The sequence below is a fragment of the Mirounga angustirostris genome, unplaced genomic scaffold (genome assembly GCF_029215605.1).
Source record: "Mirounga angustirostris isolate CCGP_5_RB_7025 unplaced genomic scaffold, mMirAng1.0.hap1 SCAF_4, whole genome shotgun sequence".
Classification (NCBI taxonomy): domain Eukaryota; kingdom Metazoa; phylum Chordata; class Mammalia; order Carnivora; family Phocidae; genus Mirounga; species Mirounga angustirostris.
The window spans coordinates 2516586-2624434 of NW_026991712.1; the positions used below are offsets into that span (position 1 = coordinate 2516586).

General features: G+C 56.9%; 2 protein-coding genes across 2 annotated transcripts; one reads left to right on the forward strand and one right to left on the reverse strand.

Moving 5' to 3' along the window:
• Window positions 1-21738: 21738 nt before the first annotated feature.
• CUNH8orf90 (chromosome unknown C8orf90 homolog) lies at window positions 21739-25724 on the reverse strand. The gene is given in 3 exon segments (XM_045895564.1): window positions 21739-21961; window positions 21963-22320; window positions 25646-25724. Coding segments are annotated over 3 exon segments (660 nt in total).
• Window positions 25725-34479: 8755 nt separating this feature from the next.
• LOC123858543 (maestro heat-like repeat family member 5) lies at window positions 34480-106906 on the forward strand. Its single transcript, XM_064587440.1, has 31 exons — window positions 34480-34559; window positions 44350-44531; window positions 45986-46131; window positions 47523-47651; window positions 51499-51658; window positions 53216-53268; window positions 65868-65975; window positions 66269-66385; window positions 67058-67177; window positions 68206-68352; window positions 69011-69133; window positions 69821-69900; window positions 70350-70513; window positions 72004-72143; window positions 73629-73733; window positions 75097-75232; window positions 75533-75705; window positions 79851-80000; window positions 80731-80885; window positions 89673-89832; window positions 91149-91330; window positions 93289-93294; window positions 98161-98298; window positions 98711-98825; window positions 99614-99757; window positions 102876-103052; window positions 103643-103798; window positions 104385-104507; window positions 104908-105010; window positions 105204-105278; window positions 105546-106906. The coding sequence occupies exons 1-31, from the start codon at window positions 34480-34482 to the stop codon at window positions 105641-105643; spliced, it is 3945 nt and encodes a 1314-aa protein (XP_064443510.1). The 3' UTR covers window positions 105644-106906.
• Window positions 106907-107849: the final 943 nt, after the last annotated feature.

Below are 107849 nucleotides of genomic sequence, written 5' to 3' on the forward strand. Positions count from 1 at the left end.
TGATCAGCCTCCGTGTCCTTGAGGAAGCCCCCAGGCTATGCGTCAGGCTGGCAGAGGCGCCCAGCACAGCGCGGGGCCACACCTGCCCGGGGAAGGGCGCCCACCCGCCTCCCAGAGGGCCCCTGCCTTGCCTCCCCCCCCAGCATCTACGAGGTGCCTGCTCTGAGTCACAAGCACACTGGCATATGGTGCACAGACATGGGGACCCCCCCGACACCCTAGAAGGACACCTCGGGCTGACCGGGGGAGGGGCTGGGGGAAGGACCAGGACGCTCCTCAGGAGGCAGAAGCACAGAGGGGAAAGCCAGGCCCACCGCCACCCCTGCCATTCCAGGCCCCACGCTGGCCCCTTGTCCTTGAAGCCCGTGGATCAGCAGTACAGACGGTCCCTGGGACCCCCAAAGCTTAGGCCTGGGTGAGGAGAGGACCCCCCATAATCCAAAGGGTGGGAGAAGGGAGAGGAGCATGCCTGCAGATGCATGGGAGGGGCAGGGGCTGGAGTGAGGAGGTCAGGGTGTCACATGGAAGGCGGGGATGACAGCTGGTGGGGTGCAGGGTTGGGATGTTGGCCCTGGAGAGTTAGGTCCGGGGTCCAACAGGAGCTGCAGACAGGAGAAAGGGCCACGTTCAGGGCCGTTTCCCTCGCCCTCCTCTCTCCCCAGCCCTCCCTCCCTCCGCGCCAGGGCAGGAGGATGAAGCTGGAGCACCAGCCTTAAGCACACCTCCGGAGCCCCTAAATCCTGCTTGCACATTCTGTGCCAACTCCTGCAGCCCAGCTAATGGCCCCGCCAATGCGCCTGGCTGGCCCTGGGGAGCACTCACTGGTGGCATTCAAATGTTAAGTGAGCCCCAGGCCCTCCCCCTTCCAAATGTTACTTTCTAGAGGGAAGAGCCCGAGCCAGTGCCGCTCCCACCCCCAGGGCCGAGGACCTGCAGCAGGACCCCCGCAGTGCCTTTCCCAGTGCCTCTTCCTCGTTTGGGGGCAGAACAGGGTTCCAGGGCTCCCCCCTTGGACAGCCAACTGCAGTGCTGGGCACTGAGCATTTATCAGGCACCAACAGAATGCACCACGATGGTGTTTAATCCCCGCACAGCCTCAGCAGAAGGTGGTGTCCCCACCGGCAGCTAAGGAAACGGGCCCCCAGAGGCAGTCCCTGGCTGGGGCTGCGGCGTCTGTCTGCTCCCCCATCTGCCCAGGGGCTGCCAGGGGAGACGCCCGGTCACTTCTGGCCGCCCCTGCTGACCTGCCGCGCACCTCGCCAGAGCGAGGAACCAACGCCATGCTGGTTCCATCACTGAGCTTGGCCGAGCGCGACCCAGGAAGGCCTCGCAGGAACGACGCCCAGCTGGCGCCCTCGTCCCCACCGTCCTCCGCCTCCGCGTCCGGCACATGGGGCGCGGTAGGCTCTGCTCCCCCTGCTCCAGAGCATGAAGGCCTGTCTTGAAACGGAAAGCACGTCTCTGGTGCCTCCTAGAATTCCACTGTCGCCACCTCCCTGGGGCCGGACGCTCCTGTCTCAGCCGCACGGACAGCTCACCCCTCACCGGCCAGTCCCGGAGAGACCGCACAGCAGGCCGGCCCCACCGAGGTCCAGGCGCCCACGTGGTAACTGGCTTGCTAGCACCCCCTGCTGCTACTTCCTGGGATCCCACACACCCCAAAATAAACCACATGCATTCAATTCCTTGCTCAGAGTGTGCTTTTAGGGGCCTCCTGGCCTCGGAGAATGACCCTCTGAGGCATCTGCATTTCAGTCGGGGAAACCGAAGCAGGGAGTGGCAGAGTGACAAGGCCCACAGCCAGGAAACGGTGGACGCTGGGTGCTGCGCCTTGACCGCGAGGCTGGCCCTGCTCTGGACACAAGGACCAGTGTACTTGCTGGTCGCCCAGCACCCCACTTCCTCTCCAGCCAGTGCGTCCCGGGAAGGAGGTGCCGCATCCCGTCCCACATCCCGGTTCCTCCAGGGCAGCTAGAACCAAGGTGTGTGGTCAGTGCGTCGAGGAGGTGGGGAAACAGAACCACCGTGCCGCCCAGCACGTCCACGGCCGGTGTGCACCCAAGCCGTCTGAAGACATTCGTCTGCCCAGAGACCGGCCCGCGGGCATCCCTGGCGGCACAGCCCCTCCCAGGCAGGGTCCAGACGCTCCCGGTGGCCAGCTGCTGACCCAGGCCAAGAAAGCTGCAGCGTGTGCACAGGACGGGAGGTCGCGTCCTGACACCTGCTGCACGTGGCTGAGCCTGGAGACCATCACACGGCGTGGCAGAGGCCGGTCACTGCAGGCCACGTGGTGCTGTTTCCATCTGTAGGGAACATGCAGAATGGGCAAAGTCACAGAGGCCATCAGCGGGTTCGTGGCTGCACAGCAGGTCGGGGGCCGGCACAAGGAGGTTCACGGAGGGGAGTCTCCTCTTGGGGTGATGAAACCATTCTCAAACTGCCCGTGGTGATGTCCACCCAGCTCTGGAAATGCTAAAACCCACTGACCTGGGCCCTGGGGTGGGCAGACTGGATGCTGGAGTCCATCTCAACACAGCTGGTTTTTTAAATGGTCACCAGCTTTCTTCAGTCCAGCCTAAGCCGTTTTTCTTCGAAGTTAGCCAGTCCTCCTCCCAGAGAGGTCTGCCAGGCGAGTGGCTCGCAGTTGCGGCGTGAGCCGTCCGGAGCTGTGAGCCGGGCCCCCCAAGCTCCTGCAGACGCCCCGTGGGCTCCATCCCCAGCAGCGCGGCCACCCCGCGAGGCCCACAGACACGCTGCGCCCGCCGTGCCGGGGGCCGGAGGGGCTCCTCTCAGGACGCATGCTGTCATCCCCCCCGCGGATGGGGGAGGTCGGTGTGACTGTACAAAGAGGGAAGGAAAAGATGACTAGGTCCCCCACAAAGGACGATTGAGGGTGTTGCTGCCCGGCGGCTGCGGCTCTGCCCCGGCCCCGGGCCGGGCGGCCATGGGGGCTTCCGAAGGATAGCGTCCCTGTCACCAGGGCGGCGGGCGGAGCAGCATGTGGGGCACGCAGAGGAAGGGCCGACGGGGGACGTTTCCTCTTCATTTGTCCCCTTTCATGGCTGATTTCCGCCTCGATTTGGGTAATTACTTGCTACTTAGCATCATTCTTTCCCTCATTCAAGGAGGGTAAAAACACCCCAGAATCTCGGTGGGGGGAGGAGACTCAGACCCTGCAGCTGTTCTCTGCAAGGGGCGGGGGACTCTTCAAAGTTGCTCTGACTGCCGTCCTCCGAGAGCAACCCGGTCCTCCTCACCATGTGGGGCTCTCTGGAAGCTCTCGGGTGCCTCGGCGATGTTCGGTCCCAGACAAGGCCGGCAGGTGGGTGGGCACCAGGGCAGGTGTCCTCCCCAGACAGGGGTGAAGACGCGGTCAGGGAGGGTGTGCTGGCCGAGGCCACGGCGGGCTCCGCTCACCCTGCCGTGAGGCACACAGGTCGAGGGCACCACCTCCGCGTCAGAGGAGTGGAAGCCCAGGCCCAGAGGGTAGGGGGCCTCCACGCCGAATGGGGCCCGGTGCTGGGCAGAGCCGGGAGCACGCAGCACCACGCGTTTGCCCAATGTTTGCCAGGCGCCGGGGTGGGCCGCAGAGAGACAGACTGGGGCGCAGTGTGGAGTGAGGCCTCCAAGGGTCTTCAAGTCTGGGAAGGGAAGAAAGCAGTCCGAAATCACGGCAATGTGGCTGCGGTGCGTGGGCACCGACAGACAGAGCAGAGCGCTGGGGAGGCGGAAGGAGAGGCCCCACCGGGTACCGTGCTCGAGGAAGTTTCCTAGAGAAGGTGGCGTCGGGGCGGGTGCCAGGCAGGCTAGGATCACGGAAAAGGGAGTCAGTGGAGGGGCGGCCAGGTGGAAGGTATGGCTGAGACAAAGGTGTGGGGCTGGGAAGGGGCAGGACGGGATTCAGGGAAGAGCCACAAGCGGCAGAGTCCATCTGCCCGGGGCCCAGCCTCAGCCCAGCCTCCCTCTTCCAGGAAGCCCTCCCACGACCCTTGGGCTGCACCAAGCACCCTGCGCCCCTCCACACACCAGGCACCCTGAGCTCCATCCAGGAGGCTCCTTACGCGTCTGCATCTGTACTGGGGCCTGTCTCCATCGGGAGAGGAGAGGGTCCCCGAGGCCGTGTACTGGCTTCCTGGGGGGCAGTAACAAAGCACCGCACCCTGCGCAGCGTTACCTGCAGCCCAGACTCCCTCACCGTGCAGGAGACTGAAGTCTGAAGTCCACATGCCAGAAAGGTGGCTCCTTCTGGAGGCTCTGCTGGAGAACCTGCTCCTGCCTCCTTGCCATTCCGGGCAGTGGACACTTCGTTCCAGTCTCTGTCTGTGTCCAGATTTCTCTCTTCTTACAAGGACACCAGTCACACAGATCGGTGGCCCACCCACATTCCAGTCTGGCCTCGTCTGACTTGCTTCCTGATGCACAGAACCTATTTCCTAATAAGGTCACATTCACAGGACACAGCTTGTGCAGAGGGCCCAATTCAATGCACAACAGTCAGGGGGCTTGCGTACCTGGCTCGGGGGTGCCCACTGACCCGGGCCACCTGGAGCACTGGCCCCCAGATGTTTGATGATTGACTCATAGACCAAGTCCACTGTTCCCACCCAGGGACACAACTCCTCTGCACCCTTTACGCCAGACCCCCCTGATGACTGGCAGCTTGTTTGAATATCTGAGTCTTTGGGGCAGACTGGGGTCCCCACCCACACCCCTCGAGGGAGGCGACCCCCACGCCCGCTGCCGGTTCCCTCGGAAGACTCCAGGCACGGACTCTCCAGGGAAGGGACTGAAGGCACATCGCCAAACAGACTCAAACCTCCCCCGAAAAACGTGCTGAACGCCAGAGCAGTGAATATGATTTATTAATCTGCCAGGAACTTTTCAAGATTTTAATGTGGTATTTAGAGTCTATTTAACTGGGTAACAAAACCCCCAGCACCAGAAACCGTAAATAATTATCACATCCATCGGGTCTTTCATGTGTGGACGCGGCGTCTTTTTCCGAGCCGCTCTGCGGCAATTTTGTTGCTTCTCCCTGCATTTGGAACAAGTTCCCAGTTCATCAAAGAAGGTGCCAACCCAGGGCTTCAGGAAGTGCCAAAGACGGACCCCTGCAAGTCTGTGATTAGAACACAAGAGGGAGGATCAAGGTAATTAATTTTTTTTAACTTAAAAAAATTTTGTTTAATTTCTCCATCAGCTCCTGCAAAGCCATGTGAATTATATCTGCTTATGTAAATAAAGCTAACGGGCGATTACATTAATTAGCAGCATAAAACTTTTGCTCATCTGGCTGGAGATAGCAGGTAGTTGGGGGAGAGGATTAATTTCTATTTTAATTAGAAATTTACATTTTCGGCAGCTTGGCCTCCAGCAGTGAACAACGTCAGTGCCCAGTGACTGATTACAGTTCCTTCCAAAAGAGTGTTGGTGTCCAAAAGGGCACTGGGGGGCAGCTGTCCCCCAAACGGACTCCTCGTTCAGGTCCCCAGCCGGCATAGAGCTGGCTGATTAAAAACAAAGTGGCAGGAGGAGAAAGGCCCTGCGTGGGGCTGGTTCCTTGGGGGTCCACCATTTCTAGCAGACAGGAGCCCTTGGGGTCTGAGCTGTCGTGGGAGGGATAGGAGGGCAAAGGTGACGCTGTCAGGGAGGAGGCAGCCGCTGCGGGGTCCCGTGATGCTGCTCCCTTCCCCACTTCCCGTCCCCCACTTGTCTCTAACGGACTCCACTGGGAAAAAGGCAAGCAAGACGAGACAGGCGGGCCCGACAGCATCTTCAGGGGGTGAGTGCCATCCTCAGACGCTCTACTCACTGAGATGCACCTGCGGCCCCAGCCAGGTTAACACATGGGGCCCCAGGTGGCCCTCGGGCGGCGGCAGCTTGAGGGGATGGACGTGCTCTGTCTGTCCACACGTGTGTTCTGTGCACGTGTGACAAGCAAACCACACCTTCTGAATGAGGTTTGTGTGTTTGTGTAACCTATGTGCCAAAAGGGACGTGAGTGTGGGGAAGATTTACGTGTCTGATGGTGTGATGGGGAAGTGCAGTGGACAAGGGGTTTGCCTGTGTGCGTGTGTGCGTGTGTTCGTGTGTGTGCGCGCCTGTGTGCGTGTGCGTGCCGACACGCACATGCGTGTGTGAGTCAATGTGGAGGGAAGAGAGCACGCGGGCATATGAGGCGGTGTGATTGTTAGGGTCCATGCCACGTGTGTGTCCGTATGTGTTTGTGTGCATGTGGGGCCCGGTCACCCTGAGTCCACACTCTCTCCATCCTTCGCTCAGAGCTGGGTGGCCTTGAGTGGACACCACAGCCTGCTGACCATCCCTCCTCATCCAGGGGGTGGAAGCGAGGGCTCCTCACCCCATAGTCAGGACCCGGGGCCACCACGGCCCCGAGGGTGAAGGCAGTGGCTCTGGGGGAGGTTTAGTTGGTGACAGACGGTGGGGATGCTCCCTCAGAGTTCCCCTGGCTGCCCGCAAGCTTCCTCTGATGGGAGCAAACAGAGGAGGCCACCCCTCCTTCACCCTCCTGTTCTCATCCTGGATGAGAAAGCAGCAGAGCAGGCTCCTGTTGTGGAAAGCCCGTCTTGCCTCCCTCCCTGCGAGGCAGCAGCTCGGGCCGCAGGGAGCACCTGGAAGAGCCTCAGAAAGGAGGGAGCATGCTGTCCCCCCAGAAGCCTTTCCTAGCACTGCGCCCCACCCTCCCCAACTGGTAACCAGGTTTCAAAGAGGAGGCTGATGGGAGCTGCAGCAGGTAGAAACCAGGATAGACAGATGGAGGGACCCCCCCATACCCCCAGGATGCCATTCCAGGGGGGCCCCCAGCCCAGAACAGGTCTCCAGCCCCACCCAGGTTACATCAAAATACATTTCCATTTCTAAACACCGAGCCCTGCAGACAAGCCGGGCCAGATGGAGCAGGGTCAGCCCAAGCTGGATGCCCCTCCTTGGGGCTGCCAACCTGGCCTCCACTCATTGACCAAACTGCATGACTGATGGCCCCCAACTCATCAGGTTTCCAGCTGGACCTGAGATCCTGAAGGTGGGGCCTAATGAAGGTCACTCAGCTCTGAGTACCTGGATCCCAGAACTGGGCCCAGCCCTCACCGGGTGCCAAGGAGATATTGGATCATAATAATAGCCAACACATGAGCACCCATGTGGGCCAGGCCTTGTTGTAAGGACCTTACATCCATGGTCCCATTGAATCCTCCCAAGCACCTGCTAAGGTGGGAACTCCCTCATTTCACAGATGGGTAAACTGAGGCACAGAGCAATCAATGAATGGAGCCAGAAGGCAAGTCAAGCAGCCTGGCTCCAAGGCCGTGCCATGAACTGCCGTGCTAAGAAGAGACCTCATCACCGGGTACTCCAGGCATCCCCCGGAGTGGAAGGGCACCCTGAATTTGGAGAGAGGAGCAGAAGCCTGAATGGGGGCTGATGGTGAGAAAGGCAGGCAGGGCAGAAGGAGGGGAGAAGCAGGCTGGGCCAGGCCACAGGGCTCTGGATCTAAGCTAAGGAGCTGGACTGTCCCCTGTGTAGGCGGGCAGGGCTCATGCGGAGATTGCGTCTCTGAGCTTGAACATGCAGAGCTCTGAAGGGCTCTGGTGAGGTGCTTGTTGACTTCAACCTCCTCCATTTCATAGATGGGGAAGTTGAGGCCCAGAGAGCCCCCTGGCATGTCCTAGGGTACACACAGTGAGACAGCCCAATTTGAGGTGAGAATTAAGCATCTAGGCCAGTAATGGATGGGCAGAGGGATGGTGGATGAATGATGGATGTGTGGGTGATGGATAGATGGATGGATAGATGTGGATGGATAGGTGGTGGATGGATGGATGCATGAATAGTGGGTGGGTGAGTGATGGTTGGACAGATAGATGAAGGATGGGTGGATGGGTGGTGGGTGGGTGGGAGATGAATGGATGGATAGATGGATAGGTGGTGGATGAATGGATGGATGGATGAGCAGTGGGTGGGTGGGTGAGTGATGGATGGGTAGATGGATAGGTGGTGGATGGATGGATGGATGGATGGATGAGTAGTGGGTAGGTGAGGGATGGATGGATGGATGGATAGATGGATAGGTGGTGGATGGATGGATGGATGGATGAGCAGTGTGTAGGTGGGTGAGTGATGGATGGGTAGATGGATAGGTGGTGGATGGATGGATGGATGAGTAGTGGGTAGGTGAGGGATGGATGGATGGATGGATAGATGGATAGGTGGTGGATGGATGAGTAGTAGGTGGATGGGTGGGGGGGTGATGGATGGATGGGTGGATAGACAGGTGGGTGGATGGATGGATAGATGAGTAATGGGTGAATGGGTGGGTGGGTGACGCACGGACAGATGGGTGGTGAGTGGTTGGGTGGATGAGTGAGTCTGTCTCACACGTCAACAACATGCCATCTCCCTTGGGGTCGGGCCAACCAGCCCCGCTCCAGCCGTTCCTCTTGTGACCCAGTAGTTACCTGACCTCTCTGCACAAGTGTCCTCACCTGAGGGAGAGGACAAGAGCACCTGCCTGGCGGGTCCTTGGGGAGCGACTGACAACATACGGCAGCATCTGGCACACAGTAGGTGCTTCACAAGAAGCAGCCCCGTCTGCCATCCCCACGTCAGTGCCAGCAACACAGACACCCTCCCCCGGAGCTTCAAGGCCTCCAGCTCTGAGCCGTCACCGGGCCTCGGTCCCTCCTGCCACCCCCTGGAGGCAGCATATGCTCATTGGCGCCAGGCTGTTATTTTTGTGCAGCGTGTTTCTTCTGAGAGAGAATCTTCCAGCAGCTCTGGCGCCCAGGGATGAGCCAGCCCTGCCGCATCATGGCCAGGAGGGGCAGTTGGATTGCAGGCCCCGCAAATGTCCTGAAATTCCAGGAAACAAGGCTGGAAGGGCTATGGGTTTTCTTGCCCTTCACCAGCAGCTGTCCACCTGCGGGGCAGCGAGTGTTCACGGTCACTTCCCAGGTCTCCAGCAGAGCCAACACAGGACCCAGTGACCTCACACCACGCAGGCTGCCTTTGGGACCATGTCCTCAACTCCACAGCAACACAGAGCCCCAGGTGAGCTGGGCCCAGAGGCAGGAGGAAGAGGAGCCCCGTCTTCCGGTGATTCTGGGGTCAGCCCGGCTGACTGACCAACAACCGTGGAGAGCTGGCCAGCCCTCCTGTTTTGACCAAAGGTGCCTGGAGCTCAGATGGGGCTGGAAGTGGCCCCTGAGGGCTGGGCGGACAGGGAAACACTGTCAGGACTTGCTGTGGGGAATCTGGGGTCCAGGCCTTCCCCCAGGGTACAGGTGCATTTCCCACCTCCTGCCCCACTAGGCCAGGTGGGGTGCCCGCCCTGAGGGCGGCCCCTTTTCCTCCAGCACACTCCCCATTCAACTGTCTGTCAGCGCACAGCTTCTGACCCTTTACATCAGTGCCCTGAAGCCGTCCTATCCCTTGTCTGTCCATTCCAGAGGTCCCTGCCTGGTTCCAGGCCACCATCAGGGAGAGACCTCCATGAAGAAGTCGTGGGGAGCCCCCAGCCATTGTTAGCTGTCCCAGCTTCCCCCCCATGCCCTGCTGCCTTCCCTCTCTGTAGAGCCTCACCCCAGGCCAGGGGCTCCCTGCCCCACTCCTACTGCTTCCCTACTCTGGGCCCCCCACCTCAGTAGCCAGGTGACCCTTAAAAATGTCCATCCAAAGCTTCCCATGGCCACCTCTGCCCACAGTCCCCACCTCAGTGCCCTCGGCTCCCTGACCACGTGGGCTCACGTCCAACCCCCCAGCCCCCACATTGCTTTGCCCTGAGCCTGCCCAGTCATGGAGTACTTGGGCAGTGGCCGCCAAGTGGCACCCCGGTCCTCACCCTGCCACCCTCCCTGTCCCCTAATCCCTTGGGGGGTGGAGTGCAGCGATTGGCCGGTGACCTTCAGGGCTTCCTAGGCCCCTGGCTGAAATCACATGGCATCATCAAATCCCAGAAGTCCCACTCCAACTGCTCACAATGGCCATTCCCGCTGAGGTCAGCCCCACACCCCTCCTTATTCCTAGCACAATGAGAGTCTGACACAAAGACCACCAGCCCATCCAGGCCCACCCAGAAGCCGCCCCCCTCCTGGGCCCTCAGCCTGGCTCATTCAGCCCTGTCTTCCCTCTGTCCATCCGCCCCAGCCTCTGTCAGCCGTGTGCGGCAATGAGAAAGCAGTTCTCATGACAACGGCCAGGGAGCCAGCTCTGAGGAGGAGTCACTGGGGAAATCAGCTCTGTGGAGGCCTGAGCTGCAGACCAGGCTGGGGTGCAGGTGTGGGGGGACCCCACGGGTCACCAGGCAGCCCTCAGACCTGGCCACAGTCCTTGCTCACTGTGGGGCCCTGGGCAGGTCAGCTCGCCACACCGAGCCTCAGTTTCTTAAAAACAGACACATGGGGGCCCGTTTTATAAGGTTTGTGGGAAGGCGATCATTCCCAGTGATGATTGGGGCATTTTCGGAACCTCTACAGATGCCAGGCACTTTACACTCTCTGGCCTTCAAAAAAGCCCTCAGTGGAAAGTGTACCCCACACTCCAGAGAGAGAGAAGGGGGCCCCCGGGGGAAGAGCCCACCAGGGCCCCTGGGCTGCTGGGCAGTCGGGCCCAAGCGCAGGGCCCCTGGACAGTGGTCTTGTCCCCGCTCCCTCTGGTTCCCGGCGGGACCCAGGCCACAGAGGCAGGGCTGAGGCCACACCCGGTCGGCCTGCAGGGTGCAGTTCTCCGGGCGGGGGGCACTACGGGAGCTCGTAACTCAGGACGCTTACACACACTCATGCTCCGGGCCCAGACTGACGAGCGTGTGCCCCTGCATCCCCAACGGCAATGGGGAGTGAAAGCGACCTTGGTCTGGGCTCTGCGTGCGTGTGGCGCTGGGAACCAGATGTCCATGCGGAGGACGGCGCCCACCTGTCGGTCACTTCACCCTGCACAGATGTCACCACAAAAGAGACAAACCCTCTGTGCAGCGACTGTGAAGGCCGTTCTGACCTCGTGGGTCCCCTGAAAGCATCTGGGGCCCCCTCAGGGTTCCACAGGCCGCACTTTGAGAACTGAGGAATTAGGAACGCTTCGGGAGGGCAGGGATCTTTGTTCTGGTCTCCTCCTGGAACAGAGCCCGGCACGGAGGAGGGGCTTGCTGAGCGAGTTCTTACCCCCTTTACACACAGGGAGATGCAGCCAGCGCCTGCCGGTGCTGAGCCGGGTGCCGCACACCGGCCTGGACCCAGGCCCCAGGGCCCCCCCGGGCATTGGTCCTGCTCGCCCCTGCGCCCGAAGCCCGGGTCCCCGGTGCCTCCATCTCCCCACTGAGGCTCAGCTGCAATATCACATCATCACGTGCCCCCTGCAGCCTCCATCCATCCCCCCAGCCTCCACCACTGTCCCCGAGCGTCCGCTGACACACACCGCATGTCTCCCAGCCCCGGGCACGAGCTCTGGGAGTGCAGGGGCTGCGTCTCGTCCACGGCGTGTCCTAACCCGTGCCAGCTTCGAGTAGGTGCTCAGTAGATGCCCACGGAAGGGCCGAGTCCACCGCCGTGAAGAACTGAGCCCAGGGCCCGGGGTGGCCGGTCCCAGCAGACTGAGATTCCCGCCCAGCCGCACAGGACCTAACTTCCCGTCCTAAATTCACCGGCGGTTGCTGCTGGCCACAGGGAGGCCTGCTCGCACGCGCACGTGGGGAGGAGGAGCAGACCGGGAGGGAAGAGAGGGAGCCCCGTCCGGCCCCCGCTCCTCCCTGGGGACTCACCGTGCACCAGGTTCTCTGCAGGGGCCAGGGGCAAAGTTCACAGAACCTGCTACCCTCGAGGAGCCCCCCAGATCGATGGTCACAGTGATGTCGGAGAGAAAGCCCGTTCTCCCTAACAAGGCCTGGCCTCAGGAGAAACCACCGTACCAGAGCCTCCCCGATCTGGGGGAAGGGAAGTCCCCAACTCTGGCCCCAGCAGCCATCCTGTCGCACTTGGGGGCCGGGGACCCAAGCACGGCCCAGGGCACAGGCTCGCCAAGGGACTGAGGCCCTCCAGTGCTGGGCTCTGTGTGTGCGCCCTCTCCCACTTACGACCACCCCATGAAGGAGGGTGTACCCTCGAGCAGAGGAAGCAGTGGCTCAGAGAGGTTCTGTATCTTCCCCAACCTCACACAGCCAGCAATGGAAGCCTTCAGAAGCCTCTCTGCCCAGAGCCTGCCATCTTAGACCAGGCAGGCAGCTCCCTTCCCCTGCCCCAGGCTGCATACCCAGCAGAACATCCCCGGAAAGACGGGGGTTAGGACGCTTAGACATTTAAACGCTGGCGGTGACCATGAGACCCCTCCCTCCATCGGCTCCCCTCCCTGCTCGGCTCATCCCAACACTGACTCGCCTGGCCTCCGGGGAGTCACTCATCCTGGGGCCCCACCTTGGCAGGACCCTGCTCCCGTCCTGGTGGAGTAGACAGCCGCCAAGCTGACCCGACATGGGGGCAGTGCACCTGCAAAGCTACCATCTTACCGTTTGTGGAAGGGGGAGCAGATAGTCCCTGGTGGGGGGGAGGGGAGCATGTGGAGAAATCAGCAGCGTGCACACGCACGGACCTACCAAATGGACACACCGCAACAGCGACCGCGCCATCTGACCCCTGTGGCAAGACCACATGGTTCTTGAGGGACTCAGAACCTTCACGGAGCAGCGGGAGGGAATGTTGCTGACTGAGTGTGCGAAGACATCGGGTGCCTGGAAAGCTGGGGGTCACATCAGCCATCAGCAAAGGAGCCCATCCCAGCAGCATGCTCCTGGAGGCCCAAATCACCTCCCTGGGCCCACAGGACTTCCCTGCGTGCCCTGACCCACCAGCCTACCTACCCTTGGGGCACCAGCAGAAGGAGCTGAGGTCATCAGTGCATGAGTAAGGGCTTAGTCCATGAACATGATCAAGGCTCAGTCCATGGCTGGGATCAGGGATCAGGACACTGCCAGGAATAGGACAAAGTCTATAACCAGGGTCAAGGCTCAGTTAGTGCCCAAGATCAGGGCTCAGCCTATGACTAAAGTCAGGGCTCAGTCTATGACCACAGTCAGAGTTCAGTGTTTGGGATTAGGGCTCAGTACGTGACCAGGATTGGACTCAATGTTCACCAGGGATCAGGGTGCGTGCTCCAATCAGGGGCAGGTCTCAGCATGTGACCTGGGTCAGAGGTCAGCATGCGGCTGGGGTCAGGGCTCTGGCCTCACTGAGAGGGGGGACGGGCTCAGTGGCACCACTCGGCATCCCTGCCAGGCTCCGTGTCTATGTGGCTGTCAGTGGAGTGTCAGCTAAGGGGAGATCTCAAGGAATTGGCTGTCACTCCTGACAGCAAACCACATTTGTTTTGCCTGATTTTTTTCTCCCTTCCCCTACCCTGAGCCTAGCCAGGCAGCAGGGGAAGGTGTAATTAAAAATCAGGTTTGTTAACACGAACACGACGTACATAATATTTAAAACATCCAAGCGCCTTTAACTCGCTACCGACGTGCATTTGCTCATTAAGCAGGATTTTTTTTATGGCAGCAACACTGCAAATAGCTCTTATTAAAATGCTCAAAACGCCATCTGGTCCTTAGCTGAGACTCCGAAGTGCCGCGGAGGTGGCCCAGCCTGCCTGGGGAGTTGGAGATTCCCAGCAGAGCAGCACGACCGGTTTCCCCACCCGGTCCCCCCTGGGGTCCTCTCTGCACCTCACTTCACTTCATCCCAGCACACTGATGAGGAGCCAGCAGCTGGGGCTGGGAGACGCTTGCCCAGATCAGCACAGCTATTGAGAGGAGAGACGGGGGCGTGAGGCTGCGTCTTTCTGGCCCAGAGGCCCAGGCTCTCTCCCGGGAGGATGGGGTTTGATGAGAGGCAAGGAGCCAGGGCAGCCTTGCCAATCGACGGAGCTGGGACGGAGGGCAGGGGGCTAAAGAAGCTGGACTGGCACAGTCTGGATGCTGGGACACCACGGCCTGGGGCCCGGCTCTGTGGATGGGGCAGGAATCCACTCTCTCATCAGGCCGTGGCCCTAGGGACCCATAGAAAAGGATTCGCAAATGGTCCTCCAGCATGGGGAAGGGCTGCCCGGCCTCCTGAGCCACCTAAGGGCTGGGCCATGTCCTGCAGGCTGTGGCTGAGCCCCTGAAAGGGAGGTCTATGCTCCTGCCCAAACTGCTGGCTCTCTGGCTCCAGAACCAGAGATCTGATCCCAGAGGAGCAGGGATCCAGGCTAAACCCAGCCCGCACAGGCCCCGGGGATCGCCCGCATCTCGCCAGGCTTGGGCGTCTTCCGTTGCTCCTCGTCCTGCTGCCTGTTCCTGCCCTGCTGGTTCCTCCAGGCCCCTCCACCCGCAGGGCGAGCTCCCTGTCTCAGGACAGACATGCAGACAGAGAGGACCCCCACTCTGCCTTCAGGTGGTTTGCAGGCCCAGGGCGGGTCAGGCGCTGGCTGGCTGGCCTGCCTCGGTGTCATGCAGGCTGCCCCCACCCAGCCACACCCACAGCACAGAGTGTGGCTGGGAACTGGCATCTGGGTCCTTTGGCCAGCACGAGAGGAAGCCGGCACCCCCAGCCAGCCTCGGCCACAGCGGAAACCTGTCTGCCATGGCCCAGTGCCGTGGGGGTGGAAGTCATCGTTGAGGGCAGGGGGTGGGGCTCCTACCCCAGCCTGAGGTTCTAGCGGGCAGCTCAGCTCACCGACACATGGGAGCACAGAGCATTTGCACACCAACTCAGCCCTGCCAGCAGCCGACGGCACCGGACTAAGCAACAGTCGCTCAGACTGGCAACATCCCTAGGGAGTGAGCCCTGGGGGATCCCAACCTGGGGTGCAGGAGGGGCCAAGGAGGCTTCCTAGAGGAGGTGTGATCCGCAGACTGCCTGAGCCAGAGAGATGGAGAGGAGGGGGAGCAGGGAGGTGCTCGGGCTCCTGGGGGTGGGGGTGGGGAGGGTGGAGGAGCCAGAGATTCCCCAGGGCCACCAGGGGAAGCAGGTCCAGGGAGGACGGCCATCACACTCCGCCCTTGAGCCACAGGTGGGACTTGCAGAGCACACCCAGGAACACAGCTTGGAGGCAGGGAGGCTGAAGTCAGGGGAACGGGAGGCAGGAGGGGCCCCCCCTGCACCGAGTGAGCTCCCCACACGCACTCACCCCTCGGCCTCTTCTGCACCCTCCTGTGGGCCTTGCAGACATAGCTGTCCCTGGGGAGGGAACACGTTTGGGGCCCCAGACAAGTCCCCCAAACCCGCTCAGCCTCAATTTCCTCATCAGTGTGATGGTCCTCAAATCACAGAGCTCAGACAGTTGCTGCAACAGAGAGCAGCTGTGTGGGCGGAGCTTCCAGAACCGCATACAAAAAACACGGCGGGCGCAGATGCCCGCGGACACACACGCATGCACACACATGGATGCGTGTACACACGCGGGTGCTCGCACAGACACGCGCATCCACACTAGCAAGCCCACATGCACACAGGTGCACGCGCAGACCCGAGCACGCAGCACACCGGTTCTTCGCACGCCCCAGTCTCCACAGGTGTGGCCTCGGCCAGGATTAACAGACATCAGACACACACCCTGATTCTAAGAAGACAGGGACCCGACATTCCTGTGAATAAGCCCAACAACACATGCGCCAGTAAAAAGTCACAAGCAGGCAGTCCTCTCCACCGTCCCTCTGATCCGTGCTCTCGGTCCTGGTCGGTGAGCCCGCCCCGCACCTGCCCAGACTCGCTCCGCCCCCCACCTCCCAGCACGGACCTCGGACCTCCGGAGAAGCCTGGTGTGCACGCTCAGATCTGGACCTGGGGCTTGGAAGGCATGGCTCCTCCCCTGCCCCGTCCCCAAGCAATAAGTGACAGTTTTTAGAAAGTGTCAATGTATTCCCAGCTGTTGTTGCCAGAAAAAGGAAAAAAAGAAAAAACCTTCCTTGGTTTCAAGGAAACTCACAACAACTTCAGAAAAACGCGTGAACGTGATGGATGTGCTCATTTCCCTGAAGATTCAGCCAAGGCCAGAGGCCCCGCGTTTGGCACATGCGGTTGGGGCCGCTGGAAGTGGGCCGGGCGGGGGGCCGGGGGCCTTGTCCGGGTCTGGCATGGCTCCTTCCCGGGCAACGCCGAGCTTCCTGAAAGGAGCCAGCCTTTATTCCCCTTTATTCCCAGGAATAACAGCTCTTGACATAAACGAGTCCCGCTAGCAATTAGCCGTGATTAATGCAGAGCCTCACCGCAGAGGCAAAGGAAGTTCGTAGTCCCCGGGAGGAGGTGGGCGACAATCGCATATTCATGGATCTGGAACAAATGTGCGTTTAAGGGGAGTGGGGGAGGCTCCCTGGGACTTCCTCCAGCCCCAGCTCTTGGCCTGGGAATGGGCCGAGACGCAGCGTGGCCATGACTGCGGACAGGACCGGGGTCAGGGGACTGAGGCCCACCCCGGCGACTCCCCACTGTCAGACCCAGCCACAGGGAGCCTTCGGGCCGAGACCTGGATGAGCCACACCTGGGCTGAACACGACACACATCCGCCCCTTCGGCCACCATGACGGCTTGGCCCCACCCCATGGGGAGACACCCCGTCACCCCACTTCACAGATGAGGACTCCAGAGCTCAGAGAGGTCAGGGAGTTTGGCCACCACGCAGGGCCATCCTTGGGAGCACAACACTGGAGCCAGAAGCCTGCTGGGTCACTCTCCGCCCAGCCATTGTGGCATTCCTTGGTTTCCCTAACTGAGAAGATGGGGATGATGGGGACCCACCTAGTCTGGGGCTGGGATGCTGCCGGGCACCCCCTGCGCCCTGCCTTCACACCTGTCTCCTGGGGCCCACGTGAGCCCAGTGACACCTGAGCTTCAGAACCCTGGAAGCCTCCTAGGTGGAACCTAACCTGGCCTCTGCTGGAAGCCACCCCTCCCCCGCCCCCATCTGTCCCCAAGATTCCTGTCTACTCTCCCATGGTGGGGAAAGAAGGGCTGCTGGGGCCGTCAGCAACTCTTCTTACTATAATTTCAGGGCTCATTGGTGCTCGGTAATTAAAGGGCCATAGGAGAACTCATCGCCCCTAACTCAGCATTAGGGCCTGAAATGGGCCTCAGCAGCTCCACCAGGGACAGTCCCCACTGCACAGAGAAGAACCAGGCTCCCGGACAAGTGTTAGGGGACCCACCAAGCCAAGGGGCTGTGCGTGCACTTCTCCCGGGCTGTGAGTGACTCAGCCACCATGAGACAAGACCTCCTTCTGTGCTGAGCCTGTGTCCCCCACATACCCGTTAGCCTGCAGGCCTTCAGCGGACTCCCATCTCGGTAGATGAAACTCCATCCCTCCCACTGCCCCAGCCCAAACTTGGGCGTCCCTGACTGCTTTCCTCCCCTGCTTCACGTCCAAACTTCAGGAAACCCTGCTGCCCACCCACTCGGCTCTGATCTCCAGCAAGTTTGCCTAGATTCTCCCAGCAGCTCGGCCTCCGCTCAGCCCGCCCCCAAACTTATTTCAACTCACAGCAGCCAAACAATCTTTCTAGACCTTCCAGACCTTTCTTCCCAACCTTTCCTTCGTTGTCACTCCACACACCTAAGGGGTCTTTCACACACGTTTCCTGATTTGCCACCAGAAACACGATGCCTGCATCTGTCTGGGTCCCGGGTGCACACCTGCGCCGCACACACACATTGGTGAACAATGCGAGTGACCACCCGGAGCCGATCTGGCCGGCCCACGCCAACGCCCATGGCCTTGAGCTTGGCGTTGAGCTCTTCACCCAGACGGCCGCCTACAGCCTCTGCCGGCCCAGCCTTCAGTGTCATTCCAGGCCAGTGCCTTTTCCGAGGCCGAACACGGGCGTTATTTAAAAGGGGGAGGGACACAAGTGGGTCCTCACGGCAACTCAATTAATCCTCCATCGGAAATTCTAACACAATCAATTTGGGGAGCAGGCCGACATCATAACACAGTAATTAGGAACAACTTTCAACTCTCGGCTTCCTTTGAAGATTGTAATTGCAATTAATTAAACATCCTCGCTGCTCCTCAGAGTCTGTTCCAGAGGAAAGTGGAGCAGAGACGGGGGTGGGGGGGTTGCCCCGACCCCTGTTCTCAGCAGCCCAGGAATCTAACAGGGAATATAGATGCCCCTCTCTCCCTGGGAAAGCCTGTGGAGATTGTGAGGGAGAGGACCCAGCCTTGGGGCTCTGAACCAATGCCCGGGGATCCCGACCTCTCCCCCCAGAGCACCCAGAATGGAAGGTGGGCCCCAGGCTCTGCAGGAGACACAGCCGCAGGCAGCCTCAGCCCCAGGGGCAGCAGTAGGCCCCTGGACAGCAGAGGGGCGGCCACCCTGGCTTAACACAAGGGGACGAGGGATGGACGGTGGGAGAGTGGACAGTCACGGTGGAAACACGGTCCTCTCCCTGTCAGGCTCTCACCGTGGGCCAGGCAGGGCCCAGGGACCTGACCGACGAGACCCACATCCTCCCACAGCCCGGGAGGAGGCCCCACGACCCAAGGCCCCAGAAGGAGCGCTGGCCAAGGGCTGCCGAGTCAGGAGAGGATGGACAGTATTCCCACAAGGTCTGTGCTCCCCAAAGCCTGGCTGTAGCCGCTGCTGCCCCAGCAAGTACCAGTGCCCAACATCACAGGGGTAGGCCCCTGATACCAGAGCCACATAGTCCAGCCCGCACCACCCAGCTGGATTCTCAGGTGGCAGATCTTACGGCAACTCAGTGGGAGGAAGGTGGGGTGAAGTGTCGCCCCCTGGATCCAGGCATTTCCTTCCAATTTACAAAAATGATTCCAAGTGTCATTCTTGTAATTCTAGCCCCAGTTCCTAAGACTCAAAAGCCAGCCAAATGAGGAAGACAATGAAGCCAGACATGAGAGGCACATTGCCCCCGAGGATCATGCCTAAGGAAAGCTAGGGCAATTGGGCACAAATGTGCTCTGAGCATCCCAGCAGCCAGAGCAAAAAGGGCAAAGTGAGGGCTCCATGGCACCCCCTGTGGGATGGAGAGAGGCAGAAGAAGCTGAGTCCCACCAGCAACTGCCCACACTCTCACTGAAGGGACAGCGGGCAAGGTGTTGTCCTCATGTCCTCCCAACCCCCGATCCCCGAGCTTCTTCATGTGGGCAGTGTCTTTCCTCCCTGAACACTCAGCCCCAACATTGGAGCCAGCACCGAGCTGGTGCTCAAAAAACGAATTAGACTTTCAACCCTGCTTTACACTAAAGGGTAGAAGTTCATTTTTCTGACCATGCTTCTCCATGGGACCAACATATCTAACTGGAAGAGGAAATGTGTGGTTTGGCAGGAAATGTCAGCCCTGGGGCCAAATCCTAGGGCTCACATCTCCTGGCTAAGCTGGACATGGTGGCCATTCCATTCTATCAGCCCTTCCATTCTACCTTACCCCAAGGCTCACAGTTCTCCAAGCCTTATTCTTACAGTCCAATCAAGGGAACCCCACACCCTGGCTACGGGCATTGATTCAGGTAACACAGCCCTAAGCCAGTTAATGCATGTTACTGACTGAATCAAATCTTGCATCCTGGATCAAACCTTACCTGAAACTCAGTTTATTTCTAGATCTTCCAGTTATATAAACCGTTTTTGAACCTTTTGTAGTTTAAGCCTGTTGGAGCCTGGCCATGGTTTTAACGCAGAGTTCTAATAACACACGGGCAAGCCCCATCCCCTCTCTAGGTCTCCGTGTCCTCAACTGTCTGCCAACCCCATGGAAGTACAATGAGGATGAAATGTGGGTGTGATTGTGGAAGGCTTTGGAACTGAGAACCCCACACACCTGTGAAAAGAATGGCTCTTGGTCGGTCCCTGCAGCTCCCTTCCTGTGCACTGGGCCCTGGCCCCGCAGCCCCTGCCTCCAGCCCTTGGACAGCTGAAGCTCTGTTATCTCCCAGCCTTTGCCCGCGCCCTCCCCTCTGCCTGGAGCACCCTCCCCCAGCAGGCATGTGACTGCCTCCTCCCATTCTTCCAATCTCAGTATAAATGCCACCTCCTCCAAGAAACCCTTCCTGACCATCCTGTGTGAAATATGCTCTGTCCCTACTCATTTTCTTCCTAGCACTTATTGCCATGTTTTACTTTTTAATTTTAATCATGTCAGTGTCTTTATTAGGTTACTCATCTGGGGTCTTTGTGCCCTAGGTTAATGCCTCTGAAACTAGTGGTGGTGAAGGACGAGCGTTTTCATTTCCAGTCTGTCCCTAATACTTTAACAAACTATATTAAAAATACATTTCTAGAACATGTTTTACTTAAATACTAAACAGAAGCCCCAAATTTTTGTTGTTACTCTCTGCAGTCATAAAATTACTCTGCCAACTTGTTTCAAGAGTTTTTAAATGGTGACTCCATTTCTGCCGTTTTGGGAGAGGTGCAAGCTCAGTTCCCACAGGGCAAGCCAAGCCGTCAGAGTAACGACCCCAGGAGGTAGTGATAAACCCCTGGCTTCCTTGCCCCTGGAGTGGGGCATGCGTCAGCTCTGGGGGGATCCCCAAAGGGCTTCCTTCCCTTCTCTGTCACTTCCCTGCTCCCCCACCTGTGTGTCACCTCGCAAATAAAGTGCACTCGAATCCATGTTTAGGGACCACTTCTGGGTGGACCTAAACAATTAATACACAACATAGGACGTACAATACCTAATGTTATTACTGCTGTAGCCCTACTGTGAGCCAAATGCATACACATTATAAAGTAACTGTTGTGCATCTCAGTAAAATGGAAAAGACAAAGTCCACGGGTGGAAGGAGCGTGGAGTCCTGCGGGGATCTAAGGGAACCACTAGTGGGAGAGGAGGAAGCTGGAGACCCCTCTTGCAGAGCCCAGAAACCTCCTTCTCTTCCAGAGGTGAGCACTTCCTATCACTGGTTCTCCAGCAAGCCAAGCAAGGCTCTGGAAAAACCATTTCTGCCCACGACTGGGAAGCTATAAATAACTCCCGGATCAGAAGAAAGGAAAAAAGAACTCTGATTCCATCTGCACTGGAGTGAGAATGCACCCTCCCAGCGCGCCGGCCTCCCCTGCACACCTGGAGTCCAACCCCACCGCCCCCCCAAGAAGAAACCTCAGCCTTTGGTCCCCAGGTTTGCGGAGGAAGCCGCCAGCCGGCCCACAGTAGACAGACCTGTCGCGGCGGAGGAGGCTGGCTCACCCGTGGTTGTTCCGGGCTCACAAGAGGCATTGGGGGACACAGTAGGAGGCACCCCTTCTCCCCAGAGCCAACAGGGAGGGCGGCAGGGGAGCAGCCGTTCTGGGGACTGCGCCATGTGGCCTTCCTGCCTTAGCGGGCCCCGTCCCTGCCATGTCCTCTCACCCACCCACCCTGCACTCTCCACTCCTCATATCCCTTTCTGCCCTGCACCTACTGCCCTTCCCTCTGCCTCTCCAGCTCCCCAGACCCCAAAGCCCCTGTGTCTTGGAAAAAGGAAAAACCACTGAACTGGAAGTTGGGTATACAGACAGATGGCAGATGTTCCTTGGAGGAACCAGGACCTCGGTGTCCCGACCTGCGGGATGGGCGCGACACTCCCCACCACGGGGCTGGGGCCAGCATCCCAGAGCGCAGGCTCTGCGGGTGGACGCCGGGCCGCCGCCGCCCCCATCCAGGGTCGGGTCCTCGGACAGCCTGCCCCGGTCGCCACGCGGACTTCACTCGCCGCTCGCTGTCCGCTGCAGACCCACGTGGATCCCCGGCAGCGCCGGTGAACAGGCCGGCCCCGGGTCAGCCCCTTGTCGCGCCCGCGCCGCCTGTCCGGGGGCGTCCAGCAAAGAGCCTGGCGGGCGGAGCAGAGCGACTCTTTATTGGCCGCGTCGGGCGCGGGCTAGCCCAGCCTCGGGGCGCCGCCGGCGGTGGCGGCCTCGGGCCCCGCGGGCCCCGGGAAGGCGGCGCCGCAGCCGGGCCCGGGCGCCAGCAGCAGCAGGCCGGGCCGGGGCGCCCCCGCGCCGGCGTAGCTCAGGGCCAGGCGCTCCAGGCGCCGCTTGCGCGCCGCCGCCTGGGCCGTGGCGTGAAGGGGCCGCAGCAGCGCGGGGGGCGGCGCGCCCGGGCCGCGCAGCAGGAAGTCGAAGCCCGCGCGGTCGCGCGGGTCGTAAAAGAGCGGCCCGCGGGCGGGGTCGGGCCCTGGCGGCCAGGCGAACGGAAAGGGCAGCGTGAAGTCCTCGGTGAGCACGCGGATGGCGAAGTCGTCCTCCTTGCCCAGCGCGCGGTAGGCGCGCCCGATGCCGCGGAAGTGCGCCGCCCAGAGCTGCGCGTCCCCGCCGTAGATGTCCGGGAACGGGGGCTCCGGGGCCGGGGGCGCGGCGGGACCTGCCGGGCCCACGGCCCCGGGAGTGACAGAGGGCAAGTGACCACGTGCGGGCGGTGCCGCCGGCCGGCGGGGGGCGGGGGGCGAGGAGGGAGTGAGGGAGCCTGAGAACCTGCCTCGGGGCTGGCCCTGGAAGGCGGAGGTGGGGCCCCGGGGCTGACAGGGGAGGCGGGAGGCGGATGCCGAGGGGACAGCGCCCACACACCAGGAGGGCAGAAAGGCGCCAAGGGCTGCCCACAAGAGTGGGCCACTCAGTACTGCTTGGGCGGAAAGTTCCAGACAGGGAGGAGCCTGGGGAGTTTTCCAGGGCCTCCTGAACAAGCTCTGGACCCTGGGCTCAGCTCACAGCTAGCGGTTGGGGAAGGGGGTGATGTGGTCACTCTCGGTTGAAAATTGATCCTAGGCTGTGCAGAAAAGGGACTACGGGAGCCCAGCCTGGAGGTCGGATCAGGGCCCAGTGAGGATGAGGTAAGGACACCGCCAGGAGAAGTACTTAGCTGGGAGGAGACCGAGAGGCCAGATGCCAGGCCTTGAGGATGGAGGTGGGGAGGAACCGGGGGGTGACAAGAGGTTCCCAGCCTGGCATAGCGATCCTGGGACCCAGGGGGAGGAGCAAGCAGCCCCAGGGGATAGAGGAGTCAGGTTGGGAGGTGAATTGGTTCTGTGTCTGTGCCCCTGGGGGCACATCAACTTTCCTGTGCCTCAGTTTCCCCCTCTAAAAATTGGGAACAATCAAGCCTGTTCAATGAGATGGCATTGAGGAACCTACTTTGTCACTGGAGAGTGATTTCCTAGCTCAGCCCCGTGGATGTAGCAGAGCCACCAATCCCCAGGTGGTAGAGGGGGTGGACGTGGCTCTGAGCAGGGCCGTGGACATGGCCAAAGGGGCCAGTTCAGGGAGCCTTTGTGCTCAGCACCATGGACAGCTCCAGGGTGGCCTTGGCAGGGGCCTCCCACCACTGGGCTGAAGGGTCCTGTCTTCATCCTGCAGTCTGCCTGCCCTGCAGGCTTCTCGGGAGAGCGGCTGGGTTTCAGTGCCAGTGGGTGGCGCAGGGCTGTGGGGTGTTGCCGTGAGTTGGGGATGAAAGAAAGCTGCATAGAAGAGAGGAGTTCTGGATGCCACCCCCAGGAGAGGAGAGGGGAGGGCCCTGGCCACATGAGAGGAGTGCCACCTTCTGCCTTGCATTTGGCCAGGTGAGCTGATCGTTGTGGTGCAGACAGGTGAGGTGGTAAGGGTAGCAGCAAGGGGACCATGAGGAAGCCAGGGCAGTAATTCGGGTGAGGGGCTGGTGGCGCGACCACAGCTGCGGTGGAAAGCGCTCAGATTGTGAATATGTCTTGAGGATGGAAGGAGTGGATTTGTTGATGGAAAGGGTGGGGGAGGGGAGGGGAGAAAAGGGGAAGACGCTGGACCCTAGCAGCTGGAGGAAAGGAGGAGCGATGGGGTGGCTGAGAGAGGAGCAGAATGGGGTGGGGAGTCAAGAGTCTAATTTGGGGCAGGTAGTGGTGGCCTCTAGATGGGCCAGGGAAGAGGTGTAGAGGACAGCCAGCTTTGAGTCTGGAGTTGGGGCAAAGGCCCCAGGCTGGAGCTCTAGACACCTGGGAGATGGAGCTGAATGAGGCCGCTGGGCCAGAACACGAACAGAGAAGGGCCTGGGGCCCCCACTATCAATAGACCAGGGAGAGGAGGAGGAATAAGCAGTGATGCGGGAGGAAACCAGGAGCACGAGCAAGCCTAGCCTGGGGCTCTGGAGGCCAGGCGAGGAGGAGGGGCGCTGCTCAGCCCAGAGATGCTGATAAGTCCCATCAGACGAGGCCTCAGAGCTGACCCCCGTCTGGCAAGCAGGAGGTTGTCGGTGACCTTGAGCAGACCTGCTTTAGTGAAGTGCGGGGAAGGAAGGGCAGGTTCCAGTGGGCTCTCGAGCGAGTGGGAGGGGAGATGGGGAAGCAGCAAGTAAAACTAACCTTTGTGAGGAGTTTTGCTATAAATGGGGAGCAGAGAAACAGGACGATAGCTGAAAGGGAAGTGGGGTCAAGAGACAGGGTACAACAGCAGCTTTTATGTTGCTGGAAAGATCTAGCAAGGAGAGAGGATGTCACGCTACTGGAGAGAGAGGGTGGGGGATGGCCCTGAGCAGGCAGGAATGTCGGCCTTGCTGGCCCTGCTCCTCCTCGTCTCCCTGGCTTGCTGAGAGCAGGGACTGGGTGGACAGAGCCGTGGGCACAGGCGGCCAGGTGCCTGTGGTGCTGGGGACCTGTGGGAGTCCTCCTCCGATGGCTTTAGTGTCTTCAAAGAGGGAGCAGGGCCAGCAGCAGAGTGGGGGGGGGGGGTGGCGCTTGGAGCCAGAGAGACCTGACAGAGGGAGGGATGCAGTGGGAGCCAGCAAAGACCAAGGCCCCTCAGGCTCACAGTCAGGAATTTAAAGAGCATTAGCGGGTGAGTTTATCCCCAGCTCGGCTCAGCTGTATATGGGTGCAGGCGGGGCGTGGGTGGGGAGCTGGGGGGTTGCCAGGCTGGTACAATAAAACACAGAGGGCCCAGGGAAAGAGGGTGTGTGTGTGGGGGGGGGGTGATGATCATGGCAGAGCTGGGTGAGCAGAGAGGGAGGGAGGGAGCGAGGGGGGCAGGGCAGGTGGAAGGACGCAGAATGTGCTGGAAATAGTGGACTGTGACTCGCCCAGAAGGGCAGGAATCCTGCTCTGAGGGCCTGAGCTCAGGAGAGACTCTGGAGAATGGGGTCAAGGCCAGGCTGTAGTTCGGGTGCTGACAAGGCCAAGGGCATGACAAGGGCACAAGTGGGGGTTGGGGAAAGGGGGACAAGATGCTCCAGAGGAGTCTGGAGAACTGAGGGGCCAGGGTGAGGGAAGAAATCAGCAAAGCATAGCCACAGAGATGGAGAGAGGGTCAGGGCCAGAGTCCCAAATTCAAGGGGGTGGATGACTGCCCCTCTCCAGGAGGGGTAATGGGTGTGTACTTCTGAGGACCTGGGATCCAGCACTGGGGTTTTAAGGAGGCAGTGAGGGAAGGGGCAGAGAATGATCTGGAAGGGGCCTAAGGAGTGGGGAGAACCCTTGGCCCCTCCAGGCTCAGGGCTCCAAGGGCTGCAGGACCCCTGGGAGGGCTGCAGGGCAGTGGTCCTAGAGGAGAGCAGGAAGAAGGGAATGTTAGGGGGTGAGGTCAGTGCCCGCCCCCGGCCCTGACCTGCTGCATGACCTTGGCAGAGCTCCCCCCCTCAGGAAGAGGGGGTGGGATGGCAGCTTCCTCTCCCACATTCTCAGAGCCCTAAATGCCAAGGACACCCCTTTCTCCTCCACCCCTCGCCCCACCATGTGACTTACTTGGAGTGGCTACAGGAGGAGGGGGCAGACCTGCTGGGCTGGGGTCCCCCAAAAGAGGGGAAGCCATGTCAGCAACCGGGGATCAGGCTTGTTTACCTGGCTGCCCAGGAGACCAGGGGAGGGGCCTTCTGGCGGGGAGAGAACCTTGCAATTAAAGGGGCCCCACCTGGAAGTGGCCTGGGGCCGGGAGGGAGAAGGGTAAAGGGGGGTTGGCGGCCCCCTCCTCCCACACCCCTGCAGCTCACCTGGCCCTGCTCAGGAACCATCCGACCCCACCCTGGCACTCAGACACCTCTGGGCCCCTCCCCACTAACCCACCCAGGTTCAAGGCCCCCACGCCTCTTCTTCCCCGGTCGCTCAGCTCAGTCTCGTGTCCACAACCCCATCGGGCACGCTCACAAGGCAACAGAGCCCAAAATCCATCCCACAGGCATCCCACCAGTATTCGGGGTCCGAGGGGCTGCGCATCAGCAGCCCCGTCTTCAGCAGCTCCAGTAGTCCCGTGAAATGGGTCAAACCAGGCCCCTGGCCTCAGGGGACCTGATGCGTTCAGGTTCCCTCAAAGTGGACCAAGCCCAGTGGGGGAGCGGGGACAGGAGCCATCAAAAGGAAGGTAGCTCATGACATGTGCGCAGTGGGTGCTGACCACTGGGGGACAGCCTCGAAGTCACCCCAGCCTCCAGGGGTTCACCCTGGGGGGCGTTTTCCCCAGCACTGCGGCCTGCCAGGGGGCTCCAGTGTCTGTCCTCGGGGAAGATGGGAAAGGGCTGGATGCCCAGCTCAGACTGTCCTGTGTGCACTGAAGGTCCCACGTGCCCAGGGCCATGCGTTACCACAACCCACTGTCTGCTGGAAGCGCACAGCGACTCGGGGGGAGAGGGCGTCTTCCAGAAGCCTGGCCCCCTCCTCTACAGCGCAAACTCACACTCATCCTTCAGGCCCTAGCTCACGCTGCCTCCTCCAGGAAGCCCTCTCCGCCTATTCTGTACACCTCAGAGGCCCACAAGGCCCAGCTGGCCCTCCCACTGGAAGTCACGTGGGGGTTGTGCCTTCCTTGGTTAGATACCTTGGGTTAAGCTAGACAGGCTCACTGCAGGCTGGGCAAACCGCATTACCTCCCTGGGCCTCAGTTTCTCCATCCATAAAACAGGGCTGAAGCAGCCTACACACTTCAGTGAAAAAATTAGTGTAAAGGGGGGGGGTGCCTTGGTGGCTGCCAGTTAAGCGTCCAACTCTTGATTTTGGCTCAGGTCCTGATCTCAGGGTCCTGGGATGGACCCCTGTGTCGGGTTCCCTGTGCTCAGCAGGGAGTCTGCTTGAGTTTCTCTCTCCCTCCCTTCCCCCTGCTCGCTCATGCTCTCTCACTCCCAGTAACTAAATACATAAATAAAATCTTTATTTTAAAAAAAATTAGTGTACCATAGAGGAGGGATGATATAATGTGACGGAACTGGAAATGCGACAGGGTCACAAAGAACGGCCCCCATCCCTGCGGACTGGCTTCCTGACGACCTCGGGACAGGAGCTCACGGTTGAAGGACCTCCAGTCCCTGAGCCGATGGGACAAAGGCTGGAACCCTCCCCCAGCTCTTCTCTGCAAGCCCTTGCCAGTGCGTTTGACACTCACTAGCACAGAGGACAGGCAGCGCACGGAACAGAGAGTCCCCGTATTCCTGAAGCTGCAAGAGTAGGAGCCACACGCCCCGTGCACCCTCCAGTGTGGGCCCAGAGCGCAGGTTCTCCCTCCCGCACGGTGTCTCAGGGCCAGGGCACTCCACGACATGAGCACCAGCCCCGACGAGTGTTCCCGGGGTCCGGCCTCCAGCCCAGACGTCCAGGCCCTGAGTGCCATGGTGGGGTCCCGAGAAGCAGTAACTCAGGGCCCGATGGGCCCCCGCACGACGCACAGTACCCCCCTCCCGCACAAGCCGCTTCCCACCCACCAGCGCCTCCTGAGCCCCTGGTCAAGCCAGGCCCGGGGCTGGACATGCAGGCTGAGAGCCCAGCCCTCGCGGTCCTCGCAGGGCAAGAGCACAGCCAGCCGTAGGCCCGAGAGTCAGCCACGGGCAAGTGGGTGCCTGTGTTTCACGTGACAGGGCCTGTTTTCTATCATCCCGTGCTCCAGCCGCATGGGCCAACGAACCCCAGCTCTCAGGGCAGGCAGCAGCGCTGGGGGGTGGCTCAGCCATCCACAGCATGGGAGAAAATAATGCCATTTCTGACATTTTTTTTTAAAGATTTTATTTATTTATTCATGAGAGACAGAGAGAGAGAGGCAGAGGGAGAAGCAGGCTCCCAAGGAGCAGGGAGCCCAATGCGGGACTCGATCCCAGGACCCTGAGATCATGACCTGAGCCGAAGGCAGACGCTTAACCATCTGAGCCACCCAGGCGCCCGCCATTTCTGACATTCTACAGAGCACCGCTGGGCACCGCTGGGGACCAGGACCCGCCACGCCGTGGCCGCTCGGCCAGCGTGTATTAGTCCGGGGAGCGGCAGTGACAAAGAGCCCCCGGCACGGCAGCTTCAGGAGGACGGAGCACCGTCCCTCCTGCAGTGTCTGTGGCAGGCCTCCAGGCAGCTCGGCTCCACAGCCCCCACACCCCAGGGGTGCGGGCTCCCCCCAGCTGTGGCTCCACCCCCTCACGCGTGGCCCCTGGTCGGAGGTCACGCCCCATGGCAACCCAGCCTGGAAGACGGGCCAGAGGCCGTCCTGGGCCAGCAGCTTCCTCGTAAGAACACGAGGAGAAACTGCACTTGGACGCTCTAACTCCAGGGGCCAGTTGGGTCCCCAGGCCCTCTTGGCTGCAGGGGAGGCTGGGATATGTAGCCCACACCTGAGCCGTCAGGTGCCAGCATCTGGAGGGACAGCTTCCAGCTTGCCGCAAGAATGCAGACAGACCCAGGGGGTCTTAGCTCGGGCTCCCCCAAGCACTGTATTAGTTCCCCAGGGCTACTGTGACAATCACCACCAACAGTATCACGGGGACAGAATCAAGGGTTCCGCAGGGCCACACTCCCTCCAAAGGCTCCAGGGAGAACCTGTTCCTCGCCTCTCCCGGCTTCTGGGGGATTGCTGGCATTCCTTGTTTGTGGCCACATCGCCCCACTCTCTGCCTCCGTGGTCACGTGGCCTCCTCTTCTCTCTGCGCATCAAAGCTCCCTCTGCCTCTCTCTCAGAAGGATCCGTGTGATTGCATTGAGGGACCGCCCGGAAAATCTGGGATAATCTCCCCATCTGAAGCTCTCTGACTTAATCCCAGCCCCAAAGTCCTGCTTTGCTGTACAGGATAACAATTCCCTGCTCCGGGGATTCGAACATCGACATCTTTGAGGGCTGTTATTCAGCCGCCCACCAGACCTTAAGGCAAATCATTTGAGGATAAGAGGTCACTTGAGAAGCCATCCCGGGGCACACTGTAGGGGATGGAAGGAGGCTGATCCGGGCTGTTACCAGGCAAGTGGTTCTCTCCGGAGCCACCAAGGCTCCATCCCACGAGCTGATGCCCTGGCACCTCATCCAGTGGCCTCAGAGCCCCCTCAAGGAAGACAGGCTGGCATTGAAACACAGCAAGAGGAAATGGCCGGTGACACGGGTGGGGAAACAGTGTCCTCTGCTCCCTGGTCCCCACCTTCAGGAAGCTTGCAGTCTAGTTGGAGAGATAGATAAAAGGCAAGTTAAGGGGGCGCCTGGGTGGCTCAGTTGGTGAAGTGTCTGCCTTCGGCTCAGGTCATGATCCCAGGGTCCTGGGATCGAGTCTGGCATCGGGCTCCCTGCTTAGTGGGGAGCCTGCTTCTCCCTCTCCTCTCCACTCATGCTCTTTCTCGCTATTTCTGTCTTTCCCTCTCAAATAAATAAATAAAATATTTTTTTAAAAAAAGACAAGTTGAGTCAGTAAATAAAAGAATTATCCATTGTGATAAGGCTAGAGAAGGAAACTGTCAGGGAGCTGGGGCAGAGGCAGGGGCTGTGGGGACACCCCATGTACTATTTTGTGGTCCAAGACAGCTTCTTGGGGGAAATAACATTGAAGCTGAGGTTAAGGAAGGACAGTATGTCATGTGAAAGGGAGAGAAAGAGGGTCTGAGAAACCCTTTGCATATGCAAAGGCCCTGTGGCAGGAAAGACAGCGCTTGAGGAACAAGAACTAGCCCAGGAGGCCATGGCTGGTGAGCAGTGAGCTCACCGGAGAAAGGAGAGCACCAAGGAGACTGGGGGACCAATAGGGGCCAGTCCCCTTCTCCAGCTGGGAGTCACAGCCCAAGTGTTCCTTCCACCACCATCTCGGCCACCTCCCTTCTCAGCAGGGCTCCTGCTGCATGTCTTCCCTTCTCTGCCTCCCCGTCACTAGAGATGCAGGTGCCTGTCTCCTTGACAAGCCAGCCAGGGTGTCCAGGGGAGCGAGCAGTGCGGGGAGAGGCAAGCAGACCCTGCGGGACTTGCCCGGCGCAGCTTGAACCCCCAGATAATCCCCTCCTGGTGCTGTGACTGCCTCCGAGTTATTTTTAAAATCTCATTTTCAGAAAGTGGAGGAGAAAACCTTTCCCCACTTTTTTCTGTGAAAGATTCAGAAAGGAGTGTGGAAAGAGGAGCGGACCCTGGAAGACAGGGTGTGTCCCGGGCAGCGCACCTGCAGGGACCTGGGGCCTCTGCTGACTCAAGGAGCGGGACCCTCCGGGGCAGCCTCCACAGAGGAGCCCATCCGCTGCTTCCACCCGGCAGGCATGTTGCGGGCACCTACTAAGTGCTGGAGCTCAGCAGGGAGAAGGGGTCTCCACCTTCATGGGGCACAGGGTCTGGTGGAGACCATGGTGATGAGCCAAGGGCCCACAGGGGGCTCTCCCAAGAGCCTGGCCATCAGGAGCCGTGACGGTGGTGGAGGACAGGGAGGGTGCCAGCATGTGTGGGCAGAGCAGAGTGAGCCTGGGTGGGCTGGCAGCACCCAACTGACCCCAAGGGCCGGGAAACACAGGGGCCTGTAGGGGGGCGCTCTCAGGGAAGAGAGTAACTCCCTGATCCAGAAAGTTCTGGAGCAAGAATTGGAGCCATAGAGCCCAAGGCCCAGAGGAAGAGAAGCCGCGAGAAGACCCAGAGCCCGGTCCTGGGATCCCGGCCCCGCACTCGAAGCCACTTGAGGCTGGACCCCTTGTGCTCAATGGGTTTAAACAGCCTGAGAGGGGGTCAGGTGGTCAGATGGGCCATTGTGCTCCTGGGGGAGGGTCCTCCGGAGGGAAACTTGTCTGCCTGGCACCTGCTGTCAGTACCCCAGCCTCCCCCATCCCACCTCCCAGAGGTGCCCAGATGAGCTCATGTTGAAGCAACCTCAGCAGGGAGCCCAGGGAAAGCAGGGGTGGCCTCACAGAGGAGGTGACCTGGGCTGGGGTGGGAGGCTTCTGAGGGCAAATAGGGGCGTGCAAGGGGTTTCTTCAGGAAAGCAGGGGTGTGGTGGGGAGGGATGGGGTGTTAAAAAAAATTATTCAGAACACTTGTTGAAGGGGGTGAGATGGATTTGTTCCCATCACAACAGGTGCAGGGACCAGCGCTCTGGGGTCACTCTGGGGTCCAGCGTGCGAGGGATGAGGAAACTGATCAGATGTGGAGGGCTGTGGGGGGCGGAGGGTGAAGGATTCTTCCTAAAACTGGACGTCACCAGAGGGCACAGATGGGCCCAGGAGAAGGTTCCAGAGCCTGACCAAGCAGAGAATCTTTGTCAAGGGCATTCCAGGGGAAGGCATCGCATAAAGCCTCAGAGGCTGACCTGGCTGCAGCTGGGAGCAGGGAGGGGGTGGGGGCAGAGGGGCTGGGCTGTCAGCCCCGGGTGAGCCCCCTCCTCTCTGGGGCAGGAACAGCGTCCCCTGGTGTGGTCCCCGGCAGGAGTGGAGCTGGAGGGAGCCCTGCAGAGGCGCGGAGCGGGAGCGAGCTGGCGCCTCCAGGTGGGTAGGTTGCCCAGGGCCCCCTCCCCAAACGCCTTCTGGGCTGGGAGGGCTGCTGGGTGGGGAGAGCGGCAGGGACGCCGCTGCCCAGACCTGCCTGGGCCCGCAGCGCCATCTGCCGGCCACGTGGCGAGGCACAGGCGGGCGCCTACCCCAGGCCCCGCCTGCCTGCTTCCTATGCTGGGGAGGAGGGAGGAAGAGGGAGAAGCGGGAGGAGGAGGGAGGAGGAGGGGGAGGAGGGGCGAGAGGGTCAGCAGGCCTCCTCCTCACACCGGGCCGGAGTGAGGGGCTCCACCTCTGACCGCTGTGTGACCTCCGGCCTGGTTCCCACCCTCACTGAGCTCCATCCCAATCCAGGGTGGTGCCACTATGAGAGGCAGCCAGGAGGCTGGGAGCCCACGTCCAGCAGAGGCGGTGTCTCTGGTGCCGATGGGGCTCCCTAATTCCTGGCAGGCCCGGGGGAGACGGGCACGTGGCATGACCCAGCCAGGGGTGGTTCAACCCTGACATCTTGCCATTTTCATGGTGAGGCGGGGGTGGGGAGAGATGGACAAATGCCAGCACTCAGGTCTCAGTCGGTGACCCTCCCCACGTCCCCTGGGGCGGAGGTGGGTCCACAGAGGAGGCTCGTCCACACCCACCCAGGTGTGATGTTCGAATTCCCCGGACATCCAGCCTCCCCCGAAGCCTGCAGAGACAGGAGTGCGCCACCTCTGAAGAGCTCCTTCATGTTACCTGGCCAGGACTTGCCGGAAGTTCTCCCCCAGAAACGAGGTTGCAGAAAACCTGCCTCGCCATTCATTGATCAGGGCCTTGCAGGAACCCAAAAGGCCCAAGGGGCCCTGGGAAGGTCAGGGCCAGAACCTGCGAGGCCCCCAGGCTTGTCCCCTCCTCTGTCTCCTCCCTTCTGCCTGGACCCCTAAAGGGGGGATGGGCAGTCCTCGGGGGCCCCCCTCCCAACCCCAAGGTCTCACTCTTGGCCCCAATTTCAAATTCCCAAGTGGAAGAGAGACTGGTTGGACCATCTTGCCCAATCAGCCTGGCAAATACCTGAAAAGGAGCTCTCTGAAGAAAAACAAGGGTCCTGCTCGAGGCATTGTGTGTGTCCGTGGTGGAAGTCCCTGCACCGTGGCTGATTTCCCACTACCAGGGTGGCTGCAGTGCGCCCCGAGTGGGCAGAGGTGCGGGGTGACTCCCCACAGATAGGTCCTTAGCTGCAAATAACCCCTAGGGCACAGTGAAATCTAGCCCAGTAATCAGGAAGTGATGAGTTTGGGGTATTTATTACCTGTTTTTAATATAATGCATTTAACTATGAGCTTCTATGGCTGTATTTAACAACCAACTCTCCACATTCCTGAAAATTTAACAATAGTCATGAGAGCCATTTGGGGGCCACTCCAGCACACCCCTGACCAAGGCCACTAAGCAGAAGAGTTCCCAGGACATGCCCCAGAGGCATCGGAGGACAAGTGTCAGAGAAGGGGCGCTCCCCCCAAAAGCCTGTTCTGGCAGCTTAGCAGGATCCGCCTTTCTGGGGACCCTCCTCCACAAATGAGTGTATGGGCCTAGTTCGTAGCAGTCCCCTTCGGCACACTGGGTCGGAGGAACTCGAGCTCAGGGTTTCCAGGCAAACCAGGGTACATGCAGACCCTTCCATTTCAGAGCGACCCCAGGAGTGGCTTCACCTCTGAGCCCTGGGGAGAATCACAGCTCCCACCACCCGGGCTTGTGGTCTGGTATAGGACTCCAGGTGACAAGCTCAGAGAGCGCCGGGGACCTGCGGAGGCCTCGATAAACCTACCATCGTCCTAACTCACCTCGCCCTCTGCCAGCCTGTCTCCTCCCCTACGACCTGCTGAGAATCCAGACACCCATCCCATGGGAGCAGCATGAGGTTTAACCCCAGGCAGACCCAGCGAAGGCGCCCACAATGCCCAGCAGCTAGGCCGTGTTGGGCACCTGTCCTGCACCAAGCACCGCTCACAGAAAAGCAGGTTGAATGTCAGAACCACCTGGGGGAAGGCGGGCATTGCCAGCCCCCATTTAGAAAGAGATCACGGCTTCAGAGAGGTCATCCAGCCCGCAGTACCAAAGCTGGAGTTTGAACCCCGGGGGCCCCCAAGCCTCGGGGGTGAGCAGTGGTTGTCTGTTGTCTATGAGACACATGGCTGTTTCCAGAAGGCAGGGCTGACTGCACAGTGTGGCCACAGGTGCTGGAGCCTAGGGCCTGGCTGGGCAGAGGGAGATGCTCATGGGGCTGCAGGTAGCTGGCCCAGGAGCAGGTCCCGGCCCCAGCACTCCCTTGTCCCTGCAACACCCTCACCCTCAGCCCCCCACTCACGAACCCCACCTGTAAGGCCTCCAGCATCCGAGTATGGGGACAAGGGGCCATGCTGGGACCCACTTTCTCTGCAGCCTTGCATCTGGACTATGGCCCTGTGGAAAGGGAGCTCATAAAGAACCTAATTCTGCCACTTTTCCCTGGTACCGAGCATGTATCATATATCTGGTGCTGCGTAACAAATGACCCCAAAACTTAGCAGCTTAAAACAACACACATTTACTATCTCACGGTTTCTTAGGTCAGGAATCCAGGCTTGGGTTAGCTGGGTCTTTGGTCTCAGGGTTCCTCACAAGCCAGAGACAGAAGGGCTGAGCCCAAGGCCACATCAGGAACACACACGTACTGTGCCCAGGACAGTGTCCAGTTCCACAGCACTGGCCCTGGGAAACGGCCCAGAGCACTGGAACCATTGTGACCTCAGGGGTTAGGTCAGGGCCCGCTGGGGCGGGGGAAGGGGAGACACAGAGATAGGGCTGCCCCACCGGGCATGAGGACAGAGCTGGAGGCTGGGGCCTGTGGGTTCTCCAAACCGCACCCCAACATGGACGGGCAGCACTCGGAAAAGCCACACAGCCACAGCACGGCTGATAGGACGTCATCAACCATGTCCCAGAACTCCAGGTCAGCCCAGCACCAAGCTGGGGCATGTGGGAACCCAGAAGGGGATGCCCGATGCCCTGCTTCCCACAGGTACCCTGGCTTCTCCATCTTTCAGGAGCGGGCCTCCCTGCAGGACAGCAAGGGGCACGCCCGGGGCGCATCTGAGGCTGAGCCAAGGAAAGAGGAGTCCGTGCAGCCAGGAACAGCGGTGGGTGGCGGGCGGGATTGGGGATGAGCTCCACCCGGCAGCCCTTGACTCTGTGGAGAGGAGGCTGGGAGGGAGGCTATTGCAACCGAATGCGGCGTGGCTGTCGGCCGCTTGTGGGGCTGGCAGCGTGTCACCGTCCGGTCCACACATGCCTGCTGCAGGAGTGAGTGAGGGGACTGAGGGACAGACGGGCTGACACTGGCCGCCTGCTTCCCGGAGCCTCGGCTTCTCATGTGCACAATGGATCGTGGTACAACGGCCCCGTGTCCCAGCAAAGACGCGGCGCGTCCTGCGCAAGGCTGCTGCACCAGGGCAGAGGTGGCGGGGGCAGGGCAGGGGCCGGCGGGGGGGCAGGTGGGGGGCAGGGCAGGGGCTGGCGGGGGTGGGGCGGGGGCGCAGGGGCTGATGGGGGGGCAGGGCAGCGGCTGGCAGGGGGCGGGGCAGGGGCAGGCGGGGGGGGGGAGCAGGGCAGAGACTGCGGGGCGGGGGGGGGGGGGGCGGGCAGGGGCAGGCGGGCTCCCTCCCCTGCCACCTCAGACCCCCAGGGCGCCCTCCACGGGGCCGGGCCAGGGCAGGCCCAGCTCTCCAGACTGTCCCCGGGCGGGTCTGGAGCAGGGTTCCCGTTTGTGACGCCCATCGTGGCGGGCTGTTCCAGAAGGAGCAGCTTCGCACCTGCTTTGAACTCGGTTATTTTGGTCCGCACACAGTCGTCTCCGTGTGTGTGTTGTCAGGCCCGTCTCCTCCTCTGCCACATCTTGGATCACTTCGAAGGCGAGAAAACGCTCCCCTCTGCAGCTGTTTGCCTGACTATGCTTCTGCCGTTTTTCTGTATTTAAAAATATATTCAGTTTGGTCGTCACGGGGCTAGGATGCCGTTTTAGGGCGAGATACCGGCCAAGTGCTTGTGGGTGACACTGAGCAGCCTGAGTTCCCTCCTGGGTGCAGAGGGGAGCCGGGCTCCAACCCGTGGTGAGATTCCCACAGAGGTGGCACCAGCCAGCCTCCATCGGGAAGGCCACACTTTCTGGGAGTGGCAGGGAAGTGGCTGGTTTTTTGAGAGGTGGCAGGAAGGTTCAAGTGTGCACTGAGCCCCGCCGGCCACCGTCCCCAGGATGCAGGCTTCGGACTTAGGCTGGGTCTGAACCAGCCTTATCCCACAGAGGCTGTGTGTCCTGGGACAGGTCACTGAACCTCTCTGTGTCTCTGCACCGCTTGGGGTTGGTGTGTGAGGACAGTATGGAGTGTGACGAGGTAGGGATGGAGGGTCAGAGGAAAGGTGACGAGAGGGGCACCCATCCCTCTCTGTCAGGACGTTGTGTGCAGCAGGGGCGAGCCCCCCCCAGAATGCCTTCATCTACACATCACTCACTTGTCCAGCCACCCAGCACCCCCACACCGGGCACCTGTCGGACAGCCTCACCTCAGCAGCATCCCGATGGCCGAGGCTCCCTGACCAGGCTGTCTAGCATGGCCCCGCAGCTTGTCCAAACCCTGTCCCTGCTCGATTTCCCCATCTCACTGTCCCCAGCTGGTGCAGGACAGAATCTGTCCATTGCCTCTGCCCCAGAACACGAGCACTACAAGGGAAGGAGTTTCTTTGTGTGTCGTTCGGACAAAGCCCCAGGGCCTGGAGCAGTGCCTGGCTGCAATAGGTACTCACTGAAGGAATGAAGGCAGGAAGCGACGAGGCTCCCCCGAGCACTGTGGAGGGCTCGGGAATGACGGAGATGGCCAGCCACTCCAGGCCAAGGGCCCCAGCCCGTCTCTGCCCCCACACCTGGTAAACACTGTCATCCCGACACATGCCCTGGACGTGACAGCTTCCTGAGGACAGTCTGGCTGAGTGCAGAAATGCGACATCTCTGGCCCATCAACCCCAGGAGTGTCCCCTGCTTGGCCACCTGGTCACTGGTTCCCAAAGAGGCAGACAGTGGGGAGGGTCCTCAGTTCCGGCATGGCTATGGGATGGAGTGAGCATGAACACCGTCTGAGAAGGGAGCTGGCGGAGGCAGGACTGCCAGGAACAGCTCCAGGAGGTCGGGAGGAGGAGGGTCTCACTGTCTGAGGAAGTCCCCCCAAGGCAGTGCGCCTCAGACTCACCCGCTCACTCGTTTGTTCTATCGACCTTCACTGACAGCCTGCCCAGGACATGTTGGGGACCCAGGGATAGCCAGCACATCCCGAGGGACGCTTGGGAAGGAAAAGGGCCAGGGGGTAGTCAGCAGTGACACCAGGGTTCAGGAGAGCCAGGGAGGTCCCTCGGCCAGCCGGGGAGTCGGGGAAAGCACCCCAACCCCAGGATGCTCTTTCCAAGTCAAGAAGGCTGAGGGGTGGGCCTCTGTGCATTGCCCTGAAAGGGACAGGGAGAGAGGAGGAGAAAGGACCCACGCTCTGGGCAGCGGGCCCAGGAGAGCAAAGGCTGACGGGTCAGGTGGACCGGGCTTGGACAGCTGGATCCTGGCGAGGGCGCTGTTGGGGTGAGAGCAGGGGGGCTGTCACAGGCCTTTTCCAGAGATGAGGATGGGCTCACCGTTGCTTTGATACATCACTCTAACATTCATCCCACAAATATTTGCTGAGCACCTGCTTGGTGTGCCAGGCACTGTTGCAGGTGTTGGGGGATACAGCTGGAGATAAGACATAAAGATCCCTGCCCTGGTGGCTACCTTCCAGTGGGGCAGACAGCCAATAAACAGTAGATGTAATAAAGTAAGTTATCTAATGCTACAAGGTTAAAAGTGATAGGGAAGAAGTTGAGAGGGGGAGGGGTAGAGAGGCGGGTGGGGGGCAGGCTGCAATTTTAAATACGTTCATCTAGGAGGTAATACTTGAGCCAAGACTCGAAGGAGGTGAGAAACTGAGCCAAGCAGCTATCTGGAGGAAGGATGTTCCCCAGACTGAAGGATCAGCCAGTGCAAAGGTCCTGAGGTAGAAATATGCCTGGTGGTTTGAGGAGCAGCAGGAGCTCACTGTGACTGGGATGGAATAAGTGAGAGAAAGCAGAAGGTGGAGGGGGGTGAAATCATTTCTGTTCTTAGAGATCTTGCTTTCGTTTTTATTATGGTATAATTTATGTACGGTAAAATTCTCTCTTTAGTGGATAACTCTGCAAGTTTTGACAAAGTCATACAGTCGTCAATCCACTACCACAAGCAAAAGATATGAAACAGATCTATCTCCCCAGAATCCCCCATGCCCTTTGTAGTCAGCCCTCCCCCAACTTCCCATCCCTGGAAACCTGTTTTCTGTTTCATTGACCTTCTTCAGAAAGCCATCAAGGTGGGATGATACAGTGTGTGGCTTTCAGGGGTTGGCTTCTCTCACGTGGCATGATGAGTTTAAGAACGGTCCATGTTGTGTTTCTCAGTGATTCATTTCTTTTTGTTGCTGCTGACTACTTCCATGGATGTAATACACAGTTTCCTTATGCATTCACCAAAGGACATATGCATCTCTTCAGTTTGGGGCTATTACAAACAGAGCCATTATAGACATTCGCATACAGATTTTGTGTGAAAGTAAGTTGTTATTTCACCTGAGTACACAGCTAGGGGTGGAGCGGCAGAGTTGGGTGGTGAGTGTATGTTTGACCTTCTAAGAAAGCACCACGCTTACTTTCTGCACTGGCTGCACTGTTTCACATCCTCACCAGCAATGTGCGAGAGGTCCAGTTACCCCTCAACCTCACCAGCACTTGTTATTTTCAGGTTTTTCCCCAATTTTAGCTATTCTAGCAGACGTGTAGCGATATCCCACTGTGGTTTTCACTTGTTTCCTTTGTGAAGAATGATGTGGAGCACTTGTTATGGGCTTATTTGCCATCTGTTCATCTCCTTTGGGGGAACGTCTATTCAAATCTTCTTTCTGTATTTTGTTAGACCGTTTGTGTTTATGTTTGAGTTTTTCGTTTTGTTTCGTGAGTTATTTATATATTCTGGATACGGATCTTTATCAGATATGTGATTTGCAAATATTTCCTCCAGGTCCACAGCTTATCTGTTCATTTTTTCTAGATGTCTTTCAAGAAGTTCTTAATTTTGATGAAATCCAGCTTAATATTTTTTCTTCTATGGATTGTGCTTTGGGTGTCACATCTAAGAAATCTTTAATCACAAAGATTTTCTCCTACATTTTCTTCGAGAAGTTTAGATTCTAGGTTTTGCTTTTAGGTCTGCGATCTATCTTGATTAATTATTGGATAGAGCATGAAACATAAACTGGGGGACATTTTTGCACGTGTACATCCAGTTATTGCACGCTATTTGTTGGATACATTTTCTTGATAGAATTATTTTGACTTTTATCAAAAATCAGTTGGCTTTGGGGCAGTTGGTTGGCTCAGTGGGTAGAGCATGCAACTCTTGATCTCGTGGTTGTGAGTTCAAGCCCCACATTGGGTGTGGAGCCTACTTTAAAAATTTAAATTAATACAGTTAAGTTTTTTTTAAAGTCAGTTAGCCTTGTACGTGTGAGTCTTTTTCTGGACTTTTTGCATTGAATATTTAGAGATATTTTTACAAAACTGACATCTTAACAATATTGAGTCTTCTGATCCATGAATGTGGTATATCTCTCACTTATTAAAGTTTTCTTTATTTCTTTATTTCATTGCTAGTTTATATTTTACCGTTCATAGACCTTGCAATTATTTCTTAGTGTACCTAAATATCTCATGATCTTTAATGCTACTGCATATGGTACCTTTTTATTTTCAAGTCACAATTGCTTTTTGCTAGTATAGAGAAATATGACTGATTTTTGCATCCTGACTTTATTTTTGCAAATTTGCCAGACACCCTGTTCAGTTCTAGTAGGATTTTTGTAGATTCTTTGGAATTTTCTAATTAGATGATAACATCCTCTGTAAGTAGAGATAGCTTTTTTCTTCCTTTCCAGTCTGCACACTTTTAATTTCTTTTCTTACCTGTTTGTATTGACTGAGCCCTCAGTACCATGTTGAATAGAAGTGGTGAAAACAGACATCCCCTTCCCTCATTCCCAATGATGTGAGGAAAACATTCAGTCTTTCACCATTAATAAGTGTAATATTAGCTATAGGATTTTTGTAGATGTTTTTAATCAGGTTAAGGAAATTCCTTTAATTCTTGTTTTTATTGTGAATATATGTTGAATTTTGTCAAATGCTTTCTCTGTATCTACTGAGATGATTATATTATTTTCTTCATTCATCTACCAATATGGTAATTTACATTGACTGATTTTCGATTGCTCAACCCGCCTTGCATGGCCAGGATAAGACCCACTTGGTCATGGTAGATACACATGTCTGTATATTTTGGATTCGTATGTTAAGAAAGTTTGCAGTGCCTTTCTTTGGTTTTGGTATCAGGGCACTAATGTTCACCTCACTGAATGAGTTAGGAAGTGTTCCCTCTTTAATTTTCTGGAAGAGTTTTATAGTATTGGTATCATTTGTTCCTTAAATGATAGAGTTTAAGAGTAAAGCCACCTGGGCCTAAAGTTTTCTTTGTGGGAAGGTCTTCAACTACAAATTCAATGTTTATAATAGACAACTGGCTATTCTGGTTATGCAGTTATTCTTGATTGAGCTTTGCTATTTTATGACTAAGGAATTCATTTTATCTGGGTTGTCAAATTTATTGGCATCAAGTTGTTCATAATACTCTCTCACTATCATTTTAATGTCGGTAGGATTTTTAATGATGTACCTATTCTCCCTCTTTATATTAATAATTTGTGTCTTCTTTCTTTTTGCCCTAATAAAGCCTGATAGTAGTTTTCAAATGTATGTATCTTTTCAAAAAGCTGGCTTTTGGTTTCATTGATTTTCTCTATTGTTTTTCTGTTTCCACTTCATTGATTTCTGCTCTACTTTTTATTATTTTCCTTCTTTGGGCTTAATTTGCCCCTTTCCCCTAGTTTTTAAGATGGAAACTTAGGTCATTGATTTCAGACCTCTATTCTTTTCTAATACTATAAGTTTTAATGCTATAAATTTCCCTCAAAGCACTGCTTTAGCTGCATCTCATGCATTTTTATATGTTGTGTTTTCATTTTCTTTCAATTCAAAATACTTTTTACTTTCTCTTTTTAATTTCTTCTTGACCCATGCATTATTTAAAATTGTTATTTAGTTTTCAAAATACTTGGGGATTTCCCATCTATCTTTCTGTCATTGATTTCTAATTTCATTCTATTGTGGTCAAAGAGTATGCTTTGTTTGGTCTGAATCCTTTTAAACTTATTGAGACTATTTTATGGCTCAATATGATCTATCTAGGTAGATGTTCCACATGAACTTGAAGAAAATGTGTGTTCTTCTGTTGTTAGATGGAGAGTTTTGTAAATGCTAATTAGATTACATTAGCCAAGAGTATTATCAAGTCTTTTATATCCTTAATGATTATATCTGTCTTCTTGTTCTATCAATTATTGACAGAGGGATGCTGAAATCTTCAACTATGATTCAATTATTCTTCAACTATTTCTCCTTTTGGTTCTTTTTTACTTTATATATTATGAAGTTCTGTTATTAGGTGCATGAACATTTAGAATTGTAAGTCATCTTGACAAATGATCCCTTTATCATTATGAACTGATTCTCTTTATCTCTAGTTATATTATTCACTCAAAAATATACTTTTCCTAATATTAACATAGCCACTTCTGTTTTCTTTAGAATATGGTTAGCATGGTATATCTTTTTTCATCTTTTATTTTTCATTGATTTGTGTCTATTAGATTTCAAGTGTATTTCTTATAGGCAGCATATATTTGGGTCTTGATTTTTTATTCAATTTGACAGTCTCTGCTATTCGATTGAGATAGTTAAATCATTTACATTTAATGTGACTGTTGAAATGATTTTGTTTTAATCTACCATCTTGCAATTTGTTTTCACTTTTTTTCTTCTCTTCTTTGTTCTATTTTTCCTCTTTGCCTCTATGTCTTTTGTTGGCTTATTAGCTATATATATTTTTAGTTGACTCCCTGATTTTTTAGTGATTGCTTAGGGCTTGTAGTTTACAAATTTACCATATCTCAGCCTACCTTCAAGTGATATTATGCCACTTTACTTATAGTATAAGAATCTTACAATATATTATTTCCATTTCCCTTTCCTGGCCTTTATGGTATTGCTGACATATATTTTACTTCTACATTTGCTATAGGCCCTACAAAGCATTGGTGTTTTTACTTTAAACTTGAAAAATAAGAAAAAATATTTTACATTCACCTACATATTTACCATTTCCACTGTTCTCTGTTCTTTTATGTGTTTCCATATTTCCATCTGGTATTATTCTCCTTCCACCTGACAGACTTCCTCAAACACTTCTTATGGTGCAGGTCTGCTGGTTATGAATTCTTTCAGCTTTAGTGCATATGATAAAGGTTTGGTTATACCTTCAGTTTTTAATTTTTTTTTCTCTGAGTATAGGATTCTAGCTCGCCAGGTGTTTTTTTGTTGTTGTTGTTGTTTTTCTCTTAGTGTTTTAAAATGTTGCTCTATGTCTCCAATGCTTGCATTATTTCTTTTTTTGAAAAGATTTTTTTTTTATTTTTTATTTGACAGAGAGAGAGAGACAGAGAAGGAACACAGCAGGGGCAGAGGGAGAGGGAGAAGCAGGCTCCCCACAGAGCAAGGAGACTGATGTAGGGTTCGATTCCAGGATCCCGAGATCATGACCTGAGTCCAAGGCAGACGCTTAATGACTGAGCCACCCAGGCACCCTGCTTGCATTATTTCTGACTAGAACTATACTCTTGCTCTTATCTTTATACTTTTGCATATAACGTGTCTTTCTTTCTCTGACTTTTCTCTGGCTTTCTTTCTTAAAATTTTCTCTTAGCATTGGCTTTAGGCAATTTTATTTCAATGTCATTTGGTTTAATTTTCTTCATGTTTCTTTCACTTGAGGTTCATTGAGTTTCTTGGATCTGTGGGATTTTTAGTTTTTATTAATTTGGAAACTTCAGATATTATTTCCTCAAATATTGTTTTCTGTCTCCCTTTCTTCTCCTGTGAGGATTTACATTACACACACACTGTTTTGAGGTTGTTCTACAATTCACTGATTGCTCTATTCCGTTTTTTCTGGTCTTTTTTCTATTTGTGTTCCATTTTGGGGTAGTTTCTGCTGTAGTATCTTCAAGTTCACTAACCTTTGCTTCTACTGTGTCTAATCTGCTCTTAAATTTATCCAGTGTATTCTTAATCTCAAACATTGTATTCTTCATCTTGCTTATGTTTTCCATGTCTCTCCTTAGCATGCTTATGTTTTAATCTACCATGCTGAACATGTGGAATATTGTTACAATAACATTTAAAGTCCTTGTCTACTAATTCTACCATTTGTGTCATTTCTGTGTTGCTTTTGATCAATTAATTTTTTTCTCCTACTTAGGGGTCATATTTTCTTGCTGCCATGTGTGCCTGGTAATTTTTTATTCAAAGTGAACAAGACAAAAAACCATCAACAAATTCTATAGGTACATTATTGGTATATTAGAAGGTGGTTCATCTCTTTTAACATTTACCCATTAATTTATTCTACCACATAAGAAATGTATGTCAGATCATGTCACTCAAAAACCTCTGTGGTTCCCCACTGAACTCAGAAAACACTGCAAAGTCCTGAAGAAGATGATACCAGTGCTTCCCTCAAAGATGGAGCAACAAGGACCAGATTCCCCCTCCTTCCTTAAACAACTCAAAAATTGGGGGAATAAATATACAAACCCACTAATATCAGACATTAGATATCCATATATCTTTAGTTATATCCTTAGTGGCTAGAAAGAATACACCATGCTGTGGTCAGTACTTGGGAACTGGGAACTGTGAGTGAACAAGAAATGAGGTCCCAGAGCAAGTAGAGCAGAACCCACTTCTGCCAGGAGGGTCCAAGTGGAAGTTGTGAAACAAACAGCTTGGGCCCTACCCCAAAAATGAAGGATTCCTCCTTTTTTGGCCCCTCTGGCAATGAGCACAGTCTGAGGGAATCCTGTCCGCACATTTGCAAAAGAAAAAGTGAGGGCTGATGTCCTTCCTTGCCCCTGCCACACAGCTCTTCTCAGTGTCTCCATCATGCACACATAATTGTTCTCAAGCACCAGGACGGTTGGGCCTGGGGCACAGATGAGGATGTGGTCCAGTGCACCCATCTTCATGGCTCCTGCTCCCACTTGCTCTGCAGCTCCTGGACCTCTCTCAGAGACCCCCTCAGTGACATCTGGGTAGCCAGGGCACTCTCATGTTTGTCCTGAAAAGACTGGCTGCTCCAAATCAGTGCAAGAGCTGGAGCTGGGGACGCCATACCCTGAGCCCTCAGGTCCTGTCAGTCATGTCTGTGCCACCAGCACTTGCTAAGAGTCAGGCCTCTCCGGGCCCACAGGCAATACTGCCTACTTAACAACATCCTTGAGGCCTCCAGACTCCTTCCCTACTCCCCCCTTGGAATTCAGCCAGACCAATGAACAGAAAGGTGGACACACAGAAGGACATTGCTAAGCCTGATCCTGACCAACATGGCTCTCAGCGTCTACTGGGCTTGCATTCATGGATGCACAAAAAGGTGCCCCGATACACACACACCCTGGACCTCTTTTCCATTTCAGATTCTCCTCCCATGTCTCCAGATCCACAAAGGACCTATCTTGCATGAAGGTACCTCAGGACCCTGCCCGCAGGGACAGACAGGCACACCCCACCACCATCCTGCTCTGCAAGTCACAGAGCAGCCAGGCTGCTCTTGTGCCCAAGGAGCACAAGATGTTCATGGAGGAAGCCTATAATGCAGGTGATCACCAGCCCTGGGACTCTGGCAGGGTGGAGATGGCGTGGTCAGGTTCCAGCAGACCCTATCAGGTGCCTCCACTCAAAAAAGTCCTGGGGATGAGGACCAGAAGGAATCCACACTGGTGGGATCTTGGGGATGTCAAGGACCTTGTGGACATAGCGAGGCTTTCAGCAGAGCCCTACACACCCTCCTTGGTCTCTTCATGCCTCCTGAGGCACCATCCAAAGCCCAAAAATTCCCTCCCTCCCTCACACTTCACCTTCCACTTTCTTCCCACACCTCTTCCCACCTTAGGACCTCAACCTTGGCCTGGTCCTCTCACAGGAATGCTTATCTCCTCATTCAAAGGATGACTTGCCTTCATCCTTCTAGGCAAAGTTAAATTGCCACCTCCTCTGAGTAGCCAGTCCTAAATGTCCCTCCCTCTTTGTTGGAATGTTTTGCCCCTCCCCTCGCTGTGTGCCCAGGGCCTTTTATACAACTACAGGACAAAAGTCCACTGATAGTGGGTAGGGCTCCCATGGGTTGGAGGCTCCTTCAGAACTGAGCTGGGCCCTGACTCTTCTTTGAGCCCTCACTCACAGACCTATGACGACACAGAGGGAACATCATTGAATGTTGAATGACTAGATAGAAGGTGAAGGGGTGAAGGGAAGAATAGATAGAGGGACAGAGGGATGGATGGCTAATTTGAGTGGATGTGTGATGGATGGATGAATAAACTTATGAATGGATGGGTGGATGGACAAGTAGATAAATTTATGAGCAGATGGGTGACAGATGGATGGATGGATACATTTATTAATGCATGGATTGATGGGTGAATGTAAGGATGGACAGACAGGTGGATGGGTAGATGAATTGATGGACAAATAGACATATGAATGAATGTGTGGGTGGATGGACAGATGGATCGATGGATAGGTAGATGATAGATGATTGGATAAATGGATGCATGAAAAAGTGGTTGAATCAATGAATGGATGGAAATATGCATGGGTATATAAGGGTGTGAAATCTTCATGCATTCCTGCTTCTTTTTTAAAAAAAAAAAAGATTTTATTTATTTGACAGAGAGAGACACAGCGAGAGAGGGAACACAAGCAGGGGTAGTGGGAGAGGAAGAAGCAGGCTTCTCCCTGAGCAGGGAGCCAGATGCAGGGCTCGATCCCAGGACCTTGGGATCATGACCTAAGCCAAAGGCAGCAGCTTAACCAACTGAGCCACCCAGTCACCCTGCATTCCTGCTTCTTATCCTATCTCAAACTCCAGGAGGACTGTTTGAATAGTCAGGAGGCCCAGGAATTCCCAATGTGTTCAGTTCTTCAGTCCTCATTTTCAGATCATTGTTTCCCATTCCTGGCCCTACCCCCTTCTCTATCCACTTATTCCTGATGGCACAATGTAACCTTCCCATATCACATCAACCCTCACACTTTTTCCATCTTCTTTAGCTATTTGCTTCAAGATGCTCCGAGACCTGAATAGTTCAGACCCCCTCCACCTGAAGTACATCATCAAGAAGATCAAGAACATGGCTTATGGGGCCCCCAACCTGGTGCTGGAAACCATCCATGACTACTTTGTAGACAACCCTGAGGTGGGAGTTGCTTGGGCCATTGGAGGGACTGCATGGGGAGCAAAGGGGAGGGCCAGACCACAAGTCCAGTTCAAATCCTGGCTCTTTGGTACAACTAAATGATTTGGGGCAAGTTGATCTCCTCGTATGTCCAATAGGCTGAGTGGGGAGGGAGGAAGTTGGACCAACATGTGTGACCACCCTTAGAATAGTCCCATGATATAGATATTATGATCCCCATAGATAAGAAAACAGGCTTAGGAAAGGGAAGTGATCTGCCTAAAGTCACAGAACGATTAAGTGGCAGAGGTGGATGGGTGGGTGGATGGATGGATGGATGGACGGACAGACAGATGGATAGATGGTTGGATGGGTGGATAGTTGGGTGGATGGATGGATGGATGGATGGATGGATGGATGGATGGATGGTTGGATGATGGATGGATAGTTGGATGGGTGGATATATGGGTGGATGGATAGTTGGATGGGTGGATGGATGGATGGATGGATAGTTGAATAGATGGATGGATGGGTGGATAGATGGGTGGATGGGTGGATAGATGGGTGGATGGATGGATGGATGGATGGATGGATGGATGGATGGATGGATGTTTGGATAGGTTGGTAGATGGACAGATGGATAATTAGCAGGAAGATCTGATTAAGTTTTAATGAATGGGTGAATAAATGAATGAATAAATGAATGAATGGGAGCGCCTGGGTGGCTCAGTTGGTTAAGCGCCTGCCTTTGGCTCAGGTCGTGATCCCAGAGTCCTGGGATCAAGCCCTGCATCAGGTTTTCCTCTCAACCAGGGAACCTGCTTCTCTCTCTCCCCCTCTGTGATCTCTCTCACTTTCGCTCACTCTATAAAATCTTTTTTAAAAAATAAATGAATGAACTGACTGTAGAGGCAGAATGCTTTTAAAATCCCATAACAGGGGCGCCTGGGTGGCTCAGTCGTTAAGCATCTGCCTTTGGCTCAGGTCATGATCCCAGGGTCCTGGGATCGAGCCCCGCATCTGGCTCCCTGCTCCGCGAGAAGCCTGCTTCACCCTCTCCCACTCCCCCTGCTTGTGTTCCTGCTCTAGCTGTCTCTCTCTGTCAAATAAATAAAATCTTTAAAAAAAATTTTTTAATAATAATAATAATTAAATAAATAAAATCCCATAGCAGTTTCGGAGGATAGAGACGAACTTTGATTCATCTGTCTCTGTAGAACCTAGTTCAAGGACTGCACATAGTGCATGTTCACTAAATGGTTATTGGACAAATGGCCAAGTGCCTCCATTTGTCCTCTCCCTCTCCCTCTGGCCTCCTCAGCCTCCCCACGCCTAGGCTTTCACTGGTGGCCATTCCCCATGTGACCAAACCCAACGTGCCTCTGAACCTCTGCCCACTCTGCCACCCACAGATCTCCTCCCGCCACAGGTTCCGGCTGTTCCACATCCTGGAGGCCGTCATTGAAGCCAGCGACTCCCTGGAGGAGGTCTGGGAGAAGTCGTTCATGCAGCTGGCCCTGGAGAACATGACCAAGTCCACGGTGTGCCTCCCATCCCAGCAAATAGGCCACTTCTGGGAACACAGGCTGCTGCCCCCAGCATCCAAATAATGGTGGGGGTGCCCAGCCCTGTGGTTGACCAAGTGATCTCTGTCCTTTTCATTTTCTTACCACCAGCCCCTTCAGAGGGACAACCTCACGTGCCCATTTTACAGTTGAGAAAGGTGAGATTCAGAGAGCTCATTGCTTATCTGAGTCTACAGGGCCCATAAGTGGAAGCGCCGAATGTCAGCAGTAGTTTGGCGCCCTTTCCTGGAAGTCTCTGCCCTGCCCCCCCCCCCCCCACCACCACCACCTGTTTTACCATTCCCACGGCGGCTGCCCACACCCAGCCTCTGAAGCCCTCCTACGAGTCCCACCCATTCTCCAGGCTTAACTCCGCCTCTGCGGCCGCCTCCTGGGTCCCGCCTGCTGGAGACCACACCACTCCTACCCACCCACCTCAGGATGTGGTCCCCGGACCTTCCCCAGGACTGCCAAAGGCCTTGGGGACTTCGGCTCCAGGGCCTGGAGGGCTGGTAGCTCTTATTTAGGCAGACTAGCCCAGGGTTGCCCCATGGTGGACGTGACTTGTCATCACAGGGCTGAGCCTTGGCACTCCATGAAGTGGGAATCCATATATATGACCCCCATTTACAGACAGAGGGGCCGAGGCTCTGGCCATCTAAGAGGCTTGCCTGCAGCAGTTAACCAGCTGGTAAATGGCCAACGTGACCAGTCTCCGTGCTCCCCACAAAGAAGTCTGTAGACCCTTCCAGTGTGGATATCAGAGAAAAACAGGAACAAAGTTCATAACCAGTGTATTTGTGTTCTAAAATTCTGTACCTTTTCTTAAATTTAAGTCATCGTGTAAAGCATGCCAGGCATATTTTTAAAATGCAAGGCACCTACAAATAGTCGACAGACCAGTGGTAAGAGAGAGGGGCAGTGGTGACCCAGGCTGTTGAGGGCTACAAGACAAGCAGAGCCCACCAGCGTCTGGGTGGTGGCCTGGTTCAGCCTCCCTGCAGGGGGACAAGAGCCCCTCCGAGGCAGGGCACCTCCTGCTTCCGCACATGCCACCGCCCACCACCAGCTCTCCAGCGTGGGCCGGTGCGAGCACTTCTGTAGGTACCACGAGCTGGTCCAGGACTCACAGGGGAGAACAGGCACGTCATCATCCAGGTCCCAGCCAGCCGAGCGCGTCTGCTGTCATCTTGGTGTCCAAAGCCCAATCTGGGACCCCATAGCCCATCCCAGCTGGGGACGGCGTCTCGGAGACCCCAGGCCTTCCTCTTTTCTGGCTCGCTCTCTTGCTTTGGAGACACACACCCTCTGGCAGCTTCTTGAAAACGTGTGTTTGGGAAGTACAGCTTGAGACCAGGCATTTCTGGAAATCTGTCTGTTCTGGTTCACCCTGGACTTTGTGTTGGAGACCGTGGACAGAAACATCTGAAATGAAGTCAGGACGGTCAGGGTGGTGCCGAGGGCCACCAGGGAGGTGGGTCTCATGCACATCCACGCCTGGATGAGTGTGAACTTCAAGCCGAGCTGACCGCAAACGGCCACATCGTGTTGCGTTTCCCAGAATGAAGCTTATTTCCCTGAACACCGACCTAGCAACCAGCATAGTGACCTATCCTGTGTAGACCTCTTTCTCCTCCCCAACGCCAAGCACATTTCCGTTACCTGATGAATCTGTGTCTCCCCGATTGGGATCAAAGATCCCAAATAAACTTTTGGTTTGCTTTGCAGCTCAGTACTTTCCCATTCGACAAGATCATTGTCATGTTGGCAATAGCATCCGTGGTCTCCCCGCTGCCCCTGGTGCCGCCATAGAGACTCCAAAGCCATTCTGGACATTAGACCTTTGTCAGCCCGCACCTTCCTGCTGACAGGCGTGCAGCATCTTCCCTGAGTCTGCACGCTCTGCAGCTCCCCAAGGGCGCCTCGCTCTGGGTCTGTCCCAGCCGCCATGCCTTCCCGCCCTGCCTCCTGCAGTCTGGCTGCTTGGGCCCTTTGCTTCTGGAACATTCCTCACTTAATCCACTGATGGTCTCACCTCCTGGGTTTCTCTGCCCAAGGCTTCAGGGACGTCTGACACGCCATGGCGGGCTGCTCGGTGGTCCCCAATATTCTCATCTGGTCTCTCCTCGAGCAGCTCCCCGCCCTCTGTTCTGCTCTCTGAAGACTCTTTGTCTCCCAGACTTCCTATTGCGTTTCCGGCTCTGCTCCTTGTGCCTTCGACTCTCTTGCAATCTTGATTTTGTCCCCAGAATGTTCCTTTTCGCATCATGCTGTTTATAGCTTTTGTGGATGCAATACCTCCTCTTATCTCTCAGGATGTTAAAGACACAGCTTCGCTTGAAGTTTTCATTTCTGTTTGGCCTGTATTTCCTCCAAGGAGCTGTTTTCTGGGTTTTGTTGGGTGTGTGGTGGTGGTTTTCGTCTCCCACACCCGAGGCTTCTCCAGCGTGGCTGCCTGCCCATGGTTAGTGCTGATAGGGAGCTCTGAACACACGGGCAGGTGGTGGGATTCGGGGTCCACTGTAGAGCACCAGTGAGCCCACCGCTGCCCAGCACCTTTGCTGACCTCCATGACTTTTGTCCTGGGCTGCCCAGATTTCCCAGAAAAGACCCTAACACAGTGTCTGGCCGGAGGGAAAGGCCCCCGACAGCACTGTGGAGGACCTGGCCTCCCACCACAGACCCATGCCTGCCCCCTCCGGAGACCGAGCCTCTGGACTTTGCTGGACCCTGCAGGTGTGCGGAGTGGGCAGAGCCTCGGGCACCTGACTCCCTCTTAAACCATCGCACCCTCCCCAGTCCCGCTCGCTGCAGAGGTCTGGGAGACGCGCCCTCCGCGAGTCCCCCCAGCAGTGGCAGAGACCCTGCCGCATGGGCTCGTGCTCAGCCCCGTTACCTCTCACTCATCGGCTCTCCAGCTGCCAGAACGTGGATACTATTGTCCTTTTCAAATCATCTCCTAAATGTCGTTGAGTGAGGTGTTGTTTTGAAAGAGCAAAATTGGCTTCAACCCACCACCTTAATGAGAAGCCCTCGTATGGAAACTTGGAGTAAATTATAAACGACAGAATGACTTCATATGAGGATTCCAACAACATCACAGGGCGTTCAGGGAGGGACTGTAGACCCCCTCGCTTTCAGATGCCCCCAAACACGGGCCGGACCCCTGGCCTCCGCCCGGCGATGACCCTATAACATCTCCCTCACACCAGCAGCCACAGAAATCACCTGTGGCTCCTACCAAGAACCGGAGAAAAGAGGAACCTGAAACTAGAGCAGGTGTGGCCACACGGGGCCGGGCTCCGCTGTGCCCGCGGCCACCGCTTCACCAGACCGTGGTGGGCGGGCCTCTGCCCCCAGCAGCCGACACCCCACCTCCTCGGGACACAGAAGCATAGACTGGGGCTCGGAATTCACGGTGCGAAAGAGGCCGTGACATTGTTCCGAGCCGCCAGGAGCTCAGGCAAAGAGGCGACGTTGACAGGAGCCTTCAGGCCACATCTCCTGAGTGTGGCCCCCGGGGGGCGGGCTTTAAAACGGGACGAGCAGCGGATAGACAGGTGGGCCTGAGCAGCGCAGGAAGCACAGTGGGTTTCCGGAACGGTAGGAGGACCAGGGATGTTGAGAGTCACAGGAAGCTCTAAGGCCTGGGGTGGAGCCCGCACTTCACCTGCCCCGTGTGTACTGGGCTATCTTGGCCTCAGTTTCCTAACCAAAAACTGGGTTGACAACAGCTGCCCTGCCCACCAAGCCCGACGCTGTGTGTGAAATGCCAAAGCTTTGTCCAGGTGCCCACTCTTCCTTCGCGCCTCCCGCCCTCCAGGAGATGGAAGAGGTGTACCAGGACGCGGCCAGCAACGTGCTGCTGGCCATCTGCAGGCACTCGTGGCGGGCGGTGGCCCAGCACCTGGAGACCGAGGTCCTGACGGGCGTCTTCCCGCACCGCAGCCTCCTCTACGTGATGGGCATCCTGACCTCTAACGGTATGTCCTGCCCTAGGGGCCTGAGGCACCCCCAGCCTCGCCGTGGTCACCCTCTGCCCGCCGGCTCCCCAGGGCAGCGGCGGGGCACATCATAGGGAAAGAGGCAGAAGGGGGCTCGGAGAGACTGTTGACCTGGGGGACGAATGCAGAGCCAGGCATCAGGGACACAGCAGTGAAGCATGTCCGTGCCAGGGGCAACGGGCTGTGGTCCGAGCCTCCCCATAGCCCCCCACCCGGGCCACATCAGGACCCCCACGAAAGGAGACCTCTGGCCCGCCCGCTGTGCTGCTGGTCCCCACTGGCCCATGCTCCCGCGGGGAGCATTTCCACAGCGGCCCGGACAGAAGCAGGACAGAGCAAGGAGGCTCTGGAGGTGGCCCGGGATGGGTGTGAGGCCCACGCACTGCCGCACAGGCCTGTCCCTTGGTCACTGAGGCAGGCGGGCGCTCCTCCTCACTAGCAGACAAGGAAGCCAAGCTCTGAGAAGCAGTGTGAGGGGCCCAGAGCCACCTGGGAGCACGTCACAGGCCTGTGGCATCTACGTCCCAGTGTTTCCACAGCAGCACCGCCCCTGAGCCACGGGAAGGCCACCCTGGACAGTGGGGTCTCCGAGGACCCTGAGGGAGGCGTCTTGCCAGGGAGAGTGTTTAGCTGATGCAAAACAACCAACTCTGGCTGAGCACCTGCCCTGTGCCGGGCTCGCTGCCCTCAGGAGCTCACGGCCTCACGAGGGAAGCAGACGCCAGCTTTCATTCAGGCACCGTTCATTCACAAGTGTGAGCTGAGCACACTGCTGCCCCCAGCAGGTGCTGGGCCACTCCGGTGGCCATCAGGGAGGGCTTCCTGAAGGAGGCAGCCAAGCCTGAGCCATGCCTTGAGGCATGTGTAGGAGTTTGAGGAGGGAATGGTGTGTGTACCCTCAGGGCCTCAGCGGGAGGTTGGGGCGGTGGGAGGAAATGGATGTAGCGGCCAGCCATCTACAGGGGGGCCCGGTCCGGCGGGAGAAGCCTCAGAGGCTGAGCTTGGGAGTTTGGGCTCTGAGGCTGGGAGGAGGTAGGCCCCAGCTTAACTCGGCTTCGTACATCCTGCCCGGGACTGGCAAGCTGGGTAGAGGTCCCTCTGTGCCCAGGTCAGCTCTGAGACCCCCAGGGCCATCCCCAAAGCAGCCCTCCCTCTGAGGTTGAGTTTCTAAAGTTCCATAAAAGCTTTCCGTTCTCACAACACACCCCTCTCCGAGCCTCATTTCCCCACCCTCAAGGGGATTCTAGCACATTCCAAATGGCCCCCTCCATTCACTGTCAGAAAGCCTGAGGCCCCGAGAGGCAACATGGCCCACCTGAGGTCACACAGGAGGGGCGGCCAGGCCACAGCTGGCAGCCCAGCTATCCAGACCCCGAGCCCAAGCCCAGCTCACCGCCCTCACGAAGCCAGGAAAAACAGAGGCAGGACTCACCCAGACTCAGCTCAGTGCCCAAGGGCTGGCGGAGAAGGAGCCTGAGATCCAGCCCTGGTGTGGACGTCAGACCTGGCCTCCAGCGACACCCTTCTGTCCCACAGAGGCAATCTTCAACCAGGGAGAGAAGGCATGCTGGGAAGAGCAGCTGGCCCAGGTAGGGACGAGCCCAGCCACTGCGGCCTCCTGCGGGGATGATGGGGGCAACGGGGGAGCCGGGCACCTGCTCGCCCTGGGAGGTGGGGGTGGGGGAGGGGAAGGAGAGAGAAGCCCCACGGGTGCAGATGAGCAAACAGGCTTGGAAGGGAAAGGACTCATGGGGCTGGTCCCTGGGGGAGTTGGGAGTTGAATCTTGGTCTCTAGATGCCTGGTGCAGAGCAGGTGTCCAGCCAGACAAGGCCCTTCCTTCCCATGCTGGGTGCTGGATTCACAACCGAGGGGCCAGAGAGCATGCAGAGACCACATCTGAGACCAGGGAGGGAGGAAGCAGGCCGGAGGGGACGGTGCCGCCACAGCCAAGGAGTGGTGTCGTGCAGACCCCCCTCTGACCACGCACCCATGTGAGGGGCTCCTTTGGCTGGGAGAAGAGACATGGGCCCCCTGGCAGACCCAGGTTCGAGTCCAGATTCAACCAACCACAGCTGTATGACCTGGGTGGCCTACTTTGCCTCTCTGTTCCATAGTTTCCTGGTCTGTCCACTGGGGATAAAAATACCTTGCTCAAATGTTTGTTGTGAGGACTACAGGACGTAATCCACACAAAGTGCTTGTCACTGTGCGCGGTACACGAGAGGCCCTTGTTAAATGCTGGTTAATATTTTCAGTTACTAATAATAGTGGCAGCAGGACCACTGTAACAAGTGGCATCTGGTAGAAATAATACCAGGGCGGCAGAAATACGGGTAATTAATAGAAAAATAAGACAAAAAATCACTAAGGATAGAGAAGTCTTGAACAACATAATTAACCAAATTGATCTAATCGACATTTCTTTCAAATGTAAATAGAACATTCACCAAGACAGGTCGTTTGCTGGGCCGTAATCAAGTTTCAGCAAATTTAAAAAGATTGAAATCAAACAGAGTACATTGTCTGACCAGAATGTAAATCAGAGATCAATAGCAAAAATGTATCTGGAAAAACTCCAAATATTTGGAAATTAGACACTACACTTCTAAATAACCCATGGGTCAAAGAAGAAGTCGCAAGAGAAAGTAGAAAATACTTTGAACTGAACCATCATGAAAACACAGCTTATGAGAATTTGTGGGGTTCAACAGAAAACAACCTTAGGAGGAAATTTATGTTTTTTAATGCCTATATTAGAAAAGAAAGGTATAGGGGCGCCTGGGTGGCTCAGTTGGTTAAGCGACTGCCTTCGGCTCGGGTCGTGATCCTGGAGTCCCGGGATCGAGCCCCACATCGGGCTCCCTGCTCGGCAGGGAGTCTGCTTCTCCCTCTGCCCTCTTCCCTCTCGTGCTCTCTGTCTCTCATTCTCTCTCTCTCAAATAAATAAATAAAATCTTTTTAAAAAAATAAAAAAATAATAATAATAAAAAAAGAAAGGTATAAAATCTATTATCTAAAAAGCTATCCAAAAAGGTACAAATTAAACCCAAAGTAAGTAAGAAGGAAGGAAATAATAAAACCTAGCGTACAAATCAAAGAAATTTTTTAAAGCGACAAAAAAACAGTGAATAAACCCAACAGTAAGTTATTCAAAAAGTTTGATAAAATGATAAGCTCTTTGACAGCCTGACCAAAAAAATTAAAAACACAAAATGCCCCTCTCAGAACAGAAGGAATATCGCAACACATCTGTTAAGCATGGGACGGTAATAATAAAATATGATTCCAATAAATTAAGCAGTTTAGATTGAATAGACAAAGTCCCTGAAAAACACAAACTACCAAACTATCACAAGAAGAAACAGAAAATCTGAGCAGTCTTGTATCAGAGAAATTTGAATCATAATTATAAACCTTCTCACAAAGAAAACTCCAGGCCCAGATACTTCACAGGTTAATTCCATCACATAGTTAAGGAATAAATACTATCAATTCTCTACGAATTCTCTCAGAAAAATAGGAGAAGGAACACGTCCCAAATCACGTTATGAGGCCAGCACAACCCTGATATCAAAGCCAGACTAAGGCATTATGGAAAACTACAGACCAACACCCTTCATGACCTTAAGTCAAAATTCCTTAATAAAATATCCGCAAAAGGAATCCAGCCAAATACAAAAAAAGATAATACACCATGATGAAGGGGGGTTTACCCCAGGGACATGAGGTCAGTTTAACTTGTGAACAGTAAGTGCCATTCAATACGTTCAGAGAATAAAGTACGGAAATTATCGCCATCTCAATGAGGGGAAAGCATTTGACAACAGGCAACATCTACTTGTGATTCGATGTGTGTTTTCCCACCAAGCGATTCTCCAGTTCTCAGTGGACCCTGACAGGGTGTCATCTCAACTCTGACATGACCTGGAGACGGCATCAGACCCACAGGTGGAGGGCTCCGTCCCACGAGACGCCCCCACTTCAGATGCCAACCGCAAGCCGATCTTGTGACCTATGCTTCTGACCAACCAGCTCCAGACAGGAGGTTCCCACGCCCCCTGCCATGGGTTTGATTCATCTGCCAGAGCAGCTCACAGAACTCAGAGAACATTTCACTCACTGGATCACTGGTTTAATGTAAGAGGATCTAACGCCGGACCAGCCAGCAACGCACAGGGTCCGGTGTGGGGAAGGGCACGGAGCCTCCGTGTCTCTCCAGGTGAGCCATCCTCCCCACATCGGCACCAACATGGAAGCTCCTGGACCCCAGTCCTGTTGCGTGTTTATGGAGTCTTTGTTACTAGGCATGACTGAGGAAATTGTTGGGCATTGGTAATGAGATCAATATGCAGCCCCGCTCTCCTCCCTGGAGGTTGGGGGTGGGACCAAAAGTTCCAACCGTCTAATCATGGTCGGCTCCCCGGCCACCAGCCCCCGTCTTGTGGTTACCTACGTAGGGGCTCTCCAAAAGTGACCACATCTGCATAAACTCAGGTGTGGTTACAAGAGGCTTGAATGAAAACAGAAGACACCTTTATCTTTCTTATCACTTAGGAAATCCCAAAGGTTTTAGGGGCTCTGCCAGAAATGGGATGAAGAGCAAATATATATCTCTTGTTATAAACCACAATATCATAATGATCATGGCCCTCAAAGTAGGAGTAGGAGGACACTGACATCTCTGGAGAACCTATATACCTAAAGATGACCAACTGAGCACATTCCTACTGAAAATCAGAACCACTCCCCACACTCCTTGTCCACATTGCACCGCAGTTCCTAACCAGTGTAAGAAGGTCAGAAAAGGCAGGGAAAGACATACGGCTTGCCACAGAAAAAGTAAAACTAACTTTCTTTGCAGACAATGTGGTTGCATATACAGAAAACCTTACAGAAGCTTAACAAACACTACAGCTGTTCATTGCAAGTAGAAATTAGCAAGATCTCAAAATATGAGATCAATATGTAGAAGACTACTGAATGTTTAGACTAGCAACAAACAATTGGAAAATAAAGTTTAAAAAAACAGTGACATAGCGACATTAAAAACATAAAAGATGCAAAGACACATTTAACAAAATATCTGCAAGATGCTCACAAAACAGTGTAGAAAGCAATTAAAGAAAGCCTACACAAGTAGAGATGTGGGATGTTCATGGATAAGAAGACTCAGCAACGGTAAGATGCCACTTCTCCCAAAATCGATTGATAGATTCAGCGTAATGCCTATCAAACTACAAAATTTTCATTTAATGAAAATTTTAAATAAAAATTAAAATTTTACATGGAAATTTCACAGGACCTAGAATAGCCAAAACAATCTTGAAAAAAAAGGAGAAAGTTGCAAGAATTACAGCACCTGATTGCAAGATCTACCATTGTTTAAAAAAAAAAATTGGGTAAACGTAAAGCTCAATTGGCTTTATTCAGTGATTTCGTGAATCGGGCTGCATCGCATCTGGTGCCTAGAAGGGGACTGCAAAGGTCTGCTCACGTGGGAGAATTTATAGGTGGCAGAGGCAGGGACCAGGAAGGAGCAGGGTACGTCACCTTTCCTTGGGGGCCGGCAGGGGTCTACCAGGCGTCTACCTCGCCCCTGCTAACCAGGACATCCCAGAGGGACCGCAGGTCACAGGCCTGGGGGAAGCGGACGCTGCAGCCAGGTGAGGTGCTGTGCCTTGTTTTGGTGATATGGACTTAGCACAGGTGGCTCCGTGTGGGACCTCTTGTGTCTCTCTTTTAACAGCAGCCCCCTTTGGGTGAGACTCGCAGCTTAATGAGAGAAGTGGTCAGAAGCCAAGGCATTCGAGCCACCCCCACCATCGCTGTGAGGTTCCCGCCACCTCTGTCCACCCTGTGTGACACTCACAGGTTGTGGGGTGTTTGCTAAATCTCTCTGATAGCCACAGGCCAGGACTTCAAGTTCACAGCCTTCACGTTGGTCGCCATCTCTGTCTTCGTTTCTTTCCTGGTGTTCCAGTCTTGGGGAGGTCGTTGGCTTGGTGAGCACACCAGGGTTGTTGCTGTGATGACTACGAGCAGGGGAATCCCAAGTGGTCAAGGCTCACGTGATCTCCCCGTGCAGCGGGTGCTGCATCCCTGGAGATGGTGGGAGGTACACCCTAAGGGGGAAACACGTATTCCAACAGTTTCTTTGTCACTGTGAGGGCATGGGCCCTGCAGCAGGGAAAGGCTTCAACCCATCCAGAAAACAGCATCCAGTAGCAAGGACGTGTGGATAACCCATGCCACGTGGTGGTGGACAAGGTCCAGCCGCAGGTGCTCAAAGCATCCGGAAGGAGACCTCCGGGAACAAAATTAGTTCCCCTGGGATTATGGACCCAACAGGTCAGAAGCTGATGGTAGACCGTTCTTGAAATTTTGTAGAAGTTCTCCCTCCGATGTGTATTCGTATTTTGAGTCATCTTAAATGCACCGTGGTGGATTAAGGAATGTAAAAAACCCCCAAAATGGGGTTTGCCAGGGAGCCAGGAAGGACCAGGAGGCCCTCTTGGGTTGCCCACGGCCCCAACTGTTCGCCGAGTTTGCAAACCATCATTCGCCCGCCATGGTGTCTTGGGTTCAAAAGCAGACTGCTGCCATGTTTCAGGATGGCAAACATCTGGCAGTGAGGGGTCATTTTTTGCAGACGCAGAATAGATTCAGCCTTTAGAGACGGCGTGGCCGCTGCCTTTCCGCAAGGACAGCCGGCGCTTCCCAAGGCGCAGGCTCAGTCCTTCTAGCGTGAGTCTCAGTTGTGATGACGGCGATTCCAGAAGGGAAGGGAATAGCAGCAAAGAGCTTGTTTACTTGGTGTCCACTTTGATTGGGTTCTCCGAGGACGTAAGGAAACCCATCTGTCTCCGCAACATCCCCCATCATGGACGGCCCTGCAAGCAGAACTGCTGAGAATGGGACTATTACTGGTTCGTCCTTCTGGTCACTGCACGCTGGGACAAGGGCCTGGGAGTCCTGCCCAGTGGGTGGATTTAGCTTGCTCGAGGCTCCCCCTCCCGAGCAGCTCCTACCCAGCAGTCACAGTATCAGCAGCTTGGAAATGTCCTTTTCCCCTTGTACAGCAGGACCCATCAACAAACAAAGTTAGATCAGGATTAGTCACAGGGGCGTCTTGTAAACCAGGACACGGCGTCACAAAACGGGCCATGATGACCTCGCCAGCATAAGGCTCGCCTCAGCAGGTGGAGGTCATAACACGGGGGATGAACAACGCTGCAGTGTGTGAGATGCCGCTTGGGTGGAGAAAGCAGAAGGCTCTCACAGGAGGTGAGTCTGCTGCAGAGAAACAGTGAGTCAGTTCAGAGTCACGAAACTCGGGACGCGACGTGCAGTTTGCAAATAAGCCTCATTTCCTAGGATTACATCTACCGAGGCTTCTACTCGCTTGGCAGCCCCGGCGGGAGCCGTTGGGCAGCTGGCATGGGCCCGGGCGCCAGAACCAGGGTGCAAGCTGGAACACGCAGTAGGCCGGGGTTTCCCGCCGCATGTGCATGAGCATCCCCGGGGCTTGACTGTCTGTCTTCTACACAAACGAGGGGAAAGGTTGGAATGGTTAGGTGGGCCTGAGGCAGCTGGTTCCTGCATGGCTGGTTTTAGTCCTACAAAGGCTGCTTGTGCTTACCCCCGCCAAGGAGTGGGTTCAGGGACTTGAATTTTAGTAAGTTCGTAGCATGGCGAAGCCAACGGAAAAAAATTAGGAGCCCATGGTCCGCGATAACCAGCCGGCCTCGAAATACGCAAAGCTACTGCTTAGTCAGTCGTGGGCCTAGGACGTTCTCTGATTAGCTTGATCCTTCCTGGGGCTAGACACCTGGATCCCTTCAGCACATGGGTTATGACCTGGGTGATGAGAAGTACCTGGAGATCATCGTGACTTCTCTTTAGAGATCTGATGCCCCTTTGCAGCTGAGTGTTGCGCAAACACACAGAATCCGTCATGGACATCTCGTCGGGAGCTGAGCACAGCAGGAGGCTGTCCCCATGCTGTAGAGGCTCGGTTTCCCAGGGATCTAGGGTGTTCCACTCTCGGTGGGGCACTCGGGACAAATGAGACCCCTGAGGCATGACCGTCCAGGTATATTGTCGATTGTTCCAAGTCAAGGCAAACAGATATCGGCTGTTGGGGTCCAGGGACAATGGAAGAGACTGAACAAAGCCCACCATTTTTTTTGAGGGGGGGGGAAGGGCAGAGGGAGAGAGAATCTCAAGCCCAGCACAGAGCCCGAGGTAGGACTCCATCTCACAACCCTGAGATCATGACCTGAGCCAAAATCAAGAGTCAGACGTTCAACCGACTGAGCCACCTGGGCACCCCAAAGTCCACCATTTTGAATAGTGAACCCCTGTGAGTCTGGTGGAACTTGGAACAGAGGGGGGTCCAGGTTTGAAACTTCTGGGAAAGAGAGAACAACTGTCTTGTTAGTGGCTCTCGGTCCTGGACAAATCACCGTCCTGTCCATTAGGTTTCTGGATGGGCAAGATGGCCTGTTCCAGGGCCGGTGCAGGGAACAATCGGCCCCTGGGCGGTCAGGTCTTTCTCCTTTTGGCGTGAGGCCTTGTTTGGCCTCGGGCTTCAGTGGGTGTCCAGGCAATTTGGGAAGAAGTGTAGTTATGTCTATGTGAATCTTTATAGGCTCTTTACTTTTACTCTCCCAGTGTCAGTACTAGAGGTGACCCACAGATTTTCAGGCACCTCAGTAATAAATTGAGGGACTTAACGGTTAGGTGGGCCTGAATTGTTGAAATTCCTCCTCGTCTATGTCAAGGACAGATAGTAAAGAACACAAAAGTTTCGGGTTGGTCAGGAAATTCTAAGGCGAGGTCTCCAATGGAGGCAAAACATATTAGCCCTTTGAATTTAGAAAGGTCTCTACTGAACGGGTTGACAGAGGCCATATCACACAACAAAAAAACGTTTTCCAGGGAAAGGTCCCTGGCTGAGAAAGAAACTCCCTCTGAACTCGATCAGATGCCCTCACTATGGAAACCTTCCTTACTCTGAGGAATTTGCTGTCCTGGGAGAGACTGTAGCTCTGGGATCTACCAGAATTTGGCAAGGCTTCCCACTAATTTCATTTTAGTTTAAGGGGGTTGCTGAGTTCCGAGAACCCCGCAAGCCCCGTCAGCCTGGGAGGCCCGCATGGGTTGGGGTGGGCCTGGGGACATGCGACGTGGTGTGGGCCCATGGGGCCTGTGGGGACAGCTCTCCAGCGCCCAGCCGATTACAGCGGAGACAGCAGTCCCAGGAGGCCCAGCTGCTACTCCAGGTCCCTGACCCCGGGGCCGCGGCCGCTGTCAGGCCAACGGCTTGGCAGACTTCTGTTTGCGGCCTTGCTCCCATGACCTTTCAAAGTGCTCAGCTGCTGTCGTGAGTTCAGTCAGACCCATGGCCTCCCATCCTGTTTTGTGTCTTTTTATCAATCCCCTAATGTTGGGAGATGCTCCACGTACAAATAGGGCAGCTAGAACACGTTGGGTGCCCTCGGTTATTGTCTAAACCGTGGAACACTGGAGGAAGGGACCTTCCAGGCAGACTTTGAAGTCGGCCACAGGCCTGTCCATTGTCGGCACATTTGAGTAACTGCAATCCCTGCGGCCCAAGAAAGCTCTAAGAACGGCTTGGGAAAGGCTGCTGCTTTTTGTGGCCCTTAAGGGGACCGTGTTGAAGGTTGGGGATCCTCAGGTGACACCATCCTGCCTCAGCTTCCACTTTGGGGCTTCCCACCCCCACCAGCAGATGCATAGCTGACGAAGGTCTGGCACCCCGGGGTAAGAAATCTAAATTCTTCAGAGAACTTTTGAGGACCCTCCCTGGATTTAGGAAATTCTTTAACGATTGCCCTTAGTTTGGCCTTTGACCAAGGAATAAAAGATACTGAGGAAGATCCCTGAGCCTCCAGCAGTTTTATTTTTAAAGGTAACTGTGTCATGGCCTCTGCAGAATCGGGAGAGTGTGAGATCTCGGGTCAAGGAGGAAGGAGCGAGCCCAAGGAGTCACATCAGTCCCAGGGTCTTGTTTTAGGCAGCTCTTATGTCTCTCGTTTTTCATTAGCCTTCTGCATTGAATCTTTGAAGCTTTTCTGGGATCGTGAAGACTTTCAGAAGCTTCCTCATCGCAATTAAGCTAGGTATCCCTTTCTGTTTGTTTAGTCTGGGAAACCTTGTTCTCAAGTCCACTTCTGAACTAAACGATCCTGTCTCATTGGAATCTTCCTCATAATGGCCATTGTAATTTTAGGCTGTTTTTAGTAAGATTTTGCCATTTTTGCAGATATTTATAGCTCTGGGACCATAGTTCTTAGACATAAAATAAGCGGGTGTGGTAGAAAGTGGTGCACTTGACTCTTTGGGGTTTAAGGATCTCATTCTTTTTGTTTTTTCTTCTTCCTTGTTTAGCTAAGCCTTTGGGGGTTTCTCAGAGCCAAACTAATACCTAAGAGAGATATGCTTCGAGGTTGGGGATCGTGCCTGCTCTACCGTGCGCCTCACTATGGGGAAATTTTCTTGAGGTTGACAGGTGACCTAGTGTCCATCTAACCCATTCTGTGACCAACTGACCCTAACACAGGAGTCGGAATTAGGTGGCAAGCGCTCTAATAGTTTTTAAGTACTTGATGGTGCCCACCAATTCTTGAGGCTTTTTGGTTCCGAGAGTCCAGTTAGCAGGAGCCTTTGTCTACAAAACAAGACGCACACACACAGCAGCAGTGACCAGGGCCACCAGCAATCCGGCCTGGAAGCGGGGACTTGGGGAAGGACTGAACCGGAAGACCCCAAAACTGAGGTCTGGAGGCTGGACTGGGCTTCCAGGCGAAAGGGGGCTGCAAGTAGGGTGTCAGGGAGACTGGAGCTCAGGGCAAAGAGCAGAGATCAGCGCAGAGAGAGCGGGGCTCAGCGCAGAGGGCGGGGCTCAGCGCAGGGGGCGGGGCTCGGCGCAGAGAGGGCGGGGCTCAGCACAGAGGGCGGGGCTCGTGCAGAGGGGCGGGGCTCAGCGCTGGGGGCGGGGATCGCGCGGAGGCGGCGGAGCTAAGCACAGGGGAGGGGCTCAGTGCAGAGGGGGCGGGGCTAGGCGCAGGGGACGCGGCTCAGGGCAGGGGGCGGGGCTCAGAGCCGGCAGCCCTCCAGAGGCCTTGCGCCAAACAGCCTCAAACTGGAGACAGCCCGTGCCAGGCAGAGCAGTTCCCCAGCCAACAACCAGAAGTCCGTCTGTAAGCCTCCACCTGAAGAAGCTGGAGAATGAAAAGCAAGTGGAAGAAACGACGCAGGGGACAGGGAATGATAGAAGTCACAGCAGAGAGCAGTGGACTTCTGACCCGTGCGGCACGACGAAGGCATGGCAGACACATGCTGGGAACACCAGGCACACAGAGCGCGCCTGCAGAATGCCAAGTGTATGGTGTCCTAGAAAACGCAAAACTAGACCGTGGTGATGTCAGTGACAGTTCTGTAGTGATGGAGATTGACTAGGAAGGGGAGTGAGGGAGCTTTGTGGGCTGGTGGAATATGCTCTAGTTCCTGGGAGGGTGAGAGTTGTGTGGGTCTGTATGTTTGTCACAGTGCATCGTGCCCCACGGTAAAGATCTATGCCTTCCATGAAACATGCCTCCATAAAAACATCCAAAACCCAGACACACAGATGGCCGACAATCCCACGAAAAGATGCTCAACATCACTCACCGGCAGGGAAATGCAAATTGGAACCACAATGAGATGCCACCTCACACCTGTCAGAATGGTGACTACTATCAGAAAGACAAGAAATGACAAGTCTGTTGGCGAGGATGTGCTGAAAAGGGAATTCTCAGGCACTGTTGGTGGGAATGCAAACTGGTGCAGCCCCTCTGGAGAACAGGATGGAGGTTCCTCAAAAAAATAAAGATAGAATTGCCATATGATCCAGGTGTGCTACTACTGGGTATTTATCCAAAGAAAACAAAAACACTAATTTGAAAAGATACATGCACCTCTATGTTCACTGCGGCATTATTTACAATAGCCAAGATATGGAAGCAGCCCAAGTGTCCATCCGTAGATGAATGGGTAAAGAAGGTGTAGTATATATACACAATGGAATATTACACAGCCATAAAAAAGAATGAGATCTTGCCACCTACAACGACGTGGATGGATGTAGTGGGTATTATGCTGAGTGAAATAAGTGGGTCAGAGAAAGACAAATACCATATGATTTCACTCATATGTGGAATTGAAGAAACAAAACAAATGAACAAACAAACAAACAAACAAACAAACAAAAAACCGGACTCCTGAATACAGAGAACCACCAGAACTCTGGTGGCTGCAGAGGGGAGGGGATTGGAGGGTGGGCGAATCAGGCAAAGGGGGTTAAGAGGTACAAATTTCCAATTATAAATAAGTCACAGGGATGGAAAGTGCAGCGTGGGGAATACAGTCAATCATCGTCACGACGCTGTGTGGTGACCGCACTCACTGTGGGGAGCTCTGAGTGACGTACAGAAATGTTGAATCACTATGTTGCGCACCCGACACTAATGTCACGCTGTGTTTTAACTACACTTCAGTAAAGAATATTTAAAACATATGAATATCTCGGCTGCAGAAACAAGACTCACACTAATTCCCATAAATAGTGTCGCATCAGTGTGGGTCAAGCTTTTACCGCCAAGTGAGGCTGCTGCTAAGCCATGCAAGCGTGTTTAGTTTTCTGAGTTTTTGAATCTGGACCTCGGATGAGGAGCAGCAGCATCGGTCCGTGCCACGCTGAACGGAAGTGGACACCAGCTGAGAACCAGGGCTTCCAGGTAGCCCTGGTCCCATGGGGTTCAGCTGACACCTGTCCTGGGGGCGGTGGCTGGCGGGGGTGGGGGGAGGGAGTAGCCATCAGGCCCTGCTGCACCCCAGCATCCTGCAGACACGGGGCAAAACTGGGGCGAACTCCTCCAGACTCTGCCACAAGCCCGGGGCAGTTTCCACCCCCTCCCCCGCCCCAGGGAGCGTCGCCAGAGAGGGCGCCAAAGGTCCCACCTGCAGGGGGCGCTCTAAGCGGGCTTGCGTCCAGGAAGGCTGCTTGTGTTCCAACCTAGGTACCTATTAGTGCTCCTTTAGGATGAATTCCTAGAAATGCAATTGCTTGGGGAAAGGCACACACGCTTTAGACTGTAATCGATGCTACCAAAAAATGTAGACCTTCCCACCAAAGGACACTTCCTGCTGACACGGGGCAGTTTTATATTTTGCCAGTCTTAGGCAGAACGGTACATTGTCTTAATTTCCATTCCTTAAATATGAGCAAGGCTGAGTGTATAGTACGTCTGTCATGCATGTGTGCTTTCGTCCTGTCTAAGTGGATTGTCCCCGGGTCCTTACTGGTTTGTGAAGTGCTCTTTATCACTTATACTAACCCTTGACAATGGGTTGCAGAAAAACCAAAAAACAAGCAAACAAAAACAACTTACTGCATCTTTCAACTTAATTTATGGTGGTTTTGCTGAACAAACTTCTTAAAATATTTATCTTCACATTTATCAGTCATTTCTTCTATAAAGATTTTTGGGTTTGGGATCAAACTTAGGAGGAGTATCTTCACCCCGAAGGACCTTAGGATCAAAATCTTGGACTTGTTGAACTGTGGAATCTGGGAACATAGGGAAATAGAGAAATCTTGTGGTCATCATATGTTAGGGCAAAACTTCTAGGACTTTATATTTAGAAGAGACACTTCATCTGTTCATTTGATCTCTCATTCATTCATTCCAAACAATACTGATCGAGCATCGACTACGTGTCGGGCACTTTGCCAGGTGCCAGGGAGACAGCCTGGAACGGAGGTGACAGACCCTGCTCTCCCAGCACCCACACTTTCTGGCCGGGCTGCCTTCAGCTGACACTGAACATCTGTGATGTCTGAGCCTCTGCCCAGTGCCGGGGACACGGGCAGGCTCCTGGTTTCCAGCGTCTCCTTGAACACCTCCAGGGAGGGGAATCTCAAGGAGTGAGATCCCCACTCCTGGGGGCTATCAAGCAAATCAGAGGGCTGGCCCTGGAGACTCAGGGGAAGCAAAGCAAGAGAATGATGGAGTCAGGGCTCTAAGTGGCAAGGGCGGGCCAGGGCAGGTGGAGGCCTCAGCTCTAGCCCGCAGGGTGGAGGGAGGGAGCGCTCCAGCCCTGCCCACACCCCTCTGCTCACAGATGGCTGTCAAGTCGGTCCAGTTCCTGAACACAGACGTGTGGTCCAAGGCGCTGCTGTTGGCACTCACCAAGCCTGACCAGACACATCAGGAGCAGCCCCCAGAGAAGGTGGACCACACCCTGTCTCCCCACCACGCAGGCCCAGGGGCTCTGTCCATAGGATGCACACCTAAAGCAAGGCCCAGGGCCCTAGAAAGACACTGGGACCCAAAGGAAACAGGGGAACTTGGAGTTGCACCCCTGAAACTCCACCAGGGAGGGGCCTGATGATCCCAGAGCAGGGTCGTGAGGGTGGCTACAGGAGCCCAGGGAGGCTGGGGGAGCTGGTCAGGGGAGAAGGCTGGCCATCGGGGTGGACAGAAGTGGCTCAGGCCCAGGACAAGAAGCTGAACCTCCCCCAGGCTTTTCTGTTCATCTACTATGGGCTGATCCTTCAAGCTGAGGACAACAGCACCACCGTCAGGACACACGTGAGAACCCTCCTGGACACGTCCCACCAGTGGCCCAAGCAGAGGGAGGTGAGGCCCTGGCCCCCCAGCCCTGCCCAGGGCTGCCTGACCCTGACCTCAGCCTTAGCCTGATCCCTGGTTATACCCTGAGCCTTGATCAGGTCATATAAAGAAATCTGATCCTTTTCACACACTGACCCCTGAACCCGGTCACACTCTGAGCCCTGATCCCTGGTCATACCCTGAGCCCTGACCCTGGTCACCCCCTAACCCCTGAACCCGGTCACACTCTGAGCCCTGATCCTGGTCACACTCTGAGCCCTGATCCTGGCCACACTCTGGGTCCTGATCCCAATCACACACTAAGCCCTGACCCTCGTCACACTCTGAGCCCATCAAAGCTTGTGTCCTCTCCTTTGTCCCACATCTATTTTCTGGACCCTCATTTCTTCCTCTGGCCCAGGTCTGTTCAGAGCTAGTGGGGGCAGAGGGAGGTAACAGGTCTCCAGGGATTCACCCCTCCCTGCTGCCTCCCACACCATCCACCAGCCCCATAAGAGATGCCTCCCCAGGGTTGGGCTCAGAGTTGCATGTCCTAAAGAGCATGGGGATGGGAGGCAGATGCCCTGTGACCCTGGACAACTCCGTTCCCTTTCTGGGCCTCAATTCCACACCCCCAGGTGAGAGTCCAGGCCTGGTTCTGTGACCCGCATCGGTGACCCCACTCCCCTGCGCCTGTAGGGTATCGCGCTCACCATAGGGCTGGCCGCAGTGCGCCACCTGGACCACGTCTGGGCTGTCCTGGAGCAGTTTGGCCGGAGCATGCCCATTAGATGGAGCCTCCACAGCTTCTGCCTGAAGGTTCTGGCCCTTGGGTTGTTGGGGGCCTCAGCAAGGGGCTGGAACATCAGGACTCCCACCCTCCATGAAGGTCTGGGCCTCCAAGAGGGTCTCCTGGGAGAGTTAGGGGCATAGGCTTTGCAGCAAGCATCCTGGCCTCCAGTCCCACCCGCAGTGTGCCCCTCATGCCTCAGTTTCTCTTCCTGAATAACAATCCCCACCCCCAGGCCGTTGGGATGGAAACAGGCCATGGCTTTGACGAGCCTGGCAGGTACTCAGGTGACAGCTCTCTCAGGGGCTGGCTGTGGCAGTGGCTGTGTTTGTTAATGGGTCTCTGGCCACGTGCCCCGCCTGAAACGACAGACAAGAGCCTGTGCCCCTGCTGATGGACGGCCTGTCGTCCCCGGATCGTCCCCGGATCACTCCAGCGGGCAGACGCAGGACTGCACGAGGGAGCCCTCTAGGACAAGCGGGGCACAGCCGGCAAGTCAGCCCAGCAAAGGGCTGGCCGCCGCCTCGGGGGCCCACAGCCGGCAGGTGGCAGCGCAAGGACGGGGACCCACATCTCAAACCCTCAGAGCGGGCCTGGTCCCTGATGGGCAGTGGAGCCATGTGGTCCTCAGGTGGCATCTGAGGGGTGTCTTGGATGCCCCCCACCCCCACTCTCTGGGTCTCCCTCGGATCTGAAGGAGTGCCCCATTCCCATCTCTCTAGGTTGAGGCATGGCCCTGCCAGGCCCCCAGTAGCCCAGGGGGGAAGCAGGGGGGAGAAGGGCCCCAGGCTCCCGGGGCGGGGGCTACCACAAGGCAGGGAAGGTGAGGGGCTAGGACTCTGGCCAGCTCTGAGTAACCCCACAGGCCCATTCCAACCCCCCAGAGAGACAACTTCATCTTCCCTATTTTCCTACTGAGGTAAACTGAGTCTTGCCACCACTCAGGACACCGTGCCTGCAGTACCGTGCTAGGGTCCAGAGTACTTCCTGTCACCGCTCCCCCAGGGGAGGGGTCAGGAGGCCCCTGACACTCCATATCTGCCCCCACTGTGGTCAGAATTCAGAGGACCTGCAATGGAAGTGGGCCAGCAGCACCATCCTCCTCGCCTACGGTCAGATGGCGGTCAGGGCCAAGGCGCACATCCTCCCGTGGGTGGACAACATCTTGTCTCGGATGGTCTTCTATTTCCACTATAGCTCCTGGGTACGCTCCCCGGGGCCACCCCCCTGGAGCGCAGCCTCATCACACCCCAGGCCCTACCAGGACCTGGGGCAGAGAATTCTAAGACCTTCCAAGGCCTTAGAGCCCTCCTCCCCACTTCTGCCCCACTCTGGAGTCAGGAAGAGCCAGGCCTGGCCTCCCTGTTGCCCCACCTACTCACCCCATCATCCCCCCTACAGCCACAGGGCTTCCATGATGACCCCGGGCCCTCATTCTCCGCGGTTTGCACTTTGGGGCATTGGAAGGCCAGGAAACTCCCCACCCCACCCCGGGGACGACATTCCCCTTCCTCTATACTCTGTACCTGGGGCATCCACCCAAGGGAGCCACGAGGGCCAGGCAGCCCTGTGATGCCACCACCTACCCCAGATCTTTGGGCTCTGAGGTGCCACACATCAAGGGAGAAGCCAGATACTGGGCTTCTTACAACACTCTCCTGATGTTGAAATGTTGTCAACATATTCACAATTTAAACAAAACCACACAGGCTCCCCCCCACCAAAGCCCCACATATGTGGCCCCAGACGAGGTCTCTGCTGTACCCCCTCAGCAATGCCCTGAGGCACATGTGACTGTGGCTCTCTCCTGCCCTTCCTGTGCCCCCCCTGCACCCCCCTCCCACGGCCTGACCCCATCCCAGGACAAGACCCTGAAGGAGAGCTTCCTCACCGCTGTCCTCATGCTGGTGGAGGCCATCAGCCACAATGAGGGGGCCCACAGCTACGAGTTCTCCCAGATCTCTGAGCTCCTCGAGTGTCTGATGGTGAGTCAAGGCCCTGGGGCAGAGAGAGGGCCTCACGGGACCCGTAACATCCACTAGAGGCAGGTGGGGAAGTTGGATTTCTGGGGTGTGGCTAAGCCCCTCATAGGCTCTGGCAGCTGGGAGCACATCCATGCCCCCCACTTCTCTTGGCTCTTCAGTGACCCTGAGCTGGCCAGGGATGTCCACCTCACAGCTCATGTAGCTGAGGCCCAGAAAGCCAGCACCATCCGCTCTGCTAATACTCTGCCCTAGCTCAGACCACGGCTCACTAGAGATGTGGGGCTCACAGAACCCCAGGGTAGTGGAGGAAACACTCAAGTGATGGACAGTCAGAACCGTAATAATAAAATAACAATTTACTGAGCTCCTCCTGACTCAGACACCGCGCTCTGCACCCCCTGCAGGTGCAACAACACTATGTTATTTGTGAACCACAAGGCTTGGAGCGGTTTGGGGACATGCTCAAGGTCACGCAGCCAGTATGCGGGAAGCCATGACCTGGGCCCTTCTAAAGGCTGTGATCTAGTTCAGGTCACGGAGGCCCCCACAGGTTGGGGGAGAAGCTGGAGCACAATCCTGTGGGTCGCGGGAGTGCCAGGCACCGAGGTCTTCAGGCAGGACGACACGGGGTATCAGAAGTGGGGTAGGCCCAGGCTGAATGACTCAGGTTCACCTGGGGATCTGCAGGTGTTGGTGGAGAAGGAACCCCAGGACACGCTGTGCACGTCAACTCGCCAGCAGACCATTCACATCGTGTCCCGCCTCTGGTAGGCTCCCCAGCCCCACACAGGGCCTTACCCTGCTGCAGGCCCGTAACAGGCCCTCAGTAAACTGTGGTCACTGCTATTAACTCACACCTCAAAGAACAAAAATTTGTCATCATTTGTCAAAACCAAGCCGCTGAAGTTCCCAGTGGTGTAACCAGGGCTGGGGTGAGACCAGTGTGTCCAGTAAAGGGGAGCCCGGGGTACAGGGCTTGTGAAGTGACTACTCCCAAGCAGGCCACGCTGGAGTCCCGCACACGCGCTCGTGGACTCACCCGCCCAGGAGGCCCTGCAGGCCCGGGAGGCAGAAGTGTTCCCTTGAGTCTCTGGTCAAGAGCAGAACTGCGGGAGGGGCTGCAGCTCAGGGCTCGCTGACTGTCTATTCCGGCAGGTGGCCCTTTGCCGTCACCAGCCCCCACACCCCTCCCTCACTGCCCTCTATCTCCAAACAGTAAGCTGCGGCCGCCCCTGGACTTGGAGAGGAAGTCACGGATTCTGTCCGTCTGCCTCCACAGCGTGTTGGCCCTGCCACAGCTAGACGTCCTGGAGAAACACACCTGTCTCTTTCTAGAACCGCCCAACGTACAGGTGCGAAGCTGGCGCATGGTGCCCTTCAGTGAGAGGGGCCCAGCTCAGCCCGCTGCTGCTCGTGGCTTGGGAGGGGATGTGGGCTAGACAGCCAGGGCCCTTGACCCCTATGGACAGGGCAGGGAGACCCTGGGCACGTTTCTTAACCGCTCTGAGCCTCTATTTGCCCACCTGGGACATGGGGGTGATAACTGTGGAGCTGATGGTGCATGAAGCTCGGGATGAAAGTAGACACTGGTGTCCCGTGTCTGTGCAGAGGGTGCTCTGTGAACAGGAGTGTGAGTGGCCTTTGTCCCTGCCGGCCCTGAGAGCAGCCCTGGGCTCAGTCGCACCTGCGAAGCTGCTTAAACTAGTCACACCCACCCAGGCCCCAGCCGGCCCACCCTTGGCTGGGCCAGATACCAGCCCCCTCCGGGGATCTGTTAATAAAAGCCTCTGCTGCAGGGGGCACGTACCCATCTCCCCAGAGCACCACCAGCCCCTGACGCCTAAGTGTTCACTGTGAAGGGCACAGGGCTAGAGTTAACTGAGCATCTGCTGTGTGCCAGGTCCCGTGTATATGTTCGCTCACCCTCCCAGCAGCTCTCGTCCGGAGGGTGAGGAAACCAGCTCAGAGAAATGGAGCTGTCTGGTGGCAGAGTCAGGGTCGAACTCCACCCCTGCCCCTTGGGCCCTGATCTTCACACCACACCCCTAGGCTGGGTCCAGACTGGAATGGGGCAGATAAGCACTTCGGGTGAGGGGTGAGAGTGCAAAGGGTCCCTGGGCCCAGGGCAACACCACAGCAGCACCCCCCAGAAGGCTGGCGCCTGCCCCCACCCCCACCCCGCAGGAGTCCAGAGCGCCCCCATTACCAGATGACAACATCATGGCTGGCTCACCTAGGGAGCTTAGCCTGGTGCCAGACACCAGGCTGGGGCTCCTGTTCATTCCCGTTCAGTGTGCACCCCGGCAGGTGGGGCTGGCTTCACGCGCGGGTCTCAGGTGACCAAGGTAGACACAGAGAGCTGAAGCGAGGTCCCCAGGGCACCCAGGGAGTTGACGGCCAGTGCCCCGGGCTTTGCTCCAACACACTCTGACAGGGAGGTGGGCTGGGTACTTTCTATGGCCCCCTCCCTCCCTGAGCATGCCTGGGGAGCCAAGCAGCAAAGATTGGGGGTCTCACGTGAGACCCGATAGTCAGGACCAGCTGCATAATTTGCCACAACTAATGCATAATGAAAATGCCGGGCCCTTGTTCAAAGCTGATGAAGAATTTCAAGATGGGAGGGACCACAAAGCATTAAACCAAGTAGATCCTTCTGGGCACCAGGTCTTCGGCAGGCTGCAGGCCGGAGAAGGCAGCCCTGCTGGCAGTGAACTTCCCTTGGCCGCTGAGAAACCTGTGACCTTGGGCAGGTCTGACCCAGACTGCCCCCTGCCCAGTTCTGGCCTTGGGAATGTGCACGAATGGGTGCTGCTCTCACTGAGAGACCAGGGCACTCAGACCCTGCGACAGACCTTGGCACTCCGTCGCAGCTGGGACTCGGCGGCTGCCTGACCTGCTCCGCATCCCTGCACAGACCCTCTACAACAAGACCTCGGAGGCCCTGGACCAGATGCTGCAGAGCTTCATCATACAGAACCCCACGGCCGACGAGCTGCACTTCTTGCTGTCGGTGAGAGCCAGCTGCCCCACAGTGCGGGGGTGGGGGAGGCCCAGGAGGGCGGACGATGGACAAAGGAAGATGGCCCAGAGGAGGCAGGGCCTGAACTTGGGGTGGGGAGTGGTCCAGGAACACAGAGGCTTGAGGGCTGTCCATCTTCAGGGATTGCAGTGGCTTGGGACAACTGGAGGGTGGTATAGCAGGTGTGCATGGTGGTAAGTGGGCCCTGAGCGCCACACTTCAAGGAAACGGATGAGGACACAGGCCCTGACCCTGGCTGGGACCTGCCCTCCCTCCCAGAGAACTCACTCTGCAGCCATGTCTCCAGCTGTGAGGAGGGGCTCACAACCCGACACCCGCACTCTCTCACTGCCCTCCAGGGCTCTCACCTTGATAGGAGGCAGACCAGTCAACAGGCAGGGACAGTCCAGGGGCAGGGGAGGAACCAGAGAGGGGACACTGGCTCTGCTGGGAGGGTCGGAGGTCAGGGCCAGTGGAGGTCACTCGATGGAGAAAGGAAGGGAAGGGCAGAGCGGGCAGAGGGTGTGGCAGGGTCAAAGGTGAGACGCCTGGTGAGCACAGGGGCCAGAATGGAGAGAGCTCTGTGCGGCCAGAGCATGGGGAGGGTGCTAAGGTGGGGGCCAGGGGGGATAGGGTTGGGTCAGGTCAGCAGGACCAGACCCTGTCCAGCCTAGAGGCCTTGTGGGGGTGAGGGGGGCCGCTGAAGCAGGTGCACCGATGGAAGTCGAGGTGTGAGCCTGGCTGGGGGGAGATACCTGCATTTTCACTCACTCATTCCCACTGGGAATGTTGGTGACAAACCACAGCAGGGCCGGGGGTGGCTGCGTCTGCCACCAGCGGAAGTCACAGATGTGGTCATAGGACATTGCTGGGCCCCAGAATCTGCAAATACCGTTTACTGCTTCCGCCTTCAGAATCACTAAATGTAATCATCTATCGCTTTAACGAAGAGGCTCGAGTTGGGCTTAAAACTGTTCAATATAACTGTTTCAGTATGTGTTGGTATCCCTTTGTAATTTCGTGCGTTTATGTTGTGCACAGAAAAGCACTACTTTGAAAAGGGGTGCATGGCGCCAAGGGGGTTAAAAGCCAGGAGCCTCGAAGGGCTTTGAGCAGGGAATCCCTCCTCCTCCTCCAGAGCCGGGTTGCCAGGAGCACAGGATCAGCCCAGGCAGTGCAAAGGGACGCGGAGGGCAGGACAGGGGGCGTGGTGGACGCCCAGGGGGTGGGGCCTGAGTCGACGGTGGGCGGAGCCTGAGCTGGGGCTCCCGTCTGGCGCCGCGGAGACCAGAAGACCGCTCCCACCACCTCTCAGGAGATGGCAAGGCGGAGCCTTGATTGCCCGCGGACCGGCCACGGGGGCGGGGCCTGAGCCAAGCCCGGCGCGCGGCGCGGACGTCCGGGTGGCCCAGGGGAACTGGCCCGAGCAGGGGTGCGCGGCTGCAGCACCCCCTCCCCGCCCCTGCCCACCCGCAGCACCTGTACCTCTGGCTGGCGTCGGAGAAGGCACACGAGCGGCAGCGGGCTGTGCACAGCTGCATGGCCCTTCTCAGGTTCCTGAGCCACAACCCCTACCTGGATGTGAGTATCCAGCCCTCTGGCCCCACACCCCCTCTGCTGCCCCAGCCAAGCCGTCCTCCTCCTGGAGCCTGACAGGCTCGTGGGGCTCAAGGCCCCCTGGACCTCTGCCCCCAGGACGGGTGGATCCCTGAGTGCCCTACAACACGGCCATGTAATCCCCCTTTTTACACGCAAGGGAACAGGCTGGGGGCGGAGGTTGGGGCCCCCTGCTCAAGTCCTCCCCGCTGGGCTCTGAACCCAGATGCATGGACCCCTGACCCAGGAGGCTGGGCTCCTGTCAACGCTCCTTGAAGCTTTGGGCAGGTTCTTCCACGCCCTGAGCCTCAGTTTCTCGCCCATGAAAAGGGAGGAAATGAGTCCTCCTCAGAGGGATACACTGGGAATCAGATGAGGTGCTACCTGCCCCAGTCCAGGGTCAGCGGTGACCGCAGGAACACCTCCATCCATCACGACCCTGCATGCGTCCTGACCCCCAGCGTGTCAGGCTTCGCAGCCTAACTGCCGTCTGTCGCTATAACCCTTGGGTTGAGTGAATGTCAGCACGTTCAGGGAGTGAGCGCTTCTGCATTTATCCACCAAAATCAGCACTCATTCCTTGGGGAGACTTACGGGGCCATGAGAAAATTGGCTTCTCTGCCTGATGCCCGGCAGGTGCAAGCCTTTCTAAGGGAGGCGGACAGGCAGGGGTGGTGCTCTGCCAAGGGAGAGCTCCCTGCACAGACTCCTCCGGCATTCCCAGGGCGAGGAAGACCCCTCTAGAGGGGCTCAAAGGGCCTGCAATTTACTCAAAATCAATTTCCACAATACAGGACCAGGCTTGCCATCAGGCAGTGAGGCATTCACCTGGGGCGCAAAATTTACCAGGCTCCAGAACATTCCGCAGTCAAGATAAATACTGTAATGTAATGTTTTAAAACAATCCACTCAGCAAATGGTCACCGGCCGGCTGCCTATTGTTGTAAATAAAGTTTTACTGAAACCACGACTAGGGTCAGGGCCCGGGGAGTGAGGCAAGATGAGGTAAGGTCATGGAAGTGCAGGGACGGACCATCTTTATTTACAGTTTTGAAACTGTGTTCATCAGGAATTGTTACCTTCAGTTTGATTTTTCTAAATACTGCGTTAAAATATAATTTCTCTTGATTATTGAGTCTTGGGCAACCCCTCATGTTTTGCCCAGTGTGCCCTGGGATGCTGACTGTAGTGTCGGGCAGGGTGGGCAGAGCCTGGGCCTGGGGTCCTGAGAGCTGAGTCGCAGCCCTGCCACAGAGTCGGAGGATTTCTGATGCGGCCTTGCTGCTGTGATTGCACAGCAGGCCAGAGATTTGCGGTGGGGTCACTGGTTCCCATATTCTCACCACAGCCAAAAGAGGACTTCAGGCGGATTGGGCAGCTGGTGGGCATGCTGGGGATTTTGTGCCAGGACCCGGACAGGGCCACCCAGCAGTCCAGCCTGGAAGGGGTAGGCCACCTCTACCAGCTCCTGATACGCCAGAGAGGTGAGCCCCCGAGGGCCACCACAGCAGGCCCACTGCCACCCCAACCACAGCCTCAGCTGAAACCACGCCCACATCCCCGAACGCACCCCACCCCAGATCTTCCCTTAAACCCACCTCTAACCCCAGCCACAGCCCTGTAATGTCCCCCTGCCCCAGACCCCCTCAGACTCCCGTCCCCAGATGGGCATAGGCCTGACCCTGACTACCAATGACCCTGCCCTGACTCTTGCCTGTCCCATCCTAGACCCCAAGCCCACTTTTGCCCTGCCCTCACCCTTACCCACTCCCACCCCTGGCCAGCGAGGAAAACTCCAAAGGTGGAGGTGCAGGCCCCCGAGCAGCTTTCCCAGGCCAACGTGGATGGGGCTCCCGTCTGGAGCAGTGGAGACCAGAAGACAGCTCCCACCACCTCTCAGGAGATGGCATTCCCGAAGGATGGCATCCTCCAGCTTGGCAGCTCCCAAGTCATCAAGGTCAAAGCCCTTAGAACGGAGGGCAGGTCCGGGTGGGGAGGCATGGCCATGCTCTGCTCTGACCCCCACCGCCATCCCCGCTGACAGGGCTTCCAGCTGTCGGTGTGGCCTGGCTGGACCCAGGGGGTCAGAGCCTGGGCCAGGTGTGAGTATTAAGGCCAAGGCTGGGATTTCACCTGTTTGGTAATTAACTGAGAATGTTTGGAGAAATCCCTGGCCCTTGGCATGGGACTGAGATGTTGGAGGAAGGGAAACTGTAGGGAGGGGCCAGGGACAGACCCTGAGGTCAGCAGCCTAGACTTGAGTCCCAGCTCTGTCCCTCCTGGCTGTGTGACCTAGACAAGCCCCTTCTCCTCTCTGAGCCTCTGTCTTCCTCTGTAAAATGGGTAGAGTGGTGCTGTGAAGTCCTGGCCAGCATGAGCACCCAGTAAATGGTGCTTTCAGGATGCTCCCATGGTAGGTGTTCTCTGAGGCACCATACGACGTCCTGGCCTTTGAGTCTGCTTTTTTGCAGGATGAGCACTCTGCAGAAATATCCCCACATGCCTCATTTTCCCAGGGGCTTCTCTTATCCTCTGAAAGCCAGACCCTCCTCCTGTGAAGGCAGAGCTTGTCTTCTCTTGCACTGTCATCTGGCTGACCTCAGGCAGCTCCTCCTTGGTCAGCCGCCTGGGGGAGCCCAGCAGTCCCCAATGTCCCTTCTGTCACCCCAGTGAGATCCTGTAACTTTGTGACATTCTGTGTTTTCTTTTTTTTTTTTAAGATTTTATTTATTTATTCATGAGAGACAGAGAGAGAGAGGCAGAGGGAGAAGCAGGCTCCCAAGGAGCAGAGAGCCCGATGCGGGACTCGATCCCAGGACCCTGGGATCATGACCTGAGCTGAAGGCAGACGCTTAACCATCTGAGCCACCCAGGCGCCCCATTCTGTGTTTTCTTGTGTTGACTTGTGTTCTCTTCTGAACATGAATGAGTCTGGGGTGCAGAGTGTAGGCTGGATGCTGGTGTTGGCAGGACAAGCCATGTTTCATGGAGCCTCATGTTCTGAGTGGTCAGTTCATGATGTCTCTGACATGGTGACTTTGTTGCCCAGTCTTGGTGTTGAGCGCATGGCTAATGAAGACCCCTGTACATGGTATGCTTGTCAGTGTCCCACTGTTAGACTTTGAGCCCTCCGGGCCAGAAGCAGGGTCCTGCCAGGGCCCCGTGCAGGGCCTGGTGGTAGAGCCACCCATTAAGTTAAACCAGACTGAACCAAATGAGGAAGCAGTGGTTGCACACGGCTAGTGAGTGCCCCAGCAAGTTCTGAATCCAGTCCCGGCTGACTCCAATGTTCTCTGCACTGTGTTCTCTGCAAGTGCACTGGGCTCTCAGTGCTGCAGTCAATTAGGGGTTAAGTATGGACAGTCTAAAGCCCAGGGGCCAATACATCAAGTCTCCAGTCCCAGAATGGGTAAGCCTAGTTTATGCCAAAGAACCTGGGCAGGGAGCAGAGGTGGGGCAGGGCAGGAGGGTTCCCTGGCTAGCAGCTCAGAGGGAGCCAGTGGTGAAGGGGCCCCAGGGCTTTAGATTTTCCATACTAAACACTTAGGCTTCTCAGTCTTGAGAAGCCTTCTGTATCCTGCCCTGTCCCGGCACACAGGGAGTGGGTGTTCAGCTCTGGCTCTCTCTCCTTAGGCAAGACACAGTGACGGACAGGAGCAGAGAGGAGAGAGGATGGGAGGGTCTGCTGATCAAGTGATGGTGGATTGGGAAGGTTTGGAATGGAGACCTGACCTGGATTCTGTCCCCAACTCTGTCCTTGATGCCTTCTGTGATCTTGGCTACACTACACCTTCATCACCATCATCACCATCATCACCTCCACCACCATCATTATTGCCATCACTGCCATCACCTCCACCACCATCACCATCATCCCCACCATCCCATCATCACCATCACTCCCATCATCACCACCAGAGATCACCATCACTGCCATCATCACCATTATCAACCACCACCACCATCATCACCGCCATCACCATCATCATCATCACCACTATCATCACCATTAGCAACCACCACCACCACCATCACTATCATCACCACCATCATCATAACCATCATCATCACCATCACCATCATCATCACCACCGTCACCACCATCACCTCCACCATCATCATCACCATTACCACCACCACCATCATCACCATCATCATCACCACCATCACCACTATCACCATCATCATCACCATCACCACCACCATCATCATCATCATCACCACCATCACCATCATCACTGCCATCACCTCCACCATCACCATCATCACCATCACACCACCACCATCACCATCACCACCACCACCATCACCATCACCATCATCACCACCATCATCACCATCATCATCATCACCATCATCACCGCCATCACCTCCACCACCATCACCATCACCACCACCACCATCATCACCATCGTCATCATCATCACCACCATCACCATCATCACCACAATCACCTCCACCACCATCACCATCATCACCACCATCATCACCATCATTATCATCACCACCATCACCATCATCACCGCCATCACCTCCACCACCACCACCACCACCATCTCTACCATTACTGCCACCTCCATTTCACATTTATTCATGCCCTGGGTTAAAGTAAGACATCTCCCAGGTATTTACCAATCTTGAGATTGCAGTATTCTGGGATTTTGAGAATCTAACCACCATTCCAAGTTACATTTCTTCACAAACATTCTCAATGCTAGACCTTTAACCAAAATTCAACATTTCAGAAAACAATTTTAAATGTAATCTTCTAACAAATGTTCTAACCAGATTTATAGCAGCTTAATATTCTTTTCTTAAAGTTGTGAACTACAAATATTCCTCTAAAATCACTTTGAATACTCTAAATAACAACTAATCCTAATATTCTCACAAACATTTTACCAAAATTTTAGAATAATTATTCTAATAAATATTCAAACATTATTTAATACTTATTTTTATATCTAATATAGGTAGACTAACAGACTGTCAAATATTTCAACAAATATCCTAACATGCAAAGAAACGTGTTACCCCCCCTAATGTCCTTGCAGACCTTATACTTTTCTATCAGGTGCCCCATCACCAGCCTTCTGTCTTCCTCTGATTATCAGATGCTCCGAGTCAGAGCCTCCCAATAGAACTTTCTGGGAGGATGGAAATGTCTCTATCTGAACTACCAAGGGAGCCACTGGCTATATGTGGCTACTGGGCACTTGTAATGTGTCTAGTGCTCCTGAGGAACTGAGGTTTTAAATTCTACTTAATTAAGTTTACGTACAAATAGCTACGTGTGGCTGGTGGCTACCATAGTGGGCAACAATGCTCTAAGTCTTTCCAGAAGGTTCTACCTGGGCAGCCCCAGGCTGGCCCAGCCCTCCCTCTCAGAGACTGTGGTCAGTGGCTATGGAGCAGGGGTCCCACCCACCATGTTGCATTTCCCCAAGCCCCTCTTCATTCCCCCCGAGTGGCTCATGATCTGGACCTAGAACTGCTCCTGGGAGAACGTGGGCAGAAAGCAGTTGGGCTTTTGAGGAAGCCCTACCATGGGACATGAGCCCTGGGCTCTCGACCCAGCCTCTGCCGTGGTGAGGGTGCCCATGCCCCTCTCTGGGTCTGGGGATTGGTCCAGGTGACCTTGAAGACCCTTCACAGCTCTGAAGCTCTTGATTAAAATGCTATAAGGAGGACTAGGGCCTGGCATGGGGAGCACCCAGCTGGGCAGAGGCTAACACATGGGGAAGCCCATGAGGTGAGGACAGGGCAGAGGAGAGGAGGAAAGGAGGCTGGCTGGGCCAGGCAGGTCCCAGGACAAACACTGGGGTCTGAGTGAGGAAGGGAGCCGGGCCTCTGCCCCACGATGGGCATCACGCTCTCCCTTCCTGAACCTGGGCCGTGGTTGGCTCAGAGAGATGCGCAGGCAGCCAACCTGCAAAATGGGCTACACGTGTGGGGTTCCGGAGGAGAGGAGCTCAGACGTCTGGACATGCTCGGAGACCTGGGCAGCCTGAAGCCAAGGAGAAGGGAAGAGAGCTGGCAGGAGGCGGGCACCTGGGTACAAGTGGCCCACAGTGACAGCTGCCCCCTCTCCTGCTGCTACAGGAGGTCATGAAGCATCTCACGATGGTAGAGCTGACCGACGTCATCTGGACAACCATTGACGGCCTGGGCTCCACCAGCCCCTTCCGCGTTCAGGCAGCCGCCGACATGCTGCTCATCACCATCAAGGAGCATGGGTCCAGCCTGGAGACTGTGAGGGGCTGGGGCACCCGCTGAGGGTGGGCCAGGACAGGTCTGGGGGCAGAGGGACAGACGCCCGGCAGTCAGCACCCTGGGGCTTGGGCCTGACGCAGGACACACAGACCCCACCCTGACAGGTTCCACGGAATGAATGAAAGGCCCAAGCAGGTGTCCTGGGGTCCCGAGTGGTGTTTGCAGCGTCATGGGGCACATGGGCATGGATGGCACCGCTGTTCCAGGCTCTGGGGTAGGACAAAGGGCAGGAGAAGGCACAGACCCTCCTGGAAGTTCTCAGTCTGGCGGAAGGGACAGACACAGATTAGGACTGGACAGCATAGGAGATGCAAAGGCAACGAAGTGCCCCCAGTGGGGTGGGGGTGCCCCCCAGAAACAGGATGATGGATGCCAAGTCCTGCAGGTAAGGAAGCCCCAGGTGGGCGACACTGGGCCTGGGCAGTGACCGGAAGTGGTTGGGGAGAGGCCTTCCAGGCCCCCAGGACAGCCTGTGCCAAAGTGGTGTGCTCGGGAGACGTGAGGTGGGTGTGTCTGAGCCTTCCAGGGACCGGGCAGTGTCTGGACGCAGGCTGAGGGCCTCCCATGCCACACGGAAAGTGGTGGGGCCTCTCTCCCCTCAGCCTGGGACTCCAGGGTGGAGAAGTGCCTCCCTCAGACTTCGCTGGGCGGGGCCTGGCCTCCCCTCTCAGACCAGCCCTCTCCCCCCTAATTCTGCCTCCCTACACAGGTGGCCAACCTGGGCCGGGCCATCCACTTGCAGCTCTGCTCTGTCCGCATCCCCCAAGCCAAAGAAAATGCTCTGCACGCCATCACCCTGCTAGCCCGGAACCACACACAGGAGTTGGTGGCCACCTTCCTGGACTTCTCCATACCCCTGGACAGGTGCCCGGCCCCACCCTCCCTCACTGCCCCCACTGCCCACCCTCCAGCCTCCCCCAGGCAGGGGGTGGGGCCCCCACCTCCAGCTCTGCCCTCCTGCCTGCCCCCTCCCAGCCCACAGGGAGCCCCACAGGTCTGGGCCCAGGGAGGGAGCCCACGTCCCCGTTCATTTATTGCACATCTCCTGAGGCAGGCTCTGGGGAGGCACGGCTCACCATTCATTCTACCCCCACCCCAGCCTCAATCACCTGTCACCTCATGGGGAAAGTGCCCAGGACCTGGGGTGCGCCTGGCAAGACCCCAGCCAACATCAAAGTCTTGCCATCCTTCCTGATCCTCCAAGGACCTCTCCTTCCTCCCCCGCCCCCAGTGGTCACCACACTCCTCTCAGGTGGGGCTGGCTTTCTCATGAAACCCTCAGACCCCCGAGTCCGGAGCTGGGCTAGGGTCCTCTGCCTCCCCCAGATCTCAGCTCTGAACCCCAGGTGCTCCATCTATAACCCCAGCTACATATCCACCATGCATCTGCACTGCGTCATCCCTAGGTCCTTACAGATGTCGCTCCCAATCACAGACACCGTCTCACTCACACCCGCTGTCTGAATCTTGGGGTTTTCCTTCAGCCCCACTTCTCAATGCCTGGATCTCCTCTCTCCCAGCAATCCTGTCCTCCATCCTGCCTCAGCCGCCCACTCCCACGGTCATCCTCTTGGCTCGGACACCTCCAATCTGGAGCATTTCTCTCCACCCTCCCCACCACCCCTCACAGCTTACCTCCGCCGGTACCCCCGTGAGGGTACCTGCCCTCCACAGCCTCCAGTCCACCAGCCACTCACCTTCTCAGCACCCCTCACCCATCCTCACCCCCTCCTTACCAGCATTAGTTACTCCCTGGACATACCCAAGCCCCTTATCCCCTCTGTCACACTCAGCCGGCAAAACCTCCCTCAGTTAAAGCTCCCCATTTTGAATTCCCAGCCACACACCTCTCTGCCTCCACCCTGCCCCTTCCCTCTGCCGCCAACCTTCCTCCCATCCCACTGAGAAATCAGAAGCTCCCAGAAGAGAACTCCCACAAGCTCCCGGCCCCCGAGACTCATTTCCAGAAAGATTTCTGATTTCCATGTGCAAGGGTCCTTGTGTTTCTATAATTTCCAGTTTTTTTGCATTGGGATCAGAGAATGCCATTGTAACGTTTCTGCCTTATTGGGATTTGCTGCCCTTTTGAACAACTGTCGTGAATGTTCTACGGGCACTTGGGAAGAGGGTGTATCTTCTTCATCAGGTGGTGTTGTATGTATATCCACGGATGCGCCTGATGGACTGTGGTCGTCACTGATTTCACTGATGTCCCCTCTGTTCTGTCTCGTACTGAGAACGGCACGTTGAAGTCATTACTAACGCGTTTCTGTCCACGGACCCTTCCGTGTCCTGCAGTTTTTACGTCATACGTGATTGTCATGTTTTTTGTGCAAACATATACCTTCCTTAGGAATCACTATCCCATAGTTGTGTGCATGTTTCGTGGACTCTATTACTTCCCTTTTCTACGGGTTGTGTATTCTTTGATCCTTAATGTTTTTAATTAAAGAAGAAGTGTATTTTTGCAGTGGTTGTCATGCTAATGCTCCTGGCCTCTTTTAATGTCCTCCGTCCCTTGTTTTGTTGTTGAAGCTTTCGATGTGCATCCTCTGCCGGAGGCTTCTAGTCCTCTCTGCGCTGACCAGACCCACCTCTGACAGACGGCTCCTGAGGGGCTCCTGTGTGCTTGAAGGACAACTTGGCTGGACATAAAATCCTTGGTTCACACTTGCTTTTATTGAGTATTTTTCAAATGCTGCTCAATTGTCGCCTTGCTTTGTTATTGAAAAGTCTAATGATGGTGATTTATTTTTATGCCTTTGTCAAGATGTTTGCCTTTGTAAGAGGTCCTTCTTCCCGGATGCCTTGGACGGTGTTTGCTCACCTTTGAAATTGAACAGTTTTATTAAGAGATGTCTCAGAGTTGATCATTCTGTGTTCATTCTCCCAGGGACCTGGTAGATCCTTTGAAGATGTAGATGTAGGCCTTCTGTTGTTGTTTCTGGAAAGTTCTCTGGTGATAGCTTGAAACATTCGTTCTGTTCCCCTGCTGCACTTGTCCTTCTGAACTGCTAGGAATTCCAGTGCTGTTCCTGCCCGTCCTCAACCTCCAGTACTTTCTGATCCTTTTCACGCCTTTTGTGGTTGGGTTTCTGCTTTTCCTCAATGCCCCTTAGCTTACATCTTATCATCCCTCTTGGGCACCTTGCATTTTTTTCCACTTCTGAGATAAGTTTGTCCTTTCTTCCACCTCTTTCCTGAACTCAGTCAACCCTCTTTTCCTTTCTTTATGGAGGTTTTTTTTTTTTTATTTTTTGAAGTTATAATTCAAGGTGGCTTTACCTGTCTCTGGGAGCTCACTGGAGTCTGAGGAGCATCGTCCGGAGTGCTCTCGGCACAGTGACTGCTTTGGAGGGGAGCAGTTCCTCTTTGGTTGTGCACGGATTATTTTTTCTGTTTTGTTTTTTGGGGGGTGTTTTTGCAATAACTCAGTGGATCTGTTAATTTTGTTCCTGTTCCTATCAAACGCTGTTGGCATGTTTTATAGGATTTCAAGTTCAATGGCACCCTCTTCTGTTAGTAGAGCGAAGTCCAGAGGATTTAGTAGATTCTTTTTCTTGGTGGCAGGTGAAAAGGTCGTGTGTCCTCCAGTTGGGGGGTTGTTTTTTGGGGGGTTTTGGTTCTTTTTTCTCTCGCAGGGCCTTCCATTTTCCTCTTTCCCATTGTCCCTGTCACCACCCAATCCCCAAGGCCCCTGGTTCTTTTTCCCCTGTTTCTCTCCCCAGAGCTGTGCATCTTGGAGGCCGCCCTTCTGATTGGACCAGCTCATCAGCCCCTTTCTCGTGGTCAGTGCTCTTTTTTTCTCCTTTTTCCCTCTTGTCGGACTGGGGATGGACTTCATCTTCCTGGAGGTGAGTGGTTCGACTCTGAGCCCTGTTTCTGGCTCCCGTGCCCTGTGCCTTGCTGTCTCTTCTGCCTCATCTGTCCCAGAGCCCCGGGTGGGTGGCGACGGGCGTTTCTCTTGTTTGTTTACAGTGATGTCGAAGTTTGGGCATCCTCTGAGGTCACAGTCTCTGTGCAATTTTATTTTTCCCTCCCTCTTGCTCTGTGTGGTTTTTCAAGGAACCTTGAAGGGTGAGGACCCTGGAGGCCACCTTGTCTTCAGCTGCCCGGAAGTCTGTAGCTCACCTCGGTCTGCATTGCCGTTTATACCTTATTTCCTCCATCCTAAGAAGCACATTTTTCCTAGGTGGGAATGCATTTTACATCGAGGGTACCTTACCCCTGGATTTATGTGGGCTTCTCAGTCACCCAGGGACACTGTTGGCCTGGGACCATGCCAGATTTAAAAGTCTGTGCCTGAGGGTTTCTTTGAGCCACACTGGTGGTGTGAATTCAGACCCCAAAACAGGTTTTGTGATTCGGACTCTCGGGAGAAGGCCCTCCTTCCATCTAGTGCTCCGACTGAGGCCGGCAGGGTTCCTGGCTTTTTCTTTCTGCAGGTGGGTGGGTTGGTTCTTATCGTCCTTACACGGAACACAGGGCCCTTGGGGTCCCACCTCTGTGATGGGGGTAGCTTCCCACCTGGGATAAGTTTTATTTCTTAGAAGCACCTAAAACAATGCGACATGCCCTAACACTGTGAACAGAATTGGGTAGCAGGTACCCTGCCGATAATCTTTTATGTTATGTGGCTTTTTCCCCTCAACAATATGTGTTTACGATTCATTCCAATATGTTACATATAGCTGGAGTTCATTCCTTCTTGTTGCCGTTTAGTATCTCGTGAATGCCGATCATCCTTTCTGCCACAGACGCACATTTGGGTTGTCCCCGGCCTGGGTCTGTGACTAACGCGCCCTGACATGCTCCCACACGTCTTCATGCGCATCAGCGCTCCGTCTCCACCGCGGTGTGTTCAGCACACAAACATCGGCGCCATAAAGCTCTGCACATACCCAACTTTTTTTTTTTACTTTATTTTTTTATTTTTTTATTCTTATGTTAATCCCTATACATTACATCATTAGTTTTATTTTTTTTTTTTTGCCATCATTAGTTTTAGATGAAGTGTTCCATGATTCATTGTTTGTGCATAACACCCAGTGCTCCATGCAGAACGTGCCCTCCTCAATACCCACCACCAGGCTAACCCATCCTCCCACCCCCCTCCCCTCTAGAACCCTCAGTTTGTTTTTCAGAGTCCATCGTCTCTCATGGTTCGTCCACCCCTCCAATTTCCCCCGCTTCATTCTTCCCCTCCCGCTACCTTCCTCTTCTTTTTTTTTTTTCTTAACATATATTGCATTATTTGTTTCAGAGGTAGAGATCAGAGATTCAACAGTCTTGCACAATTCACACTGCTCACCATAGCACATACCCTCCCCAGTGTCTATCACCCAGTCACCCCATCCCTCCTACCCTACCCCCCACTCCAGCAACCCTCAGTTTGTTTCCTGCGATTAAAAATTCCTCATATCAGTGAGGTCACATGATACATGTCTTTCTCTGTTTGACTTATTTCGCTCAGCATAACACCCTCCAGTTCCATCCACATCATTGCAAATGGCAAGATCTCATTCCTTTTGATGGCTGCATAATATTCCGTTGTATATATATACCACCTGTTCTTTATCCATTCATCTGTCGATGGACATCTTGGCCCTTTCCACAGTTGGGCTATTGTGGACATTGCTGCTATAAACATCAGGGTGCACGTACCCTTTCGGATCCCTACTTTTGTATCTTTGGGGTAAATACCCAGTATGCACGTACCCAACTTTAACAGACACATTGAATCGTTTTCCAAAGTGCTCATGTCACCTCACACTCCCACCGGGGATATTTTTGAGAGCTTCTGTTGCTCCACGTTTCATCCGCACTTGGCCCCGACTTTCTAGCCACTCATCAAAATGTTAGCAACCCAGTGGTATGGGTCGCATTGCGACATTCATTTGCACGTTCCTAATGAAATAATGGAGCGGAACATTTGGCCATCAGAACATTGGAGTATCTTCCTTGGTGATCTCTTCGTCAAGGATCAGATCCATCCTTCCACTGGGTTGTCCCCCTTTTTCTTATCCATTCCCAGGAATCCTTTATGTAACCTGGACACAAGGCCTTTGTTGATGGTGTGAAAAGCATCTCCTTGCACTCTGCAGCTTGTCTTTTCGCTGCCTGAATGTGCGTTTTGATGAAAAGGAGTTCCAGGTTCAGTCCTTCCCACACATGATCTTACAAAAGTTCCGGCGATTGCCTTTCAAGCTCAGGTCTCCAGCCGTCCCATGAAGTCGGACTCCAGTTCTGTGTAGCCACCAGCATCCTTCAGGGACAAGCCCGCTCCATGCCTACAGCTCGCAGTGCTACCTGCCTCCCAGCCAAGTGCCCGTGGGCAGGGGTCTGTGTCTGGGTTCAGCAGTGCTCCGCTCGCCAGTCCCCGTGCTGACACCCACAGTCCTAATTCCTGTAGCATCATACACGTTCTCTGCACCTGATACAGAACGGCCTCCCGGCTCCTCCTGCCTCAACACCTGCCCCGCTGCTCTGGGCCCTTCGCATTTTGCATTTCTAAATGGTCTTACACTTGGCTTGCCAAGTTTTCTTTCTTTTTCTCCCGTGTTTCTCTTTTACCTGTTGATGGCGACTTTGTTGGGTCAGCCCTCAGCTGCACACCCCTGGCGGGTCACGCTGTCCATCATCACTGTATGCGTGGCCTGCCTGCCTTTGATTCTTACAGCACTGGCTCCTTTTAGTCGATGAATACACGCCGGCGAGGCCTCCGCCCGCAGAAAGCTGGGATCTCGGTCGTGACCTTATGGACAGGGCTGAGCACCCCCAGTCTCCAGCCGCCGGCTCACCCCCCACCAAGGCTCATCACCCTCTTCATTTCTTTTTCACTTCATTGCAGTTAAACATATTCCTGAAAATATTCTCTTGTGGTTTTTGCAATTGTATTGAAGAGTATGGTGTTGTGTGTCGTCTTTGGAGACTTCTTTCCTCTGGCCCGATATTAACACAGATTTTCAGATGCGGGTTGTCTGTCGTAACATAAATCCAGCAGCACCGGGTTTTCTTTCCTTAATCATGTGTCACGTGTCTCTTCCCAGCCCTTTTTTCTTAATTAATAGTCGTTCTTTTTTGGAGCAGTTTTATGTTTATAGAAGTAAGTCCCCACCGGTGTCGTCCTCTGCTAGCACCCTGCGTGGGGCGGTGTGTTTGCTCCAGCCCGAGGGCGGTACTGACGCATCATCATTAACGGAAGCCCACGGCTGGACAGGGCTCGCCCCTGGTGCTGTGCGTCCTGTGGGCTTGGACAGTGTGCAGTGTGTCCACCACTCGCACGTCCTACAGAGTAGCGTCACTGCCGGAACAACCTTCGGTCCCCCCGGACCCTCGCAACCACCGATCTTCTACTGTCTCCGTGGTTTTGCCTTTTCCAGAAGGTCATGGATTTGGAACTGTACAGCGTGGAGCCTTTCGGACGGGCTTCTAGTCCTCAGCAATATGCATTTCAGGTTCCTCCATGTCTTTTCCTGGCTCTCCTCCCACCTCCCAGCTGCCCCTGCTCCGCCTCCTGCCAGTCCCTCCTGTCCCCCCGTCTCTCAGCACGGGGCCACGGGGCTCGGTGCCACGGGGCTCAGTCCCCAGAGCTCCCCTCACTCACACTCCCCTTCCTGGTGGCCGCCTCTAACCCTGTGGGCTAAATATATCACCTATACAGACACCCCCCGAAAGTTCACCCCTGCCAGACGGCAGCACGTGGGTGTCCAGGAGGCATTCCACGCTGGACACTCCCGGACCACGCCGCTGGCCGTCCCCGAAACCTGTCCTCTTGCGGGCTTCCCCATGCTGATGTCATCTGCCCAGCTTCTCGAACCAGAGTTCCTGGGGCCACCTGGACTGTCCTGTCCACACCCAGGCCCATCCTCAAGGGGTCCTGCAGCTCTACCCACGCCCCTCCCCCACCCCCTCCAGCCCGTCAGGACGTCGCCGGCTCACACAGAGTCCCTGGCCGTGTCCACCCCTCCCTCCCAGCAGCCGGAGTGAGGCTTTAGAGAGAAGTCGGACCACGTCTCTCCCTCGCTGCAGACCCTCAGCGGCCCCACCTCATCAAAGTCAAGGCAAAACCTTCCCAGTAGCCAACAAGGTCGTGTGGCCTGGCCCCACGCACCGGCTGTCCTCCTCGCCCAGCCCCATTCTCTTCACCCCGACCTCACTGGCCCTTCTTGCTGGCCCTGAGAACACCAAGATCGGCTCCGTGTCAAGGCCAGAAGGTTCTCCTCCCCCCACCCCCCAGAGCAGCGTGACTCCCCACTTACCTCCGCAGATCTTTGCTTGTGTCCCTTTTTGGTGAAGGCTTCCCAGCTGTCCCACTAAAAACTGACCACAGCCTAGATGCACCCTCCCACCGTCCCCCTCCTATCCTCCATCCCCTCCCCTCCCCTCCCCTGCTTTATGCACTTAGTCCGACACACCCTTGTTTGCTGGCTGAGTTGAACTTTAGGGGTCACTCCCACACAGGCAAGGACTTTACTGGTTCTGTCACTGCTCTGTCCCCGAGTTGGTTGCCCGCATGTGACAGGGGGCAAAACACCCACATGCCAACAGAGCAAAAGAGAAATCCAGGCCCCTGGGCGCCCTCGCTCCTGCAGAAGCATGTCACCTAAGCCTCTCGAGTCAGGCTCTGCCCCCAGAGACCTGCCCATGGTCACACAGCCGTGATGACACAGCAGGGACTCGGCCAGGGTCCTTCTGACAACAGAGGCCCCGCTCTACAATCTCAGAGTCCTCGGAACTGCTGTGCCCACCCAGCCCAGGGTCTGTCCTAAAGCTGGGGTGGGGGCTTATCCAGGCCCCCACTGTGGCCTCCCAGGTGGCCTCCCAGTCCCCACCCCTGCCCCTCCAGCCCCACCCACCCACTCGGCACCAAAGACCACAGAAAACAGAGAGCCATCAGGGTCACCGACATCTCAGGAGCCCCAAAGCCCACACCTCCCCAGGACTCACAGGTCCGTGTCCGTGGACCAAATGGAAAGACCACAGGACTGGGCAGACCTGGCCTCTAGCCCCAGTTCCCCAGTCACAGGCAGGGCCCGATCAGTCCTCAGTTTCCCCATCTGCAAAATGAGCACAAGGACATTGTAAAGCTCTGTGTATACTGCTGATGGACCCACTTACCCAGGGTGGGCCCGAGAGCTGGACCCCAGCAAACCCAGGCTAGGAGGAGGCAGCCAGGGCAGGCCTCCAGGCAGAGGTGCTGACAGCTGAGTGGGTGCAGGCCCGGTGGGGAGGCGTGCTCTAAGCACGGGGAACAATGGCAGATGTGGAGGCCCAGAGGCAAGAGAAGAGGACAGAGGGCAGGAGTCAACTGCATGTGTCCTGTCAGTACTTAGGAGCCTTTGAGGGGACAGAGAGTCTGAAGTTGGGGTGCGGGGAGCCTGGAAGACAGACCCTGGAAGTGGGGAGGCCCAGGCGCCTGGGCCAGGGCGGCTGTCCCTCTGTCTCCCACCTGTCCCACGGGCCACACACACTCCTGTCCCTGCTGCCCACTCTCCCCTCCATGCTCTCCTCCACCCCAGGGGCTCCCTGCGGCCAGGGTCTGACGCGGGATCCAGCCCAGCCTCCTCCCTTGGCCCCTGAGGCCCTGGTGGCCTGCTGGTGTGGCTGAGCGCAAGCAGGGCTGCCCTCATGACTCCTCTTTGCCTGCAGCCACGCCTTCCGCTTGTGGAGGGCCCTGGGGGCCGAGCAGCCCGTGAGCCGCCTGGTACTGGCCATCCTGCTGGCCTGGCTGCGGGAGCGGCCACTGCCCGCCGGGGCCAGAGACGGCAGCCCCCAGCCCAAGGACAAGCCCCGCCTGCGCTCGCTCGCTGTGAGTGTCCGCCGCCACTCCCGGACACCACCCCGGCTGCCGCCGAGTGGGGGCTGGCGTCCCGCGCGCGTGTCCATACTGGCGGCATCGGGCGCAGCCTCGGGGCGCCCAGCCCCAGGGAGGGCCAGCCCCGTGTCCAGGCCGTGGAAGCCGACCCACAGGGGGCCTCCGAGGCTGCGGGGCAGGGGCTGACCGCACAGGCCCAGCCCCCCACTTCCTGGCCGAGGGCTCTGGACTGCTACAGAGCCTGTCCCCCCTCCAAGAAGTGGGACAGTGGTGGTCCTGCAGGGCTGGACCAGGTGCGTGGCGCATACCCAGGATGTGGGACTCGCTGGGCGGGTGGCCTTGGAGCACAAGGGCTTCGGGAGGCAGGTTCCGGCGGAGGAAGAGTGTGGGGACAATGGTGGCCCCTCTGTCCACACTTGGGGCCTGGGGTTGTAGATTTTGGAGGAATCTTGAGGCTGCCTCTTGCCTCCTGTAGGAACCCCCTGCCCACCCCCGACCCAAGCCAGCCCTTCTCCCTGCACGGCCACAGGAACAGGGGCTCACGTCCTAACACGGCCACACCTGTCCTTGGCTGGACTCTGATGAGGCAGCAGCTGTGGCCCGAGCCCGTTTTCTCCCAGGCTGAGACCCACACCCCCCAGCCCAGAGCCCCCCAGAGCCCCTCCCCACCTGGAGCCCCCCAGACACGCTGCTGCCTGAGCACAGATGTGCGATGGCTGAACACGGCAGCAGAGGGGAGCTCCACCCTGTGTCCATGCCCGGCCCTCGGTCCTTCTCCTGAGCACCCCAGCCCCCCGCTGCTGCCGGCCCTTCCTGTCGGAAACCACACAGCAGCATGGGGCCAGCAGGGGGCCTCCTCCGGTCCCGCCACACCCCAAGCCTTGGCCTGGCCTTGTCATGACCGCCCAGTGCTGTCCTCCACCCCAAGAACGTTCTGGACCGAATGCTCCGATGGGCACAGGAAGCTCGGAGCTGCTGTCTGGCAGCCCTGCCTTCCGGGGTCATGTGTCCCCCCGGCTGTCACTCATTAGAGACCTCTGTGCTGACGTCCCATGGGGAGCACAGACCCATGCCGCCTTGTTGCCAGGCCACGGATCAGGGGCTGGACACGGGCGGACTGCAGACAGATCGGGCTGGTGGGGGCGCTGTCCCGGGACTTGCTGGGATGGAGGGCACAGGCCCTCAAGTGGGTCCAGGGAGGGAACCGAGAGGGCCAGGGCCCCCCGAGGGACATCTCAGAGATATGGCCCTGGTCCCAGAGGCTGTGACAGGAGGAAGATGCAGGTCAGACGTGCCCCTGCCCCCGACAGGCCATGAACACCCTGCATGAGCTGCAGTTTGCCCGCGAGTTCAAGAAGGCGGTGCAAGAGGCCTACCCCGAGATGCTCCTGGCCCTCCTCACCCAGACGCACTACATCTTGGAGCTGAACCTGCCGGAGGAGCCCCAGCCCGGCCAGAAGGCCCCCGAGGCAGCCACGTCCAGCCCGCAGAGGTAAGCCTGGAGCGCAGGCTCCACCTGCAGGGACGTGGACAAAGACGGGTATTAGCTTCCTAGGGCTGAGAGCGCAGTAGCACCCGGCGGCTCATAGATGCACGTGCCTGCAGGCTCGGCTCTGGAAGCTCGAGTCCAAGTGCAAGGCGTCAGCGGGGCCGCGCTCCCTCTGAAGCCTGTAGGGGAGGACGCTCCCGGCCTCTTCCTCTCCCGGTGCTCCCTGGTCTGCCGACGTCGCTGCCCCCTCTGCGTCCCTCCTCACCTGCTGCTCTCCCCTGCGTGTCTCTGTGCCGGTTTCCCTTTCATATAAGGACACCAGTCATACCGGATTAGGCCAACCTACTGGCCTCGTCCTAACTCGATTCCAGCTGCAAAGACCCTGTTTCCAAATAAGGGCACATTCACAGGTACAGGGTTTAGGACTTGGGCACAGCTTTGGTGGGACACGAGTCAACCCCTGAACACCACGATGGCCAGTGCAGCAGTCAGCACGGAGGGACTCAGGGCAGGCATGGGGTCTGTTCCCGGGCTCCCCGAGGTCACTTGGCAGCAGAGACACTCAGTGCCTGCTAGCATGTGAGGACTTCACGGAACAGCCCTTGCCATCTTCCCTGAATGTGGTCCTTGCAGGAATTCCGTGAGATGAATGTTGTCATCCCCACTGTACACATAAGGAACCTGAGGCTCAGAGAGGGTTAGAGGCTTTCCCCAAGACACACAGCATGCCCATGAGTAGCTGAGCTAGAGACTGTGGAATGGCAGGGCAGGGCCCTGGCCACTGCTGAGCCCCTCTGGGTCCCCTTGTGCATGGCTCTGACCCTGGTGCATTTTTGCCCTGACGTGACAGTTGCGGCCTCTGCCCCCCCTCCCCCCCCCCCCCCCCGCGCATCATGGACGGGACCCGTGTGTAGGAGGGTCCGCACCCAGCTATATTCCGCCACTGTCCAGGCTGGCTGCCTTGCCCTCCCTCCACGCTAGGTCATGTCTTGAGAAATCCAACAAGCTAGTGTTTAAAAAACACTGGGGCTGACTCTTCATTTGTTTGTATTACGATGTGCTTCACGTAATTTGTCAGTTATAACAGCTCTACCCAAGGCGTGTCACTGGAAAAAAATGTCTCTTCTCATATTGCTTGTGAATTCGAATATGCATAAAGTTCCTTTTTTATTCAGATCAACCATGCAAACTGCATGAATCTCCCTAATAAGCTAATAAAACGTTCTCCTCCCAGAACGTACGTAGGAGGGCTAGGGGGGAGCTGCAGCGAACCATCTCCCTCCATCCGCTCCCCCCCAGCCCTGCACCTGCCCGCATGGGCCCAGCCTCCCTGCTCTCCTGCCCCCCACCTCCCCCCACCCCCAGCCCGCTCACCTGCCTCCACGCTGCAGCCCAGATGCCATTCAAAACATGTCCATGGCCCCATGCCTCCTTGTCCCTCCCCACCTAATTCAGAAAGAGCCAGATCCTTTCAGTGGCCCAAAGGCCCCTCTCCCTCTGGCTCCCTGTTGCCTCCAGGACCCCATTTCCTGCCACACACCCCTTGCTCACACGGTCTGCTCCAGCCTCAGAGGTCTCCCTGCTGTTCCTTAAACCCAGAGTGCTCTTGCCTCAGCGCCTTTGCACTTCCTGCCCCCTCTTCCTGGAATGCTCGGCCCCAGATAGCCTAACCTCCTGTGAGTCTCTCAAAGCACCTTCTCTAAAATAGTGGTCCTACTCCCGCGCTGCTGTTCCACTCCTAAGGCCAGCACAGCCTACCAACTCTTATCTGCACCCTGTGGAATGGAAACTCCCAGGGAGCACAGGTGTCCCTCGTCGCACTGGGTTCCCATAGAGAGCCCAGGTGTCCGTCTGTCTCACTGGGCTCCCACAGAGAGCACAGCGGTCCGTCCGTCTCACTGGGGCTCCCATAGAAACCACAGGTGTCTGTCCGCCTCACTGGGCTCCCCCCGAGAGCACAGCTGTCCGTCCGTCTCACTGGGTCACTTGGGGAGCCTTCTTTTCTGACCGGCTGGATGGACATGCTCAAACAGCACCTGCCCTCTCGCCCCACCCCAGCTGCTGGGCCTCTCTCTAGGTGAGTCCTTTCCAGAGTGGAGGGAGGTGACCCCAGCAACTGAGGGACAGACTCTCACCCCAGGCATAGCCCATTGGCTCTGACTGGCCTGTCTTAGATCACATGCTCACCCCTGAACCGATCATCTGGGCCACAGGAACGTGTGGGACTCTAATTGCCCAGGTGGGGCTCCCATACCCTCCCCGGAGTGGGCACAAGACTTGGGCCCCACCTTACCCAGAGGGAAACCCAAAGGGCCCAAAGGAAGGACAGGCCAACCAACAGCGATGCCAGCCAATGGCCAGGGGTTGTCGGGAGGTTGGCAGCCGCTCCCAGGGCCTCAGAGGGAATTGTCACCCAGGTGGATCCCTGCCATCCAGGCTCTGATGCCTGGCAGCTTTGGCACCATCTAGGGGGACAAGGCCAAGGAGGGGATCTGGACACCCACAGCTGAGAGGCCTCCTGTCTTGTGGGTGCCCCTGGCCGCGTGGAGATGGCGCCGGACACTGGGTGGCAGCTCAGTGAGCCTAGAGGCAGTTCAGACTCCTAGGGCTCCGAGGTCCCCGGCATCCTGTGGAGCTGGGCCGGCCTCTGGGACCAGCAAGTGGGGGTTTGGGCATGGCATCCTCGCCCTGGGGGGCTGCAAAATCATGGCCAGCCCTGCCTGGGCGACCTTCTCTTTCCTTTGCATCTCTGACAAACAGAGCCCCTTTCTTAGAGACAGTAACTGCTTCAGTCAGTTCTCAGCTAGGTCCTCCTCCAGTCAATGTCCATCCTGCCCCACAAAGGGGGCTTCCTTTAGTTTCTCCATCATGGATTGACTCTTTAATTCTCATGGGGCATCTGATTTCTCTTTATTTCAGACACTCTCTCGGACCACTTATAAGTACAACCACCATATTTTCCTTTTGCCCTGGCTGCCAGTAAGCTCATATTTATTTATTTTTTTAAGGTTTTATTTATTTGACAGAGAGAAAGACAGCCAGAGAGGGAACACAAGCAGGGAGAGTGGGAGAGGGAGAAGCAGGCTTCCCTGCAGAGCAGGGAGCCCGATGGGGGGCTCGATCCCAGGACCCTGGGATCATGACCTGAGCTGAAGGCAGACGCTTAATGACTGAGCCACCCAGGCACCCCTGGAAGCTCATATTTAAAGTTAATTTTCAGTACCCCCCTATAGTGCCTGGTACTTCTTTTTGCTTCTCGTCTCCTGATTACTTGTCTTTTAAACTTAAAGCTTTAAAAATAAATAAATAAAAATAAACCTAAAGCTTTAAATTTAAAGATTTTTTATTTAAAACACAGTTCACAGTCCTGGGTTTTGGCACTTGACAAGGAACCAACAAGCAATTAGTAATGATATGCTGTCCGGGCCTGGATCTGAGATCCAAGACCCCATCCTAACCTCCCCCATGAGCACTCTGTATGGTGAGAGGGGTCCCTGCCCTCATGGCTGTGAGTGTCAGGAGTGTTGGTGGACTGGGCAGCCTCTGTTCTGGACTCAACCTAATGAGTGACCCTGGACAAGTGGCCAACACTCGGTGAAGGGGAAGGTGAGGGTTCGATTGCATGACCCCAGCCCCAGCACCTTGTCCATTTGCCCAGTTGGTATGTCATGGTCTTGGGGGCCCTGCAGGGAGGTGTGACTTCCCAGGGAGGTGAGCAAGGACTCCGGAGCAGGGAGGAGCCGACATGGCGCCCTGTCCCAGCCTCTGTCCTCTCTTACCACCCTGGGGTCCCCGCAGCCCTGCCCAGACCTGCCTCCTCTCCTGGCCCAGCCGACCCTGGGCCGGTGGCCTCAGCCGTGCCCCTACCCCCACTCCATGCTCCCTACAGCTCTTGGAGGAAAGGAGAAGTAGAAGGCCTGATGGACGGCCGTCCTTGTCAGCATTTGTAGGGGCCACTGTGTCCCCACTGTCAGCACTTCAGTACCGGCAGGCGCTTGCTGTGCCCCAGACCACGCTGATCACCAGAGATGGGTCCCTCTGCTCAGGAGCTCACAGCCCCGGGAAACGCAGAGGGGGTCAGGTGATGGCCCGGTGACAGATGGACAGATGACTCACTACGGAGAAGGCCCTGAGAGTCACCGCCTCCACAGAGGATGACCCGGAGCATGCAACCTGCCGTGTGGTCCCTGAGGACCGAACATCTGAGCTGACACCTGACTGATGGCTGAAGTCCCTGGGTGGGGGCAGGGAGGGCAGAGAGACTTAGGGGGAGGGGGCAGGAGGGAGGGCACAGGAAGGAGGCCTCGAAGTCAGCCTATATACCAGAGCAGTGGGGAGCCACGGAGGGCTCTGTGCAGAGGGAGTGGCAGGGTCTGATCAGCACTGGGGGTGGGTGGCCAGAGTGGGCATTGTCTGGGTGAGGAGGACCCAGCGCTGCCCTCCTGCAGCTCACATGAGACCGGGGGACTCCTGAGAGGGCATCTGGACTCCAGGCCCAAAAGACGAGGCCAGGGCCTCATGCCCGTATGGCACTGCTGGGGACGGCAGCGGACGGTGCCCGAAGCGTCGGGGGGTCAGACGGACGATGCTCGGGACGCCCAGCTCGGTGCCCACCCCACGCAGGCTTCATACACCCGCCCCGCCTGCTCCCCTCAGCCCGTCCGCACGCGCAGCCAAGGCGGCAGATGCTGGTGACACAGGAGACCCTCACACGCGGGAGGACGGCCACCTCCCAACACAGCCCCCACGGGTGGGGGTGTAAAATGGTGCAGCCACTGCGGAAAACAGCGGGACAGCTCCTCGAAGGGTCAAACACAGAATCACCACGTGATCCAGCTGTCCCAGGTCTGGGCAGGTGCCCCGAGACAGCGACCCGGCGGCCCACCCACCGTGTGCACAGCAGCATCCTTCCCAGGAGCCACGATGTGGAAGCCGCCCCAGTGTCCGTCACCGATGCCCGGGTCAGGAAACCGGGGGCCATGCTGACCCGCTACAACAGGGCTGCGCCGTGTGCTCACGGGCGCTGCGCCAGATAAGCCGGTCCCCGAGGGACACACCGCACGAGCCGCACTGCGCGGAGGGCCTGGAGCCGCCACGCCCCTGCAGACGGAGCGCGGACGGGGCGCCCGGGGCCGGGGGAGGGGCGTGCCCCGGAACGGGGACACTTTCCACAGCTGGACGAGGCGAAATGCGCTTAGTTCCGCCGAACCGTCGCAGAAGCGGGTAAGATGGGAAATGTGTCGCGTGTGTTCTACCACAGCCGAAGGCTACCGTGCAAGTTCACCGTCGGGTGTCGGGGGGTGCAGTCCGGCTGCGCCTGGGGCGGGCGTCGCTGGGGTCAGGCTGAGGGGGGACAGCCTCGGAACCCGCATGGCCGGGCTCATGCTCGAGGGCCTCCGTGTCCAGTTGGTCTGGGGGCTGCGTGGATTCCAGGCCACGCGCGTGGCTGGGCATCACCGGGCGTCCCAGGCTGGGGGTGGTTCCAGATTTCAGGGTCCTGGAGGGGGTGCTGATCCACCCGAGAATGCCCAAGTCGGCCGAATGCCGTCTTCCAGAGCCCTGGTGCAGCTGCTGGGGCACGGCAACCCTGCACACTGATGGCCTGGGTGCCCGGGGACCGGAAGCTTCCAAGAGTCAACACGGACGGGACAGAGCGCTACTCCACCCTGACGTCCCCTTCTCCTGAAACTGTCGTCACTCTGGCTGAGACCAGTGACCTGGAAAACGCTGCTTTCAGGGGCCTATCTTGGGGTGACAGGACCAGCCACCTGGCGTTGGGGTTGACGCCACCGGGGACTTTGACGGCATGGAACTCCATCCCTTGACACTGGGTGTTGCTCAGAATCATGCCTGGTCAGAGCTGACAGCCTCATCCTGGGGCCTTGCTCACACATCCAGGGTGATTCAACCAGTCACACGGGGCCAGGCAGATGTGACAAGGCGCAGGGTGGCTGGGATGGGAGACAGGCCACCGAGCGGGGCCGCCCTGCTATTCCGGGGCCTGCATTCCCCGGCCTTCTCCCCATGTCCCGCCTGCAGAGCTAGGGGCAGCCCTGGGCCTATAACCGAAACATCGCTAAGCGGGCTTGGAGCTGGGGGCCGAGCTGGGCTTTGCCTCCGCTGCCCCGGCCGGGCCACATGACCAGGACAGAGCACTCGCACCTCTGGTAGCCGATGAGCACAGGTCCTGCCTTGCTTTGTGTCTGGTGTACTTTCCTGAGCGCACACGCACCTGTGGCCAGTGGAACCTGTGTCCCCTGAGGGCAGAGCGGCGTCCAGGGTGGCAAGTGGACACTTCTCCGGGCTCGCAGGACACCTTGCTCCCCAGCTCGCCTCCTCCCTCCCCGCAGCACCCTCTTCGGGTTCTCAGCCCCACATTTAAATGGCACCATCCCCCAAGGCTCAGCCGGGCCCCTCTGTACCCCGAGCCATGGGAGCCCACTGATCTCCAGCCCTGTCCCCAGAGCTGCAGCCTCGGAAAGCCAGCCCCAGACACAACCAGGGGCCCCCTGAGATGCTCCTGGCACATCTCACACTGTCTGTGCCCCAGGCCAATCTCACACCCTCCCACAGTGCCCCCCACTCCTAAAGGGGCACCTCCAGTCTCCTGACCCAGCAACTGATCCTAGAGCCCAGGCCAGGGGCCTGAATGGACTCCTGCTGCCCCCTCAGCCAGCACAGCTCCCGCCCGTACCAGGCCTCACCCGCAGGGAGGCCTCAGGGCTGCTGGGGCCCTGGGCCAGGACAGGAGCCAGAATGGACCTTTCCACCCGGGCCAGCGGGCCCCCTCCCCAGTGGCAGGGCTGGCCCGTGACCCCCCTACCCCCCCGCAGCACGTCCCTGGAAGCGCTGAAAAGTCTGCTGTCCACCACGGGGCACTGGCAGGACTTTGCACACCTGGAGCTGCAGGGCGCCTGGAAGCTCTTCACCACCATCCACACCTACCCGCAGGGCGTGGGTCTCCTGGCCAGGTAGGAGTGGGGCCAGGGCAGGGGCCAGGGCCTGACCCAGGCCACCACCTGCCCAGGAAGCTGAGTGTATTGGCCACGGTGACCTCCAGGGCCCGCCCGTGAGCACAGCCCCCACGAACTCACACGCGTCCTCGGGCCTGGTCACACGCACACCCACCCGGAGCCCGTGGGTACAGGCGTCTTCAGCTAGCTCCACCCCGGCCGGAGGCCACCAGGGGCCTGCTCCTCTGTCTCCCACACACGCAGCCCAGGCCTGGAAACCAGTGGGCGGCCAGGGGGTACAGAGGGGCATCACAAAAACTCCAAGCAATGGGTGCCCGGCCCGCCTGCTGGGCCTGGGGGTGGTGGGAGGTGGAGCCCGGGCCGCACCCGCACGCCCAGGCCCTGCCCTGCCCTCCTCCCCTCGCCCCAGGGCCATGGTGCAGAACCACTGCAAGCAGATCAAGGCAGTGACCAGCCTGCTGCTGCCCAGCCTGCAGAGCAAGGAGGAGCGGGAGAGGAAGGCGGCCATCCTCATCCTCACTGAGGTAGGTGCCTGGGCAGGGAGAGGGGGAGCCCTCAGACACAGCCTCTTCCTCCAGCTGCCTCAGAGCCCCCCTCAGGACCTTGCCTGGATGGAGGCCCATCCAGATGACCCCTCCTACCCCTTCCTTTCCCCTTCTGGCTCCAGGGCGGTCTGGGGATCCTGGCTGGGCCCCCCACTTCTCGGGCCCCCATCAGCCTGTGGCCTGGATGAACCTGTCTGTTCACCTCTCCCTCCCTGGCCTGACGCCCATAGAGCTGGCCGGTCAGGCAGAACTGGGCTCAGCTCCGCCCCAGGGCCTGGGAGGCCAAGAGGGCCCTGGTTAGAACTGGAGAGGCGCGGGGGTGTGGCCGGCCTTGCCACTGAGGCTGGGGCCGTGGCGGGGCTGGTGTGGCCTCTCCATAACAGGGAGAACCCCAAACCAAAGCCCGGTGCCACTCCCCACCCCACCCACAGCAGGAAGGTCTGAGCCCCCCTCTGCGGGGCTCCATCCCCAGGTGTCCCATGAGCCAGGCCATGGCTGTACATTGGTCCCAGCCTTGCTGTGTGACATCAGGCAAGGCTCTTTCCCCCTCTGGGCTTTGGCTTCCCAGCCATACATGAAAGAGTTGAGGCAGCATGGGGGTGAGTTTCAAATACGTGTTAGCCAAGATACCCAGAGAGTGCTGACCCACAGCCCTCCCCAACACCCCTGCCAGACCCTGGTCCTCGAGCCCTGCTCCCAGACGCAGACGGAGGCTCCCTACAAGAAGGTGCCAGGCCTGACCCGCCTGCCCTTGGGGACTGCCCCAGTTCCTCTACAGCCCTGCCCTGCTGGAGGTGCTCCCCAGACAGGCTGCCCTGACTGCGCTGGCCCGAAGCCTCAGGGACCCCAGCCCCGAGGTCCGTGTGTTGAGCCTGCAGGGCCTAGGAAACATCCTTTTCCACCCAGAGAAGGTAAGGGCCTGTCACACACACACATACACACCCCACCAGAGCAGCTGGGTGCATGGGGTGTGGACGGGCCTACTGGGTTGGAATCCTGGCTCTGTCCCTTCCCGCAGTGTAGCTGGGGACACATGACCACCTCTCCGGGCCTCAGTGTCCTCATCTGTAGAATGGGGCTGGTGATGGCCTCTCGGTAGGGTTGTGGGAGGGGTAGAGTGTCTATTCCCCGGGGATGATGTCCCCTCTACACCCAGGAGGGAGACAACACTATCGCAGACCTCCAGGGGCCAAGGAGGGGCCCACCAGGTGGCAACCAAGCCTGGCCCTCAGAGGGGAACTTGCCCTGAGAATCTCAGGGGCAGGACTTTCCATCCCCCAGTGACCCATCCATCCCCGTCCAACCCCCCATCACTGGAACAGCCCACATCCCATGATGAACAGCAGGGGGCCTTAGCAAAGAGGCAGGAGAGAAGGCTCGAGACACAGCCCCCAGGGCATCTGGCCATCTCACTGGAGCCCGATGTCACCCCTGCTGTGGCTTCCTAGGGCGCCATGCCACGGTGGGGCGCCCAGATGACCCAGCAGGTTACCAGGCCCATCCCATCCTCACCCCAGCACTTTCTAGCGGGCACGTTTCTTCAGCACCTTGGCCGGAGTCAGTGTCCATCTCTGTGACAGGGGAGTGGTCATAGCACCTGTCAATGAGTGCCGTGCTGAGTCCATGCAGCTGAGTCCTCCAGCCATTTGCTGTCACAGGCTGCAGCCTTTTATCCCTGGCCCCAGTGGGGGACCTGCCGGTGACTGCTGCCATACAAGAGAAATGTCAGAGAGATTTTCCCACCTGATCCGGAGGTACACGGCCTCCACCTCCCCCATCCACCTCAGGGGCTACATGAACACCCAAGAAGACGGCAAGATGCCCAGACCCCATCTCTTCTGCTGAACATAAGGACTTTCAGGGCTTGTGGCAGAAAGCGTCTGATGGCAGAGGGGCCATGCCAGGGCCAGGTTCCAAAGAGATTGCAGCCTTCTGCCCATCAGCTCACTTCACTCCCATTTTGTCCACCTTACATGTCTCCGCATGGTTAAGAGATCTCCATTAAGGTCGCTCCTGGCAAAGCCCTTTGCCCTGCACATGGCACATCGTAGGTACTTAGTAAGGGAGATTAGCACTTCTTCATTCATCTGCCCATCCATTCGTCTATGTACCTATACACCCCTCCACCCAGCCATCCGTCCACCTATCCGTTCATCCACCCACCCATCTGCCCATCCATTTGTCCATCCGTCCATCTGTCCATCCATCCATCTGCCCATCCACCCACCCATCTGTCCATCCATCCATCCGTCCACCTATCCATTCATCCACCCACCCATCTGCCCATCCATCTGTCCATCCATCCGTTCATCCACCCATCAGCCCATCCATCTGTCCATCCATCCATCTGCTCATCCACCCACCCATCTGCCCATCCATCCATCCATCCACCCATGCGCCCATCCATCCATCCACCTATCCACTCATCCGCATGGTTAAGAGATCTCCATTAAGGTCACTCCTGGCAAAGCCCTTTGCCCTGCACATGGCACATCGTAGGTACTTAGTAAGGGAGACTAGCACTTCTTCATTCATCTGCCCATCCACTCGTCCATGTACCTATACACCCTTCCACCCATCCATCCGTCCACTTATACGTTCATCCACCCACCCATCTGCCCATCCATCCTTTCATCCACCCACCCATCACAAGCAAACCCAGAATGCACCTGTTCTCCCACTGCCCTGCTGCCCTCACTGAAACCACCAGCATCTCCCCCAGACCACTGCACCCCCCCTGCCTGGTCCCAACAGCTGCCCCTTCTCCTTTTCAGTGCAGGCCCCCCCCAGCAACCAGTAGGCTCCTGTGATGATGATCTGAATCAGTCTCTCCTCTGCTCACAAACAGAGCAGGTGTGCTCCTGCCTCAGGGCCTTTGCACATGCTGCGCCCTATGCTGGTATGGTTTTCCAGCACCTCTGTAAGAATTCCCTCAGTGGTCACCTTCTTGGTGACACTTTCTCTGATCCTAGTCACTTAAAATTAAATATTTTTAACCACCACCACCCCCACGGCCTCCACTGCAGCCTGCTCCATCCCCTCTTCTCTCAGATTGCTTGCCACCCTCTGACACGCATTGTGTTGTGCGTGCTTCATTTATTTCTGGTCTTTCCCATTAAACCCCATTCTGCCTGTTCCATCCTCTGCCAGAACCCTGGTCCTATCCCAGCACCCTCACTGGGCCCAGTAGATGCTCAGAAAGGGTTTGTTGCTGTTAATTGACTCATTGGCTGAAAAAGTTTAATATTGTAAACCAAACAGCTCAGGAAGCCAATGATGTGGCCTAAAACTTGTTTTAAAGTTGTAAAAATCACCCTGGCTCTCACACGCTATCAAGGGGCCCAATGGCGGGAAACATCCATTTGCCGACATCTTGCCGTCCAGCCGTTCATCTGGACAGTTATCCATCGCCAGGCAAACAAGACGAGCAGACAGAACTGGCTGAAAATGAACTCAGTCTTGTGTAAAGTAGTGTAAATGTGGCAAGTGGTCATTGTGATGGGAGGGGCCAGTGAGCTCAGTCCATGCACACCTCACCAACCTTGTCTCGTCCTGCCCCCAGGCCCCGGCTGACCCACAGGGAAGCCGGGAATGGGGGCGAAGGCAGGGTGAGGAGGAGGAAGGGGAGGGTGGTCTCCAGGACTGGGCGAGGGGCCTTCTGGCCAGCATGGGGACAGGCGGAAGAAGAAGCAGCTGGGAGCCCACTAGCCGGGGGTTAATATCCCTTAACCCCAGGAGGCCCCCCTCAGAGAGGGAAAGCCCCATCCATGCCCACACAGCTCCTGTGGGCAGACCAGAGCTAGGAGCACAGCTGCCCTGTGCGCAGAGCCAGGATGGGATCCCAGCGAGGTGGGGGCACAGTGCCGGGCAGGCATGCAGGGGGATGCAGGTGCCCAGGCCAGGATGGGGGCTGGGGAGGGGCCGCGGGGGAGGGCCCGAGTTGGTTCCAGGTGCAACTGGCAGGCTGGGGCAGGACACAGGAGTAGCCCGTCCCAGCGCCCTTAGCCCACCGGCCCCCACCACCCCCAGGGAAGCCTGCTCCGTGGACAGCTGCCGCCCTTCCTCGACGGCTTCTTCCAGAACAGCGAGCAGGTGGTCGTGCAGGTCATGGGCACCGTGTCGGACATGCTGCACCGCCTGGGGGCACATGGCGCGGGCGCCCAAAGCCTTGGGGTCGCCATCAACGCCCGCTTCTTTTTTGACGATGTGAGTGCCCCCGGGTGGAGGCAGGGTGCCCCTACCTGTACCCCTCCTGTGCCTACCCCTGGTCCTCAAAGGCGGGGGACCCCAGCTCCCTCCACCTGGGCTGGGGAGACCCCGGGGAGATACCTGGGTGTGCAACTGGGACACCTGGGCCAAGCCGGGCCGAGTGGCCGCCAGGTGGCGCTCGGCCCCTTCTCCACGAGGCTGGACCTGAGGCAGCCTTCACCCCTTCAGCCCCGCGGTCCTCACCTTCCCAACTTGTCCCGCGTCCACAAGGACTGTTTCCCTTCACTGGGGAACTAGAGGGATGAGCTCCGCACCACCCCCCCAGCCGCATTCGTGACCCTTGGGTAGTCAGGATGAGATTGTGAGTGAAGGAGACATGAGTTCAGGTCCTTGCGGAAGGCCTGGGACCCGCGAGGGGGCCTGTCTGACGGGGGGAGGCACGGCCCTGCCCCGGGAGCCCAGAGCCTGGGGAAGGGGCTCAGCCGCAGGAACTGAGCCCCATCCCCTCCACAGGGTGGGGGTCCCGGTTGGGTGGGGATGGGGGCCCCAGGCGGGTTCAGCTGAGGCTCTGAGCCTGTGCCTCGCAGGAGCGGGATGGGATCCGAGCGGCGGCCATGGCATTGTTTGGGGACCTGGTGGCAGCCGTGGCGGGCAGGGAGCTAAGCGGCCTGCGGACCCAGGTGCACCAGAGCATGGTGCCCCTGCTCCTGCACCTGAAGGACCGCTGTCCGGCCGTCGTCACGGTCAGTGCCTGGTGAGGGGCTTTCTCCTGGGCGGGGCTGGGGACCCATAGGTGGCCGTGAGGGGTGGGGGCCGGGGGCTGAGGCTCTGCAGATGGCGGTAGGGCCGCCCGAGGGCAAGGCTGCTCCCTGGGGCAGCAGTGTGGACCCGGGGTGTCTTCCCTGGTGGACTGAGGTCCACCCTGTGCACACGCGCAGCTGTGCGGTCCGTGGGGGCAGGACCCGGCCTGTGGCACTCACGGCTGTGTCCCCAGCACCGGACACAGGCTGGAGGCTCGGGTCGTTCACTGAACGTGGTGAAATGATCGAGCTTCCCCAGGCGCCAGCCGTGCCCTGTGCTGTGGCCAGTAAGACACAGCCCGGCTCCCCAGGATCCTGGCCGTCGGGAAGACGGGCAACACGCGGCCAGCTCCAAAGGGAATGGGAGGAATGGGGCCGCCTGGGGCAGCAGTGCGGGCCGGCCCGGGGCGGAGGGCGGCTGAGAGGACGGCCTCAGAGCCCACAGGAAGCTCGTGGTCTGGGGAGGGGACGGCCCTCCGGCGCGGAGCGCCCGGGCGGCCGCTGAGCCCTGCGCTGGCTGCCCCTGCAGCAGGCCAAGTTTGCCCTGTACCGCTGCGCGGTGCTGCTCCGGTGGCCCCTTCGGCACACCCTGTTCTGCACGCTGGCCTGGGAGAGGGGCCTCAGCGCCCGCCACTTCCTCTGGACCTGCCTGGTGAGGGGCCTGGGCGAGGGAGCCGCTGCGGCGGCGGGGAGGCCGGGAGGGCGAGCGGGGGCCGGGCTCCGGGCTCGCGGCTCTCGTGCGGTGCGCACCGCACACCCGGCCGCGGGGGCGCGGGGCCCGGGCCGGGGCGGGGGCCGCGGGGGCGGGGCCGCGGGGGCGGGGCCGCGGGGGCGGGGCCGCGGGGCCTCGGGGGCGGGGCCGCGGGGCCTCGGGGGCGGGGCCGCGGGGCCTCGGGGGCGGGGCCGGGGCCTCGGGGGCGGGGCCGGGGCCTCGGGGGCGGGGCCGGGGCCTCGGGGGCGGGGCCGGGGCCTCGGGGGCGGGGCCGGGGCCTCGGGGCGGGGCCGGGGCGGGGCCGCGGTCCAGCCAGCGTGGCGCGCTGTCCTCCGGCCAGATGACGCACAGCCAGGAGGAGTTCGGCATCCACTTGGCGCAGGCCCTCCGCTCCCTGCACAGCCGCCACCAGCACGTCAAGACCTGGGCGGCGCTCTTCATAGGTGAGCGGGCGGCCGGGCTCAGGACCCTCCGGCCGGCCCTGCCCCCGCGCCCTGCCCCTCAGCTGCCAGGCCGCCGCAACGGAGGGCAGAGAGGAGGGGTGGGGGCGAGGGGCCCCGACGGGCAGGAGAGGGTCTGAGCCCCCACCCGCCAGCAAGCCCCCGCCACCGGCCGGCGCCTCCATCTCTCACACAGGTCACACCCTCTGCTACCAGCCCCAGGCCGTGTGCCAGATGGTGAACAGTGTAGACACAAACCTGCTGTTCTCCAGTAAGCAACCCCACGTCCCCCCCCCTCGAGTGTGAGATGGGGGCTCACACCCACTCACGCCACCTGAGGCTCCCAAGGAAGAGGTGGGGTTGGGGAGGGCAGCACCCCAGGCCTGGGAGGCAGAGGAGGTGGAGTCTGGTGACGTCCCGCTGCTGCCCCCACCCCCGCTGGAAGGAGGGGCCCAGACCCCAGGCTCCCTCCACCAGGACGGGGCTGTGGGCAGACGGGACCCCGGGTCACCTCTGACTTGTGTCTCCTCCCCTGGAGCTTTTGAAGATCTCAAAAAAGACCCAGAGCCCAGCATCCGGGAATTTGCCACCAGACAGTTCTCCTTCCTTCAGAAGGTGGCAGCCAGACCGCAGTGACCTCCAGCCATCCTCCCTCACCCTCCTCTTCCTCTCCTGTGCCCCCCCTGAATCGGTCAGCCCCGCCCTGTCCACACAGAGCTGGGTTGCATAACAGTTTTCCATTTGAAAGAAAGATCTAGATTCAACAAAGAAGCGTCACACCTGTCTGCTCCCTGCCCACCACCTCATGGCCCCCAGAAGACGAGGCAAGCCCAGGGGACACTGGCAGGCCTAGGGGACAGGGGGCAGACCAGGTCTCCCAGAGACAAACCGTGAAGTCTGGGCAGGGTCCCGCAAATGACAGCTGTGGAGGTCAGGGGGACTCCACCTGACCAGAGCCCACGCCATGGCCCGCCGGCGTCCTGAGCGCCGAGAAGGCCCTCCAAGGGCAGCCACAGGGGGATGGAGCCATTCACCAGGACTCCCCCCACACCTGAGTCTTCAGTTTGTCTCTCGCTTGGAGCTCTAGAGTCACCAAGGGGCTGGCAGTAGGGAAACGGTCCCTTGGCGGGCCTCCCTCCAGGGGACTCCAGGTCTCCCTCCACCCTGACCCCTATCCTCGTGGGCACCTGAGGTTCACAGCAGACCCAGCCTGGGTGGGAGCCAGACCTTCCCAGCGGGGCCCACATGAGCTATGTGGCCTAGGCAACGGTCTCTGCCCGCTCTGCCTCAGCTACTCCATCTGTAAAATGGGTAGTAAGGCCTTCCTCCTGAGAGCCCTCCCAGGGCTGAGTCCAGAGGAGGTCCCTCCCTGGCAGGGACCCCCACCTCCCAGGCAGCCACCTGGAGGCCCGCCTGACCTTCAGCCAGGTCCTCCCTTTTCAGCCTTGGTTTCCCCACATGTGAAATGGGCAGGTGGGTCTTTCCGTTGCCTGCTGAAGTTCCTCCTAGGGCCTCACCCCCAGGCTGGCCCTCTCAAGACCCCCACCAGCTGGCCCCTCACCAGCCTTATCCGTCACGTGCCCACACTGACCCCTCCACACCTTTGCTCAGGAAGCTCTTTCCACCTGCAGCACCTTCCCCACTCTCTCCCACCTGGGGGCCTCCACACTGCCCCCTCCTCTGAGGACGAGCCCCACCAGAGGGAGCCCCCACCCCAACCCGTCCTCAGCCCCGGGGCCTGAGCCACCCCTCCCTTGCACCAGACACACTCCAGGCTTTCACCCACCCCACCCCCCAGAGTCTGTAAGCCCCTTGGGGCAGGGAGGCAGCTGAACGGGGCTGGCCCAGGGAGGCCCGCCACTTGGATGGTGGGTTGAAAAAATACAGCAATCTTCATGGAGCACGAATTTGCTTCTCAGATGGGTTTCATTTGGTCGAGCTGGGGGCCCGCTCTCCCCCTGGGAGCCCAGAGAGGGCCAGGATCTGCAGGCCCCTTCTTATCCATCTGTCCATCTCTGAATAGAGCCACCCGAGGACTTTGGGGGGGTGCCTTTTCCCGACTCCCATCCTGAGCACTGACCTCCATGGTATTCCAACCCCCTGGCTGGGGCATGGGGGGGTGTGCTCCTTCAGAACCAAGGAGTGGGTTAACAGGGTCCCCTTGGTCCAGCCTGGTGGCTGTGGTCCCTAAAAGGACCCCTAAAAGGGGGGCATCATCCTCTGGCCCCTGCTGGGTGGTGGGTAGGCAGGCCTCCTCCACATTCTGCTCTGGGAAGTCTGGTTCAGTGAAAGCTTGGAGCTGGTGGGCCTGGACCCAGTGGGTTCCCGGAGCCGACAGTGACATGACAGATAAGCCTTGCATCTGGAATCGCAGAGGGGCCCAACTCCTACCTAGCAGGGCAGCTGGGCTCTATGGAGCCGGGCACATGGAGGGCACCCCATTAATGGTACCAGTGGTAACAGCTCACGGTCCGGCCCGCTGCAGCAGCCCGGGAGACAGAGGGACGGGCCTGTGTCCCCGTTGGCCAACCCCCAGGGCCCCGAGGAAGGGGCGGCTCGCACAGGCGCCACCCCCCCAGGGCCGTACGTGCAAGTACTAGCAGAATGGGCCCAGCCAAGGGCACCTGCCTCCAAGCACAAGACTCTGTGCCGAGGCCCAGCCCCTGCCCTTCCTGGGCACGCCTCCTCCCCTGGGAAAAACAGAAGGGGTGACAACCAGGTGGCTAGGGGAGCCCTTCCCCACAGACCTTTCCCAGAGTGTGTGTAGGTGCAGGCAGAGGGAGGGAGGCTCAGGCCATGGAGATGCAGGTGGGAGGTGGGGATGCCAGGCCCGGAGCTGTGA

Bases quoted from the DNA above. Each gene is read 5' to 3' on its own strand.
- LOC123858543 (XM_064587440.1), top strand. From the start codon at position 34,480: ATGGACGGGCAGCACTCGGAAAAGCCACACAGCCACAGCACGGCTGAT. The intron at 47,652-51,498 runs GTGTGCCTCCCA...CCCGCCCTCCAG, and splicing joins AGAACATGACCAAGTCCACG to GAGATGGAAGAGGTGTACCA. The intron at 51,659-53,215 runs GTATGTCCTGCC...TCTGTCCCACAG, and splicing joins GGGCATCCTGACCTCTAACG to AGGCAATCTTCAACCAGGGA.